Genomic DNA, 144,179 nt, shown 5'->3' with positions numbered 1-144,179 from the left:
AACTGCCCCTGTAAGAAAGTAAGAAACACCATAATATAGCATTCATACAACAGCTTAAATTATTCTACTGAAATGCCAGAACTGTCTGTAGTAAAATGCCCAAATTTCGGGGTTTATTATATGCTCTACAACCGGGCATTCTTGCAGTATTAAAATCACTGCTCAGCCCATGCATGTGACCATTCAGTTGCTAATACCCGGCTACTCTGCCTATAGGAAATACAACACTGGAGGAACAGCTTGATGTCTAGCAGTTAGCAGTGGTGGCTGGTGACTTCAAATCAAAGGGGGGTTGCAGGAGACAGCTGAATGGGTGGGGTCAATGGGAAGGGGTGCATCCAACTAGAAAGGGGAGGAGCTATGCTCAAAACCACAAAAACTAACTTTAATTAAATACGCTGCCCTAGGTGCCAAACCATCATTGTGAGAGTCCAATCAAGACAAAAATAAGTGTAGAAGAATAAAAATATTTCAATGCATTGGCTGCATGACAACTTACTTAATATCTAGATGGAAACAAAACGTTGTGAGGCATGAAAAAATAAATTACTTTTTAAATACATTACTGGAATGCCAGTCAAAATCAAGTATAAGAGAAACAAGCAGCACTCAACTCAAACCACTTCTCCTTGCACTGCAGTTCTAATTATAATTTATATTCAGCTTTAACTCCAAAGTATCCACAAGCACAGGACCCGGAGCTCACCAAGAATCAAGGCAAAGTTTCAAGGCAAAGTTTAATGCGTATTTTCAAAAAACAAAGTAAATCCAACCAAGCGCTTTCGCCCGGTACTCTACCAGGCTTTTTCAAGGACTGAATAAAATTTCCATTAATCATCACTTTAAATAGTACCATTCCATGTCAGCTGGTCAACAATTAATTCATTAATTAAATAATTAAAACAATAACTCCATTAACTCAATACCTTCCATTCCTTTAACAAATGATTAAAATGAGACGTCCCTAACATTAAGAACTAAACACACCCTACTAAAACTTTATAACTGATCTATAATACCCCATCCCAAATATATTAAAGTCTGGCTCTCCTTAATTTTAACACTGGGGCAATATTAATATTGTCATTTAATCCTGGGAACCTAGTAGCATCTAGTTTGAGCTGCCAATAAAGTTCACGGTATTCAAGTAATGTTTCCCAACTCCCCCCTCTTAGTTCAGGGGTAACTTGTTCTAATACCATAAACTTTAATTTCATTTCTTTACAATTCTGGGAATGCTTAAAAAAAGCATTTGTTTCTTTATTTCTGGAAATGTCGTAAAAATGCTCATACACCCTTCTTCTTAGTGGTCTTTCTGTTTTACCGACATAAAAACCTAAACAGAATGTGCAGACCCCTAAGTATACTACTCCCTTCGATGCACAATTATAGTAATTGTCAGATCTTATCTCAAATTTTCTGTGCGGTAGATAAAATGTACCTTGATTTAGTATAGCAGTACATTGATTACAGTGGTTGCATTTGAATGTCCCCATTTTCTTCTTATTGGTCTTAACATTTTCCTTTCTTTCAAACCATTCCTTTAAATTAACCCCTCTTCTTCTTATAAAGTGAGGATTCTCCACAAAAAGTTCTTTCAGTTCTTCATTTAACCCCAAAATCGGCCAGTATTTGGTAATAGTGGCTTCCAATTCCTGTGCCTTGCTGGAGAATGTATACACAAAATTGCTCTTATTCTCAACCTCAAAATTCTTTATTTGTGGTTCCACCTGCGTTAATGTTTTACCTAACCCTAATAAAGGTGGGTATTTTGCCTCTCTACTGACACTAACTTCCTGAATTATATTGTCTATTAAATGTTCAGGGTACCCCTTTTCCAAAAATAAATCTCTAAGGATGTGCATTTCTTTATTAAAAGTTTCCATTAAACTGGACATCCTTGAGGCTCTGATTAATTGTCCTTTAATAATTCCCTTTTTTTGATAAAAAGGGTGTCCACTCTCGAAGTGTAAATAAGCATTCTTTTTTAACTTTTTTAACACATCCTGTGAGTTGCGAATGTGTTGCTGTTTCAGAGACTAGTGGAGGATACCCTTTATTGTACAGCTAGCGGGCTTGGAGTTATCATCATAATCTATAACTTTGATTATTACAGTTATTTCTTAATTGTAAACCCTTCATGTTTTCTTCCAAAATTGCTATTTTGTGGAGGGATTATTAGGGGGAAGAGCAACATTTTGAGCCAAAATCGGGGACAGTTGAGAGGTTGGCTATGCCTAATTCTATAAAGCAATTTATTTGCATGTACCTCTCAATCTGTTAATGCAATAAATCTGGACAAGGCCAAATATATTGGGGGAACATATAAACAGTACTAAAAATTGCTCTTGTATAAACTGAGACAGTTGATAGAATAACAGGTCTTACTTTAGCATGCATTTTTCTGAAGGTTATGAAGTCTGAAACTCAGTGTATCATTATTTAATGACTTCATTCCTAAATGATTTGCCAGAAAACTACAAATTTTATGAGGAACAAACCAAAAATAAGAAGCAAAAATCTATTCATTCTTTGAAAATCTGGACAGTTGGGAGGTATAGTTCTGCTGGGCCTGTCTGAGTTTGCCGCCCTTCCCCCTCACAAAATTGTGGTTGAATGGAGCCTCTGCAGCCATTCCAACAATCCATTACTTCGCTATTTCACTCCATTTGCCATAAACACTAATGTGCATACTGCTTTACTTCTATGATGATTTGGACTTCATTTGAAAGTTTTATTTTGCATTTTACAGCACAAACACTAAGACATCTGCTAAACAAAGCAATGCAGTCTCACAATGAAAACAGACAGAATTAAAACTTCTCTTCCCTTTAAACTCACATTCATTGAAACAGCATTGAAACCCACATTCAAAGAAAATACATTTTGCCAGTGGCAGATAAAGATTAATTTTGGGCTGTTTTCAAATCATAGGCCCCTTGCATGTGAAACATACATATGCTCTTTGATATACCTTCCTGATTGTACTAAATTATATTCCTTGTACAATACAGTACAGTTGTTAGAGGACATTTTAAATTTGTTTTGAACATTTTTCCAGTAAGAAATTAAACAAAACGCATGCACCCATAATGACAAAACTGCCCAGTTCAGAACATTTCCATCATAAAAGTCTACTCAGACTTCTACAGTCCACCATTATCAGTAAATATGCACAATTCTACAGTCCACCATTATCAGTAAATATGCACAATTCTACAGTCCATTATCAGTAAATATGCACAATTCTACAGTCTATTATCAGTAAATATGCACAATCCCTGAAGAAGTAAAAGTCATCTAAATAATTCCACATTAAATAAATATGTAACTAATGAAGAGGTTGCTGCTAGCAGACACCTTTATATTTCATGGTTTCATCGAAAAATAAAGTGTCTGTTGCCCCTGAGGAATAAATTGCCTATATTACATCAAAAAAATGATAAGCTATTAATATTGCAAGAGGAAATGGATAGCAAACTGATAACAGGCACATAGTTTGTATTTTCACCAAGGAGGACATTCTCAGTACGGCAGCATCCACCCCTTGTAGGAGTAGAACCCACAGCCTTCTGCATCAAAAGCAAGTACACAACCTGTTGTGCTATTAACAATGCAAGCCAACTCAGCAAAAGCAGCACTAAACTTCTCTTCCCCTGCAGCTCTCAGCTCCTTGTAAAATCTACTCAATACTCAACTGCATCTCAACTTCGCAGCACAAGAAATCTGGAAAAAGCCAAAATTTATTGGGGGGGGGGTCAAAAGCCCAAAAACCAGGGACACATTAAACATTGCTTGTATAATCTTGGAATGTTGCTAGAATAAAATGCTGTGTTACCACCATACATTTTACTGCCTAGGCCCCTGTGCAAAACAGTCAGAGCAACATACCACTATGCCAAATCAGCAGCTTTGTGAAAGAGAAATGATATGTTACCACCATACATTTTACTGCTAAGGTCCCTGTGCAAAACAGTCGGAGCAACATACCACTATGCCAAATCAGCTGCTTTATGAAAGAGAGGAAGACTGAAACTTAAATGGCTATCATTTAGTGAATTCAGCTCTCACCATAGCTGTCAACTGCTTAGTACAAAACACCTGGACAAACCCAGTAATGAGGGAATACAGCCCTCAAACATATTTAGTGAATTCAGTTCTTGCCATAGCTGTCAACCTTAGCACAATAAACCTGAACGAAGCCAATAATGGGGGAATACAGTCCCAAAAATAGGGACAAATTTCAAATATTCATCTTATAAACTTAGAAAATTGCTAGAATAAAAAGTTGTGTTACTATGTATTTTCTGAAGAATATGAAGTCTGAAATTCAAATGCCTGTCAATTTTACTTCTGATGGAACAAAAACAATTTTCAGCAGAAGCCCAGGGAGAAATACTGCAGACACATGTCTTTGTAAAATGGCAGGACACCAGAGCAAATCCACACAAACACAAGGAGGAGATGCAGAATCCACACAGAAGGCACCCCAGCCAAGAATAAAACTAAAAAGCCTATAGCTGTGAGGCAACAATGCTACCACTGCACCATCAAATATGTAAGGAATTTAGCATTCAGAAACCTGAAGTCTGAAATTCAAATGCCTGTCAATTTTATTTAACATTTGTTAACCAGGACAGTCTGACTTAGAACAAAAAAACAATTTTCAGCAGAGGCCCAGGAAGAAAGAATGCAGACATGTCTTTGTAACATGGGAGGACACAAAAGCAAACCCACACAAACACAGGGAGAAGATGTAGACCCCACACAGAAGGCACCCCAGCCAAAAATCAAACCTAAGAACCTACAGCTGTGAGGCAACAATGCTAGCACTGCACCATCAAACATCAAACATTTAAGTATTTAGAAACCACAGATATTATGAGGAACAGATCAAATATGAGGCAAAAATCTGCAATTTTTTTTTACAAATGGTAGTGGGTAGGGAATTCAGGCCCTTAACACCTGCATACAAGGTACAGGGTTCAGGCCTGAGGTATTCCCTACCACACCACCATGAGTCTGCTCTAGCCACCAGTATATAGCAACTGGGGCACACACACACACACACACACACACACACACACACACACACACACACACACACACACACACACACACACACACACACACACACACACACTTACCTTGTCGTCGATATCCGAACAGCCCCTTTGCCAGTATTCCTTGTGCGATTGGTCCATCCCAAAGTATTCCTTGCAGTCCAAATCCGCGATTGGTCCTGCCTGCGACTGCTGCAGTCCGGAGTGCCTCCATTTTGTGATGTCATCACTGCACAGACTGCTGGGCATCTTGGGGCTGAGATGTCTTTCCCCCTATCTAGACTGCTGAGAAAACAATCTGAGAGCGTGTGTGCATGCGTACACTTCCGGGAATTGATTTTGTGTTTCTCTGTTCTATTTTTTATTTGTTTTTTAGGTGGGAGGGCTGCAGTCCTACAGCCCTATAGCATGAGCCACCCCTGGCAGTTAGTGTATCTCTCCCATTACTTCTTTTCTCATCCAGTATTGTATTCAAGGCAGCCAACAGTTCATTTAGGATCAGTAGCAATTTTGGTCAAAATGCTCAGTGCATGCAATGGTAAAAATCATGCCTCCGTACTTTATATCTACCCAATACTTGAGAAAGGACAACATTTAACCAACATTTTCCTTTAATATTTTGAAATAAATATTGTAAGCAAGTTTGTCATTCAAAGTGATTTTAATATTCTTTCACAAACTGCTAGATATAGTATAGTGTAACTGTAGTGTCAGTGATTGCCTTAGCACTTTCTGATGTGTGGCACAGCTAACATGAATATTTAAACTTTAACTAAAATTCCTAGCCACTTTTCTCTTGCAGTCACAGTCCTACAGACCCACAGTCATTAAAAACACATATATCAGTCTCTTACACCACTTCAAATTTTACAAGAAAGTGTAATAACCTTCCTGCAAAATGCATTGTGAATGAGCTGTATTCCTTTAATTGAATCTTCCAAAATAGTTCTCCCATCCACTAATCTTGCAATCAAAGGTTTTATAGTCACATTGTCAGGCTTGGAGAACAAACATGAGACACAGAGGGTTATAATACTAACTTGGCTAACAAGTTCTGTTAGGTGGATAAAGAATGTTCTGCATATATAAAGTCTGTGAAAACCTCAAAATCCACTTTTGATTAGTACAAAACTTGTGACAGAAATGTATTAAAATTGCTAAACCACATTATTATAAAATACTACAAAAAACATTTTTCCAACCTTATTTAACTTGTGGAGAAGTAATAAGTGATTATTCAGGCAAACACAAGCATTGTATATTAAATCACTTCATAAGGACTGACCAAGAAATTTCTAGTTTCTTCAGTTCATTCTTTTCTCTGACTGACACATTTTTGCAAGCAATCAACAGACAGGTATCAGTAACCCTAAAACCAATAGGCCATCCCCTTTATTCTACTGTAGTTAGGTGCCTGTTCACTAAAACAAACAAGTTTGCAACTACCTCTGTTGAAAAAAATTCCCTAGGGCCTATACAAGCCTAGCCATAACAATTCCCTGGCTATTTCTTCCCACAGTATTTACTTCCCTGGACCCCTGTCTAGCAGGACGACTTACATGATCCCCAAGGTGAATTTCCTATCTCCCATCCAGTCATCAGGGTTCCTCTTGAAGAGGCCCAAAGAGGCACTCTGCTTGATATGTATGGGCAGTCTATTCCAGAGTCTGTGGAGTCTCTGGGTCAGGAATCTATCCCTCTAGCATGTTATTGGCTGGGATTCAATAAATCCTGTGTAGGCTTACAGATTCATGCCACGCACTGCATTTAAACATAAACAAATGTGGATTCATGAACAGTTCCTTTAGGTCACAGTTAGTGTAAATGAATCACCAGTAACTTCTAAAATTATTTGCAAACCATAGAAAAACAGCTAGCGATCCAAACCTCAGCCATAGAAGCCAGTATTGTTTGCCAAGAAATACAGAGTTCTATGTCAAAAGATGAAAAATTCTTTATTGTAGGTAAGTGCTTTCGTGGTGCTGCTCAAAAGGTCTGATGCCTGTGTAGGCATAGGATATGAATGTCATGCAATGTCACAATTGCAACACCACATATCTCTGACTGAAAACTGTCATGTTGCTGTATATGGAGTATGATAGCATCTTTGTATGCTGAAGAAAACATGTTGCGAGCACTGTAGGACATGGATGTGGAATCACATCCCCGTGTAAAATTGTCTCATAAGTGATAGTTGTATGTAGACATGCATGCAGCTTGCTGTCACATTAGAACAGCTATATGTGTAAAGTATATTGTGAACACAGTAGTTAATGTTACTGCCACAGCACAGGTTTATCTTGAGTACTATCAGAGTGCATGTTATACAGGATGACATAATTATTGTATGCTACAACAAGATGTTTCGAGGAGTTTTGGAAATAGCTGTGGACTCATATCATTCTAAAACTAAGTAACTAAAATGTAGCAGAACTTGTAAAATAAAACCAGATAAATCCATAGTATACCAACATCGACTTTATTCACATTACTGACTAAGCACTTTCACCCAAATAGGGCATCATCAGAGTCAGTTAAAATAGCACAACATATAATTTAAATACAAAATTCAAAGTCATGTAAACCAATCAGTAGTCATACTTGGTTTTTGATTCTAAGTGATTTTCATGTTAACCCTTCACTATCTATTTGGTTAACATTTTTTGAAACTTCTTACAATAAAAGCCAACATCTCCTGAACAATTTTGTTTGAAAGAACTTTCACAAAACAAACATTACAGGGTTATAAAACCCGATAAGGGTGGTGGTGTTGCTATTATGTCTAACACTGATTATATTTGGAAAATGCAAAATATTTTACATGATACTGACACATATGAGCTGGTATCTAAATTTGAAGTGCAGAAGGCTTATACAAAAATAGATTGACAGTTGTATGAATTCCTGTGTGAGGGGATTATTACTAACGAAGAGTACAGTTACTTATTAGTGGAGCATCCTATTATGCCCAATATCTTTGGTATTCCAAAGACACACAAAGGTATCATAAATCCTCCATTTAGACCAACTGTGGCAGCAAAGGGTTCAAAAACAGAACCATTGGCAGCTTATATTGGCATTACTAGCAAAAACATTTTGGACCAGTTGCTGCATATATTAAAGGATTTGTGGCATTGTCTTGATTGTCTTAGGTCATTAGTTAACACCAATGTGGATGAATTCTGGTTTGTTACTGTAGATGTAGTGAATTTATTCTCAGTAATTCCACACAGGATTGGCCACGATTGATTTGCAAATAGTCTAGCCAAACATAGTGGTTTACACCAGGTAAAGAGAAGCCTTCTGGTTGACCTTATGGAAATGGTATTGGATAATAATTACATCAGTTTTGAGGGAGAGTTTTACAAGCAATCTACTGGAGTGGCTATGGGTGCCAGATGCGCACCCATTTACGCCAACTTGGTTTTAGCAGAGTGGGAGGAACAATTTGTTTTGACATCCAGGCTTAAGTCCAATATGATTATATATCTTAGGTTTTTGGACGACATATTTTTTTCTATGGAAGGGCACCCAAGATGAGCTTGATGATTTTCTCTTATACCTCAATCAAACCACTACTTTTCTGAACTTCACCAGTAAGGTTGATAGAGACACTATAGATTTTTTGGATATACAGCTTTACAGGTCAGATGCAGTCATACATTCCAATATATTCAGGAAAAAGACATATAGTAATTAATTTCTCCATTATGAGAGTTGCCACCCCAAATACGTGAAAAAGAATGTGGTGAAAGGCAGATGATACGAATTTCACGTATAGTTAGTGAAAAAGGCAGATTCCTGGCCGACTTAGATAATTTAATTGATGTGTTTGTCCAACGAGAGTATCCAATGGAGTTGTTACACTCCATTAAACAGGAAATAATAGGTAGAAGAGAGAGAGATTTTGGACCCATTTTATTTGATGAAGGAAGAAACAACATCACCATAAAGGGTAATGAACAAGTAGGACCTGAATTTAGTGGTGCAATGGTGCTTGAATACAATTTGACAACAAATATGGTTAAGAATACTATTCAGTTAGTATGGGATAGTGTGTTTCCATGTGACTTGAAATATATACTTGGAGATGGCCCCAAATTTATTAACAGTAGGGGTACAAACTTAAAGGAGGTCTTTGAGATACCATCCAGGGTAACAGGCGGCCAGCTCGAATGGCCAAGTGTGGCATGTGTAGAACTTGCAAATACATTAATGATGGTCCTTATGTTCAAGTGAGTAGTTATAAGAGGTCACTAAAGAGCCCTGATTATTGCAATTGCAATACAAGTATGGTGATATATGTGGCAACCTGTTTATCTTGCCCTACATTCTACGTAGGTATAACTATGAGGAAGCTGAGACAGAGAATCCTTAAACACAACAGGGACATTAAAAACAAAAAGTCTACCAATGCATTGTTTAATCACAGTAAAGAATGTACTAATTTTAAGAAATTTATATTTTTTGTTATTGACAGACTGTATAAAAGTGACTTTGGTGGAATGTCTGTGTCAGTTGTGGCTAGATGCCAGTACACTGCCAGGCATTAATGACACTTTATTCTTAGCTTGTATTTTGAAATACAAATCACGGTTTATATAAAAATAGATTTTTTATACACTGACATTTAATGTATTTATTTATTCATTATTTATTTTTCTTTGATATTCAATTGATTAGTGATTAGTCTTTGGTCAGTCATATACACATATATAAATACATATATGTATACATGTTTAAATATATATACATATTCATATAAATATTAATTATTTTTATATTTAAACACAGGTATCATTATTGTAATTGCTTTATATTTTTAAATATGTTACTAGGATTATTAATTTTATTTTTACATGAATTTTGATGTGTTGAATTGTAGGTATGAAATACTGTTTTTATTTATGAAAAGCAATTCCATGAGTTATGCTAACAATTGGCTTTTATTGTAAGAAGTTTCCAAAAATTTTAGCCAAATAGATAGTGAAGGGTTAACATGAAAGTCAATTAGAATGAAATACCAAGTATGACTACTGATTGGTTTACATGACTTTGAATTTTGTATTTAAATTATATGTTGTTCTATTTTAACTGACTCTGATGATGCCCTGTTTGGGTGAAAGTGCTTAGTCAATAATGTGAATAAAGTTGATATTGGTGTACTACGGATTTATCTGATTTTATCATTCTAAAACTACCTATTTATAGAGCACAGTACTTAACACAAGTGCCAAGGCACAATTCTAGCTTTTATATTGTTGGAGAATACTTTATAGCTGATTATATCAACAGAGTCTGGAGAGAGGAAGATGGTAATAGCAGTGTCCCATGTGCTGGTGTAAAATGCTTTCTCTAATGTCAAGCGAGTGTGCACACACACACACACACACACACACACACACACACACACACACACACACACACACACACACACACACACACACTCACACACAGCAGCTGGCTGCAGTGAGAACATCACCCCTACCTATCCAAGTACACTGACTAGAGATCTCTGTATTTAATGCAAGTGCCACAACACAAGTCTGACTTGGAGTGTATCAGGCAACACTTTATAAGGGATGACATAAGCAGTGTCTGCTGAATGGAAGATGGTAATAGCAGTATCCTACATGGTGGTGTAAAATGCTCTCTCTAATGTCAAGCAAGTGCACAAACACACACAGTCATATACACCAGTTGACTGCAGTGAGAAAAGAACCCCTACCTAAGTATGCAGACTGTAAAACTCAGTATTTAATGCAAGTGCTGTGGCATGAGTCTGCCTTTTACAAGGCTGCAGAACAATTTATAGTGTATGACATCATCATGTGATGTTGGATAGAATATGTTGGGAGGCCTAAATTAAATGTATGTGTAGGCATACTACTAAATTAAATGTATGTGTGTCAGAAAATTGGTATTCCATGGGATTGTAGTGATGACTGCAGGATACACAATTATGCTCTTTTGACTAGACAGGCACAACACACACACACCAGCTGACTGCAGTGAGACTAGAATTTCTACCTAACTAAGTACACAGATTAGAGAACTCAGTACTTAACAAAAGTGGCACAGCACAAGCCTGACCTTTACAAGGTTGCAGGACAATTTATAGTGGATGGCACCACCACTGGATGTTGGATAGAAGATGTCAAGTGGCCTGAATGAAATGTATATGTAGACATGTCCATCTGTCAAAATATTGGGACTCCATGGGGAATGTAGTTATGACTGCAGGATATGCAATTATGCTCTTCTGACTAGACACATACACATGTACCAGTTGACTGCAGTGAGATTAGAACCCCCACCTAACTAATTGCACAGAATAGAGAACTCAGTACTTAATGCAAGTGCCGTGGCACAATTCTGACTTTTACAAGGCTGCAAGACAATTTATAGTGGATGAAATCATCACTGGATGTTGGCTAGAAGATGTTGGGAAGCCTGTCTGAAATGGATCGTTAGCCATGTACAACTGTCAAGATATTAAAGGACTGCATATTACCACACTGATGAGTCTGCAATGTGTAGAATTTTCTGCTCTGTTTCCAATGTGCAGATATACATTAAAAAGACAGATTTGCAAACTGCGAACATAACTAGAAATATTGGAAAATCTGAATGTGCATTGTCATTATAAAGATGTGTATGGCATATAAGAAAGCATGTGTTATTTATTTCTGCAGTGTAATTGATATATTTGTGAACACGTACTGAGATGCCAAGTTTGAAGTGCATTGGTGGAATTAACAGATAGCTGAAGTGTAAATATGTGTTCTTTTCTTAAAAAGTGCCTTCCCTTTGTTTGTGGTTTTACATGTACTTTCATGGGATGAAGACTAAATGGGCATTAAACATAAGTAATACCTGTTATTTTGCACTTTTCATAGTACAATGCCAATCAGTGGGTTTGCGTGATCAATTGCAAAGTGTTTGCACATGAAAGATACACATTTCTACTACTTTCCTTGTTTGTGCATAGTTAGGCAGCGAGGAAACGTGAGCCCTAGTGATAAAATTATGTGAGTTCTGGGTACAGAGTGTATGAAACACACCATCTGCTTAGCTGACTCTGGGTCAGCAGGTGTAAATGTATTGACACATTTCTTTTGGAGACCAGATGATATAGGGTTTGAATCCAGGTGTATGTAATAGTGGCATTCACTGTGTATTACCTTAGCGCAGCATGTTTAAGTGGCATGCAACAGAGGTAACTGCACCATTGAAGATCCATTTACCTTTGATTGGCATTGGAGAGTGATGCCAAACTCCATGCAAACATAGAGAATAAAAAGTGAAGGGTTTGATTGCTTTTTTTAATTATATGTGTTGTGTATGATTCTATTTTTGACCAGATTAAAGGTGCTAAAATGGGATAGATATGAAAGTGGTAAAATGGTGGGGCAAGCAGGGGAAAAACAAAGGGAATGCAATATAGGAATGTGCAGGAGGGAAATAGGAAAGAACCATAGCTATCCACTTCTTCAAGATTGTAAAATGAATATGTATTGAATATTGGCTGAATTTGGACTGTCTCCTCAACAAAGAGGTGTGACAACAATGCAATCAAGTTGTATAGCCAATTGGACTGAATCAAGAGTGTCAAGAAGGCACATGTGTGAAGTGGAGGACTATGTATGGGACGATATTTTTTGTGGGACAGGTACCCATTTTTTTATTTATACTTCAGTAAGAGGGGAATGTTGGGTAAGGGATGCAGGTATTTCTAGGTCAGCTAAGTATGTTAGGTGAGGAAGCAGATGCAAGCAGGACAAACAATATAAGACACAGGGACAGTGAAGAACATGGCAGGATGAGGGACATCATGACTGGAGTTAGGGAGGGGATAACAGATGCCCCTGCTCGTCAAACACAGAGGCAGTAAAAATCTAATCTTCACCCACAGGATTGTCATCACTGTCCCCTTACTCCACTGGCTGTTGGAGTGTTTGATGTCTTCTCCTATGAACCACAAGGGACACCTTCTGTACATCTAGCATTGGTGTGCACCAGTGGTGCTGTACACAACTCTATGCACCAAACCTGGCATCTCCTGGTAGGTGATAAAATCCCCACCTCCACCAGTACTCATGTAGAGTACCACAACATCAACTGCTGGGGTAGTGCTACCTGAGGGCACAGATAGTGCAGGGGTATCAGAGGCAGTATTGCCAGGTTGGGTCCCAGGTATGCTGCAAGTCAGTGCCAGAGTCAGTGGAGTGAGGGCAGCCTAAGCCACTGGGATTGGCCTACCTTTATGTGCTATAAAGCATTTTGTGATTTGTCAGAAATGAATGACACGGAAACATTTTGACAACACAGAAAAAAAAGAGACAATGGTTAGGGCTAGAGAAAAAAATGAGATAAAATTAGTACCATCATATGTGATATACAATGCATTATCAGAATAATAAAGTATTTTATCTGAACTTTTACATTTGAGTATACTTTCTAACAACTACAAACTAGCATTCTATCTACTATAAATTCTCTATATGAGTATACTGAACTCATCCAGCCACTGAGTGACTGTATCCCTCTTTTGCCTTTTCAGGTCATTAAAGCGATTACTACAATGTTCTCCAGAGCATGGAATGCCATTTGCACTGGAGACAACCTTTGCCAGACTACTCCAAGCTTCAGACTTGTACTGGGAACCAGTATAGTCCTCCTGCAAAAGCTTTCTGCTGTGGCTGACAGTTTAAAAAGAGTCCAATGAAGATTCTGGACTCCTCAACACCACTCCTCTGCACCCTGAATTGAGCACTTTCCCTTATACCACCAGACATGTCCAACAAGGGAGAACAGCAATATCTATGAATGATTTCCCAACAATGCATGTAATTGCATTTACTGATAGTACGCAAGCCCAAACAACAATGCCAACTGCGTTGCTGTGATGTGAGGCAGAGAGTAACAGTGCCAAACACAGAGGAAAACAGTTTGTGAAAATGGAAGCTTAATGTGACACTTCACATTAGTTTGAGGGTTATTTGCTGCAGGAACTGAGGTTATATCATATGAGTGAATCACACAAATTGCAAATGCTCATACTATCGAACATACCAGAGCTCGAACTTCCTATTGTGGGGGGCTATGCCCACCACACCCCCCACTAAATATATATTCCAACTCTGAGATTGCACTACTGTGAGGAAAGGTCAAATATCCCATTCTTCACTGTACCACGATCTCAGAAAAAGCACTTCGAGGTCCAGTACATTCGATATTATGAGCATTCACAATTTGTGCGATTCGCTCATATGATATAGACCAAGGAACTGTTAGGTGATTTAACTTTGTAGACATGTAATGGGGGCATAACTTTCCTGACCTGATATGTTTTTGGTTTGGCTTTATACGCTGATAAAACTGATTTTTACAATGTAGGATTAAAGCCTATGAATAAGAGACAAAACATTTTCTTCCACAGCCATAATTTTCCATCATTGCCACAGAAGAAGTGCTTCTCAGACATATTCATTTATTATATATAAATATATATGACAGATTGAGGGGTTAACCATATATGTGTGTGACCTGAGACGGTCCTGGTTTATATGTGCATGTGTGTATGAGTCTTATTGAAATCTGAATGCCATCCAGCACCTGATAACACAATTATAATTACAGAAACATAGTAGTCAGTATACCCTCAGTCATGCATATAAATCATATGAGCTTCACTGCTATACATACGTAATGCTATTTATAATTATGTGTAAACTTTTATGTGATATTTAATATGAAGCAAAATAGAACAACGTAGAAATATTTGGCATTTCATGTATTAGAAACCAGGACCATTTGTACTGCAGCCCTACACTTACACCTGCTGCACAGGAAATATTAAATAAAACTTGTATAGTTTCCTATTTATTATTAACTTGTGTGTGTTAATCTTCATGCACCATTTCCTACTGTATTTGCGTGGCGTCCAGCATACCTGATAGAATGTATCCATTTTGAAATTGTCTACTGCCTGCTTCCTGTCTGCAGGTATTCTAGATCTGGGGAACATTGCTTACCACCTCACAACATATCTAAGCGGCGTTCCACAATGGAAAGCAAAAGATGCAACAATGTATCCTTTGAGAATATTTGCATCTTGTCTGCAGGTGCAAGTGTTCTGCTTATTTCTTGTGTGGGCCATTAGTCCAGGTTTGATAACGGTAAGTGCCATGCAAACAAGATGAGCAAAGCTAAACTTGTTTTATCCTTGTGAGCAGTGTTTATTAGGTTTCAGCCTCAAAAGTCAAATATGGGACTTGAACCATGATCTACAGATAGTATATGCTGTGTGGATCAATGTGTTTAGCAGACATGCTACACACATAGGTGATTCACAGGAGTAGTTCATGTACTGCTTATCAAAGAAGTACATTACATAACATTTATTGTGTTTATCCATTCCCCATGTTTGCACTATGTTGCACACCATGCAAATACTGGCATTAAAAAAAGCAAAGAAAAGTAATCTACAAAATAAACAACACTACAAAATATATGTTAGTACACATGAAATATTTTTACATAAGTCTGGATTTGAAGTCTGACACCAATGAAGTTTCAAAGCACAGTGAGGGTGTCTTACCCCTCATTGCCACAGAAACAGCTTTGCAGCAAAGATTGAAAAATCATTGTGCATACAAGCTAAGTCCAAAATCATCCACAGTATTAATAAGATATATGACATTTATGAGTTCTTTGTAAATGTATTACTTTCAAATGTAGTGCAAGGAGTGATCACACTACCATTTATGACTATTGTTTGCATAAATGCAGCTCTATCGTATCTCTGTATGTTGTTCATTCTTCTTTTATATGAGCAATAATCTGAGACATGAAGTGTGTAAGGCATTCTGTATAATTTTCCTTAAAATGTGTTAGAATATTAAATGGCATTAATATACAGTTTTCAACAAACTCAGGAGGGTTGGATGTTACTGAATAGAAACTATGAAATGCATGCTGCTTACTTACATTTAAAACCTTGATGCAATTACTTTTCTACACTTTGTAAGTCTAACCTGGCTGGCACACCCACTTGAGGTAAGGGAGTGTGAATTGCTGTTGTTTTTTCCTTCTCCTCACCAATAAACATTCACAGCCGCAATCCATTATCAACAAACACTAAGGGAGTGCCTGCACTATGTTTGCATAGCCAAAAATGTGGGATTCAAACCTCATTTGCATCTTCACCATGTTCACAGTCCTGAATCTACACTATAAAAGGGTAACTGTGCAGTTACAGAACCTGAAGGAGAGGAGACTTGTTTATGTAGATAACACAGAAGAAGATTGCTATGGCTTTGGACTGGAAATGCTTCTTTTATCTGTATGCATTTCTTAGAAGTTTACTGATGGCGTGGGCATTTTTGTCATGCCATTTTATTTTCTCAGATACACAGCCTTATTTATCTTTTATCATAAGGGTTAATGTTACAACTGTTTTTCTTTGCACTCTTCTATTGTTATTTAGGTGAAATGTAAATGTCCTATACTGTCAATGATACAGGGGTGTTAGCCTTCTAGGATGGCCTAGAGACACCTCTAAGGGAGTGCTGGCCACAGGTAGAAGTGACTGTCAATTGCATAAAAAATGAATGTTACGTGGTAAAGTTGTTCACGTTTTGGAGACAGTTTTTTTTATGGCACTTATAACAATTTACTGATGTTTTATTCCTTTGTTTGGTACAGAAATGTAACTTGCCTGTTGTTTTTGGGGTGGGGAGCTAAGTTCCTTCTGTGTGTTGCCACAAACAAAATGTTATCATAGAGGTTTGCTTTGCTATTGTTACTCCTTGTTTTGTATCAGGCATTTATTTCTGTGTGACTCAGAATGTTACAATCACATAAGCCTTTTTTAGATTTGAATAACTTGAAAGTTTTTTTTCTCCAGTGGGTAATATTAAAACTAATAATATGTGTTATATCCAAGTAGGGCTTTTATTTATGTGATATTTACGTGTAGTATCCTTCTTTTGTGTTTTATGTCACCAAGGACTATGGTACCCAAGTATCCCAATCCCCACAAACCACCCCTTCGGTGACCCTGAAAATTATGTCATCATCCAAGTATTTCAGCAACATGGTGCCTTTCTGCTTGAGACAAGACGTGGGGATATGTCTGGAAGAATGAAAATTTGGAACCAGATTGTGAATGTGATCGTTGCTGGGGGATGCAGCAGACCTATGGTCAGGTGTGTCATAAGGCCACTGACATGATTTCATTGGCCTGGAGGAGAGCAGCTGCAGGGGCCCATGGACAGCTTGCTAATGGGGGGACAGCTGCAAAGCCACTACTGACAACAAATGATGATTTCCTGTCCACTGTCAGGGATCCAGAGAGCTCAGTGGAAAATTCAAAACAGCTTGTGATTGATGTTTGTGCTGCTGTTTCAGGGAGGACAAGTATGTCTCAGGAAGAGCTTCCAGGTAGTCTTACCTATCTCAGTTGTTAAATATTTCTTGTTTAGTAAAATATTGAAAGCAATTCTTAAGTTGGTTTGCTATTTTTTTTGTGGGGGGACTAGTTATAGATTGATACAGTTAACAACACATTCTGGTTCATTACATATGGGCTTGGGGTGGATGTGTCATCCAAGTTTCAGTTAAATGTATTGTTAATGGACATATAAAGACCAAGATATTATCCCCTGTGTTATTGCTATTGTGATGATGGTGTCCTTACATTTTGCTTAGCTTCTTCCAGGACCATCCTCCATAGCAAGCGTGGAGTCATCTGCACATGGGAAGCCAAACATTTTTATTTCAGTGCTGATGAGCATTTCACAGAAATATTCATTTATCTACATGTGTGGGATGGGTGTTAGGACTGTGTGTGTAATTGCTGTACCATCTGTGATAGTGGCACCAGTGTTAGTTTGTTAGCATATATTGAACTGTAATAGTCTAGCTATTGGTTTCTTTCCTGTGTTTGTTGCTTATTATCAGAGGTGATCCTGACAGTGGAAGTGTAGTACTCTTACCACTTGATGTCAGAGTAGTGGCAGACTCTGATGATGATGGTAGCCAAACACAGGCAGAGCAGGGGGGTGTAGAGGGTGAATCTGACACTGAGGTTGATATTTAGCCATCTCCTGTAATTCCATCGAATATAGCCAGTAGGCCTACTCAAACCCATTCTAGTGAGCACTCAGATATTGGACAGGTGGAGGGTTAGACACTTGATCAAGGTAGTATGGTTACTGAGGCTTCAGTACCTGTTGACTCTGGTCATAGCCAAAGTGTGGGTGAGGTGTCATGCAGGAGGATTGTTTGAGTTGCTCGGTTGAGGTCTGCTATCCATTCTCTACCTGATCCAGGTGTGCGTTTATGTGCCACTCGAAGTATGTTTAGGGCCATCATGGAGGTGCAGGCATGTTCCAATAGGGCCTCCAAGGAGATGCTTAGGGTTGTAGATGTGGCACAAGCTGACATGCATGATCACCTCCACAGTGTTCCGATTCACTGTATCAGATGAATGACATGCTGGAATGAGCAGTATCTGTGATGGAATGTCTGCTGAGAGGGGGATGGCATCTACGTGGGTGTAGGTCAGCCAAATCATCTGATGTAAGCTGATGTGGCAGTGCCTGATTACACTTCTGTAGTGCACTACTTCCACTGCTCCATCAGTGGTTGAGGTGTCCACAGCAAGATGTGGCAGGACAAGGGGTCGTGGTTCTGTGCATAGTCATGAGGAGAGCTCGTCTAATAAACATCAGTCACATTCAGGTGGCAGTAGTACATCTGACTGTGGGCATGGGTGTGCCAATGCAACTCCTTTCAGAGTCTGTTCTCAGGGTTGGTGATGACGACAATGAACTGTCATCACTACAATGCATGGCTCACACCTGTCCAACATACTAGGACATAGAGCTAGCACAGTGCTTGGCGGTATTCTTGCAGACACTCACACACCAATGTCACTTAGAGAACCCATACAGACACACACACAGATAACAGTTAAATGGGTCAGTCATGAGGCTTAAAGCTCATTCTGTCTTCGTGGCGATTTGATACTTTATCCAAATTTCTGCCTGTTTCTCCTACTTATTCACATGCACTTACTACCTTTTGTGCAGCCTAGGTCTACTGCCCCCCCCCCCCCCACACACACACACACGCACACAAAACACCTGTGCAAATGATGATAACTGTGCCATGTCCTTGTTATCTTTCTTTTGGATTCAGGGATACATAAGTTTTGTCAGATGCTAAGGGTGCATAGCTGACTTTCTGCTTAGTATATCTGCTTATTTATTTACATGTGTTGACCGGGAGTGTCCGACTGGATGTAGGTCCATTTTCAGCAGGTGCCCAGGGAGAAAAGCTCCACAGTTAAAATAAACAGACAGTAGTTACATTGGATTACATAGTGATTAACAATTTGATTAACATAGCAATTAATTACAAACATATTTACAGATGAAGAACATAGTACATCAGTAGACAACTAGAATCTTTATCTGCAAAGTACATAACAGACATTAACAGACATTACAATAAGAAGTTCCTGCTGTATAATAAGTACTAGGCTTATGAGCATCTGAGCTTGCTATAATCAAGGTAGTTAGTGGGGTAGACAGAAAGGTAGTGGTTGGATGGGGTGGGTGATATTAGAGTGGGAGTTGCAAGTGCATAGCCAGCATGTTTTTAGGTGCGCTTTTAGTAAAGTTTTGAAGTGGGTGCATGATGGTATGGAGGTAATTGTGGGTGTGAGGGAGTTCCATAATTTGGCTATGGTGCAAGAGAATAGTGCTTCACCAGCAGAGTTATTGGTTTTAGTGATCTGCAACTGATTTTTGTTGCTGGATCTTAGTGGTCTGGTGGTGCGATAGGGTTGGAGTAGATTCTGGAGGGACATTTAGTGGATGGTTTACTAGTTTGTGGGTGAGTGAGAGTTGATACCATTGAAGGAGGTGAGGGAGTTCAGTGTTTTTGTGAAGCTGTTTTGTAAATTGTGCTGCTGTCTTTCAGGTTTTTGTAATGTGTACATCACTTTCAAACTGTTAGACCAACAAAGGTGGACCAAGCCATAAATAAAAATGTGACAAGGGCTCAACAATGGTGTGTGTTTGTAAACACTGTGATCTTACAAACTTAGATGGTTGATGGAATAACAGGTTTATGAGGTATATAAAGTCTCAAAACTGAAATGTGTGTCATTATTTTCTAACTTTACTCTTAATGATTTTCCATTACAAATATCAGGTGAAAATGTGGACATTCATTGAAAATCTGTACATTTTAGACATAAGGCCTATTACTTGATAAAGGACACGTATTCACATAAGCCACATTTCGATGTAATTGCTGTAAAAATCACCCACCTTACACTTACATTACCAAGTAACAATATGTGAGGATATGCCATTTATTTGTATTCTTAGACATTTACTTTTCTATTTCAGGTTCAACACTTACCTTGGAAACCCAGCAATTGCAAGAGTTTTAGTTCAGGGCTGACTGTCTGACCCTAGCTAGCAGTACACAGGTATTACATGGATAAGTAAAGGTTATGAGTGTTGCCTGGCATCAATGTTACTGTATGTATGTGCTTAGGATGAAGGTTTAACCCCTTAGGTTGTGGGAGTGTATGCTATCCATTGCCTCTTTGCCAGTGCAAAGCCATATTGTACATGTCTACATCTACCTACACCCACAGCAGCTGCTTATTCACCCTTTGACCGTTCACCTGTATGTTGCTGTGGTGACCTTGCCAGTGGTGATGGGATGTGTGACCCTTCCTCTTGCAGTTCCTGCTAAGCAGTTTTCTCAGGTTAATGTTGTGGAGCATGGCACAGATGGTGAATATTTCAGCAAATGTGTGAGGATTGTAATGCAGGGCACCCCCAGATGTTTCTAGGCACTGAAACCACGACTTCAGCAGACCAAATACGCACTCTATAATATTTCTTGTTTGAGTGCGTGCCTCGATATAGTGTTTTTCAATTGGTGTGTGTGTATTTTTGATGGGTGTCATCAGCCACAGTACCAATGTATAACCTGCATCCCCCAGTAAATGATCCTGTGGGATATCTCCCCTAGTAAACACCTCATACAGTTGAGAGTTGTGCCAGATGTGTGAGTTGTGGTAACTACCTGGGTTACCAGCACACTTATTCAGGATGATTTCCTTGGTGTTACACAGGACCAGGCAGTTAATAGAGTGGTATCCCTTTCTATTTACGTACACTCTTCCCTGTTCCCTGAGTGGTGCTTTGATCTCTTTATGTTTGCACTGTATGGCACCCAAGACTTCAGGGTAGTGTGCTACAGGGTAGAACTCCTGCATAGTTCTGGCTCTGACCTCAGTTGTATGGGGAAATAGATGTTCTCACTGGCATATTGCAGCATAGCATTCAGGAACTGATGGAGGATCCTGGATGCTGCTGCCTGTGAAAACCCTAGATGTCCCCTGTTTGTCTCTGGAAGGTTTCTGTATCTAAAATTCTAAGTGCTACACATAGCTTAGTCTCTACTGGTATTGGTTCTCCCTCAGTTTGCCCTTGCTTTCAAATGAGGACAACAGAGGTTGCAGAGTTCCTGTAGTGTTTCTCTATCCACTCTGTAGCACTCTATAATTTCCAACTCATGCAGATTATGAAAAGTTAAATGGCTCTAAGAACCCTTCTCCTTCTTGGCCATGGTCTATCAGCAGCAGAAGCAGCATAGCCTTGGGCCTACTGCACATATACATGAATAAGAACAGCAGCAGCCTCTAACATTCTTTCTGCATAGCCTAGTTGCAGTGGCTGTATTCCAAAAGATTTTTGAATTTTCAGTGAAAACCAGCACTGACTCTACAGTACATGGTTGCTTTATAGCTTGCCGACTAGCTCCTCTACCATGGTTTGGTTTATTAGGATACAATTCAGTTGCTTATGCTGTAATTAGCATGCCATGATGTTTACTGTGTTTGAGCATCTCTACATAGTGTGTAGAACCACTTATGGAATACAAAATGGTGTTCTATGGTGTGCGCATCATGCCACGGTGCACACATGGTTTTAGAAGCCCATATAGGCTTTATTGGACCTGCACCCCCATCTTTTTTTTTTTAGTTAGAATTATAGGCTCACACATTGCCTACTAACTTGCCTAAATCATAATCAGAAGCATATGAGGACTGTACCTTCCTCAGATACTGGAAAAGAAACAAATTAATTACTAAATAAAAAGGTGGGGACCCTGCATGATACTGAGTAGTCTTCTCAACTGGCTGGTCAAAGTAATGTAACTTACCATTTGTCTGAAATGCAACAACAGCAGAGGCAGCTGGTGATGTCAAAGCAAGATGGAACTGCATCAAGCATCTGAATCAGTGGGATTAACAAGAATGAAGAGAGGTTAACTCAAGTTAGGGGCAACTTAGAGCATGGTTATATGTGTAAGTAAATAAAAGCTATCTTTTTGGATATTGATTATTCCCTGATTATTTTTTCTGCATATATCAGTGTTTCCACACTGCCGTCAATGAGGTACAGCCTCCTCACTATCTCCAGAGTACAGGGTAAGCTGATATAGTAGAGACGTGGGGTCAGGTCACAAAGGTTAATTGTGACACTGAGGCTGTGCCAAGAAATGGTTGCTATAGTGTAAGTGGGTAGGTAAATGATTGTCATATCACTGCTAAGCTAGGGCTGTTTCCTTCATGGTATTGTGCACACCTCATGATACCAGCTCATTATGTCAGTAGGAGATAGGGATTAAGTGTAAAAGTAAACTGTAAGCCACAGTATAACAAACTCTCCACCTGACTTTGCAGTCTGTGCAGCATGATGGATCTCACCTATTAGAACCTTTGTGTAGGGGTGGACATCACACTTATGGAAAACACTGAGGGTGGGAATCTCAGGAGTTGGGTATATGGAGTCGTAAAACCAATGATAGTGGTATAACAAAAGTACATATAAAATATAATATTATGGCATGTTAAGTAATCAGGAGAGTTTGCTATTTTGATGTTTTTGTTGAGCTTCACTGTATTTTAGTGAAAGGAAACCAAATGAATCATTATGGACCCTTAATGAAAACTGTCAAAGTTAAGAGGTTGCCTTTCTAGATGAAATGATGTCATATAGGAATCAGAATGCATAACCACAGGAGCTATGATGCCAAGTATATTAATGCAGAAAAGAATACAGCAAAATATATGTCTGCAAAACTCTTATGGCATAGATGCCAAACCCTGAGTGTAGCCTAGAACACCCGGGATTAGTTAATGATTTTGGTCTGAGGATATCCATGGCTATCCTGAGGTAATGGGAATGTGTTGAGGTGGGCAGATCTCTCACTGTACCCAGGCACTGAGAGACATGGAAAGGATGGGTATTTGAAAGGGCTGAGCATGCATGCCTGCACCAGTGGCCTTGGAAAATCACGTGTTTAAGACAGACTTCATTCCTGTCCTCAGCTAAAATAAATATAAATATGTCAGCACACTGACAGTAGGGTTCAGAAAAAAGCACTGGCAAATGCCTTTACTCTGTACCTCCTTCCCAGATCAACAGATTAGATTACCTTAGCTGGGTGGTAATACTAGTGAGAAGTTATTTTTCCCAGTCCCCCTCTGTCCTAATAGACAGCACTAGGGAGAACATGAAAGCCATCAGAGACAGCTGAGTGCCTGATCTCACACATGCAACAGAACAGACACACACACACACACACACACACACACACACACACACACACACACACACACACACACACACACACGCATATAAAATACGCTTTCTCTCTGTTTCTTGGTTTTGATGTCATAATTTCCTTGTAACTGCATTACTACAGATATTTCCACTTGGTTTTGATCATAACTAAATGACCATTATAGTTTCTTCTGTGCAATGACATTTCAGCAATCATTTTGAATTATCGATTGACTGTTCACCTTTCATTGGTCTTTTGGTGCACTCTGACATATAATACCAGTGTCACTCTGGGCAAACCTATCTCATTGGTTCCACAATCATGCCCATGATAAAGGTGCACAGTATGCTGATTCCACAATCATACTCATGGTTGCAAACTATCTTTAATTAAAAAATGCATTTGTAGTTCTTTTTTAATGGAATGTCTTAACTCCTTACATTTGAGTGACACCTCCAGGTGCATCTGAAGTTAACTCCTACTGACGCATCTAGGTGTCAAATATTGCTTGTTTATATTTGCATCAATAATTTGAAAACCATGCTATGTACAAGGTTTTATCAGATTCCATCTTAAAACTTCCACAATAGCAAACTTAACTGCATTAACATTTGACCTCTGTCCAGTGCAGGTAAATGGATATTAACTGTTTGTATGATATTAATTTAATTTATATAGATATAACTTTCACATTTTTCTAAAGATCTCAACAAGTAACAGAACTCATTAGCCTCATATGAAAGTTCTCAGCTGAATAGAATGCTGCTGATAGTATGTGTGTAGCTTGAGTGGTTGCTCAGATATTGTAAGTTGTTTACAAAATATTATAAATGTAATAGTTACGGTGTTTACTGTGACTTATAAAATTTGGTTTAAGACCTATAATCAAAAGAATACTACCATTATACAAATACTGAAGAGTTTACTATTTATACTTTTTTCATAATATCTGTGCTATTAGATTTTGAGGATGTGATGTCATATTACCTGTGCTGGGGGAAGGTATATAAGGTTTGTGTTTTTTATGGTCATTATTCTGATGAAGTCATACTTGCTGACGAAAGCGCTTAATTGGTTTGGATTCAATAAACCTGTGTTTGGAAATACCTGCTTTGTGGTGTATTTGGACTTCCTTCTTCTACTTTTGTGTGTCATAATATCTGTGTTTCCAGAAATATGAATATTTGCTTAAAATGTGAGGATATAATTTGATTATGTCAAAAGGCTTAGTTGGAAGTTACAGTGCACATTTCTTGAGCTCCATTGGAGTGAATGAGTTAACACATTCTACTTTTCAAATCCTTACATAGCCAGCAATTGATATTCTAATTATGTAACTGGAGACAGAAACTTGCATCAAGCATTGGGCAGGATTCACAAAACCTCCGTGTAAGAGTTAATATGTCTTACATGAAGGCTGCAGTCTAACGATATGATGTCAGCATGCCATTCATATTCATGAGGGCATGCTGAATCACACCCTAGGCTAACACTGTCTGTGTAGGAAAGTAGGGGGCTTGTCCGAATGCCGAGTTCTGCAAAGGGACATGCCCCCAGAAGAGTCAGAGACCTGAAAGTAAACTCCCATGAGTGAGTCCGCGGAAATGTCAAGGAACACAACACCACACATGCCCCCACAGACTATAAACCCAACTGTAATGTAAAACGTAAAAATAGCAGTTTAATTTTTTTTTTTATAATTTCCAAAATTTTTGCCCGTACTTGCGCTCATTTGTGTGGGTATGCCCTCCGCTCAGTCACAATTAGCAGTCATTGAAAAGCATATAAGATCTAAATATGCAAATTAAGCCAAGTAGCAATAGTGTAGCAGTAGAGACGTTGGCCAAAGAGGAGGTAGTCACAGTTCGAGCCCCCACAACATCATTTTCTATTTTTATTTAAATAAGCATGAAACAATCCCCTGACATATATATATATATATATATATATATATATATATATATATATATATATATATATATATATATATATATAAAACTATAATTTAATAAAATGTAATGAAATGGGCCATGTATTTTGAAGAAATCCGACACAAGAAAATATAAAAAAATTGTATAAGTGCCCATAGCTGAGCAAGGCTTTACAAATCCAAATATGAGTGCCCATAGGTGAGCAGCGGTCTAACAAGCGTAATACGACTGCCCACAGGTGAGCAGTGGTTTAACAGGTGTAATATGAGTGCCCGGAGTTGAGCACCGCTTTAACACGCTTAAAATGAGTGCCCGTAGTTGAGCAACACTTCACACAGCGTAATATGCATGCTCATAGCCAAATAACGTGTTACCCAGCGTAAGCCGTTTGTGCGGAGCTGTGCAGTCGCCAACTGGCTTACCGACGGGCAACGTTGAGCAAGCTGTATCAAAACCGCCTTTACACAGACACACCTCCTAGCCTGCCTAGACAGTAGTAAAAACAAAAAAAGCAACGCCCAGGCTTGAACCCAAGACACTGTGCATCATAGTCAAAGTACTGAACCACTAAGCCATGACAGTTGCACTGAGAAATGCAGTATTAGCATATATATAGGAATGAATGGAAATAGAAGCATGACAAAGCAGTGTTTTCTTAAGCTGATAAATAACTAAAATGGCCAATCACAGATAAGTGCGTGAAAATGGGCATATATAAGCCCCATAGATGGGAATACACAGCATAACTGATTGTGGTACCCATTTGCAGTCAGGATGGCAGGTGCAGGAGATGGAAATCGCTTTAGAGCACAGAGGTGGGGTGTTGAGGAGTCCAAATATATGGTTTGGCTCCTAGTCCACGATCATGAGGCTCAACTCATGCAGGGCCAGGTTCACTGGGGTGCATACAAGGCAGAGACGTGGAACTGGTTGGCACATGATCTCACAAGTGCCACAGGCATACCAAGGACTGGTAAACAGGTCCGTCACCACCATGCGGACCTGAAGAGATGTAAGCAGGACCAACTGAACCGTTGGATCCAGGAGGCCCGGCAAATGCCCAATGCCCCACTACTAAGTATCCATGTAATTAAGTATGTAAGAAATTATCCTAGCCTATATTATGGAGATGTATGTTCCAATTTTACTTCATTTATATTACAGCTGCAGATGTCCGTTCCATGAATCAGTGAGCCTATGCTGATAGGCTGGTGAGGTTGCGCCACCAGGTAGGTTAGTAATTATTTTGCTGGAATTGTTATAGAATATAAGTGAGTAGCTTGTAAAAGAGTTCAGTGTTGTTACATATTAATAAATTTCAAATAAGCCTAGAAGAAAGATTCTGCTAGTACTGTAAGATTAAATAAGTGATGCAGCCTGTAATCCAGAAATAAACATTAAACAAGTCTGAAATATAGTTTCCACCTGTATTGTAATATCAGATAACTGCTTTACCCTGAAAATGACTGGTAATCAATCTACAAAGGATAGACATGTGTCAAATACATCCCCTTTTAAAATCTGCCATATGAAATAAGTGAGTCTGTTGGAAAGGATTGTTGTAACCAAGTAAGAAATGTTAATAACGCCTAGAATTAAGTACCATCTTGAATTGTAAAAATAAAACAAGTGAGAGTGTGAGAAAGAGGGTATGAATCGACCAAGAAAGCTGTAATAAGTCTGGAATAAAGTTATACTGCAGTCAGTACATAATGAAATGAATGAGACAGCCACAACCAAAGAGTGAAATGGGTGTAATAAAGTACTGAACCTGGAATGTGTCTGTCCCACAATTTGTATATGGTGCTGTAACCTTGCAATATGGAGATAGTATGGTTGTATGAAATACTGAACATCCACAGTTATCTAGAGCCATATAAATCAAATGTAGCAGGATGCCGTACCTGAACACAGCCAGATATGAACATGTATGAATAAAAATGAAATATACATTAATGTAGCGGTAACATTCCCATCACCATCATTCCTAAGGTTACATATAGGAAACTGTACAAAGACATGTAGGGGATATATATCTGCAGCTACTAGGAATGTACAGCATATGTATAGGTAGTTTAAGTTGTTAATGTAATATTTCTTCACCCTACCCCATTTTCACAAATGATGCCATTCCATACCAAACTAGGTATGTGTATACACAATTAATTCCCATGGACATTTGTCCTGTTGGTTCATACATATCTGCATGTATGTTGATGCATGTGTCCTGTTCACATATCCAAACCTGATGGCCTGTTGCCATCAATCAAACATGCATGCTGTTGGATTGTGTACTGTTGTTCTAAATATGCATGTGTTATGCTTGCTGTTCAATGTATGGAATTCATGGGTGTTTGGTTAATGGGAATACTGATGCATGCTGTTACAACTAATTTTGAATGGTGCTGTTTTTTACTAACCCAAAATGTCATAAAATACTAATAAACATAGGACAACAGGGAAGGCGGGTTCCAGCGGACCCACCTCTCCCACCTCAGCTGGCGAGTGCACCTGGCACCAGTGCCCAGGCCGGAACCTCCTCTGGTGGCCCTGTGCCACCTTCGGGTGGAAGCGCTGCAGGGGATGGGGCTCGTCCCCCCTCTGCAAGCGTGGCCAGAGGAGAACATCCACTCACCCTCCATAGTGTCTGGTCTGTGGTGCGTAGCAAGATCAGGCATGCTGTGCTTGATCCCCTATGCCAGCTTGAGGCAAGGGTGGTGCAACTCACAGGTGTGCCTGTCCGTCCTATACAGCCCCCAGCACAGCCCCGTCCTGGGCTGTGAATGCGCAGTGGTACCTGCCCATGGGTGGGTATCTCAGTTCCACTGTTGCCATCTGTGGGCTCATGGGCTCATGATATCCAAACATCCGTCCCCGTCAATTGTGTTTACCCCCCACATGTGTCATACTCCGCCCCTGTATGCGTCTTGTTTGTCTTGACTGTTAACCTCCCCAACCTACCTCCCCAAATATACCTACTTCCTGTACCTCACATTCCACTCTCTCCTGAAAAAAAAATAAAAAAAGGGCACTCTGTTCCCACAAAAAAATTACGCCCCATACATAGCTGCCCATTTTGCAGACATGTCTGCTGGACATGTCAACTGATAATTAACATTGGCTGTACAACATATTTTGTTGTCCTCACCCGACTCTCAGGGGTGGAAGGTTTCAAACTTCACACCAAATTTCACACATATGCACAGCTGTTGCTGGTAAAGAAATGGGCAGCTATGGGCCTTCCCTACATCCTTCCTGCACATCCCGAGCTTGTTTTCCTACTGTCCTACCCTCTTTGTGCCCCCTTTTTCACCACTTTCCTATCTCCCCATTTTCTTTTCTTTAAAAGAAATTAGCACGCAATTGGTGCATTACTGGGTGCATTACTGAAAGCAATATATCATGACATAGAAGGACTGAATGTAAAGGGAATATAGGAAGGCCATTACACAAAGCTTGTTTCCTGTATCTTTACTGGCAATTCTTGTGGAATTGCATTACATTAGTGTGATAAGAGAAACAGCCATGCTAGGAGGTAATAATGTTAGAGTAGCACCTTACAAACCACACACGGTATCAGAGCAGAATAAACACCACCATATTTGAATAGGTATGAGGCCAGACATCCCAACTGTGACTGATTTACAGGGATGTCCTTCAGTTGTCAAAAAATGTTACCTGTGCCCCTCTGATTCCCTGCGAAATGTACTAACAGTAGGCAGAAAGGTGGGGAATCCCATGTAATGGTGACTGTCAATAATTTAAAGTACACACTACTTGCATGTCAGAAATGGTGTAGTAATACATATGCTCAAAATACCCCACAGTCACAACTGCAGAATATCTGAAATATATCACGGGTGTATCCCACTGATATGTACCGTTCCCTGAGGCTGCTCAAATACATACCCGAGAGTATCTGACGCCTGCAAGTGTCAGAAACACACAGGCATATCAGCCTGTCTGCTGTTACACACTCTGCGAATAGCTGTAGAATTGCTTCCACAAGCACACCCTCATGTAGGCATACAACTCAGAAATATCAAAGGATGTAGCCATCTAACAAACTAAGGACAGTATAGCAGTTTACAAGCACTGCATGTGCCTGATATTCATAACTGTTAGTACAAAGTACAAGGCCCTACTACTGCTCAGCAGCAAAATAAGATACCCTTGTAAGTGTCAAACCCCAGACCTTGGCCTCACCAGACTGCATGCAGTGCCACAAAACATATAAGAAATTGCTGCTGAAAGAAATAGATCATGCATTACAAGGAGTGAATGTAAATGGAAAATAGGAAAGCCATAGCAACACATTCTAACATTCCCCAAAATCACAGTGAGAGAGAGAGAGAGAGAGAGAGAGAGAGAGAGAGAGAGAGAGATATCAAGCCAGCCATCCAAAAAAGCTGTCAGAAGCAAAAGTAATGTAAACTACATAATCTAATAATCTACATACTGTGAACCTTCCATATGTGTTAGCAGTCTGTATCTATATGAAGATGTGCATAGGGCAAGGGACATACTGCAACTGTTAGTGAAGGCTGGACATACATATGTAGTTGAAAGTTGCTATGTGCACATATCAATGTAGGTTGTAGTACAATGTAGGTTGTACAGCAATGGATGTTTAGAAGTATGTTAGTGTGAGTATGTGTATGTATATCTATATATATATATATATATATATATATATATATATATATATATATATATATATATATATATATATATGTACATAGAGAGGTATGTATAAATAGATACACATATGTAGATAGATACATAGATAGAATATGTACATACATATACATGTAATAGACACATACATATATAGATATATATAGATACATACACATATACAGACACATATGAATGTCTATAGATATGTATGTATATGAATATATCTATATATATATATATATATATATATATATATATATATATATATATATATACATAGAGTGAGAGAGGCACATGGGGGCAGATGTATTGCAACAGGTGCCTGGTGAAGAAGGCATGGACTGAACACCAGTGTGGATACTGGAGTACCATATCCCATTCCAAAACACTTTAACCACTAATTACCACATAGGTGGTTGCCTGCCTACTACTGGAGGTATCAGAAGGGAACATGGGAAACAAGTGTACAATAGCCTCCCCTTTGATATTCACAGTGGCACACTAGTCTTGTAATCCCTGTACATGGTACGTGTCATCACAAATGGTGTGTCAGCTAGGGAAATGTAGGTCAGTGTACCCCTCTACACCTCACAATGTCCTACACGGTATGTACCTCCCATGACAACTACAGCAAGGGAAAAGGCCACAGACATACCTAACAAAAAGTGATAATGCCCTCAAACACATTCCCTATGCAGAGTGACTGACAAAACCACAGATAGAGTGCCTTTCATACTACCTACACAGAGGTTACCACTGCTGGATACACAGAGTTATGTCACACCCATACCAGTTGTCCAACCGCCATTGTAACACCTCACCATCTGTCCAGCCTAAATGATCTATGGCCCTCATCCTTGTCACTGCAGTAAGAGCACATGCTGGAGGTACAGGTTCCTATCCACAAATAAGCCATACCCTGGACTAAACCACCCAGCATTAACAAGCAAGGCTCCTTATTAGTAGATGTCAGACATACCCCTGATGAATGTTATGGAGATAGGTAATATGCCATATGAGTCACCTCTGTGTAACTGTTTGACAGGAGCAAGTACAATCATATTACTTGTGTCCCAAGGGGCAGTGTAGCCTAAGGCTATGCTGCCATAGGCCCAGGGCCAATAGCATAGTACCTACCTATGACACAACGCACACACACATGTACTCATTACAATACCAATTATGTGAGGTGGAATGAGTGTGACATGACTGTGTGCAAGGTCTGTAATGGTGTGATTGCTCAGCATGACTTTGTGTCTGTCATGGTAGTGTGTGTCCTTGGTGTGAGGCCAGAGAAGGATGTGTCAGTTATTGGGATACAAACATACTACATTGCCATATGTTGTGCTGTAGTTCCCTTTGTACGACTGTGGTGTAGGTAGGGGTATGGCAGCAAAGACTAGGGTGGATTACCAGTGAAACTGTAAATGTGCATTGCATGCATTGCATGGGATGACAATATTCTCCATCCATTAGCTTGATACATACCCCAAGTGTGAGGTTGTGCATTGTTCCTCAAACAGTGTGCCGAATGCTGGTGTATACTAATTTGTTGTATGGAGTGTGCCAGGCACTGTCACACAGTTGTTGGCTGAGCACTGATATGTGGTAATTTACATGTGTATCCCCTGATAGACAGACAGATGCTATACATGGCAGTTCAGTAATATCAGTACAGTAGAGTATTACGTGTGCCATATTACTTGCTCACATATGTTTCTTTTCCTTCCAGGGCGATGGTGCATCAGCGCAACCTCTGTTATTCAGCTGCAGAGGATGAGGAGATACACCAAAGCCTGGTGCGGGATTTTTCCACACTGTTTTCTAGGACCAGCCAGAACCAGCAGGAGAGGGCTGCACTGTGTCAAGACCTTGTCCGTCAGGTAAATGACATAGGCATGCATAACCAGACATATTAGCAGGTACGCCATCACTGCAGTGATTTAATTAGAAATGTCCGTCAGCGTGCATCTGATATCCACAGACAACAGCTTGCCACAGGTGGTGGGGTACCTATCCACCCCCCCCTCACCAGAGTGGAAGAGCTCCTCCTAAGTGTTGTGGATCCAGGCCAACAACAACAACATCCACAGACATGTGTCATGATGGAGGCTGGAGCCACCCAGCATGTGGACATGGAGTGTGCAGGTAACATGCCATACCTGTAGTTGACTGTTCTCTGCACTGATAGTTCATGCATGTGTGAGATGTGTACTGTGTGTGTAGCTGTTATCCTGCCTATTCTTGTACAAGATTGATATTCTGAATATCATCAGTACACCTGTGAAAGCCAACTGTTGTACTACTGTACTGTATCATACTCACAGTATCAATGGCACAGTTGTGGCCACTGACAATAATTCTCTTATTTGTGCAGGTCCCTCTGGAGTAACAGCAAGGCAGCCAATCCATGCTGGTGAGTATGTAATAACAATACTATTAATACTAATAATAATATTAATACTTATAATACCCTCAAACAGCATCGTGTATGTGTTGGATTGCAGGTGTGTGTGTGTTTGTATCTGCTGTACTGAGGAGTGTGCATGTGTGCCCGTGTGCATGTGCCCGTGTGCATGTGTGCATGTGCCCGTGTGCATGTGCCTGTGTGCCCGTGTGCATGTGCCCGTGTGCATGTGTGCATATGTGCATGTGCCCGTGTGCATGTGTGCATGTGCCCATGTGTGTGTGTGTGTGCATGTGCCCGTGTGCATGTGTGCATGTGCCCATGTGCATCTGTGGCAGCAGGGAACCTGAAGCCACTGCTGGGGATAGTGATAATGATGATACATGTGTAATGGCACAGGGAGATGTGACAGGGTCTGTTGTTGGTCAGCCAATCGACAGTACACAGCAGTCAATCCCATCAATGCGCACAGTCATCCTGCAGATACATCCATTGTCACCAATGTCCTCAGCTGAGGGACAGCATACAGTGGGCATTGACCAAGGTAATGTGGTATCAGTGGCACATGCATCCCCTCACAGCAGCCATGGCCAGAGTCCTGACATGGTACCACACAGGCAGATGTTCAGGGGTTCTCGTGGGAGCATCCATGGTCATATTGCCCCTGTCAGATGTGCCCAGAGAGGTCTTTCAACCTCAGCTATGTTCCAGGCTGCAATGCAGGCACAGGCACGTATGGAATGGTACACCAGACAGGGTCTGAGGGAGCTTAGAGCACATCACACTGCTATGAATAACACTATGCGTGACGTTGCGGCTGCCATCCGTACTGTCAATGAGGTCATTGACAGACGTTGGGGGGACACATTAGATCTGTTCCACAACTACATGTCCATGAGCCCAGGGCAATGCAGGATGGTTGAGGCGTCGATGTGGACGTATGCCAGCAACATCATCAGCTGGCAGTCGTCACGGACGACAACAAACCCGCAGCCGCTCCCATAGTGCCAGTACCAGCCCAGCAATGCTGGGACTGTGCTGTCATCAGACTGTCCTAGAATACCACGTGCACGTGGCTCTGGACAGTCCCAGCAGGGACATGTGTCCAGTCATCAACCAACTGCTTCTGATGACAGTACCCAGTCTGGCTTAGTACCTGATACTGTACGTAGCACCCCTGCCAGGCGCAGGTACCATGTCCGTGGCCAGAGACAGTGATCTGTATGACCTGGCAGGTACAGTCTGTGGCTGTCCACAAACACCGGTATATGGCAGCCATGTGGTGGAACTGTGTGCATGCATACACACATGCATAATGCTAACACCTAGGGCTAACGCATACACACACACACCGCATCAACATTGCTCCATTTTGTACTGTTGTCCCTCACTAACACACACACACACATACATGTTGATTGGATGTGTCAATGGCAGACTCTGGCATACCAAGTACACACCCTGTGCATATGATGAAACGGTGCCACCTCCTGCAATCTGTAACATTGATGCAGGAACAGGATAGCATGGTGCTGATGTACAGGGTGACTCATAGCAGTGTAGTAATATTATCATGTTGTTTACAGTACAGTGTAATGATATCAATGTGGGTATATCCCAGCATGCCTGATGCATTAACTATGATTGTCATTGTAGTTTTTATACACCAGTATTAATTGCAAAAGTGTAATGTCTGCACATGTTTGCATTCTGGTTGTAAGGCTGAAAACACAAACCCACCTACATAGGTATCACAGGGGATAAGAAACTGGAAGTAATGATACTCAATGCCAGACATCTAAACCGCAAGATGCATGCAGTCCAAACTCTACTCAGCATGGAGAATTTTGATATCTTTGCAGTAACAGAAACCTGGTTCAAGGCTCCCAAGAGCACCCAAACACTACCAGCTTACACCTCATACCATGCTTTACAGCCCCAAAACATGGAACTAACTATGAAAGGAGGGTGAGTATCAATAAATGTCAAGGATACCCACACCCCCAGGTTGGTGCCACAGCATGAAGCATCACAGACTATCCATGTGCAACTAACAGTGGGTAAAACTGCCTTCTAGTTCATAGCATGCTACAGACCACCCTCCTAAACCCAGGAAACCACTTGGCCTACTTAAGAATACATGTAAATATGAAGGTGTCTCCAAACAACATTATATTGGGCAACTTCATCTACCCACACATAGACTGGGAGCATTACTGTAGCTCCAACACCCTAGGCCAAAGGTTCCTAGAATTCATAAACTCAAATGCTATGGAACAAATTGTTACCACTCCCACAAGAGGGGAAAACATACTGAACCTGATCATCACCAACATGGGGACTCTATGCTCCAGACCAGAAGTGTATCCCTCACTGGTAAGATCAGAACATAGAGTAATTACACTGTATATTCACATACCAACCCCAGCCCCTGCCCAGAAAACCACAGTGAAAAAGTTGTCTAAAGCAAATTCCACACACCTCAAAACCAAGACAGAGGTGGAATCCTTCAAAGCCCCCAGGCCTGTGGAAAATACAGCCCACACTGCTGAATCCTTTATAAACGCATTCTATGAACACCTTCAGGAATGCACAGATCATGCAATTCCATATATAACCATGTCCCAATCCTCCAAAGACAGGCATCTTGTCTGGTGGACCCCAGCCACATAACAGAAAACAATACAAGGAGGAAGCTACTACATGATCGAGCAATATCCCACAAAGGGAAGGCATCTCTGATCAGTATTTTGAAAACATTACAGGCACTCATAAAATCATCTAAGGCCAGCTTCAAGAGAAATATTGCACAAGACACTAAGGATAATCACAAGGCTTTCTTTACTTATGTTAGGAATCTGGGTGGGAATTCCCAGATATGCTCAGAAGTTGTCCTATATGACAAAGAATACACCTAAGCCACATACATTGCCAACATCATTGCTGACAGGTTCAGCACAAACATCTCACCCCCCTCCCCACCACAAGGGCAAATATATATCCCAGCAGAGTGATGCCCCCCTGACATCTGAGATGCTCAGTAGCCCTCTCCAAAGCAAAAACACAGCATCAATGGGAGCAGACAGCATCCCAGGCTGCATCCTACATGGACTACAAGAAGAACTAAACACAAACATAAAACTACTGTTCAATCCCAGCCTTACTACAGGATATGTACCCAAGGAGTGGCATACAGCAACAGTGATCCCTCTCCACAAAGGTGGTGCCTCAACAGATCCTCAAAACTATCACCCCATATGCCTGGCTAGCTTGGTCTGCAAAGCTATGGAAAGGATCATCATAGACCTCATAAATAAAGATATTGGGGACCTACAGACACTGGATGCTACCCAGTTCAGCTTTGTTGAGGGCACATCCTGCCTCTTAAACCTGGTCGATGTCTTTGAAACAGTCACCAAGGCCAGTGACGAGGGGAAGGTGTTCAACACAGCCTACCTGGACCTCACAAAAGCCTTCGATACAATACCCCACTCGGGCATTATAGAGATGCTCACCAGCATAACTATAAACCCCTATGTCACTAGATGGATTGCAAACTGGCTCATGGACAGAACACACATGGTCAGAATTGCTGGAGCCATGTCACACTCCAAACCGGTTACAAGTGGCATCCCACAGAGTTCAGTCCTGGGACCTCTCTTGTTTGGTATATATTTCTCAGAAGTACAGGCCAACACAGATGGACTGTGGCTGAGCAGGTTCGCAGATGACTGCAAACTGGGTGCCATAATCAACTCACCAGCCAACAGAAGCATCCTACAAAAGGGCCTCATAGAAACAGACAACTGGTGCCAGAGCCATGGCCTCAAGCTAAATGCCAAAACGTGTATAGTCATCCCCTTTGGCAAGAACAAAGTGCCCACAAATTAACACATAGGTGGTAAGCCATTAAGTACTATACACATGATTAGGGACCTAGGGACCTGAGTTGATAGCAAACTCTCATTTGACAATCACATGGTTGTAGTGGTTACACAGACAGTTTATATAGGCCACCTAATCATGAAGGGATTCACAGCTAGATCATGGGAGGTCATCGTGCCTCTTTAGTCATCCCTCATCAGGCCCATAATTGAGTACAATGCCCCTTTTGTGGTGTACCTTACCAGAGACCTGACCTGCAGCAACTGGAAAGTCCACAAAAGTACCTCACCAAGGGGATCAAAGGGCTCCAACAGATGGCTGACATATAGAACCATGTCCAACCTGGAATGCTGCACCACAGAAAATCCAAATTCCATAGAGCTATGCACTCATGACACTTGCACCTCAGCACTTACATAAATAGGACATGCTGGAGGGACAGATTCATAACCCAGAGGCTCCCTTCACTCTGGAATAAAATCACAGTCCAGGTTAGGCAGAGTCCCTTAATGACTCTCTGCAAGAGGACTGTTGCTGAGTGGATGGGAGATTGTAGGTTTACCCCAGGTTTCACTTCTGTGTCACTGTTACACAGAGGCTGAGTATACTAACCTGGAAAAAGGCCATATCAAAATACATTTAAAATGGGTGGTGAAAGACAAACACAGTCTGGCTAGGCTTATAACTGCCCTAGGGCAGATAGCCTAGTATGAACCTATGAACCTATTACATGATGTATCCTCAACTGATACACAGATGTAGGAAACCCAGTGTCAGTGATATCCCTGCAGTACTACACTATACCAGTAGCCATTCTTACTGAGCCCCACACATCCCTGGAAATAATACTGTTTGGCATATAACAGTCTCAAATACATGCCAACACACTAGCGATATGTTCATCCACGACTGGAAATGTATACAGTGGCCTACAATGCATTCTGCACATGACACACATGACCTCCACAAGGGTATCATACAGATAGATACCTGTTGTCCAAGCCATGCTCTATTACTGTAATGCAACTGTAACTTTGTCATCAGCATGTACTTAACATAATATTCCAGTAGTGCCATGTAGGTCGCAGCACCCATCATGTAGAACGGGTAATGGTGTGTACAAATGGACGTGTTTTCTTGTCTATCCTGTGATATTTGCATTTCCAAAGGTATTGTGCAGTCCCTTGGTGTATCGCCTAAGCAAGAAGGTGTCTTTATGCATATCAGCAACAGTTGCCATACACCTACACTGGATGTCCATTACTCACAGACTTTGCTGTGTTATAACATGTGTGACATATCCTCCAGACATGAACCCTCACCCACATTAATATATCACAGCTTTCATGAGTGTGTGTCACCCAGTTGGCCTAGGACACAGATCACTGCAGTAGCCTGCATTGTCAACAACATACATGTATGGCATACAGTCTGGGAATCTGCAGGACATGCTGGCACAGGTAACAACTGTATTCATATGAGGTGGGCTTCACACATAGGAACTATTGAAGGTCACAGGTACATATCTGTATGTGGCACACACATACCTGATGTGTGCATTGCAATTACTGTTATAATTATATGTCATACAATAATAAAAGCAAAACACATCACACATTGACAAACACACACATGGCTTTTGTAGGATTCAAACCCGTACCTGACTATGTTATTTCACTTAAGAGAGACTCATGAGCATAGCACACTATTCACATTACTGGATGGTTTCCCTTCTCCTGCTGTACTTATAGGGTGCTGGCATCATCAGTCTTTACAAAGAGGAATGTACATCATGTAGTGTGTTATTCCAGTTATCAAAAGGGACATTTCTTTCAAAGAGGATTGCACATGCACACCCCCTGCTCTCCCAACACCCACTGAGCATTTGCAGGATTCAAACCCCTACTTAACTATGTTATGACACTTGAGAGAGACGCATTAGCACAGCATGCTATTTGCATTACTGGGTAGTTTCCCTTCTCCTGCTGTACTTATAGGGTGCTGACATCATCAGTCTTTACAAAGAGGAATGCACATCATGTAATGTGTTATTCCAGTTGTCAAAAGGGACATTTCTTTCAAAGAGAATTGCACACACACACTGAGCATTTGCAAGATTCAAATCCCTACCTAACTATGTTATGACACTTGAGAAAGACGCATTAGCGCAGTGGGCTATTCACATTACTGGGTGGCTTTTCTTCTCCTGCAGTATTTATAGGGTGCTGACATCAGTTTTTACAAAGAGTTATGTACATTTATTACTATCCCTCAGTATGGGGGATAACAATATATATGCATTAACAGACGCCTAGTTCAGGGTCACATATGCACATCAGCACTGCCTGGTTATGTTTTATATCATGCTTCATGAACACAGGACTTGTAACACACAACACAACCAGGAAGTGTATACATATCCATATGCTCTTCAGTTTTTCCCTTAAAACTGCTCTACTTTCAATCTAAACAGTCTATTCTCTATCTGAAAAGCCCAGCACTTGCTCCCAAAGCATTTTTACACAGGTAAAGCACTCTTAAACAAAAATAAAGCACTACATCCACCTACAATCCCCTTGAGTACTCATTTCCCTATAGGTCCTTTCTGACTCAGTTACACAGCAATCCCTTACAATATTCTAGCATGTCGCAGGGTCAATTACTGGCATCCTCTCCAGTTCAGCTAGTGAATCTGGGAATCTTGAGACAATGTTACAACTGCCTCATTTACACAGATAACCCTCTCCTCCTCCCAACAAATACAAATATATGTGAGAGATGCAACTATATAGCCAAACTGGAGGCTGAGCTCTCTCGACTCAGTACTGGCAAAACCAGTCAGGAGGAGAAGGTAACCACACACACCACAAACACAGTCTCACATAGACCTATCACAACTGCAAACCAAACACATAAACACACAAAAACATACTCGGAGGCTCTAATTAAAAATCTACCAAAACAACAGAGGCCTCCAAAGCAGACATCCAAGCAACCACTACCTCAAAACATAGCACATGCAACACATAGTTCACAAAGTCAGTGTGCCAAACAGTCACAGCCCTTAAGGCCAAACAACATGCCTGATACACTTGTAATAGGTGACTCCATAGTCAGACACACTGACGTCCCGCTCACCAGACTGAACAAGGAAAAGGTTACAGTAAGCTGCCTGTCAGGCGCTAGAATCCGCCACATAACACAAGCACTCAAGTCACTCCAAAGCAAGTACAAATATGACTCAGTCATTGTCCATGCCAGTGTGAATGACCTGAGACATACCTCCCTGGACTACATGAAAAGAGACATAGAGGAGCTCTCTGATTATGTAGCCCAAGCCGGTATGACCCTGACTCTGAGCAGCATCTTACCCTCACCAGGAATGATGCCACAGTACAAAGACAAAATGATCAGCTTTAACAATTGGCTCAATTACTGGTGTCATTCTAAGGGGATCCAATGTCTGTCTGCTTGGGATGACATGCTTGACAAGCCACACTGCTTCGCAAGGGATGGCTTGCACCTGTCACCCCTGGGCTTCCGGATATGGGCCAAGGCTCTTGCCACCCCCATAGTGCCTTTTTTAGGCAAGGCTCAAAAGACAAATCCACCTCCCTAGAAAACACAAGTGGAAAAAAACTAAGGGTAATGCTGCTGAATGCCAGAAGTCTAAACCTCAAGATGCACGCTCTTGAAGCCCTCCTCAGTATGGAGAACATCGATGTCTGTGCAACGATTGAAACCTGGTTCAAGGCTCCTGAGAGCACCCCAGCACTACCAGGTTATACTTCATATCATGCTCTTCGGCCCCAAAACTTGGACCGAACCACAAAAGGAGGGGGATTATCCATATTCATCAAAGATACCCACACCTCCAGGTTAGTGGCAACGCACAAAGCATTGGAGACCATCCATGTGCAACTAACCATAGGCAAAACTGCCCTACAGTTTGTAGCATGCTACAGACCACCCTCTCAAACTGAGGAACCCCACTCAGCCTTCCTGAAGACACTGGAGAGTATGAATGTCTCTCCAAATACCATCATATTGGGAGACTTCAACTACCCAAACATAGACTGGGAGCATTACTCAAGCCCCAACACCCTAGCCCAAAGGTTCCTAGAATTCATAAACTCAAATGAGATGGAACAACTAGTCACCACTCCCACAAGAGGAGATAATATACTAGACCTGATCATCACAAACATGGGGACACAATGCTCCACACCGGAAGTATACCCCTCATTGGTGAGATCAGACCATAAATTAATCTCACTGGAAATCCACATCTCGCCCCCACCCCAGCACAAAAAAACACAGTGAAGAATTTCTCAAAAGCTGACTTCACACTTCTTAAGACTAAAGTGGTATCCTTCAAGGCCCCTGGGCCAGTGGAAACCACAGGCCACACCGCTGAATCCTTTATAAATGCTTTCTACGGACACCTTCAAGAATGCATGGACCATGCAATCCCAAATAAAACCAAGACCCATTCCCCCAAAGGCAGGCATCCTGTCTGGTGGACCCCAGCCATTAACAATCTTTACAACAGGAGGAGGAAGCTACTACATGACAGAGCAAAATCCCCAAAAGGGAAGGCATCTCTGATCAGTACTAGCAAAAAACTACGATCACTCATAAAATCATCCAAGGACAACTTTGAGTGGAAAATCGCAAAAGACACTAAAGACAATCACAAGGCCTTCTTTAGTTATGTTAGAAACCTGGGTGTAAACTCCCAGATATGCTCAGAGTTAGTCCAAAATGACAAAAGATACACTGAACCCACAGACATTGCCAACATACTGGCAGACAGGTTCAGTGCAAATCCCCAAAAATGGAGAAATATCTATCCCAGCAGATTGTAGCCTCCCTGACATCTCAGATGCCCAGGTGAGAGCCGCCCTCTCCAAAGCTAAAAACACAGCATCAATGGGACCAGACGGTGTCCCGGGTTTAGTGCTACATGAACTCTAAGAGTAACTAAACCCGCACATAAGGCTTCTGTTTAATCTTAGCCTTACTATAGGATATGTACTCAAAGAATGGCGTACAGCAACAGTGGTCCCACTCCACAAAGGAGGTGCTTCTATGGACCCTGGAAATTACCACCCCATAAGCTTGACGAGCCTGGTCTGCAAAGCTATGGAGAGGATCATTATGGAACTCATAAACAAAGACATTGGGGACCTACAGACACTGGATCCTACCCAATTTGGCTTTGTCAAGGGCAGATCCTGCCTTTTGAACCTGGTCAATTTTTTTGAAACAGTCACTAAGGCCATTGATGAGGGTAAGGCAGTTCACACAGCCTACCTTGATCTTGCAAAAGCCTTCCACACAATACCCCACTCGGGCATCATAGACAAAATCACCAGCTTAAATGTAAACCCATATGTCATAAGATGGGTTGCAAAGTGGCTCAAGGACAGAACCCACAAGGTCAGAATTGCTGGAGCTATGTCAGACTCTAAGCCAGTCACAAGCAGAGTCCCACAGGGCTCGGTCCTGGGACCCCTCTTGTTCAGCATTTATTTTTCCGAGGTGCAAGCAAACATAGGAGGCTTGTGGCTGACAAAGTTTGCAGATGACTGCAAACTGGGTGCCATAATTGATACTCCAGTGGACACAAGCATCCTTCAGAAAGGCCTCGTAGAAATAGATAACTGGTGCCAGAGCCATGGCCTTAAACTGAACGCCAAAAAATGTATAGTCATACCCTTTGGGAAAAACAAAGTACCCACAAATTACCACATATGTGGTAATCCATTAAGTATGGAAGAAGTAATCAGGGACCTAGGGACCCAAGTTGACAGTAACCTCTCATTTGACACTCACATTGCCAAGGTGGTTAGGAAGACCTTCTATATTACCCACCTTATCATGAAAGGATTCACATCTAGATCAAGAGAGGTCATCGTGCCCCTATACTCTTCCCTTATCAGGCCCACAATTGAGTACAATTCCCCATTTGGGATGTACCTTACCCGACACCTGCAGCAGTTAGAAAGACCCCAAAAGTACCTCACCAAGAGGATCAAGGGTCTCAAACATATGTCATATGCTGCCCGGCTGAAGAAACTCCAGCTCTATTCAGTCGCATACCGCCTACTCAGAGGCGATCTATGCCTGACTTACAAGGCCATGTCCAATCCAGAATTAATGGACATGCTCCACCTCAGAAAATCCAAATCCACCAGAGCCACGAGAGTGAGAGATTTGAACCTCAACACAGAAATAAATAGGACATGCTGGAGGGACAGATTCATAACCCAGAGGCTCCCTACACTCTGGAACAGAATCCCAGTCCATGTTAGGCAGAGCCCCTCACTGACTCTCTTCAAGAGAAATCTTGATGAGTGGATGGGAGTTCATAGGCTTACCCCAGGGGTCATCTCTGTGTCACTACTAGACAGAGGCACAGTAAACTAAACCCTAAATGGGCATAGTATTCTCATTCCAAGGGGTGGTGAAAGCCACACACACTCTGGCTAGGCTTATAAATGCCCTAGGGCAGATAGCCTAGTATGAACCTATGAACCTATATACATCACAGATACACACACCTCTGGGTTGTTACCACTGCACTAAGCATGACAGGCCATACATATACAACTACCATTGTGCAAAACTGCCTTTTGGTTTGGTGTGTAGTTCAGACCACCCCCTCCCATATCCAGGAACCACACTTGGCTTCCCTGGGAACAGTGTGGGATATGAAGGTGTTCACATACGCCATTACAGTGGTTAACTCCAGGTACAGGAATATTGACTGGGGGAACTACTCAGGCCTCAACAACATCACCCTACAGCCACTACAATTTGTGAATCCATGTGCTATGGCAGAACCAGTCACCACAGCCACAAGGGGGAATACATACTGGACCTGATCATCACCAACATGGGGACTCTATGTTCCACACCAGAGGTAGACCACCATTGTTAAGATATGACCATAACCAACTTTCCCTGGATGTCCATATCCGATCCCCACCCCCAGGCAAGGAAATCACTGCTAACAAAGTATTTCTCAAAAGCAGACTTTGCACTTGTGAAGTCTGGGGTGGAATACTTCAAAGGCCCTGTGCTGGAGGATTATACAGCCCAATCTGCAGAATCCTTTACTAATGCATTCTATGAGCACCTGCAGGTTTTCATTGATCATGCTATCCCAAATAAAACCAAGACTCCTCCACAACAGGAGACCTGTCTGGTTGACACCAGCCATATATAAGCTGTACAACAGAAGGAGTGAGCTAATACATAACAGAGCAATATCCCACAGAGAAAGGACATTTCTGAACAGTAATGGCAGGACACTTCAATCCCTCAAAATCATCACTTGCAAGTTTTGACAGTGAAATTGCCCAGACACTACAGATAAGGCTCCCCTCAGTCTGGAATTGAATCCCAATTAATGTTAGACATAGACCCTCACCAACCCTCTTCCAGCAAACTCCAGCCACATGGATGTGACATTGCAAATTCAACCCCTGGGATCTCCACTGTGTCCCTGCTTGATGGAGACACAGCAAACTAGCCTTAAATGATGCCTTCTGTGACCTACTTTACAGAGGCACAGTAGGCTACTGTACTGGGGAGGCAGACGCCAAATACACTCTGGCTAGGCTTATGTAGTCCCTAGGGCAAACAGCCTAGTATCGACCTCTGCACCCATATGTTTATGTTTGGGATGCACAATATTTGTTGCTGATAAACTGTTTGCAGGTCTTTATTGCCATAGCTTTCCCTGTTTCTATGAACAACTTGTGTATCTGTGGAAGATGTTTGATCATGGCAGGGTTCCAGTATATTACTTATGTCTCTGTTGTCATTTAACTATGTGCACTGGGCAGATTGCTGTATTGTGGGAGGTTCCTGGCTTAACACATACAAATGCCAGATATGTGTGTCTGACTGCTATACTGAGACATGGCCTAAGTGTGTGAGCATGCCCAGTTCAGGCTTTCCATGGTTTGTTGCCTGACATATGTCTCATTTATCAAAGTGTGTGAGCATGCCCAGTGTGACCTTTCCATATGTTGAGATCTGAGGTCCACTACATTTGTGGTTGTGTGTGAACTTGAACAATATTTGACATTTATAGTGTGTATGTTGGAAGTCATGTTGTGTTCTTACTGCCCAACTGCTTTGTGTCTGAACCCAACAGGGACTATGCTGTGCCTGCAGGGTTTCCATGGGACAGTTTGCATACACTTGTCAACATTCTTACATACTGACCACATGCTGTAATATTGTCATAGTGTAGTGGTTCAGTCCTTTCACTCTGGTGCACAGTATCCTGGGTTTGAGTCCCATCACTGCTTTAAATATTCATACTGTGCACACCAGACTAAGGTATGACCATGTTGCATTTTGTTCAGATATGGCCTACTTAAACCAGGCTTGTCCAACATTACTAGTGTATTTAGCAACTTGGGTGGACATTGAGAAACACTAGGCTATGTGCCCTAGGGCATTTCTAATCCTAGTCAGAGTGTGTTTGTCCTTCAACACACATTTTAACTGGAGTTTGCCATGACATTTTTCAAGGTTAGTATACTGTGCCTCTGTCTAACTCTGACATAAAAGTGATACCCAGGGTAAACCTACAATCTGCCATCCACTCATCAAGATTCCTCTTGAAGAGAGTCAATGAGGGACTCTCGGGCTAACCTGGACTGTGAATTTGCTCAAGAGTGGAGGGAGCTTCTGGGTTATGGATCAATCACTACAGCATGTCCTAATTATTTCAGTGCTGAGGTTCAGGTCTCTCATGTGCATAGCTCAATGGGATTCAGATTTTACAAGGTGCAGCATGTGCATTGATTCCAGGTTGGACATGGCTATATACATCAGGCACAGATCGCCTCTGGGCAGGCAGTATGCCACTGTGTGGAGCTGCAGTTTGTTTAATCAGGCAGATTTGGGGTCTTTCCAGTTGCTGGAGGTGTCTGTTAAGGTACATCCCACAAGGGGCATTGTACTCAATTGTGAGCCTGATGAAGGATGACTGAAGAGGCACGATGACCTCCCCTGATATAGATGTGATTACCTTCATGATTAGGTGGGTATATGATATGTTTCTCTAACCACTATGGCCACATGGTTGTCAAATGCAAGATTTCTATCAACTTGTGTCCCCAGGTCTCATTACTTCGAAAGTACTTAATGGGTTAACACCTATGTGGTAATTGGTGGGCACTTACTGTTTTTCAAAAGGGGATGACTATACACTTTTTTGTGTTTAGCTTGATGACATGGCTGTGGAACCAGTTGTCTGTTTCTATGAGGCCATTTTGTAGGATGCTTATGTCAGCTGGAGGGTCAGATATGGTGCCCAGTTTGTAGTCATCTGCAAACTTGTTCAGACACAGTCCTTCCATGTTGGCCTGTACCTCTGGGAAATATATACCAAACAAGGGGGGTCCCAGGACCGAGCCTTGTGGGATGCCAGTTGTAGCTGGTTTGGACTCTGACATGGCTCCAGCATTTCTAACCATGTCAGTTCTGTCCTTGAGCCGGTTTGCAACCCATCTAGTGACAAAGGGGTTTATATTTAAGCTGGTGAGCTTATCTATAATGCCCACGTGGGGTATTGTATGGAAGGCTTTTGCAAGGTCCAGGAAGGCTTTATGGACCACCTTCCCCTCATCACTGGCCTTGGTGACTGTTTCAAATGACTCAACCAGGTTTAAGGGGCAGGATCTGGCCTTAAGAAATCCACACTGGGTAGGGTCCAGTGTCTGTAGGTCCTCAATATCATTATTTCTGAGGTCCATGATGATCCTTTCCATAGCTTTGCAGACCAAGCTAGTCAGGATTCTGGGGTGATAGTTTGCAGTATCCATTCAGGCACCACCTTTGTGGAGAGGGACCACTGTTGCTGTACACTGCTGTTTGGGTACATATCCTGTGGTACGGCTGAGATTGAGCAGTAGTTTTATTTGGTGTTCCATTCTTCTTGGAGTTCATGTTGGACGCAGCCCAGGACACCATCTGGTACCATTTATGCTGTGTGTTTTGCTTTGGAGATGCTGGCTGTTACCTCAGCATCTGCGATGTCAAGGGGCCAGCACTCTGCTGGGATAGATATTTGGCCTTTTGGTGGGGGGGGGGAAGTTTGCACTGAACCTGTCAGGTCGGATGTTGGCAATGTCTGTGGGCTTGGTGTATTGTTTGTCATTTTGGACTAATTCTGAGCATATCTGGGAATTCCCACCCAGGTTCCTACCATCAGTAAAGAAAGCCTTGTGATTATCCTTAGTGTCCTGTACAATATTTATCTCATAGCTGGCCTTAGAGGATTTTATGTGTGGCCATAGTTTTTTGTCATAATACTGATCAGTGATGCCTTCCCTTTTTGGGTTTTGCTCTATCATGTAGTAGCTTCCTCCTTCTCTTGCATGGTTTGTTAATGGCTGGGGTCCAACAGACAGGATACCTGCCTTTGGAGGATTGGGTCTTGGTTTTATTTGGGATTGCATAGTCCATGCATTCCTGAAGGTGTTCATAGAATGCATTCATAAAGGGTTCTGAGGTCTGGGTCATATTTTCCACAGGCACAAGGGCTTTAATGGATTCCACCTCAGTTTGGAGGAGTGCATAATTTGTTTTACACATGTTTTTCACTGTGGTTTTCTGGCCAGGGACTGGGGTCAGGATGTGAATATCCAGTGAGATTACTGTATGGTCTGATCTTACCAGTGAGGGATACACTTCTCGTCTTGGCCATAGAGTTCCCATGTTGGTGATTATCAGGTCCAGTATGTTTACCCCTCTTGTGGGAGTGGTGACAAGTTGTTCCATAGCAGTTCGGTTTATGAAGTCTGGGAACCTTTGGCCTAGGGTGTTGGAGCTAGAATAATGCTCCCAGTCTATGTGTGGGTAGATGAAGTTGCCCAATATAATGTTGTTTGGAGACACCTTCATATTTTCATGTGTTCTCAAGTAGGCCAAGTGGGGTTCCTGGATTTTGGAGGGTGGTCTGTAGCAGGCTACGAACTAGGAGGCAGTTTTAGCCACTGTTTCTTGCACGTGGATAGTCTGTGCTGCTTCATGCTGTGGCACCAACCTGGGGGTGTGGGTATCCTTGACAATTATTGATACTCACCCACCTTTTGTAGGTTGTTCCATGTTTTGGGGCTGTAAAGCATGGTATGAGGTGTAACCTGGTAGTGCTATGGTGCTCTTGGGAGCCTTGAACTAGATTTCTGTTACTTCACAGATATCAACATTCTCCATGCTGAGGAGAGTTTGGACTGAATGCACCTTGCAGTTTAGACTTCTGGCATTGGGTAGCATTACTTCTAGTTTCGTATCCCTTGTGATACCTATGGAGGTGGGTTTGTGTTTTGAGCCTTACCTATTCAGGGCACTATGGGGGTGACAACAACCTTTGCCAGTATCCAAAAGGCCAGGGGTGATAGGTGCAAGCCATCCATAGTGGAGCATCGTGTCTTGCTCAGCATGTCATCCCAGGCTGACAGGCATTGGATCCCCTTTGACTAACAACAATACTTATGCCAATTGTTGTAATTAATCATCTTGTCTTCATATTGTGGCATCATGCTTGGTGAGGGTAGGATGTTACTCATGGGTCATCAAGTTTGCATATACTACATGGTGTTACATTGCTTAACACATGGCAATCATGCCTCAGGTGGTGCTGCAGGGCTGCCTATGTTGGATGCACATACTACACTCCCTGTACATGTTTGAAAGCAGGTTGTGTCAACTTAGGCATCCCTTTCACTATATGTGTGAGTCAGGGAGAGGTATCATTTCCAGGGTTCCTACTGAGCCAGTGTATGTGCTATGCATTGCCTCTTTGCCAAGGCCAAGGCATACTGTGCATGCCTCCTTCTGCCTACTGGGGCAGGCTCAGGTTGTTCCTCCTCCGAGTCACGCTCTGCCTGTGATGGCCTTGGCAATGGTGGGGGGCTGTTTGGGCCAGGCCTATGCTGGTCCTGCTGCAGCTGTTTTCACAGAATCATATTATGTAGCATAGCACATACCATGACAATTTGGGTACATGTAGTTGGTGAGTACTGCAAGGCTCCACCAGATGTGTCCAGGCACTGGAACCGTGACTTGAGCAGCCCAAACACATGCTCTATTACATTACGTGTTTGTGCGTGTGCCTCATTATGGCATTCCTGTTCAGGTGTGTGTGCGTTTCTGATGGGTGTCATCAGCCACGGCTCCAGTGCATAGCCAGCATCCCCCAATAGGTGACCATGTGGGATGTCCCCATTGGTAAATGTCTGGTACAGCTGCGTCAGATGCCAGATATGGGAATCATGGTAGCTTCCAGGACAGCCAGCACACACATTCATTATTATGCCCTGGGCATCACACACAACCTGGCAGTTGATGGAGGGGAAGCCCTTGCGGTTAATGTAGGCCCTACCCCACTCACCGGCTGGTGCTTTGATGCATATATGCGTGCAGTCTATTGCACCCGCTACCTCAGGGTATTCCACTATTTGCTGGAAGAGACGCATATTGCTGGCCAATACCTCATGGGAATTGGGGAAATATACATGATCGCCGACATGTGCTGACATGGCATTCAGGAACTGGTGCAGTACCCTGGATGCTGATGCCTGTGATATCCCCATCATATCACCAGTTGGTCTCTGAAAGATACCTGTTGCTAGTATTCTTAGGCCAACACATACCTTGGTTTCCACTGGGATGGGTTCCCCTCTGTTGGTTCTGTGTGTGAGGCATGGCCTGCACAGCTCAAAAATTTGCTGCAGGAGGTCTTTGTCCACTCTATAGCGCTCCACTATCTCCAGCTCATGTAACCCCTGGTGGGTGACCCTGGGCCTGTACACTCTTCTCCGTCTCCTCACTGTGGGTTTTCCGGCAGCATTTGCATTGTCACCACCCTCAGCATGTTGCATATGTCACCTTATAACAGCTATGGCAGCCCCTAGCATTTTTTGTCTGAGCGAAGCTTTTTCAGTTTTCACTTCTAGTAGCTTACTCCAGTGTTGCAGTGTCTCTTGAGAGACACATACTGCACTGTTGTTTGCAGAGTTTTCAGTGCTGGGCTGGGCTACTGTTCTACCTGTGTAATTGCCTGATTCTGATTGTTTTCACCTGCTAGCTCTGCTAGTATTCCCTGGTAGCTTCCTACAATTTGTTGTGCTTCCTTTTTCCTGTCTGTTTCCTCAGGGGGGGTGACACGCATACAGGGGCACACACGCAAACAGCAGCTAACACGCGCACACACATGCTTAGATGGACTACAACTTGCTTATTCGGGTTAAAACACGCGCACACTAGTGCAAACGCACTTACAGGTCTTTAAACAGGCTTCTACATGCTTACTCCGGCGTAAACGTGTGCACTCACGCTTACACGTGCACACTCCATCTTACTCGGGCTTCCCAGCATGCACACGCACTCATGCACGCTCAGCAAGAAACTTTGGTGTTATCCACAGTGTACACCTTCCATTTCTTGGCTTTCCCATGTCTACCTGTTGACACACCTCTTTCAATGATGTCTAACTGACAGCTTTCACATCCCACTCTGCTCTAATGAGCTTCATTTCTTTCATACATACCCCCCTGTGATGTCACCTATCTCCTACTCTGTTACTCCCCCTTATCCTACTCCTACACTCCAGGGAATGTGCTCATTTGCTATGTAAAAGTGCGATTCACTATCCTAACACTCATTTACATAGGATTGCCTACTAATGCTTAGTTACATGTCTTACACTGAGCTTCCCCCATTAGCAACCATGTTGTTTTTAGCCTGCTATTCCCTTACATTGTAAATTGATGGTTTGCATAAAACCAACGTTTATGGGTTTTAAATATTTTTCTGTTTTTTTTTTAGCGCAGCCGTTTTGCGCGGTGCTGCGCTACGTTTAAACATCGGCGATCGCCGAAAAAAAAATTTTATTTTAATTTTGCATGGAGGTACCTTTGCCAGTGGCCACATATTTGGCCATTGGCATGCTTACTGGAACATATGCAACCTTTATTTGGAGCTGACATGGCTCCATTGTGCTATTTGCAGAATGGTACTCAGTTGTCAACTGAGTACATTTCTGCAAATAACATGGCTCTTACTCGGACAGGGTTGTGCTTCCTGGATCGCAAAATTACCTCATTTGCATGCCTTTCGGCTGCAAGTGAGATAATTTGCATATCCAAGCCCTGTCCATGTAAGAGCCATTTTAGGAGCTCTCTTACACGCCCCTGCAGGCTGTTCGTGGATCGCTCGTCGGACATGATGGCTGCATGGAGTCTTACACTACTCTTAGACTACGTGCACGCCATCGTGAATCCAGCCCATTGTTACAGAAGCTAGATTCCCTACCAGCAATAACTGCAGTATGTAAATCATTCAGTTGGTTTTACACAACATATTTTAAGCATATTTCCTTAAATATGTGCAGTATCTAAAACATGGACTTTATAGTTCACTATGTAGTACTCCAGGAGAGTTTGCCATCAAAATTTCAAAGGCTCGTTCTCGAACAGCATGTGGCTGAAAGTGCATTTTCAAAGTTTTACAATGCCAAATTGGAATAACACAAATTCATAATAACGAAAGTAAAACTTGATTTGTTATTATGAGTTCGGCATTATGAATGGAGACGGCAGTACAGTTAGGAACAGGGAAGTTACCCTTTTCTCCACTGTAGTGTGATCTTGAAGTTGGTATATATAATTTGCAGGGGGTGCAAGGGGATTTACCCCCCACCCCCACAAGCTGAAACATAAATGGACATACAGACTTTTGAAACCAGAAGTCTGGTATGTCAAATGTTGATCACCGTGTTTCTGAAGTTCAACATTTAGGCTAGACATTATTTTTGCTTTTGACATTGCAGTTTGGTCTTTTGCATAAAAAAATGTTTTGCCTTTGACATTTTGATGGTAAAGCCTCCAGGAGCCTTTGATGGAACAATTATTCTAGAAAGAGAAGAGTAAAATGAGTAAAAATGAGCAATGCCCCTAATCAGTTTTGAGAATTACTAGGGTCAGAATTTAAACAGTCCCTGGGATTCATTAATGATCATGTAGGCAGCATGCTAAGCCGCATGATGTCAATCATGTAACCACAATGAGCAGCAGTGCTAATCAAATACACATTACCAATCATAACTACATATTTGCACACACCTTTTTATGGACAGCAATAGTGTTCATGGCCATGGAAAGATGGTTGCAAGCATGAGCACAGAATGTAAACAAAATGGCTTGCTTATCTGCAAAGCTACAAGCACGTGCTGTAGCCCAGAAATATTAAGGGCAAGTACAATGAAAGATTACAGAAGGGGAAGTGAAATGGGGGAATTGTACACATATAATAATTTTATACTGCATGAGTAATATACATGGAAGGAGAAATGGATAAAGTGTACTCATACTGCAGGCAAATATGTTAAAGTATCAAAAAAGCATTTCTAGCAGAAATCCTGCAATACTGATATGATGCTAATGAATGCCAATGACAATACTAAAGGTATACACATAAATAAAAATGGACATCCTAACAAAGGGTATGATAGGATATAAAGCTGCAGTGTAACAAATAGGAATTAAAATGTGATATACATGTTAATAATATGCTGAGTTGAGAAAACAGTTATGAAGGACAGAGCATTCATTACAGGATGAATGCACAGACTGCAGCCATCTATTATCTATATCTATATCTATTTCGCTCACTGTTTTCTCACAGGTATAAAGCATAATGTATTCATTTTTTGAAATAAGTGTTTATAAGCAGAACTAAAATTTCAGAAAGTTAATCTATCAGCCCTCACAAAAGTTACAATTGTTAGCTCAACTTTTAATTATTTTTAATTTAAATGGTAAAATTTCAATGTCAAACTACATTTAACTTTTTACTACCTACTGTACGCTCTCCCTGATGAAGGAGCGGCAGACAGGCTACCTTCCTATCTGTCCCAAAAGTGCCAGATATCTCAGAATCTTTCTCGGAACCAAGCTTGCTTCCAATGTTTTACAGATGGTAATGGCAAGTCTAAATTTAGAACTAGTCAGTAACCCCAGAATATTGCCCAAGATCTCTGTTTTACAGCTTAATTTTAATTTTAAATTTAAATTTAATTTTAAATTTTATTTTAATTTTTATTAATTTTTATTTTTTGGTTAAATTTAAGTTTTAGTACAGTTTTTACAAACATAGGTATAATTGTGACAAAGCGAAGGCTCCAACGCATTGCTAGAGGTTAGGAATGGTACATATGAACAAGAAGCTGGATAATAAAAAGGAACTAAATAAGAGGAATGAGATGCTTCCAACCAGGTCCGTCTTCACCTTGTAGGCCTACCAGGACCACACCCCCATCTAGTCACTTCTCATTGGACATCTCTCAACCACGCCCCCTCCACAGTAGCATAAAAGCATCACAGCAACAGCTCTCAGGTCATTCTGACCAGTGCTTGGGGAGCGCACAAATAGTCCTTTTTAGGACTCACACAGCAAAAAAAACAAAGATCTGTTCAAGAAGAAGGACAACGGAGATCAACACCACTGCGGAACACCAAAGGACACAACAGCAGCTCTTCCCAGAGCCCATTGTGACCATACACAAAACAGCTCCTCTCAGAGCTCACGTGGATCTGTACCTTACACCAAACAGCTCTTCTCAGAGCATACAGTACACGAAACAGCTCTTCTCAGAGCTCACAGAGATCTGTATAAGCTCTGGTAAGAACAACCAGAGACACATTGAAGAATAAAACAAAAAAGTTCCTATTAGAGCTACCACCAACACCTGAATGGGCATTCAAAACCCAAAACGGCCCTTCTCAGAGCTCACAGAAATCTGTATCAGCTCTGGTAAGACCAACCAGAGGCACAGACACAGCTTCAGTGAACCAAACAAAGCAGTTCTTTTTAGAACTTCCGAATCTGCCCAAAAGGGCATTCAAAACACAAAACAGCTCTTCCCAGAGCTCATAGAGATCTGTACCGGCTCTATATAGAGCTCCAGCTGCCCACAGGGCTAAAACAGCTCTTTTTAGAGCTAGCTCCACCACAGGCTACACGTTGAAATCTGTTCACCGTTTAGGATCAAGAGTGAAAGGCTTTGTAAAAAAGGTATATGACAGATGGATTTTCTCCCCTCAGTACTGTCCAGAGTGCAGAGGAAAGCAAATCGTTGCCAGGCATGTTTGCCCCACATAAGCCAGCCTAAACTACATTTTTCACTTTTTTCCTTAGGCGGTGAACTGTGTTTGCATGCTGCCAAGCAGAGAGCAAATGCAAATTAAAATGAAAAAAAAAAAAAAACAAACATTACAGATCATGAAAAATCACAATGTGATTTCTGAACAGGATTCTAGCAATACATCATATGCCTTATTTCTCTCAATTCACTTCAGTTACACCTTGCACCACAGAGCAAATTACATGAAAGTTGTACTTTCTTAACTGTTGCTGTCCACGCAATACTGCCAGGTGTGTCTGCACTACATAAGATTTCTAAACTAAATTTTTCACTTTTTTCCTTAGGTATGGAACCATGTCTGCATGCTGCCAAGTGGAGAGCAAATGCAAATTAAAATGACAAAAAGAAAGCACTTTAACATATTGTGAATATTTGCAATGTGATTTGTAAACATGATTCAAACAATGCTTTATGTGGCTTATTTCTCTTAATTTGCTTCAGTTACACCTTGTGCCACAGAAATGGACATCTGTCAGGTTCATTCTCTGCAGTAAGTACTACCCATGTTGCTGAGGGTATGCCAAACATATTTGCTCTATGGACGGCAGCCTAAACAAAATTTTTCACTTTTTTCCTTAACCAGTGAACCATGTTTACATGCTGTTGCATGGAAAAGGCATTAGAAAAAAATATATGATATAATAAAATACTGACAGTAAATTAAATGTGATCAGTGGTATATATAGCAATGACTAGTACAAGAAGTGCATTCAACTGACACATTCAACTGTCTCACATGTCATTGCAACATCAGAAATGTATTTTATGGAACACATTATCACAGTTGTAGTTCATGACAATTAATATGAAAACGGACAGACAAGAGCTCACATGTGACAAGAGTTACTGTTTAAACAACACAATGTATCACAAAATGTGATTAAATATGCAGTCAGACCACTCTCTGTAAAACTGTAATTTAAGAGGATCTGGATGAAGCATCAGCTGTCCTTTTTCTCTAAGCTCAGTGTACCTACACCCTGTACTACAGGAAAAGATACCTGACAGTTATATTTTTTCCAGGGTGCTGAAGGGCAAGCAATGTCACCAGGCTGTTTTGCACTCCATAAAGCAGTCTAAAACTAAATTTTTCTTTTTTTTTCTTAAGCCTTGAAAGTTCATTTCATGCTGCCAAGTGGCAGCAAAATGGAGAAGGCAATATTTAACAGAGGCATTCAAACAACGTTTTGGGAATAACAGCACGAAGACACATGAAATGAATCACAGAGTATATCTAGCAATGAGCATAGCTTCCACTGCATTACACTGATACATTCAGCCTTCTCACATCCCCTTGTCCCATCAGTGCTACCATGTATGTCTCACAATATCAGGATGTTAGCAAATGTCATGGGAATGAACAGGACACAGGGAACAGAATAAATGCTTTCAGTGTTCACACAGCACACACAATTAATATTGACATTATTTTAAAAGCCTTCTCTGTTTGTCACTTTTAGTCAATACTGATCTTACTTGAGTTTAACACATCAACATATTCATACACCCAAATGAGTGTAAAGATTTAGTATGACCTCCCTCAGTAAAATGATCTGTGAGCAGGTTTTGAACCCTGCATCACCTGGACTGTTTTTCTAAGCTCAATACATTTATTCATCATGCCACAGAGATAGGATTGTGATAACTTAAATTTCTTCATGCATTACTGTCCAGACTGCTGAGGAATGTGCAACAATGCCTGTCTTTCTTGTGCTATTGATGGCAGTCCAAATAAAATTTTCCAGTTTTTACCTTGGGCAGTGAAGTGCCATTCACTGCTAATAACTGCTGCCAAATAGCGTGCAAATGAAAAAAAGAAAATTGGTGATCAAATACTTTAAATGTACATATCAGATGTCTAAACCACAGTTATTATCTTGCAACAAGAACCCATATGGATTTGAACACAAACAAGAGTAGTAAGAATAATCACTGAAGAGTTTTTCTCATATTTGCACACAGACAAAGATATATATTAGCAGGGAGAAAAAATGTTTAGATGTACTGATAATGTGACGTTGTATCAAGTCACGTTGAAAGTGCAACATGAACGAGTTATCAAATTTGTCCTTTCTCATCGAATGGTAAATGTCTGGATGATTGTGATATACATACATAAAACAGTGTAAGAAACTTCTCTGTGTTCAATCCATATATATCTAGTTAATCACGGTATAATAATTAGATCAGATAATGGTAGTAGATGTGGCAAACTTAAACTAATGCTATGTCAAAAAAGAAAAAAGAAAAATATATAATTTGAAATATTGTACAGCATTACTAAGTATTTGAAAATAATCCAAGCAGAGTAGGCAGTCTGTTGTTGAAAATCCTTTATTAAGTCCACAGACAAGCGAGCCAAGTAAAACAAAAAAGCAGAGTAATAGTTTCCTCGCAAGCTTTCTAACTATATATATATATATATATATATATATATATATATATATATATATATATACATATACATATACATATATATATATATATATATATATATATATATATATATATATATATACATACACACATATATATATACTTTTTATCAGGCAAGGGAGTGGTTTATTGTGCTGTAAAACAAAGTGCTATTGGTATACATGTTAAATTCACATCCCTTCCCCATCAGTGTGACATTCAAGCTGGTCCTGCCCTACTTAGTAACTGTCATAATAATATAACCCTTATGTACTTTAAATAAAATTAACAATGAGACAGAATAGCAGCAGTGACAGGTAGTGACAGGGAGTCACCATGGAATATTCCCCTTTGAATTTTTATCCCTGAAATAATAATTTCTTCTTTATCATGCCTTAATTGCATGGTCTGCCACTGTTTCATGGTCACTTTAATATAATTGATCAGTGTAGGGTGCATCTTATACATTTTTAAGCACTCTTTTATCCATGAATGTGGGATACTGTCAAATGCTTTTTTTGTAGTCAATCCATGCCATACTTAGATTCTTCTCCTTTTTACAGTTCTCCACTATGACTTTATTTAGTAACAAATGATCCTTTGTTCCATGTGACTTTCTTTTACTACCCTTTTGTTCTATTGCCATAATTGAATTTTCTTCTGAATGACTATAAAGTCTGTCATCGGAAGGCAAGTTATTCTATAATTTTTAGGATAACTTGCATGTTCACTCTAGTAGGAGCATAGTTTTTGCTGTTGTTAACCAGTCTGGTGTCTGTTCGGGGTGCGCATATAAATAGTTCTTACTCATGGCTAAATCTTCATGCAAAGATGTTAATACTTTTAACCAGAAGTTAAGTACTGCATCTCGGCCTGGGGTTTTCCAATTATAGGCTTTTCTTAACTTTGTTTCAGTCTCTCTGGCTGTTACTTCACCCCATTTCATATCCTGCACCTTTGAATTTTTATTCTTTCTTTCACTTCTTCCATCCATTTAACATCTTTGTTATGTTTGACAAGATCTTCATAGATACTTCTCCAAAATGTCTCTATTTCTTCTATTTTGGGTGGTCTTTCAATTCCTTTTGCCTTGTTTCCCAAGTCTCTATAAAACATTTTAGGGTGATCAAAAATTGCTTATTTTGCACTCTTCCTTTATATTTATTTGCATATCTCCTTTATATTTATTTGCATATTTTCTAAGTTTTTCTGCCTGTGCTGAGATTTTTAGTTTGTTATTTGTGATAGTGCATGATAGATCCTGATTTGTTCTAATACTGTGTGTTGCTTTTATCACATATATCTTTATGAGTTTTTTTGTTGATCCTTTCCCTCTTCTCTACTCTTTTAACAGTGACACTTCTTGTCTTAATTGCTTAATAGTTTGATACTTCCATGATAGTATTCGATTTCTCCCCTTCCTTTCCCTTACTACCCTGTGTTCTTGGGGTAGAATTGTATCTGTTATTAATTTGGCTGCACAGTAATATATCCTGTTTGCTTCTGTTATACCGCATGGACCTCTATGAACAGTCCTAACTACTGTGTTCACTTGTTTTATCAAACTTCTGACTGGGTTTTATTGACCTTCTGCAGTCTATTTCTTTCATTAATCTTAATATGTCTGTCCATCTCTATTAAATCAAGCAACTCTTCTCTTAGTTCATTTTCTTCTAAACTGAGGGCACATTTTTGTTCTCCATTCCTGAGGGCATTTTACAGAAAGTTCTACAACATCTTGCGGTGGCACATTCTCTTCAATTTCATGCTGTGTTATCCGTTGCTCTGTCATGTGGGAACTTACTGGCCTAGCACTCCTCAACATTGACTGTCTCAGAGTTGCCATAGTTTCCTGTTCCTTCCCTTGCTGTCCAGCTTCAAGTGAACATTTATACTAGTTTCTTGTGGAAGGCTCCAAAATATCTTCATATGGCAACTGACTAGTTGCTTCCCGTTCCAGTGGTGTCTCCTTAATTTGGAAATCCATTGCTCTATCCTGCTGTAATGCTTTCTGAGTTGATTTTCAACACTGAATCCTTCACGTTGAATCTTCTACATAAGTTGTCTGATAATTCTCTAGTACTTTTTGATAACTCAAAACATTCCCTAGCGATAGTTGTCTCTAAATGCCTTATATACCTGAACAATATCTCATCTTAGAAATCTATAAGAGACACTGTACAAGTTCAGATAATTTAGTCTTTCATAATAACTTAAATTTTCACATCCATGAATGCCCTTGGTATATTTCTGCTGTACTCTTTCCTGTTTACTCATGCTTGTTTTCTTATAAGGTGTCCAAATTGTTATTCCATACTCAGGTTTGGATCTAATATAACTAATGTACAATTCATTTATCATTTTTGATTTCCTAGATTTTATAAATCTTTTAATACAGCCTATAGTTTTATAACTATCATTAACCGGTTGGTTGATATGATTAGAAAAACTCAAAGCTTGATTAGAAAAACTCAAAGCTGGATCTTCCAATATACCCAGGTTCTTAAATTAATATACAGTTTCAAACACTGCATGCTGTATTAAATATTCACCTTTCAATGTATGTATCCCAAATCTCATATGCTTAGTTTTTGATGTATTTGTCAGCATGTTATTCTCCTTTGCCCATATGGTCAGTTTAGTCAAGTTCTTTTGCAGATATGCCATATCTGTAACACATGTCCAGTTTACCTAATTTTAGGTCATCTGCATATAGACTATAGAACATCTCAGATAAAAAGGTTAGGTCTGAAATATATAATCTAAACAAGTAAGGGGCTAGGACAGAGCCCTGTGGGACACCCTGACTGTAACCAAGAATTGCACTTGTCCAATTGCTGTATGATACTTGGCATGTCCTGTTAGTAAACCATGCAGCTATCCATTTTATCAAGAGTACATCGATACCTGCTTGTTCTAATTTATTGATCAGTGTTTTGTGTATGATGCTGTCAAATGCTGAAGTTAAATCTATATATATTACATCACAGCACAATTTTTCATTCATAGTTGTTATTATATTATTATAGAATGTCACATTACAGGTGGTAATACATATTTTTTTCAACATATGCATACTGATATATAGTTTCAAATCCCAGCCTTCCCAGTTCTGACAATAAATTATCCAATATCACCTTCTCCATTATTTTTCTACAACATGAAACTAGACTTAGGGGTCTGTAGAGTCTGGCTTTGTCCTATTCATCTTTCCCTTAAATACAAATGTAACAAGTACATGCCTCAGATCTTGAGGAATCTTCTCATATTTATGCACCCTTCTAAATAATAGATAGAATGGAACTATAAGTTATTGCTGAAATGTTCTCAGATCATTATTACTAACTCCGTCTTCCCATTTGCTTTGTTTGGATCCAGTTTGTACAGTTCATTTTCAATACTATCTAATTTGATTCCAGTTTCTGCAGTTACCTGGATGCCAATAGGACAACATATCACCCCCTTTGTGGAGTCAAATTGTTTTGTATAAGATTCTGTATATATAGCTATAATATGTTGTGTCTGAAAATAAATTTTAAAATTGAGATATCGCCAACAATTAGGATACCCATGTACTCACACAATATTAAACAAAGACTGCAAACACTGCAATATTCCTCTCTTTTCTTATGGTGCCTCATTTCCTAATTCAGTCTTTCTTCATAGTAATTTTGTCTCAGTTTTATTGCGTATGTTATCTGCATCAATGTGTAAAGTACTCCCTTGAATATGAATATTTCTTAGTAAGGGGCAATACCTTTGATCATTAAAGCCAACATTTGAATGTTAGCAATGTCACTCTTCCAAATTTCTCAATATTCTTTCAGACTTTTTGCTAAGTCTCTTCTCCCTGACACACCATCAGTAGGCCTATATCAAAGAGTGAAGACTGTGAAACCCTGATTGTTCTTACAGTCAGAGTAATCACAGACACCTGCAAGACATTAGCAAGTAGCACTTTTTGATGTTTGTCCTTGCAAGTGCTATGGCATGCACATGTAATCCTGTACGTCCTTGCAACATGTGTATATTCCTCACACTTAGTACATAATGTGATATTCAGGAATGCTAATGATAACACCTCATCTGCATACTTACAGTGCTCACAGGGCTGACTCTGTACTATGTAAAGACAATTGCTATTTATTTATTTATTAATTCATTTATTTATTTTACATTTGTTGACTGGGATGGTCTAACTGAGCTAAAGCCCTTTTTCTGCAAAGGTCCACAGTATTACAAAGTACATTAGCACAACAATAATATAAGAAGCCATTGAAGAGATTAAAACAGTGTGGTACATATCTTGGTTACAGAGATTTCCAGTTAGATCAGAGGTACACAGAGCAAAATAAATGCAGTTTGCCATATTAATTAAATGAAACATACATATTTACAATAGAAGCCATATGTACAATAGAAGGCAAGGATCAATTATGTTTATAACGCATGAAGAATGCAGTTAGATTGCAGTTAGTGCAGTAAGTTACATGCAACGAGAATATATAGTATAAGGAACTGAAGGTAGGCTTAAAAGCACATTGTAGGATGAGATTTTTATTTATTTTATTTATTTAACATTTGTTGACCGGGAAAGTCTGACTAGGTTCCACAGATCCTGTTTTCAGTGGTGGCCCAGGGAGAAATGCTCCAGAAGCATGTCTTTAGAATGTGGGAGGAAACCGGAGTACCCAGAGGAAACCCACGTAGAACATGCAAACTCCACACATAAGGCACCCCAGCCAAGAATCGAACCAGAGAATCTCTTGCTGTGAGGCAACAGCATTAACTGCTGCACCACTGCGCTGCCCAAGATAATGGGTCATTGTTCAGGTTGGGAGAGTAAGGTGAAAGTAAAGAAGTTAGGTGATGAGGTTGACAGAGCAGAATGAGGAAGGAGTGAAGGCATAGGGAGTTGGCAGTGTTGGGGTAGAGAGGTTGTGGAAAAAAAGAGGAAAAAGACAGAAGGAAGAGTTGAGTGAGGTTGGGGGTATGGAGTTCTGGGAGGGTATTTACAGTGACATGTCCAGATACTACTTAGGTAATCTTTGAGAGCATTCTTGAATTCCTGAGCCTGAGTTATTTTTCTTAGGGTCATGGGAAACATATTCCATGAAAGGGCAGGTAAATTACTGCAAAGATTTTTGCCAATAGATCTTCTGGGTTTGTAAATTTCTAAGTGATATTGGTTGAGGAGGGCTTGTAGAGGATAGAATGGATGATGAGAAGATGAGAAAACAGCAGATGGTGGGTGAACTCAAGCCAGTTTATTGTCTTGAGAGCATGGCAGTCATGAGATTTTAGATGGCTGGTTGGAGGCAAATCTATCAACTTTGTTGTAGGTTGTTTTGAGTTAAGTAAGGAGAGAAGATTGTAAGTTAGTTAAGATTTGTGAGCTGTAGAAGAGGTTAGTAAGAAGGTAAACATAGGTAAGTGAGAGTTGTGATTCATCTGTAAGGAACTTTTTATTTCTGTACAGTAATCCAAGTTTGTGATGAGGAGGTAAGCATAGGTAAGTGAGAGTTGTGATTCATCTGTAAGGAACTTTTTATTTCTGTACAGTAATCCAAGTTTGTGATGGGTTTTCTTGATGCAATGGAGCACATGAAGGTCAAATTTGAGTTGGTTGTCTATGATGGTACCAAGTAGCTTATTGTGGTTTTCAACCTTGATGATTGTGCCATTAAGGGATTTAATGGTAAATGTGGGTTTGTGGTGGGAGAGAGATTTAGGGAGGAAAAGTAAAAGTTTGGTCTTTTGGGGGTTAAGTATTTGTTGATTATTTGAGAGACATTTTTCTATTAGGTTGAGTGATTTTTGGGTGAGGGTGTGCAGGTCAGAGAGAGGATCTGAGGTAGTGATGATTGTGGTCTCATCAGCGTAGTGTATGAGGGATGATGGAGGACAGGATGTGTAAAGGTGATTAGTGAAGATGTTGAAAATTAGGGAACCAAGTATTGAACCTTGAAGGACTCCTATCTAGATGGGGAGGAAGGGAGATAGACAGGAGATTGTTGTCTGTTGGAGAGATAGCTATTAAACCAGTGGAAAGACTGAGATGAGAGAGTCTGGAAAGTAGGATGGGATGAGAGAGTGTCAAAAGCTTTGGAAAGGTCAAGGACAAGAGACACATTTGTTATTGGCTCTGGCTAGGCAGATAGAGTGGGTATAGGAAATGAGGGCTGTTGTGGTACTGTGGTGAGGACCGAAGCCATGTTGGGTGGAGGTGGGTAGGTTTTCTTTAATGAGATAGTGCAGAATTTTTTATGTACACATTTTTCAAAAATGTTTGGACAGGAGACAGTATTGGTACAGACTTGTAGTTAGAATGTTCAGTAGAGTTTGCACCTTTGTGGATGAGTATAGTATGGAATTGTTTCCAGAGTGAGGAAACTGTGGATTCACTTACTGAGTGGTTTCTGAGGATGGAAAAGGGATATGTTATAGATTTAGCAGTTGCTTGAAGGAAGAGTGAAGGCAGGTTACCTGCTGATGGGGAGCATGGTTTTAGCTTGAGAAAGAGATTTTAATACAGCTTGTAGGTACTGGTTTTAGTGAGAAGGGGTTGTTTAGTTTTGAGGGGGGATAGTGGGATAGGAGGGGTCAGTGAAGTTAGAGATCTGAGTAAGTTTACTGATTGTGTTGATGAAGTAAGAGTTAAATATGGATGCAGTTTCTTGATGTGTATTATTTGGGCAGGGATTGGGAGTTAAGAGATTGTCAGACTGCAGAATTTGATTGATAGTGTTACAAAATTTTTGGGAGTTACTGATGTGTGTAGTTTGGGGTTTGTGATAGAAGTTTTTTTTGCCATTGCTGACATGTTTTTTTGTGACGTTGTCATGTTCCTTATACATTTGGTAATGAGTGGGCGATTTAGTCTTAGTCTAAAGTTTGCAGGCATCGTCTCTATTTTGCATAAGAGAGTGCGTAGGCTGGGTGAGTCGGGGGGAGGAATGAGATTTGACTCTTACTGTTCTGGGGAGTAAGAAAGTTAAGCGTATTTAGAAATATGGAGTTGAATTTTTGAACAGCTTCATCAAGAGGTAGTAGAGATAGGAAGGACCAGTTGATAGATGAGAAAAAATTATTGAATGCTTGTGGGAGAAAGTTGGATAGCCTATGGCATTCTTTTGTGGCCTAGGAAGGTGGGTAAGAATCTTTGAATGCAGATTGTAGTGTGCTCACTAATGGAGTCTGGTAGTGATTAAGGGTGGTGACAGAGGTTAGGATTGGGAACAAGAATCCAGTCAATGATAGACCTGGAGTTGGTTGGTTTATAAAAGTGGGTGGAAGCTGAGATAAGCTGTGTGAAGCTATGCAGTTTATACTGAAGCTTGGAGAGCTAGGAGTTAGCGATAGCCAGTTGATGTTGACATCTCCTAGTAGAGTGGTTTCATTCTGTATGTTGTGAGTGAGCCAGGAGAGGATCTATTCTAATACAGGTATATTATCTCCCAAGCAACAGTGATGTGCACAAGCTAATCAGCTCCCCTGTCATCCAAAACGGATGTACCTCCGGCATTCTCCATACAGAAGGAATCCCTATCCCACAGAGAATGCTCTTGTGGTGGATAAACCATACAGCAGCTAACAGATAATTTTGTATGTTCTTTGACCTATTAGTTTTTTATTGTACTGTGTAGCTAAACCCTCTCCCATTTTTCTTCCTATAATTAATTTCTTGACCTTCTTTCTTTACCCAGTCCCTTTCTATACCCTGATTTTCAAACAGACCTGTTTCTGTAGCCCCCTAGACACTACCCAGCAGAACACTATCCTCCAAACCCTTGCTAACCCATCTAGGCTTACTCCAGTGGTTTCCAGGGTTGCATTTCCAACCCTATGGTCCTTACTACATCTAGGGCCACTATTGTCTCCATGACAGGTAATCTACTATCGTACATTATTCACCTACCTGAGTCTTGTAGCATAAGTTTGGAGTATAATGGCTGCATTGCTTATTGGCCACTGACCTTACCAAAGTGCTATTTGTCTGCCAATCTTACTGATTGTTTTTCTTTCACTGCTGTAGGTGCAATCCCATTCTGTTTACCTTCGCTAGTGCTCAGGCTCACTACACTCCCCTATACTGCCCCCTTTTCCCACCCACCCCTCCCACCCCCACTACCTCTACATTTAATTCATCCATAACTCCTCAAACTACTCCACACTACCCAATCACCCAGAAGCCCTCCTACCCCTCCCATCACCCACCTAATCTCAATTAAATTTACTTGCACTATGCTACAGTCTACCATTTAAGCCTACTAATATTTGCTACTCTACTTTCATCTCTCTCCTATCTTACATACTTTCCTATCCTCTCCTACAATTTACCTTCACATTATACATCAAACTTCAAACACATTATCTTACCATCTTTCTCCTCTGTAGCCCATGAGATTTACTCTTCAAACACAATCCTCCTATTTAAATTTACAGTGCTACCCATTCTACCCTGTCCTATTCTTCCGCTCCCTCCACACCCATCTAAATACACCATATATCATCATCCATATTCACCCTCCATAACAAACTGTATTAGACTCAAACTGGACAGACTCTCTCTCTCTCTCTCTCTCTCTCTCCAGTGACATCCACCTTAACCCTGGCCCTACCAACATTATACCCAACTCCCATATCCATATAACACATCCCCTCATCCCCAAAAGCTTTTGTTTTATTACAATCAATGCCCAAAGCCTCAGAAATAAAATTCCCATCCTCCATGCCTGGTTGCCTCACAACCAACCTGACATTGGTGCCATCACAGAGACCTGACATAAACCTAATATAAAAGATAACCAAATTCTCCCACCAGGTTACCAATTGCTTCACTCTGACAGACCCAACAAAAAAGGTGTCGGAGTAGCTATACTCTACTCCTCCTTCTACACTGTTACTCCCTACACCAATCCCAATTCTAAATTCACCAACTCTGAACTTTCTATTGCCCTCCACAAACTCAACAAACACAAATCCATATGCATAGCTGCCCTCTACATTCCCCCAGGCAACAACATCCCTATACTTGAAGATATACTCTCCTGGTTTTCAACTAACGTCAAAAACAACACATTTATTCTAGATGATGTAAACATAAACTTGCCCACAATTAACTCTGAATTGCCTTCTCTAAATGTCAACCTCTACAACTACACCCAATTAATAAACTGTCCTACCAGGCTAAACAAAGGTGGAACCACTGGTACCATCACTGACTGGATCTTAGTGTCTCATCCAAATCTTATCTCAGATACTTGCATACTTCCTGACTCTCTCAGTGACCACCTGCCTGTATTTGCTGACCATCATTCCTATCCCCCTCAAAAGCAACACCTCTGTATAGAATCTGAGAACCTTTCTAATTTCAAACCACAAATATTCATAGACTGCCTAAAAGTAACAGATTGGTCTCCCTTAAAAACTTTACCTCTTGACAATGCCATTGATTACTTTAATAAAGCCTTCCTGAACCTTCTTAACAATCTTGCGCCACTAAAAACTAAAAGAGTTAAAGCTTCATCCTCTCCTTGGTTAACTAAAGAAACCAAACAAATCATGCACCTAAGAGATAAGAAGTGGAAACTTTATCAAAAAATTAAATTACCCTCTGTCCTAACTAAAGTTAAACAATTCTGTAACACTGTAAAAAAAGCTAATAATCAGGGACTGTAAATCATACTATAGCAAGCTTCAATCAGAACAGCTATCCAACCCTAGAAAATTCTAGAACTCTATCTCCTCCCTTCTCCACCCAGGCAATAAGGATAATCCACTCTCAAACCTAAATTATACTAATCTAGAAACTACTTTTCTTTTCATTATTTTATTCATAGTATCCAAAGCTAACCTCATTACCAGCTTCTCTCACCACTCTCCATCTCCTCCTCCCCCAACCAATCCCACTACATCTTCGCCCAGTCTGACTGCCCTAACCCCTATGTTCAACTTCTCTCCTGTTTTTACAAACAAAATAAAAAAAAAAACTCCTCCTTCAACTAAAACTACGCTCCCCTGCCCCAGATAACTTACCCACATCTTTCCTAAAACTGTCTGTAGACATTATTGCCTATCCCATCTCTATTATAATAAACAGATCCATACAAGACTCATATGTCACTCTGGAGACATGCTTTTATCATTCCACTCCATAAAGGAGGCAAAACCACTGACACTTCTACTTTTTGGCCCATAGCCATCCTTTCCCCACTATCAAAAATCATTGAGAAATGTATTCAATTCCAAATGATGTCCTATTTGACACAAAACAACCTACTATCTCCAAAACAGCATGGTTTCCGTCCTGGGCGCAGTACCATCACTGCCCTCCTCTCCTTTCTAGATTCTATTAACCTTGCTTATGACTCTGGCAAAATTGTTTCTACTCTGTTCCTTGACCTCTTCAAAGCCTTTGATACTGTTTCCCACCCCTTACTATCATCCCAACTCTCCTCTCTCAACCTCTCCCCTCCTACTATCGCCTGGTTTACTAGCTACCTCTCTGACAGACAGCAAGCTGTTAAATGGAAAAACTCATTCTCTTCCTTTCTACACACCCCTCCTCTTTAACATTTTCATTAATAACTTACACCAGTCTCTCTCTGATACCACACTAATTCAATATGCTGAAGATTTGACTATCATTTGTTCAGCATACACCCCCTCTAACCTTCTCAAAACTCAGTTAGCCTTCTCTAATACCAAACAATGGATGCATAGCAATCACCTTACCTTAAATGCCAATAAAACTTAGCTAATGATCTTCTCCCCATCCAAAAAGGCCAGTATAGTGCCATAATTGATGAAAATCTAAAATTTGACATCCATATCCAAACTAACATAAAAAAACTCATCAAAAACTAGGTCTCCTCTATAGACACAATTGGAACCTTACCCCCTCTACCAGACGAACCCTTACCTCTATTTACCGTTTGCCCTCTCTTATGTATGGTGCCCCCCTATTCACTAATCTTCAGCTTGGCTTATAGGCCAGGCTGAAAACCTGTTACAATAAAATCTCGAAATTTGTTACCAACTCCAGAAACTCATCTCATCACTGCCTCTCTCTCCATTTTCTGCAATGGCTCAAACTTCCTAACTACTTCAAACTCCTTAAACTTACTACTGCTCACAAGCTCATATTCAAACCTTCTAGCTCTCCATCTCTGTCCTCCTCCTTAACCCCCTACATTCCCAACCACTCACTTAGATCAGAAAACCACACTCTTATAAATATATATAAAGCTCTTCAACCCCCTGGCCACCTACTATTATCCTGCTCCTTAGCTAAACTCTGGAATTCTCTTCCTGCTTCCCTTCAAAACATTCAAAGCCACACAAACTTCAAAACTCTTTTCCAATCACACTTTTTCTCAAAGTGGGAATGTTCCTGTAATTCCATAATACCATCTCCCAAGCACTACAAGTTTTAACCAGCTACCACACTGCTCTTTTACCCTATGCATCTACTTCCTCTTCTACCCTCTACCACTTGAACTTCTCCTAGAATCCACTCTTCTCTCCATTATAAATCATCCTTTACCTCTCCTTTTTCTCTCGCTCTTCTGATTTCTAACTCTGAATTCTTATAAAAAAATCTTCTCTGTACATAAATCTACAGTGCCTATACTTTGTAAATATACTTACACTATATGAATCTCATTTATACTTTGTAAATATTACTTAGACTTAGGAATCACGTCTTATTCTTTTAACTAATTTCTTATCACCGTTTGCATGCTTCCATTGTTCTACTATTTTATAACTCTGCATAATTGTCTTTGTCTTTATTTAAAAGCTTTGTATAATTGCCAGTATTATGTGAAGTTTTTCTCCCTGGGCCTCCACTGAGAACAGACTCTTCCAGGCCCAGTGGACTATGCTGGTCATCAAACTGAAATAAATAAATAAATAAATAAAATATTGCAACTATAGTCAATGTTTTTTGGTCATTGAGTTTACATTTGGCAGTTAGTAGTTCAGCAGGGTGAAATGTAGGAGAGAGCTGCATAAGGGGGATAGGGTGAGATGGTCAGAGTACATTATGGCGATGCCTCCACCTTTTTTATTTGGTCTGTCAAGACATAGAATGTTATAGCCTGGGGAAGTAATTCTTTGTCTGAGATGTGTGGTTTGAGATAAGTTTCCGAGAGGGTAGTTATATTGGGAGAATATTGGGCCATCCAAATATGAAATTTGCTTACTTTATTAAGGATGCTGTGGATGTTGATGGAATATAGAGCTAAATGTTTGGTGGTAGAGTTAAAGAGCAGGGGTACTGGTTGTGTAGTTGGAGTAGTAGCTGATGGTTTGAAGTAAGGTCCAGGATTAGGGTGAATATCACCTGAAATATGTAAGGTATTGCAAGGGTAAAGCAAGTTTTTTTTTGAGAGGTACAAGAAGTGACATTTATGCTTAGTTCTACGGAGCAATGAGGTCTAGGGGAGATTTTTAACTTGGGAAGGGAGAAGTTGGTAGTATGAAAGTGTGAGGAGATATGGAAGATGAATAGTGGATTTCAGTGTGTAGGGTGCAGTGAGTGGATGTTGGAGGGTTTTGTTTAGGATTGATTTGTGTATGATATGAGGAAAGGTAGGATAGGAGCAGAAAAAAAGAGTGTTGAGAAGAGAGAAAGGAACATGGTGATGAAAGTGTGAAGTTTGAGTGTGGAAGAGAATAAGTATGAGTGAGGAGACGTCAGATTGGGTTCAGTTGTTGGCTGTTGAGTGTAGTTAGTGTGGTGAGAAGAGGCTGGGTTATGGTGGGAGGGGGAAAAGGAGTGTAAATGGAAGACATAGGGAGGAACGGGTGGTGCTTTGAAGGGAGGGCAAAAGTTGGTTAGCTATAAAGGTATTGTAAGCAGGTGTGGGTGGGAATGGGGGTGGGGGTCAAGGATTGGAGTTTACCTATCCGAGCAGCTGGAAGTGGCTCGCCCTAAAGAAAAACTATCTGCAAGTCCAGGAATCCTGGGCTGCAATGTGTGAGAGGTAGTCTTGGATAGTTTTGTGAAGATGATATGTTAAAGAAGGGGACCTAATCAGAGAAGAAGAAAGCAGGAGAAGTGTCCTTAGGTCCCAAACACAAGGTACAAATTACTTAAGCCTTTAGAACAACAGCCAATTATGGAGGAGAGGTTTTTGGTAAGTGGTGAGAAGAGAATGGATTTTGAAAATGGGGGGATATGGAAGTAGGCCAACGACATTAGTGTGCATGCCACAACCACTATTTTTGAGCCTTTGTTAGAAAATGAGTTGCTCCAAGGAATAATTTTTCAACAGCAAATGTACATTGTACAATTCAGTAGTTAGGGCACTTCTCGTGATACAATGGCGATTTTCCAGCCAAAACATAACTGGGAGGGAGATGAGTGATAAGAGAGTGCACAATCTTAAATTAGGGTAACTGTAAAACAATGAGAGAAAAGAGTTGTACATTCAGCTAGGTAGAGTTGCAGAGATAGTCATGATAAGAGCAGAAGGTGTGTGAGGGGAAAATCTGAGAGCAAAAAGGAAATATATGCGATAGTTAAGAGGAAACAGGGCAAGAGCAGGCTAGAGAAGTATAAATAAGGCAGAGAGTTACTATAAGCAAGCACCATGTAAGGAGGGATGGTTAGCAGCAGTATAATAGGAAGAGCAACAAGACACTTTGTTAGGTCAGATAACCAGTAACAAAAAGGCAATTAATGAGAAGCAGCATTACAGTGTTACATTTCATACTTCAGTTAGTTTAAGTATTGGAAATAATGGCACTAACATTTTGTAAACCAGACAAATTTGTGTGCAGTTGCTTATTAATATAACTTCGGTTAAAGTGGGCTAAAGGATTTCTGAGGAATAGGCTTTAGAAATGCATAAAACAACAGTTTCAACTTCGTAGTTGTACTATACGACAGTGTCAAGACACAATTTCAACAGCATTTACATATTGCGTTCTATTGCAGCATAGTTACTGTTTCTGAGTCTGGACCACATGTTTTAATTCTTTGGTGTAGTAATAGTAAAGTTAGCATTAAGCAAACAGTTCCAATATTGATTGTAACTTTATATTATCTGTGCAGAGAATCAGTTTCTGCAAGTGTGATAGCTTCTGGCAGTATTGCTAGTTTAGTTGCAGCTATTCAGAGTAATAGAGCCTAGTAGCCTTTGTGCTAACTTGAATAACTGAGTGACAGATTATATGAATCTCATTTCAGATAACTGGAATGGTCACTCTTTATTTAGCTTCCCCAGCACCATAAAATCTGGACTGTAAGTAAGGGTACACACTGTATTATGATTTAATCTAGAACCCAGTGACTTTGGAGCTGCACATGATAGTTGAGCTATCGTTGGTTTCGAGCTACTAGAAGATACTGGTAGCAGTCTCTCTAAGGTAGGTATGCCAGACTAGTATTTTAAACATTTATGTATCAGTACACACTCAAGAGCCAGCTACTAGTAATACGCTGGGCTTGAGAGTTAGCAACACAATAGCTGCAGCTGAGCACATTTCTGTTGGACATAATAGGATTACCAACACTAAAGTTCAGGGGAAGCGTGCAAGAATACCAGATCTGATTACTCTATGAAAGCAATTCAGCCAGTACAATACACAATATGCATTTACATTGCAGTTGTATACAGAGAGATAAAATAGAATTGCATTTCACAATGCAGGTCATTACTTACATGGTGGGCACACTGTTTCTCAGGAGTACAGGGCAGGGGCTCCTACAGGGTCCAAAGCTACTGGTGAAGTAAAAATAGTGCCTGTGCATTCTAGGACATTGTATAGCTTCAGGTCAGGTTTTTTTTTTTTGGGGGGGGGGGGGCAATGTAGATAAGAAAAGATTGGGCAAGAGATAATGTTGGATGAGGGGATGTGTCCAGGGGCATAGCCTTGGGAAGCTGATTGCCCTGAAGAAAACTATCTGCAAGTCCAGGAATCCTGGGCTGCAGTGTGTGAGTGAGACTTGAGTTAGAGGAGGAGTCTAGGATAGTTTTGTGAAGGTGATATGTTAAAGAAGGGGACCTAAGCAGAAAAGGACAAAGCAAGAATAGTGTTCTAAGGTTCCAAATACAAGGTACAAATTACTCCTAGCTTTAGAACAACAGCCAATTAGGGAAGAGAGATTTGTGGTAAGTGGTGAGCTGAGAATGGATTTGAAAATGGTAGGGGTATAGAAGTAGACCGGCAAGATTAGTGTGCATGCCACAACAACTATTTTTAAGCCTTTGTTAGAAAATCAGTTGCTCCAAGGAATAATTTTTCAATAGCAAATGTACATTGTGCAATTCATTAGTTATAGGACACTTCTCTTGGGTCACATCATTTTAAGATGTTGATTTTCCAACCAAAACTTAACTCGGAGTGAGATGAGAGAGCGCACAATCTTTGGTTAGGGTAAATGGTGGGTACACTGTTTCTCAGGAATGCAGGGCCTGCTTCAGGGTCCAAAGCTAGAGTTGAAGTAAAAAAAAACATTGTGTAGCTAATGCCCTTGTAAAATTCTGGGAAGACTAGATCCAGACAGCTTGACACTGGTAAATAAACATGTTTGGAGAATTGTCTTCATATTTTCAAGGAATCTTGCTGCTTCTTACATAATGCTTTGAGTTTAATGTTAAAAGGTGAACTGTACTGACCAATGGAAAGCATTTTTTTGTCTTAATTGTTTTTCTTTTATCCCTTTCTTTTGACATAGCGATATCTGCATTACAAAAAGTATGCTACATGACCTATATTATATAGGTTGTATTTAACTGATGTTTGCACAATTATTATTATTATTATTATTATTATTATTATTATTATTATTATTATTATTATTATTATTATTATTATTATTATGTACTTGCGGGCGGTGCAGTGGTGCAGCAGTTAATGCTGTCACCTAACAGCAAGAGGTTCTCTGGTTCGATTCTCAGCTGGGGTGCCTTCTGTGTGGAGTTTGCATGCTCTCCCTGCATTCGCGTGGGTTTCCTCCGGGTACTCCGGTTTCCTCCCACATTCTAAAAACATGCTTCTGGAGCATTTCTCCCTGGGCCTCCACTGAAAACAGGATCTGTGGAACCTAGTCAGACTTTCCTGGTCAACAAATGTTAAATAAAATAAATACATTAATAATACTCCATTTTGATTTGTTCTTGTTAATGCTGCAATGTATTACACAGTTAAACCTGTATTATCTGCATTATAGAATTGTTATACATTGTTGATATTTTATTTAGAAATGCTTATTTTTGGGGATGAGGGCCTGTCCTAACTTGTGTGTAGTCATAGGGAGCATTAACTTTTAAAGTGTTGTGTGCATGATGGATGCTTGCATTCACACATAATTGAGTTCATAGCAATCCTGTCTATTATATATTTAATGGCATCTGTTTTCTGTTTCATCTTATACAAGGATATGCCACCAAATAAGAAATATGTACCTTGCAAGACACCATACACTGATTAAGAAAACAAGGTCATTATCCAGGCCTTACATCACCATGGAGCTTTTCTGTTAGGAAAAGGTAGAGGTAACCAATCTGCCCATGACAGGATATGGCAACAGGTGGTCGATGGCATTAATACTGTTGGAGACCATGAGAGAACTTACTCCCAGACACAACATCAGTAAAATGATATGGTAATCTCCACCTGTCATGGGGTGGTTGCAATTGCCCTGGAACAGGTGACTATTGGGGGGGTGATTCTGCTACTGAACCATTATTAACTGAAACAGAGGAGTTCCTGTCCACTGTCAGAGGTGCAGATACCTCAGCAGATGGTTGCCACAGAATCCCTGATTCTGATGTAGATGTGGAAGAAAGATCCAGAGTGTCACAAGCAGACCTTACAGGTACGCATAATGCAAGTGCCATTGTTGTATCTTTATATGCATATATCTTAGATGTCTGATAGATATAGAGCCAGTAATAAATGTCAGTACGACTACAGTCACAGAGAAACAGAAGAGGGTGTTTTTTGAGGGCAGGGTCTAACTGTTCAATACATTTTTATATGAGAACATTTTTAATCTGCACTTGTGAATGGGATTGCTATTTTTTTCTAGTTTCATTTGTATTGCAATGCAATTAACAGCCTTCTTTCCTTTCCCTTCCTCACATACAAGCACTCCTGGATTGCACGCTGCCAGCCCACATGCACATGGTAATCACTCATTTGTTTATTGTTATTACGATATATAAGGTAGATTCAGGTCTACATAAGAGAAAACTTTGTGTTGGATTAGCATCTGTTAGAGTTTAACATACTTTTACATAATGAAAATATGTGATCAATTTTATCTGTTTTTTCTGTTTTTTGTGTTTATTGCTTGATATCCTAGGTGATCCTGAGAGTGACACTGTGGAACTCCTACCAACTGATGATGGTGATGAACAAACACAGTCTGGGGGATGCAGAGGGTCAATCTGACACTCATGCTGTGGCTCACACACCCCTTGCCCATATTACGGGTACAGTCAATAAGCCTATGCATACCCATGATATAAGCCTATGCATACCCATGATACAGAGACCTCGGATGTAGGACAGGTTGAGGGTGACAAGTAAATCAGGGTTGTATGATTACTCTGGTCACAGAGCTAGTTGCTTCTCCTGTTAGCCATCAAAGGATGTGGTGCCACACAGGAGGGTTAGTAGGGGTGCTCAGAGGAGTTCTGCTGTTCACCCTCTTCCTGATGCTGGTGTATAATTAGGTGCTGCCAGATTTATGTGTAGGGCCATAGTGGAGGCACAGGCATGTCCCACCAAGGCCTTGCAAGAGATAGTGCAACTATTAAAGTCATGCATTTTGAAGTGAGTGACTCCTAGAACTGTGTGGGCAATTCCTTGGACAGGATGGATGTCACTCAGGATTGGGCAGTGTCTGTGATAGAGCATATGTTGGGGAAGTGCGGGCACTCACATGGCTGGAGAGACACTACATCATCCAGTGTTGACACATGTTGCCATGCACAATTCCACTCCCTTACTGACACTACATCTACTGCTCTGTCAGTGTCTGCATTGTTCACACCCAGGCATTGTAGGCCATAGGGTTGTGGCCCTGGATGTAGCTGTGAGGATAGTTCATAAGTAGCACCCTGACTTCTAGACAGGGCCATGGAACTAGCAGTGCATCCCTTAGCAGAGGTGATTCTCTTAGCTGGGGGTGATGATGCTGAAGTAACTACCATGCATGGCTTACACCTGCCCAAAATGCCAGAACATGGTGCAAACAGTGCTTGATTGTGTTCTTGCAGACATGCACACATTGAAAAAAAATTCACTTGCCCATACCACACACACACACACACACACACACACACACACACACACACACACACACACACACACACACACACACACACAAACATGCAAACTATCTTAACAGTACATTTAAGAGCTATGCATCTCTACTTACTGTCCCTGACCAATATACTCTGGAGAACAGGTGTTTGTTACTCAAACACAGTCACTTCTTTGGTGTTAGCTTTGCCCTCCCCACCATATACAAATGATGATGACTGTCCTCTGCCCTTTGCACATGTCTTTGTGACTTAAGGTTGCTTATATGTCTGATGTACACAGTGGATAGCTGCTGCTTGTTTCTTCACAAGCTTGCATTTATCAACATGCATTGTAGAAGAAAAGTTGCTGATTTCATGTTCATACTCATTTGTGAATGACTGCTTCTAAAATTGCTGAATATTATTGCATTTCAGTTAGCATTGTCATTACAGCATTGGAAGCATTAGGTATTTCAGTCTTACTTCTTGGTACAGTTGTGAAAATGAGAGTACAATTGACCTGTTCCATGTTTTATACATGACAGTCAAATGACATGGTCAATGCCCAGTATTTTGTCTAATACATAAGTGAATGCAGCAAAAATTTGAAAGAGGAGATATTAATGCCATAATTGTATACCCCAGACAAATGTTCTGCTTAGGGGCATATGCATATTCTCATATCAAAATAATCAGTAATTATATCTTTTTTCTTTACAGGTTCCACACTTATCTTGTCATCACTGTAGGTACAAATTGTATCCCTGAGGGCTGTCCCTGTATGACAGAACACAGTCATTACATAGTTAAGTAAAGGTTGCAGTGTCTGACAGGCATCAGTTTTCCTATGCATATGTGTGTGCGATCTTAGGCTTTGACCTAGGTAGTGAGAGTGTGTGTATGTGTGTGTGTGTGCTATGCTTTGCCTCTTAGCCAGAACAAGGGCATACTGTGCATACCTGTGACTGCCAGCACCATGTGTAGCTGGTGGTTCTTCCTCAGGCTCCTCGTCTGTACCTGCTGCTACCGCTGCCCTGCCTGTGGTACTTGAAACTGTAGTCCTGCCCCTTGCTATCCTTGTTGAAGTTGTTTCCTGAGCATTATATTGTGTAACATGGCACAGACTTTAAGTATTTCAACATAGGTGCCTAGGTCATACTGCAATGTGCCTCCTGATGTGTCTAGACACTAGAACCTTGATTTGCGTAATCCAAACACACATTCTGTGATATTCCTAGTTTCTGAATGTGTCTCATTGTATCCTTACTCAGTGCAGTTGTGTGAGTTTCTCAAGGGTGTCATGAGCAAGGACCCTTGAGGAGTGTCACCCCTAGCAAACCTGGTGTACAGTTTATAAGTGTGCCATACATGTGAGTCATGAAGCTGCCTGGGTTACCTGCACAAACATTGTATATGATCCCTTGGGCATGACAGACAACCTGACAGTTTATAGAGTGGAAGCCTTTTCTGTTGATATACCTCATTCCCTGTTTCCCAGGTGGGTCTGAAATTTCAGGTTTTGTGCAATGCATGGATCTCAGCACTTCAGGGAAATGTGCCTGCATGTTTTTTGCTCTGTCCTTGTGTGTGTGTGTGTGGGGGGGGGGGGGGGTGTCATGTGGGTTCATGGGAAACAGATATGTTCCCTTGCATGTAGTAACATTGCATTTAAAAACTGATGTAATATTCTACAGGTTGATGTCTGTAACACTCCTAATATATCTCCTGTAGGTTTCTAAAAAGTACCAGCAGCCAGTGTATGTAATGTTGCAAATACCTTTATTTCCATTGGAATGGGTTCTCCACGATTTCTCTGGGGCCTGAGGTAGGGGAGACAGAAATTGCATATTTTCCTCCAGTGTTTCCTGTCCATCCTGTATCTCTTAGTAATTTATGTTTCATGCAGTCTATGATAAGTTCAACAGGGTCTAAATACCTTTCTTCTTCTTCTTGCCCGATTTCTGGCAGCAGCACCCTGATTTGCAGCCTGTTGCACATACAGCATAATAGTAGCAGCAGCAACCCCTAACATGATTTTTTTGTCCTATGTGTAATCGTGCTGCATTCCAAAGAGTTTTGGTGTTCAGGTCAAAAGCCCACACTGAGTGTACATGATTGCTTTATAGCTTCCTGAATAGCTCTGCCATGTTTTGATTGGTTAATTGGTATGTACTTCTACTCTTCATGCTATCACTGGTGTATTCTGCCATTTATCTGTATTTGGTGTGTCTGCATATTGTGTACAGCCAATTAATGAATACCATATAGTGTGCCAACTTGGTGGTGTGACACACATCAACATGATAGCTGTCAGTGAATCAGTCCCAGCATCTCAGATCTCAGAGAACTTTGTCCCTAAGTCTAGAGATTACAGGCTGAAAATTATATGTGCAAACTAACACATTTCAAAATTGCCTGCAAAATTGTCAGTACAAGATAAGAACAGATGGGGAATGTAGCATATCTTCAAAAAACAATTAAAAGCCATGTTAAACTTTCAGGACCAGGATGTGACAACAAACCACACAGTTTGTACACTTTGTTTTTTTCCCTTGAATTGTAAGACTGTGTTGTTTAATTTTACATTGCCCACAACACATTCCAATCTAGTCATGGGACTTTGATTTCCTCAGGCAGTACCAAGTAGCCAGCTCTGAAGATCTTGATTACAGTCACTGGCCAGCTGCAGAATTCATGTTAGTTGACAAAAAAAAAAATGGAATGACAATAAAGCAAGTAATGACCTGCCCATAGTAACTTGGTTTAATGAAGATCTGAGCTGATCTGCTACACAAGTATTTGTGACAGTTATCATCAACAAGATGACAAAAAAGGCATTTTTTTCTAGCCGTGTTTAATCCCATGAGATTAAAATGCTGATACTAATCAGTTATATCATCTAACAACTGATTGCTTCTCTCCTAAATATCATCTGGCCTTTCAAGATATTCTATTTTCCTGAAATCCTGTCACCTACACCTGCCATTCTTAGACTTTTAAATCAGCTTGCCCCCACAGCAGAACTAATTGTGCTCAAAAGTACAATAAAATATTTTTTCACATAAAACATGTTCTCTTGGCAAATTTGAAGGAGCTGCAGCCCAGTAGCCAAATCTTCCTCCTGAGCAGCACCATATTTTTAATACAGCTTATCTTTAGAGATGGCCGCTGAATGGAAAAAACAAAAGCCAGAGTGATTTATCACATCATGTCCCTTATAAATGAGGAACTTGCCAATCAGCAATATTCTTTAACCTATCCGTAATCATCAGTCTGGTTAACAATTCATTTCTCCTAGAAGGCTATAGTCAGAGGAGATGATGCACAATTCTCTGCACTGATTTAGAAGATATTTAAGTCAGCCAAATATAATTTGTGCAAGATAATAATTGTTCATCTACCAAAGAAAAAAGTTAGATGTTCTCAACTCCATCCTCAGACCACTTAACTTCTCCCTAGCTATAATAAAATCTTCCTCCTATCTACAATAAAATGGGTAATGTTCATGACAATTCACGTTTAAGATTTCACTCATCGAAAAAGCTTCCCCAGCACTACTAATCTTGACAACTCACTTGAAGCACTGTGCCTCTATGTTTCTGATTAAATGACAGAAAACTGGCAGAAAATAAAGGCAAACTAAGGTCATAACATTTGGCAAACTGCTCTCAAGGATCAGAATGTGAAAGAGCACAATTTATTTTCAAACATTTGATGGGCCGCTTAGGTTCATAGATTTATAGGTATACACTAGGCTGATGACTACCAGGTGAAGCCTAGCCACAAAACCCCAACCCAAATGCGTCCCCTTGTAACATGTGCATCTAGACTGGGGGTATGTTAGTTAGCTTGTAAAAAGTTATATGGGGGGGTATTGTAGATCAATGTGTGTGTATATACCTTTAAGAAGCTATGCAAGGGCTTGCACAAGTGTATAAATACTGAGCATGTGCTAGCCTGACTGCCATTTTGTAGTTAGCTGTTGAGATGTAAACATGTATGTATGTAAGGTCTGTCTGTTAACTAGTTCATTCGTATTTAATGCTGCTGCTATCCATCCTGATGTGTTTCTATGTATTAAAGCATCTAAACAAAAACCTCAGCCTTTTTGACATATGTGTTAGAGAAGAACGAGTGACATGGTGTCAGAAGTGGCATGTCTAAAGCACCAGGAATCAGAAATCGGCATATCCAAGGGGCATGAAATTGAAGGCAGCTTGGTTAAAATGATTAGAGGCACTTGCTTATAGCTGTAGGAATATAGATGAACAGATCATCCCTAAAATGTGCAAACTTCGCAAAACAGGTCAGAAATGAATTTCAGATATTAAAACTTGCTCAGAATTATTTGTTTTCATATAATATGAAATAAGACATACACAATGTTCTAAGTGATATTTGCATAAACAGATATGTATGATATTGAAAAAATATTCAAATTACTACAGAAAGTGTTTGAAATAAAGTCCAAATTGCATAAAATGAATAAAATAAAGGGAAACGATGGCATTTTTGCAAAGCATGTATTTGTCATATTAAGCCAAGATATCTGAGTTATCAAAAGTGTATAATGTTTTCACATACTTGTACAGTGTTACAGTAAAGCTATTTTACAAAGTACAGCCATTGCAGGGCATATGTCTTAAAGTACAGCCATGACAGAACATATTCCACTAAGTACAGTACTTCAAAGAGTTTATTCTGCATTTGAATGTTATTACAAGCTCACAAAACTGTTCGTACATAATTACAAGGGCCATATTTTCAGTGTGTTTGTACATATGTGTGCATGACAGATGGATTTTGAAAGTCCAGTGCACTTATGTTTGACAGTAATATTGCTGAAAACTGGAGAGTGTTTGACTAAGAGTACTACATTTTCATAGAGGCTGCATTTTCCGATAAAGAAGACTGTACAAAGGCATTGATTCTACTTAATTTAACTGAGTTAGAAGCCATAGAAAGGGAACGCTCATTTGTATATGCACAGGAGAGGGGGAAAACTGTCATATTGTTGTACAGGCTGAGTCAAGGGAGGACCCTGAGTGCTTAAAATGTAAATGTAAAGACGTGCAACCACCAGACAAATGTTACAATGGAAAGGCACTTATTTTATAGAAGGGATCAAAAGCCTGGCGAAACCTTTGCAGCATATGTAACTGACCTGAGAAATAAAGCTAAAACATGCAGATTTGGTGGTTTAAGGGATGAACTGATAAAGGACAGACTTGTGTGTGGTATAAAAAATGATGCTGTGTGAAAGATTTTTCTTCATGACAGTGATTTAACTTTGAAGAAGGTCATTGAGATTTGTCAGATATAAGAGCTTACAGAAAAGCACACAAATATGCTTACAAATGAGAACAGCTCTAGAAGGCAAAGTGATAAAGTTCATGTTGACAGTATGCAGTAAGTTATTAAAAGAAATAGGCCCAAACACATGGGAGCAACTGTAACCCCTGCAGCACTCGCCAGAGCTTTAGAGCAAATTTCAGAGTTCGCACAGTCTCAGTGAAGCATGAGTGAGTCAGTAAATTCAAAGCATTGGCCTTAACCCATTTTCATTGCCAACTGTCATAATTGTGGTGGACGCCATGAATCTGAAAGGGACAAATGTTTAGCTTTTGGTCAGCAATGCCACAAATGCAATAAATGGAATAATTTCAAAAGGTTTTGTAAATCAAAAGGCCCACATTCTTTTATTAAAAGGTAACATTTTAAGAAATGAGTTGCTCAGTTAGACAGTGACAATTCTACTCTTTATGTTGATGGTGTGTCAGTGCTTCATGAAACAGTCAATGCAGTAGATTTAAGGGCAAAGAATGAAGTATTTTGAACTGTTCAGATAAATGGCAAACCCATAGAGCTCAAAGTTGATACAGGTTCCAAGTGCAATGTCAAGTCAGCAGAAATGTTTGCGAGTGTTTCATGGTGAAAAGCTTGATTTGGCAAGGTGTGCGAGGCTTATTGCTTATGGAGGTGAAGAAATTCAAACCAAAAGCTCAGTAGTGCTATCAAGCTACTCTGTTGGAAGAAGCTATGACTTATTATTTTATGTTTTCAAGATGCGCATCCAGTCATTATTAGGGCTCAGAGACAGTTTAAAAATGGGACTGCTTTTATTTAATAAGGAAGTCCATCATGTTAGCTTAAAAGATCACTACTCTAATTTTGCCCAGTACATTCTTTCTACCTATGCTGATCTGTTTGAAGATAAACTAGGCAAGCTTCCAGTTGTGAAGTTAGACCCAGAGGTCAGCTCAGTTATCAGGCCATCATGCAAAGTTCCAATAGCCATGCAGGACAGAGTCAAGGCTGAGTTCGATAAAATGGTACAAGGTGTGATTTGTCCAGTTGAAACACCAACTGAGTGGGTATCTTCCATGGTGGTAGCTCACAAGAAAACCTCAGATGACATCAGAATATGTATTTACCCATGATATTTGAACAAAGCATTAAAAAAACACATCATCCAATGCGCACAATCGAAGAAGTCGCAGCCTTGATGCCAAATGCCACTATTTTTTCTGTCTTAGATGCAAAGAGTTAATTTTGGCAGAATCAGCTTGACAAGAAATCATCATTGCTCACTACTTTTAGTACTCCATTTGGTAGGTACAGATTTTTCAGAATGCCATTTGGGATAAATTCTGCAAGTGAAGTATTTCAATGTGCAGTGGAGCAAACTTTTCCTGGGTACCCTTGTGCTATTATAGTAGACAGCATACTGGTAGGAGGTCATGATGAGGCAGAACATGACAGAAACCTCAGAAAAGATCTGAAAATGGCACATCAAGTGAATCTTAAGCTCAATGCCCAGAAATACAAGTTCAAGGTACAAGAAATTACATTTGTTGGTCATTTATTTACAAGTACAGGCCTATGATCGGACCCTTCAAAGCAAACAGCCATTCTTGAGATGCCAGCACCAGGCAATGTTCAAGCTCTGCAACGTTTTCTTGGTGTGGTCACCTACCTAGGCAAGTTCATTCCAGACTTGAGCCAACTTTCGGCACCAGAGAGCTGACACATAAATATGTATCCTGGTCTTGGTTAGAGCAGCACCAAAGAGCATTTGAAGTCCTGAAACAGAGAATTGCTAGTCCACCAACACTGAGATACTATGACATTCACAAGCCAGTTATACTTTCCTGTGATGCTTCAAAATTTAGTCTAGGTGCAGTCATTTTACAACAGGATCAACCTGCTGCCTATGTATTGAGAATTCTTACCCAAACTGAGATGCAGTATGTCCAGATCGAGAAAGAGCTTTTGGCAATTGTGTTTGCATGTTCAAAGTCCCATGATTAAGTTTATGGTAGACCTATCCAGATCGAAACAGACCACCAACCCTTAGTCTCTATCTTGAGAAAGCCTATGCATTCAGCCCCAGCTAGACTGCAATGCATTATGTTCAGATTGCAAAAGTACACTTTCAACCTTGTCTGCAAGAAAGGTGAATTTCTTTATCTTGCTCATACCTTACACAGATTGTCCAGAAATATCACAGAACAGCATGAGAATGAAAACCTTGATTTTGAAGTCATGGAAGTGAGAACCTTTTCTTCCACACTTCTTGATGAGTTGAAAGATCACACAGCCACAGATATAATTTTACAAAGGCTCGTCCACTTTATCAATCAAGGTTGGCTGTTAAAGCAATTTAGTTTACCTCAAGAAGTGCAACCTTATTTTCCATACACAGATGAGATTTTGGCTGACAATGGTATCATTATGAAAGGTCCAAAAGTGATTGTTCCAAAGTCCTTGCAACCTGAGTACATTACTATCTTGCATTGTGGTCACTCAGGTACCAAATCTACCAAAAGAAGGACAACAGAACTAGTATTTTGGCCTTCTACATCACAAGACATTGAGCCAGCACTTTCATCTTGTTCAGTGTGTAATAGTGCAAAGTCACATCAGCAGATGGAACCACTTCAGCTTAACCAGATTTCAGAACTACCTTGGTCAATAGTAGCCACAAACATTTTCAAGTGGAATGGTCAACATTATTTGGTGTTAGTATACTCTTACTCCACTTGGCTTGAGATTGACTTACTTCCCAACCTAGCATGCAGTACTGTCATTACCAAGATGAAACGTCATTTTGCAGTCCATGGTAGTCCACACAAAGTTATTTCTGACAATGGCAAGCAATTTACAAGCCAATAGTTCAAAAGATTTGCTAAAGAATGGGATTTTACTCATGCCATAAGTAGTACAGAGTACCCACAGTCAAATGGTTTGGCAGAACCTGCAGTTCAAAGTGCAAAACAGTTACTTGAGAAGACAAAACAAGATAATAGTGATGTTTTTCTGACTCTCTTGAATCTCAGAAATGTTCTTCGTGATAAACTTCTTGGTTCACCTGCTCAGAGATGTCTGTCAAGGCAAACCAGAACCACATTACCAATCAGTAGTCAATTGTTCGTTCCAAGTGTCAAGAACAACAGGTTAGCGAAAGCAAATCTGTTGAACAAATGCCTAACCCAGAAGTCCTACTACGATAAGACCAGCAAACCGCTCAATCCATTATGAGAAGGAGAAGTGGTAAGGATGTAAACATCCAGAGTTTATGACTGGATTGGTGTCATGAAGAATACTGGTCCTAAGCCAAGACTGTACACTGTGGAATCAGAAGGAGCAGTATTTAGGTGGAATTGGAAGCATTTGAGACAGGTGTCTGAGCCTATACCATAGCATATAGCTTGTGAGAAAGACTTTTTTTATCTCAGAGTGAGTTGTCCAGTGTTCTAATTCCAGTGGAAGGTCCAGAGGACATTCCCGTTCTCCAGTGGAAGGTCCAGAGGACATTCCCACTCCTGTGATGAATCCAAAAGCTTCTGATATGAGTTGTGCACCGCAGATTGTCCCTGTTGCTAAATTTAGCCCAGATTGTTATGTTACGAAATATGGTCACATATCTAAACCCTGCAGCAGGTAAGAAGTAAATTGGACATGAACATTGTGTTTTATTTCCAGTGTATATACTAATGCATGTCTATCTCTAATATTGTTTTTTCAAAGGGCAATCTTTCTAAGAGGGAGGATATAGATCAATGTGTGTGTGTATATACCTTTAAGAGGCTATCCAAGGTCTTGCACAAGTGTATAAATATTGAGTACGTGAGCCTGACTGCCATTTTGTAGTTAGCTGTTGAGATGTAAACATGTATGTATGTAAGGTAGTATGTCTGTTAACTAGTTTGTTCATATTTTATGATGCTGCTATCCATCCTGATGTGTTTCTATGTATTAAAGCAACTAAATGAAAACCCCAGTCTTTTTGTTATATGTAGTAAAATATGTTTACATTCCTGGTTATAGCTAAAAATTTTGAAAACTTGAGGGGAGGGGATGTACGCAATAAGACAGAAGAGGTGGAGGCCAAATGGATAGTAGCCCTCAGGGGCTATACTGGACATGGTCTTAATGAGCAGATACTATTAAGACCAAAGTTAAAGTCCAGACCCCTACGAAGATAACATTTTTTTTGCACAAGCCTAGAACAGTCTATAGTGTTTTATAAGTTATATTATGCTGTCATATATTGATGTTCTTTCTTTCTATATATATTTATATATTTATATATTGATCAAAGTTTTTATAATCTTTTTTAATGTTTTAGTCACTAGAGCATGTGAATTTTTAGTGATCATGTGATGCTGTTTATGGTATTTAAATGTGAGGTCTGTATTCTTGTGATTATTGCACCTGATGAAGCAATTGTGAAAGCGCTTGTGCTATATTTAAAAGTTTCCGTTTTTCACCTGGAGCCTAGCCTGTGCCTACTCTTTGTTTTAGCTTTCTTGTTATATGTGTTAGAGATGAACGAGCAACAGGTGTATTATTTAGGGAGTGTTTACTGTCATCTTCTATCTACAGGAGACATGGGGCTAGCCCAGGAGTGAATTTACGATTTAGTAGAAAGGACCTAGAGTATATATAAGTCTTAAACAAGTATTGAAAAAGAAACAAATGTTTATAAGTAAATAGCGAAAATGAATTTTTGGATTTTTATATCTGCATATGCATTTTGTATTTTTTATGTTATATTATGTATTCTTTATGCTATACACTGATATTCTCGCTTTTTAAGACTATACCTTTAAGAAGAAATTTATAGTTTAATGAGCTGTGTCATGCGATTTTGCACTCATTGTATTTAAATAAGGCTGAAAACCGTGGTGGTGCAGCGGTAGTGTTGTTGCCTCACAGCAAGAGGTTCTCCCATTCTATTCTCAGCTGGAGTGCGGGGAGTGCCTTCTGTGTGGAGTCTGCATGTCCTCCCCGCAGTCGAGTGGCGTTCCGAAAGACATGCATGAATGGGCATGCCTTCACTGAAGGTTGGGCATCGAGCTAACAACTTGGCACCGTAAAAACCTACTGCCAATCATTAGCAGACCAGAGTTCCACTGTGGCGACCCCTAACCAGGAAAAGCCAAAAGACAAACAACAACAAGTATTTAAATAAGGCTGAAAAATCTCTTTCTTTACATACTGAAGAAGGATGCAAGTCTGAAAGCTTTGTGACTTTGTTACTTGGATTTTATTTCTACATGTCAGTTATTTCCTTTCACTGGACATTTGCTTCAATCTGAATTTATGACTTCCCATCCAATGGTCAAGGTTACATTTGAATAACATTAGGGATAGACTCTGCATTACATGGATGGGGAGACTATTCCAGAGCATGGAGATCCTTTAAGACACATATCTCTCTCACCAGCATGTTATATTTATATCACAAACAATGTTTAAATCCCTGGCTCTAGTGTTCCTGGAGCTGCAAAAGCTTCAACAGGGCCGGATCTAAGGATGCCTTATATGCTAGGAATAGATTGCCTCTCACCAACATGTAGAAGACTGAATACAGAGACAGGGCTCTAAGGTGATCTGTATAGGATAGTATGTTAATACTCTGGATTCTCATGGTGAAGAACCTCTGGCAGCATTCTAACTATTGCATATGTCTAGTCAGGTACATGTTGAAAGGGACATTTTACTCAATGATTGCTGTGATAAGGTCTGAGTAGAGTGGTGCCATAACTTCTTTAGATCTGAATAACATACCCTTACTTATAAGTTGGGTGATGTAGAATGATTTTCTTACCACCTTTCTACTTGTCAGTCAAAGGCCAGGCTACATATGTTCTCAGATACCTAACTACTGGGTCAACTCTTAGGGGTGTCTTAATAATGTATAATTTTCCTTTGTGAATGTTTTCCCAAAAGGCACAATGATTTACTTTCTTGCACTGAGTTTTAATCCATGGTTCATGCAGGATGCTGATTTCATGGGAGGAATTTATGATAGCTCACAATTTGCAGTCATCTTTGAACTTCGAGAGCCAGAGACCCTTGAAATTAGCCTTCACCTCTGAGAGGTAGCTGCCAAACAGGAGAAGGCCCTGCTTGAAGCCCTGTGGTACTCCTCTGGTGACCTGCATTTTGGTGGAGGTGATCTCATTAATCCTGCTTTCTTGTGTCCTATATGTGAGCTAGCTGGCAATACAGTGAGTTATGTAAAGATTTACACCTAGTTCAGTGACTGTGTCAACAATACCTTAGTTGCACAATTTATAGAATGCATTAGCCAGATCTATATAGGTGGTATGCACCATTTTCCCTTCATCCATTGCCTTGGTTACCTACTCAAAGAAGTCTACCAGACTGAGTAGCCATGACCTTTCCTTGACAAAACCAAATTGGGATAGGTCTAGTATTTGTAGGTTACCAGTGCCATCATTTCCATGACAATCTGTTCCAAGGCTTTGATTATTAGAGTATTCAGACTAATTCTTCTGAAGTTTCTAGGGCCAGATGACAATCCACCCTTGTGAAAGGGGATAACCATTGCCACCCCCCCATTTACTTGGTATATAGCATATTTTGAGTCTGTATTTGAAAAATTACTCAAGTAGTCCTGATAGGTCATGTTTCAGACTATTTAGGAGACAGCCCGCGATATTGTCAGGCCCCACTGAGGCTGTGTTTTTGGCTTTAGAGAGGACTGCCATGACCTGTTTCCTGCGAATACTTGGGGGGTATGCTTATAGGGACTTTCCAGGGGGTAGCAGAGGGAAGGGGAGCTGTGGGTGAAGTTGAGCTGAATTTGCCAGCCAGCAGGTTTCAGACATAACAGTAGAAGGTGTGGAAGATGACTTTAGCCTGAGAGGTTAGCTTGACCTCATAATTAGCCGTGTGGATTTAATTAGTTATTTTAGTTTCCTGTTCAGTCTAATTAGTGAGCTCTTGTCATTATGAGAGTTGCTGTTTCTGATTTTGGCCACGCCTTTTTTCCTTTTGTTATATACCTTGTTAAAATATATATATACCTTGTTAAAATAAGGAGTCCACCACTGTGATTTCTTGAGTCTCTGTTGGGCTTACTTCTAACAGGTACAGCAGTCTCTATGTAGCCATTTACAGGTTTGTACTGTATTTCTGTGAAGAATTTTGCACAGACTGTTGTGAACTCAGGATTATGTGAGGTACTGAATTTTGACAAACTACCACTTAATAAGACATAGCTTGCCCTTGAATGGTTCATAACTGTAACATGTTTTGCTAAGTTTTCCAAGTTAATTTTTATTTTGAAGTAGACAGCTTTGTGATCTGACCTTACCAGTGAGGACATGAGCCAGGGGTGCAGCACTCACCCATATTAGTGAAAACTAGGTCCAATCTGTTTGAACCCCTGCGTGGAGTGTACACTAATTGATCAAGGGTATTTGTGTTAATAAAGTCCAAGAAATGCTGTGCCAGCAAGTTGGAGGCAGTGTATGTTTACAAACAGATAATTAAATTATCCCATGAATAGAGTGCCTGGTTGGATGGATGGAGTGTATAAGAGTTGCAACATTCTTGTAACATAGATGGTTCCCTATGGCATTCTAAGATATAATAAGAAATTCTATGTAGGGTGATTTACATGTGGATGAACTCCAGGATATCATTCTGGTTAACCAACCTTGAGGTAATACTTTTTGCTAATTTAGATCAAGAGACCTCCATCTTTAGTCCGTCTGTGTGGCTGATTGTCTAAATGTGTGAAGGGCACTATAGCCTTGCACTGTAGGAGTACATTCTGTGGCTTTAAACCATGCCCTGGTAATGGCACAGATGTCTATATTCTCCAGAGTGAGGACAGCTTGCAGGGTATGGAGTTTCTTATTATGGTTCTTAGTATTGAGCTGTAAAATCTTTAGGTTCCTTTGGGTTTTATTTGCTATATCAGTAGGTTTTCATTGCATTGCCTAAAAAAGGTTCTAAGGGAGTGGATACAATTTTAGACAAAATCCAGAAGCCTGGGGGGTGGGGGGGGGGGGCAGGTGCAGGCCATCTTTGACAAAGCAATGTGGTCTCCTGACAATGTCCTCCTAGGATGATAGATACTGAATCCCCTGGAATGACACCAGAAACTATGCCAATTGTTAAAGTCAATCATTTTTATTTTCATACTGTGGCATCATCCTTGGTAAGGGTTGAATGTTGCTCAATGGAAGGCACATATCAGTCTAAGACACATATTTCAATTGCTTCTTTCAACTCCACATGGTTTGAAATCATCAGAAACCATTGGATATAACTAGCAGGCTTCCAATAATAGTAACAAACTTTAAAGCAAAATGCTAACTATTATTTAGAACATCATAACACTTTTCTGTCACAATTATTGATTCAGCAGGCATAAAACCCATCCAGTGTAAAACTTCTGGTAATGCGCATAAAAAGACCAAAGCTATGCTTACCTAAGAAACCTACCTGTAAACTCTCTTCAAGTTTAGTTGCTGTGTAAATTTCAAAGATGCATCTCCTTTTATAAGCTGCAGCTACAATAGGCCACCGACTTCTGCTAATGGTGTCATGTCGCATATGTGGCAGAAGGCATTTCACAGGTCTATATTAAATCATCAAATGATTGGATCATTGAACAGCATTTCATCAGAAATGCCATTCATCAACCCCCTCCCCCATATGCCATCCACCCCCTTCTAATTATATATACTGAGTCTGAGATTGCGCTACAGTGGGGAAAGATAAATTTCCTAATCCCTTCTGTAATGCGATCTCAGTCAGAATGGTTCGACGAATGGCATGTTTGATAAAATGCTGTTTGAAATGCCATTCAATGATCCAATCATTTCGATGAAATAATAAGGACTCAGATTTCCCAATATTTATTTATTTATTTATTTATGCATTTCCAGTTTGATGACCGGGGAGGTCCACTGTGCTCAAAGAGTCCGTTTTCAGTGGAGGCCTGGGGAGAAAAGCTCCAATAATACATAGTACAAGCTCCATAATATGAAGTACAATACATAATGGAAACAGAAACAAACTAAGCAAATTTTACATACAAAATAGCAAAAACTAAACAAAAGTAAAACAGCAGCTTGGAGAAGGATGTAAAGCATATTTACCTTTAGTGGTTGAGAACAGTAGTCAAGGTTAAATTAATACAGAGATTTAAATCCTCTGAGAGTGGTATACAGGTAGCATTAACATGAAGGCAGTACATAGGGTTAATCAATAGTGTGTAAGGAAGAACAAACTTTGTGTGTTATATAGTATTTATGTATTAAGCAGGTTAGATAGGTGGAGTGCAATTGCATTTCCATTTTTGGGAGAGGTAAGAATGCAGCTGGGTTTTAAAGTGTTCAGAGGTCTCAGAAATTCTTAGAGATGGAGGGAGAGAATTCCATTTTTTGGCGACAGAAAAGGATAGGAGAAGCTGACCAGTGGGACGGTTTGGTTTATAAACAGAGATTAGATTTTGGTGGGTAGATCTTAGAGTTCTGTTTGGGGTGTATAATGTTAAGATGTTTGTTAGTGCTGAGCATATAGTTGGTTTGAAAATAAACTTCTGAGTGGTGATGAGTTGGAGGTAGACAAGGTAGTTTGGGAGTTCTAGCCATTGCAGCTGGTGGAGAGGTTTACGCTGGTGAGTGGAGTATTTGGAAGTGGTGGCTAACTTTGAGATTTTATTGTAACAGGATTCTAGTTTAGAAGAGATGGAGCAAGATAGGTTGGTTAGTAGAGGAGCACCATACATTAGTGAAGGTAGTAAGAAGGTAGAGGCGAGGGTCTGTCTTGTTGAGGGGGAGAGGAAATGGGAGTTTCTGTACAGCATGCCAAGTTTCTGATGGGTTTTCTTTATATTTAGTTGAATATGGGTATCCAATTTTAGGTGTTATTCAATAGTAACTCCAAGACATTTTGCAAAAGGAACAACTTCTATAGTGGAATTGGCAAGGTATGGAATCTTGAAAGAGGTTTTGTCTAGGTGGATACATTTTGAGGGAGAGAATAGATGGATCTTTGATTTGTTGGCATTCAAAGAGAGGTGATTTTGGAGCACCCAGTTCTCAGTAGTTGAGAAGGCAGTTTGAGTTTTTGTTTGGAGCTCAGGGAGGTTTGATGCAGAGCAAACTAAAGTTGAGTCATCTGCATATTGTACTATCTTAGTGTTAGGAATGGCTGCATGGAAATCATTAATGAAGATACTGAAGAGCATAGGGCCAAAAATGGATCCCTAGGGTACCCCAGTTGGGGTGGGAAGGAAGGCTGAGGTGCCAGTCTTCCATTTTACTGCCTGATATTTGTCAGAGAAGTAGCTGCTGAACCAGGTAATGGTGTTTTGTGAGAGGTTAAGATTGGAAAGGTGGTGAAGTAGGTGGGTATGGGAGACTGTGTCGAAATTATTAGAGAGGTCAAGGAGGACAGTGGATACAACTTCTCCAGAGTCACGGGCATGGTTTACAATGTCTAGAAAAGAGAGAAGAGCTGTTATTGTGTTATGTCCAGGACGGAAGCCATGTTGTGTTTTTGGATGAGGAGTCAGATATGTGAAATGAATGGCATGAACTGAAGGTGGATGCATTTCTCAAGAATTTTTGAAATAGGGGGGAGAGAATCGCTATTGGTCAGAAATTGGAGATGTTATTATTTTTGCCTCCTTTATGGAAGGGTAGGATAAAGGCTGCACACCACAGTTTGGGGACATATGATTCTTGTATGGATCTGTTGATGAGTATGCTAATGGGGATGGCAATGCTGTCTGCTGCAATTTTTGAAAAGAGTGAGGGGATATTATCAGAGGCATTGGAGCAAGGCTTAAGCTTAGAGATAATTTTTTTATATATATGAGGTGGGGGTGGGAGATGAGTTTGGGATGAAAGGTTGGGCAGAGGGTTTGATTTGGGGGAGGTGTTGTTGTTTGGGAATGTTTTAGGTAGCTCTGCTATAGAGTTAGTAAAGAGGGAGTTGAGCAGAGTAGCGATTTCTGGGTCAGATTTACTAGTGTCAGGGCAAGGTTTGGTTTTGGTGCCTGGGCTGAGAAGTGAGTTGATGGATTTCCAGAATTGTTTGGGGTTAGATGAGTGGTTAGACTGAAGTTTGATATAGTATACTTTTTTGTCTTGTATGATATGTTTTTTGGCTAAGTTGCAGAGTTGTTTATATTTAAGAAATGTGTCAGGGTGCCTATTATGATGCTAGAGTTTCCAGGTCTTGTCCCTTTGTTGCATGAGTGTCTTGGTATCTTTACTAAGCCCAGGGGTGGAATTGGTTTTTATATGTTTTATTCTTGGAGGGGCTTGGGAGTTAAGAGTGTCTAAGAAGGTTGAGTTGAAGAATTTAACAGCACTGTCTAGAGGTAGAGTTTTTAGAGTGTCCCAGTTGATCAGTTTGAGAGAATTGGAAAAAGTTGAAGGGTTAAAGTTGTTGAGATTCCGAGTATGGATATATTGGTGTAGATGAGGAGAGGAGGGGGTTGCTCTATGGATGAAGGCTGGTAAGTGATCACTGATAGAGTCTGGTAAGGTGCCAGTGTGGGAGATTTTGTTTGGTGGGAGACACGGATCCAGTCCAGTATGGAACCTGGGGGTTATTTTTTATTAGGTCTGGTTATAGCATTTGTGAGTTGAGTGAAATTGCATAGATTGATTGAAATGGTGGGGTTATTGGCAGCAATTTTGTTCCAGTCTATGTTCACATCTCCTAGGATGTATGTTTCAAGCTTGATATTATATGAGGATATAGGATTTTGGTAGGGAGTGATGGAGAGTAGGCTAGAGTAGATTTTTTAGGCAGTCTTATCTAAGTACTTGAAACCCCAGGGGGTAGTATTTCAGAGTCTGAAATGTTGGGTTTTAGCCATGTCTCAGAGACAGCTGCTACGTCAGGTTGGGTATGGGATAGCCAAGCATGGAAGTGGGCTAATTTGTTTCTTAGACTCTGGGTATTGATGGTCAAGATTTTGAGGTATTTAGGGTTGGTAGTATGGGTGGCAATGGGGGGAGATGGATTGCTGCTGGTACTAGGTCGTGGGCTGGGGTGTATGTCTCCTGCTAGGCATAGGCAGTTAAATGGGAATGAGAGTAGGGGTTTGGATTTGCTCCTATAGTTTGGTGGGAGGTACAATAGTGCTTTGGGAATATGACATTTCACTGAGGAGGATAGGAGTTTTAGTTTAAAGCAGAGAAGTGGGTTTGGGAACACTAGGGAGGAGGATATAGTGTGGAAATGAGATGTGTCAGAGTTATGATGTGTGTTAAGGGTGCTGGTGGGGTGAAGAGGAGATAGGAAAGAAGGGGTATTTGTAAGAGGAATAGGAGGTAGCATGGTATAGAGGTATTAGGAGTAGTAGGCTAAGGGAAAGGATGAGAATGGTTTGAAGAGACATGGTGTGGTTTGGGTATAATGGAATAGTTGGGGGTTAGGTGTTGAGGATGTAATAGGATTATTGGTGACAGTGTAGGAGGGAGGAGTATGGAAGTGTATCTAGAGCTTTAAGGATTAGGGATGGGGAAGGGTGAGACAGTATTGGAGGATGGGAGGGGAGGGTATAGTAAGGAGATGAGAGTGGATTGGGTGAAATGGGGAGGGGACGTATGGCTAGAATAAGTGTAGGAGCACTGGGGGTGGGTGGGAATTGGGGGTAGGGGAGGGGAGGGGAGAGGAGTGAGACCACAGGGTGAATGGAGTGGGTAGAGCCAAGGTGAAGGAAGAAGGCAAGACTGTGAAGAACAATCAGTGGTTAGGTAGGTAAGCTCAGAGGTAAGGAAAGTATGGAGAATGTAGCACTTGTTTACTGTAGTTGTATGCATCACATAACACAAGTCTCCAGCCAAATTCCTTTTAAGCATAACAGCTTATTTAACAGCAAACAGTCTATGTAGTAAAAGCAGTCACAGCTTCAGTTAGTCCCTTAGACTATTATGAGTATAACATCATATGTAACAGTAAACAGTTTCTGTAGTAAAAGCAATCACATCAGTTAGATCCCTAGACTAAATAAAGTTAGCTAAATACTTCAGTTGGAAAACATAAATATGCCTATTAAGCCAGGTGTACCACAAACATTTGAGAAGAGCTTAAACACTTGCAGGCACTTACTTGCAGGTGTGCACACTGAAAATGGTCTGGGGAAGATTCCTCACCACAAGCAGGCCAAAAGATAACTTTCAAAATGGCGCCCCTCAAGGAGACCCACTAATATACACTAGTTAATGTACATGGGGGAGGAGGGAGATACAAAATGGGGGAAGGTGTAACCAGAAAAAGTAGGTAGAGATCTGCCCCCCCCCCTCACAGAAGACTGCAAAGAAAAACAATCAGCATAAGAAGTGGAAGCCTTGGAGCTGTAATGTAAATGTAAGCAAAGAAGAGGTAGAAGCAGGAAATTAGGAGTGTAAGCAGTTAGTTGCAGAAACACTACATTATGGCCTTGGTGTGCAACTAATACAAAGGAAGGTAAATCTATCTGGGGGACAAAATACACCAAGTAAATGGTACTTGCCTTACTTTGCAAGTATTCAGTGTGGAGGCAGATCTATTTGGGACAAGATACAGCAAGTATATTGCTAAGTTATGCCACCCAGTGGCAATAGACAAAGCTATAGTTTCCTGGGGGGGGGGGCTTGCAGGTGTGCATGCCAGCCAAAACAATGTTTAAAAAATAACTAGTAAAATTAACAAATGTGCTGTAAAAGGAAATGTAAATAACCAGCAACAATGTTTAAAACATAACTGTTAAGGACCACATCTGCTAATAGCAAGAACTGTAAATATCCAGTCACCTATGCAGACTTGCCTGGTAGGTATCCTTATTAAAAAGTGTTATTCTTGGCTTGCAATAACTATAGGGAGAAACTGGACCATAGCAGTGGTTTTATCTGGCATTGTTGCAGTTGCTGGGGGTGGGGATGATGCAGGTAGACCAAGTGTGCTATGCAGACTTGTCTGGTAGGTATCGTTATTAAAAAGTGTTATTCTTGGCTTGCAATAATAGCAGGGAGAAACTGGACCATAGCAGTGGTTTTATCTGCCAATGTTGCAGTTGCTGGGGGGGGGGGGGGACCCAAGCTGAGATGATGCAGGTAGACCAAGTGTGCTATGCAGACTTGTCTGGTAGGTATCCTTATTAAAAAGTGTTATTCTTGGCTTGTAATAACTGTAGGGAGAAACCGGACCGTAGCAGTGGTTTTATCTGGCAATGTTGCAGTTGCTAGGGGGGGGGGGTTAATAAATAAGACAGTTTATACACATCATCAAATACTAATCATCAATAAGTGCTCTCAATGGACAGTCAATTACTGCCTGTATGCTTGAAATGGTGAATTCTTCAGAGCTAACGACTAATGTGTTTTTGCGTAGTGATGTTGTTTTTGCAGTACTTGCTTTTGCCTCTAGAAAAAATATGTACTAAAATCTTTTCTCAACAATAAATTTTGAAAATAGACCTGTATCAAGAGTCAGTAGACATGATTTATTTTAGAAGCGTACTAATTGCACTTGCAAGAGTTACGTTTAGAAATTATTAATCCTGTCAATATTATGCCACTATATTAGGAACATTTTGGACTGCTAGTTGCAGCATACTGATCCACTTAAAATGGAAACATAACAAAATATGATACTCACTGTTTGCATATTAGATTTACAGTGGTGTAATTAATATTATACTACAAATATGGGAACAGTTTATACAACTATTTACAGTGTGGTAATGAACTTACAATTAAAGCTCACTGTATGTGTTTGTTTTGTCATCTTATATTAAATATAGTGAATGTTGAAAGCCACCGTACCACTATTAACAATGCCTCCTGCACCCCTCAGTGTGGGATATTGTCCCCAACATCCTTGTTGCTAATATATACTTGCCCCAAGATCATTAAATATTGAAATGGAGATAATGCTACAAGGTGCCACAAGTTGGGTGGAGTTCTAATTGTTTCTGAAGAAGTTCACGTGGAATAAAGTAAATGAAAGCATTAATTTGGTGTCCGTATTTTTCTAAGCACATTGGATTTTACCATCTGGGTCTTTGCTTATTTTGTTAACTTGTTGTGACAAACCTTTCAGTTTTGTATTCTAAGTGTTTTGTGGTTCGTGGTTCTTGGTTCCATCCTTTTGGCTTTTAAAAGTATGTCACAGGACACACTGTTGAATCTTTCCACCCATTCTGTTCTGGATAGCTTTGCTCAATTTTTGGAGCAAATTACGTCTGTCATTACCACTGCCATTCAGAGGGGTCTTGAAAGTGCAGTCATTGGTAGCAGCAGATCTACAGAGGGACCAAATGCTTCCGGACATAGTCGGAAGACTGTATCCAGTACACCAGATACAGAAGTCAGTGAGACGCGGGCTGAAGAGCTGCCATTAAGGAGGCCTGGGGAAAAGCTCCATTTAACAGAGAGAAAAAAAATTCAAAGACATAGCATAAAAAAAAGTTGAAAATTATAAATTTCAAAAATAATCAACACTATTGCAAGAAAAAGAGATGTAATAAAAATATGTTACAAAGAGAACAATGAGATAAAGCAAAGTAAAACTCTGCAGAGAAAAGGCAAAGTAAAACACTATATACGGTTATGTAGTGCATCCCTCATCAGTTCACAGTAGTAATAAGTAAATGTCATGTGTTTAGTATAATTGTAATTAGCAAGGGGGAGAGAGATGATATTTTAGTATAAATGTGGAGCATGTGATAGGAAGAGTTTATATAAAGTTGTAGAGAGGGTAGGATAGCCAGGTGAAGATAAGGAAGCACGGATTGATAGAGAAACTTTAGAGATAAGGTAGAAAAAAGTAGACAAGATTGATGTTCAACCAGGGGTATAGATTGAGCATAGCCAGGAGTCTTTCAAAAGATGCTTGAAGGAAGTGTGTTATAGTTCTAATGGCCTGTGGAATAGATTTTTTTGGCAACAGAGTAGCAGTAAACGCTATATCCAATACATTTTTGAGGTTTATAGATGGTGAGATGTTGCTTATTATTAGAACAAAGGGATCTGTTTGGGTAGTAGGAAGGAAGAATAGGGCTTAATGCAGGACAGGCATTGGGTTTATAATTTATGTTGTGGGCAGTAGCTAGCTACAAAGTGCTGGTAGTGGGGTAGTTCAAGCCACTTTTAAGGGTCTTGCAGTGATGTGTGTAATATTGTTTATTTTCAGCAAATTTAGCAACTTTGTTATAGCATATTTCAAGTTTAGTTTTAAAAGATACCTGCAAGTTGGTAAGGATAGGGGTACCATATAAGTGTAAAAGAAAGAGGTATGTGGCTGTCAGGGTGATTTTAGTAGAGTTAGTAAGAAAGATTTTATGTCTATAAACCATATCAAGTTTCTGGTGATTTTTTTTTAATATTATTTTGAATGTGGAGTTGAAATTTGTGGTTGTAATCAGTTGTCACACCAAGCAGTTTGGGATAGAATTTCTATCTCTAGATTGTTAAGTGAGAAGATGTTGATGCTGGATTTGTCCTTCAGATGTGCTTTGTGGAAGAATAGGAGCAGTTTTGTTTTTTGAGGGTTGAGTAATAAATGGGTGTTGTAAAGCCAGTTTTCAACAGAGGTGAAGGCTTCTTGGGTGATTTCAAGAAGATGCGCCATAGTGTCAGATGAGCATATTAGTGTTGAATTATCACCTTACTGTAAACGTAATGCTTGCCTAAGTGGTTTAGAAGTCATTAATGAAAATGTTACAGACACGTGGACCAGGAAGTGAGCCCTGGGGTATATCAGTGTACATAAGGAGTGAAAGTATGCAGATAAGACATGTCTGCAAAAGAGATTGACTAAATTGACCATTTTGGCACAAGGTAATATGCAGATAAATACATCAAAACCTAAGCATATGAGATTTGGAAGACATACACTGAAAGGTGAATACAGCACACATTGATTGAAATGATAGATTCATATAAGGACCTGATTATATGGGTAGATCTAGCTTTGAGTTTTTCTAATCATATCAACCAATTGGTTAATGATAGCTATAGAACTATAGGTTGTATAAAAAGATGTATAAAGTCTAGGAAATCAGAAATGATGAAGTCATTGTTTGTTAGTTATATTAGACCCAAACTTGAGTATGGAATAACAATATGGAAACCTTATAAGAAAGTAAGTATGAGTAAACTGGAAAGAGTACAGCAAGGATGTTTAACATCAGGATCTTGGCATACAACATCAGGGGATATATTTCCATAAGAACAAGATACCCAATTAAGGTGAGAGCCAAAAAGTATAAGTAAAAGAAGAGAGGTCGAACTACAAATTTGAAAACTGAAATAAAGAAGCTGGGCAAACAAATTAAGCATAGTATGAGACAAGATCAGGAAAAAAATGAAGAAAATCTATATACAGATATTGAGTATAATAGGAAAATTAAGATGTGGAAGGAGTAAAAGACATACAAAATTATAAACTGTGTGCAGATTCTAAAATTGATTCTCATACACAACAGATTATAGATATATTTACAAAATCTTATGCAAAAAAAGTTTGGCTCCACAAAGGGGGCAATAAGTTATCCTAGTGACATACAGTTAACCTCAGATACTGGAATTAAATTAGATTACACTGAAAAAGAACTGCACAAAGTGGATCAAAACAAATCACAGGGGGATGGAATTAGTAATAAGGACCTGAAAATACTTCAGCAAGAACTTACAGTACTATTGTATCTATTATTCACTAGGTCATATAAATATGGGGAGATTCTTCAGGATGAGAAACATGCAGTTATTAACCTATCTTTACGGGAAAGGGGAATAGGACAAACCCAGAGTCATATAGACCCTTAAGTCTACTTTAATGTTGTGAAAAATAATGGAGATGGTAATATTGGATAAGTTATTGTCAGAAATGGATAGTTTGGGTCTTGAAACCATATATCAGCATGCATATGCTGGAAGGAGATCTATTACCACATGTATCATGATGTTCTACAACAATATAATAACAGCTATGAATGAAAAATTGTGCTGTGATACAATAGGTCTACTTCAGTAGACTGAACGTTCACTCACCCGACTTTCATATTGCTGAGATGAAAAGGCTGACAACCAAATAACACTGCCATCCTGGAACACTGACTCTCCACTCCAGGTAAGTAACCGCTTGGACAACCTGAAAAAAAGTAAAACTGAAAGAAATTAAACCCCACCCAAAGCCTCCCACACCTCCTTTTTGGGGGACTGCACCTCCCACACCACTTAACTAAATATATCAACTCCAAGATCATACTACCATGGGGATAAGGGGTAAAGTTCAACATGGTGACCAAGCAGCTACTTATCTGGAGTGGACAGTCAGTGGTCCAGGACGTAGGCATTATGAGGTTGTCGGCCTTTTCGTCTCAGCAATATGAAAGTCGGGATGTGAATGTTTGGTCTACTGAAGTAGACCAGATGTAATTTATATAGATTTAATTTCAACATTTGACAGGGTCATACACAAAATAATGATACATAAATTAGAACAACTAGGTATTGATTTACTCTTGATAAGATGGATAGCTACATGGCTTACAAATAGGACATGGCAGGTATCATAGAGCAACTAGACAGGTGAAATTCTTGGGTACAGTCAGGGTGTTTCACAGGGTTCTGTCCTTGGCCCTTACTTGTTATCTTTCAGACTTAACTTTTTCATCTCAGGTGTTCTACAGTCTATATGCAGATGATCTGAAACTTGGTAAACTAATTACATGTGTTACTGATAAGGCATTCTGCAAAAGAACTTGACTAAATTGAACATTTAGGCACAGGAGAATAATATTCTTAAATTCTACTTTTGATTAAGTTTTTCTCTCTTTTTATCTGCCTTTCTTTCTTGCTCTTCTTTACAGTATATCTACAATAAAGTTCTTGTAAATATTCCTACTTGGGGATTATCCTGCCGCTTTTGTATTGGATTTTTTGAAGCTTATATGTAAATATATTGTCTTTGTTGATTTTATTTTATGTAAATGTTTCTTGTCAATATTACTATTATAATTTTTAATTTCTGTATTAATTACTGTTTTTTTGACATGTCTGTAATTGTAATTGAAGCTTTTCTCCTCGGGTTTCCACTGAAAATGGGCCTTTGGCTCAGTTGGACCAACCCGGTTAACAAATGATAATAAATAGACAAATAAATAAATAAATAAATATGCTAATAAATACATCAAAAACTAAGCATATGAAATTTGGGAGACATAAATTGAAAGGTGAATATTTAATACAGCACACAGTGATTGAAACTGTAGGCTCATTAAGGAGCTGGGTATATGAGTAGATCCAGTTATGAGTTTTTCTAATCATATCAACTAATTGGATAATGATAGTTATAGAGCTATAGGTTTTACAATAAGATTTATAAAGTCTAGGAAATCAGAAATGATGAAGTCATTGTTTGTTAGTTACATTCGACCCAAACTTGAGTATGGAACAACAATATGGAAACTTTATAAGAAAACAAGCATGAATAAACTGGAAAGAGTACAGTAGAAACATACCAAGGGCATCCATGGATATGAAATTTAAGTTATTATAGAAGACTACATTTTCTGAACTTGTACAGTGTCTTTTATAGATATCTAAGAGGAAATATTATTCAGGTATATAGGGTATGTAGAGACAACTACCTCTGGGAATGTTTGAGGCTATCAAAAAGTAGTACAGAATCATCATACAACCTAATTAGTTCTCTGAGAGAGCAGCTGATGCATGGAATAGACTACCAAATCACCCCTTCCATCTTGTTAGGTCCAGATTTTTGATGACATGTAAAATCAGAGAGTGAAGAGAATGGAGACATGGGGATAGTCACTTTAAGTGAAAATTCCATTTTACCTGTGATGCTGACTTCTTCCACTGAGAGCTGGAACCAAAGCTTCTCCCACTTCTGCTCATGCTTATGGCATTTGTTAAAAGTACTTTAACCTGGCTATTAGATGCTATAAAAGATTTATGACTGGAACACAACATTTTGTACTGGAAACTATTGTAATTGTTTTAGCATTTAGTAATCCTTTTCATCAGCCATGTGCTCCTACAAACAATTATATGATGTTTTAGAAGCAAATACATTCTCTTTCCTCTCCATGTTCTCACACAAAGAAATAGTCCTTAAAGCTAGTCCATTTCATCCAGCTACTAAATTAAATGCTTAAACATTTTAAACATCATTAGAGAACTAGATAGAGAGGAATGCCAGAAAAAAAAATAACAGAAAAAAGAAAAAAATACCTTATATTTAGGAAATTTCAACATTTCATCGATATGTATATGCATTAAATGCATTTCATTTCCACTTGTCATTTTCTCCTTCTTGAAAAATAACAATATTATAAAGGGAAGCATTCAAGAAGACTGTATTTAAAGCATCTTTAATATCACTCAACTGGCTAGTCTGAGACAATGCACTGTGATATTATTTCAATGTATTCACAGAACTAGATTCTTAAACCTCGTAATACAGAAACATCTAAATCAGAACATTGTTTTGTGAAAGAAGGTAAACTATATATATGATCATTTACGGGATACGTTAGTCAGCTGGTCACAGACTACCATGCTATTGTGACCAGATGTTAACTCCAGATTTTCCCCTTAGTTGTTGCTCTTCTTTTCAGGGGTACTGGCTTTCATCTAGCCAACACATGCCTGAAAGTAATCCAATATTCAATAATGCAGTGGATGGGCTTTTTCAGATCTATCGAGTTGAGACTTTGATGGCTCTATACTAACATCAGACATATTGGTTGCATCGGTTATATCCTGGGTAGTGATTGCTGTCTTCTTCTTCTTCTTCTTTCGGCTGCTCCCGTTAGGGGTCGTCACAGCAGATCAACTGTTTCCATTTCTTCCTGTCCTCTGCATCTTGCTCTGTCACACCAACCACCTGAATGTCCTCTCTCACCACATCCATAAACCTTATCTTAGGCCTCCCTCTTTTCCTTTTATCTGGCAGCTTCATCCTTAGAATCTTTTTCCCAATATACTCTGCATCCCTCCTCAGCACATGTCCAAGCCAACGTAAACTTGCCTCTCTGGCTTTGTCTCCAAACCTTCCAACCTGGGCTGACCCTCTAATATACGTATTCCTAATCCTGTCCATCCTCATCACAAACAGTGCAAATCTTAACATCTTCAAATCTGCCACATCAAGCTCTGACTCCTGCCTTTTTGTCAATGGCACTGTCTTCAACCCATATAACATAGCTGGTCTCACTACCCTCTTGTAGACCTTCCGTTTCACTCTTACTGGTACTTGTCTGTCACAAATCACTCCTGACACTCTTCTCCAACCACTCCATCCTGCCTGTACTCTCTTCTTCACCTCTCTTCCACACTCACCATTACTCTGAACTGTTGATCCCAAGTACTTAAACTCATCCACCTTCCCCACCTCTACTCTCTGCATCCTCACCATTCCTCTATCCTCCCTCTCATTCACACACATATATTCTGTCTTAGCCCTGCTGACCTTCAATTCCTCTTCTCTCTAGAGCATATCTCCACCTCTCCAGGGTCTTCTCCACCTGTTCCCTACTGTCACTACAGATCACAATGTCATCTGCAAACATCATAGTCCACAGGGACTCCTGTCTGATCTCGTCTGTCAACCTGTCCATCACCATTGCAAATAAGAAAGGGCTCAGAGCTGATCCTTGATGTAATCCCACCTCCACCTTAAACGCATCCATCACTCCCACTGCAGACCTCACCGCTGTCACACTACCCTCGTACATATCCTGCACCACTCTTACATACCTCTCTGACACTACCGACTTCCTCATATGATTGCTGTGTTAACTTTGAAAGTAGTGAGCACTTAAACTTTTGTGTCTTTAATGGTGGGAAGATCACTTAAAAATGAAACTGTAGGGCAAGAGATTCATTGTTTATGCCTTAGAAGTTTTTTAATGATTTCAATAGGAATAGGAGTTGGGAATAAAGCACTTACTTTCCTTGTGTTTTATTTTTATTTATTTATTTTTTTATTTTACATCTATTAACCAGGTTAGTCTGGCTGAGGTTTTGGCTCATTTTTAGCAGAGTCCCAGGAAGAAAAGCTGCTCAGGACTAGAAAACAATTTATTAAATTTTAGTAACATAGTAGTAACAATCAGCTATAGGATCTTACAAGCAGAGACCTGGAGAGAACAAAAGCTCCTCAGGCAATTCAGTTATACAGAGTATTAACAATTGGCAGACAAGTATGTGAGTTGTTACAAACAAGGTTTTAAACAATTAGCAGAAGAAAATGTGACTAGTTACAATATTATATTATATTATTATTACAATATTATTTAAGCTGCTTAGAGCAAAATGAATTAATAGTTAGGCAGATGCTTATTTAAAGTGGGTAGGATCTAGTTATATAGGAGTTTGGAATCAAGAAAATAAAATAAGAATGGCTAGTAGGACATGTAGGGGAGGTAGAGTATAGTAGACAGACTAGACAGGTAGGTTGCTTTGAGATTGTAAGAATTAAGAGTGGCTGGAGATAGAGGAAGGGAAGAGGTAGAAGAGGGAGGGGAATAGTGTTAGAGATACATTAAGAGTGAGGTGGTGAAATAGGTGAAAGGATGGTGGTTTCATGGTGTTTGGCTACAGTGGCAAGACCAGTGTGTTTTTAGGTATTTCCTTGTGGCTAATATGAAACTTTTGCTATGCTGGAGGGATTTTATTTCCAAGGGGAGTTGGTTCCAGGATGTAGCTGGGTTATAGTTATAGAGAAGGCAAACGATTTTGATTTTGGGTTTGTAGATGTTTAATAATTCTTTATTTGAGCTGTGTAGCATCCTAGCAGGGGAATAATAGCCAGTCTAGTTGCTCTAGTGCTAAGCAGTGGTGTGACTTGTAGGTTTGGTTAGCTGCAAATCTGGTAATCTTATTATAGTAGTTTAAAGCTTGGAAATAAGTGTAGAATTTAGGTTTGTGAATATGTGGCAGCTGTACAGGAGTGTTGGGAGTAATAAAGCCTGGGAGAGAGCTATTCAGGCAGTGTTAGTTAAATATTTCTTGGTACGGAAAAGGTGTCCAAGTTTCTGATGAGTTCTTTTTACTGAGTTAGTAATATGAAGATCAAACTTTAGCTGATCATCTATTGTAACATCTAACAATTTAGTACTAGAGTCAGCTGAGATGATAGTGTTGTTGCAGGATAAGATGGCAAATGTACTTTTGAGTGTGGTGATGTTTTTAGGGAGGAAGAGTAGGAGCTTAGTTTTTTTTGGATTAAGTATTAGTTTGTTATCACTAAGCCAAGTCTCAATGGTGTGGAAGGATGCCTGGGTAGTTGAGTGGAGGTCAGTTGGGTTGTCAGCAATGGTTATATCAGTTGAGTCATCAGTATATTGCACAGGAGATGACTGGGGACAAGAGGAGTAGAGCAAGTTGGTGAAAATATTAAAGAGTAGTGGTCCAAGTATGGACCCTTGGGGGACTCCCATTTGAATAGTGAGAGGGGAGGATAGTGCAGAGAGCCATTTAACTGATTGCTGGTTGGTAGAGAGATAGCTGGAGAACTAGGAGATAGTAGGGGGAGAGAAATGTAAGTTAGTGAGTTTATCTAGAAGGAGTGGTTGAGAGAGAGTGTCAAAGGCTTTAAAAAGGTCAAGGAATAGGCATGAGACAAGTTTATTGTTATCATGAGCTATGGAGACCATGTTGATGAATGATATGAGTGCAGTAGTTGTACTATGCTTGGGATGGAAACCATGCTGTGTGGGTGTGAGAAGGTTTTCCTGGTGAATGGTGAAGGTAATGCATTACCTGCTGGTGAATGCATTTCTCTAGGATTTTTGAGAGTGGAAAGAATATGGCAATCGGCCTGAAGTTCCCGGTCAACAAATGTTAAATAAAAAAAAAAAAAAAAAAGTTGGATATGTCTGAGGAGTTGCCCCCTTTGTGAATGGGTAGAGTAAAGAAATTCTTCCAGACAGTGGGAACATAGGATTCAGAAATGGATTGGTTGATTAAGATGGATACAGGATAGGCAAGAGGTTCAGAGAAAATCTGCAAGAAGTAAGAGGGTAGATTGTCAACAGATGGGGGGCAAGGTTTACGTTTAGAGAGTAATGACTTTACATAGTTAGCTGACACTGCTTTTAAAGAGAAGGAGTTAGGAGGGTTTGGAAGAGGTATAGAGTTTATGGCGGTGCTAGTGTTGTTTCTTGGGGGGGGGGGGAATTTATTATGGAGGTTATTGAGCTTATAAAATGATTGTTAAATTTGTTGGCTATGTCTTCAGGTGTTGCACTGGGACATGGGTTAGGAGAGGAAGGGTTTCCTGGATGAAGAGTCTGTTTAATAGAGCTCCAGAATTTCTTTGGGTCTGATTTAAGAGTAGAGGGAGGATTGGCATAGAAGTTTATTATGTCATAATGGATGATTTTTTTTTTATTTCTGAGTTCTTTATATTTCTGAAAAAGAGAAGGGGTCCTAGCTTTAATCCACATTTTCCAAATCCTATCCTGGTCTTTCATGAGGGCTCTGGTAGATTTAGTGAGCCAGGGACGAGTATTAGATTTGATTCTAATTGTGTGAAGACGAGCAAGGGAATTAAGAATGTTTAGGAATGTAGTGTTGAAGGAGTGGACAGCTTCATCTAAAGGAAGAGTGGTGGGGTAAGACCAGTTCATTTTGGATGTTGGTGAATAAAGAAGTTAGGACAGAAATGAGAAAGTGAGCGGGTGGTAATAAATTTGTTAGGTAAGGTGGGAAGTATGTCTGGTAACTGTTATAGGGCAGTGGTCGTTGAGGGCATTTGGAAGGGTTTGGGAGTTATGATAGTTTTGAGGGTGAGAGACCAATATCCAGTCAAGAAGAGAGCTAGGTAGGTGAGATTTATTAATGTAGGTTGGGGTTGTGATTAGCTGCTCAAACCCATGTAGGTTTATACAGGAAGTAGTGTTGGGAGCTTGTATTGTAAGCCAATCAATATTAACATCTCCCAGTATAATTATTTCATTGTGGATGGAATGTGAGAGATGAGATAGGATGTTCTCACGTATGTTACTATTATCACCCGGGGGAATATAGATTGCTTTGACAGTTATGGTGTTGAAACTGCTAAGTTTGAAGTTGGTCAGTAGGAGGTCAGCTGGTGAGAAGGACGGTAAGTCTAGTGTGGGACTGATTTGGGAGAGACAATTGTAGTAGAGTATGGAGACTCCTCCTTTTCTTTTAGGTCGATTTAATCTAAGGATATTATAGCCAGGAGGGATGATTTCACTGTCCAGATGGTGTGGTTTTAACCATGTTTCAGTTAGGGTAACTATGTCAGGAGTATAGTTAGCTATCCAAGCAAAGAGTTCTTGAACTTTATTTACAAGGCTCCTGACATTGATAGACCAGAATTGTACTTGTTTTGTGGGTTGGAGGGGTTGGCAGGTTTAGGTACAGGGGGGATATTGTTCAAGATAGTGTCTGTAGGGCCTGGGATATGATGAATGTCACCAGACAGAAGTAGAGGTTTGTAATGGGGTTTTAATTTGAGTAGACTTTTTTTGTTTTAAAGGGGAGTAGGTAATTGTGAGTGATAGGAGGTGAGGTGATAGAGTATAAGGAGTAGAGAAGGTAAGAGGATAGGTTGAGTTGTAAGAGACATGTTACTTTATGGGATGTAGAACAGAGGAAGAGAGGAAGGGGGTGGGAGTAAGGTATATTAGTCTTTGATAGTGGATAGGAGGTAAGTGTGGGGAGGAGCAAAGAAGGGAGGTAGTATGAGAACAGGAGGTAGAGGGGTGGGGGATTTGGGAGGAAGTGTGAGGGTGTGGTTGTATGGATAGGTATAAAAGTAATGATATGGGGGTGGGTGGAAATGGGGGTGGGAGAAGAGTGAAGTGAGCAAAGTGAACGGAGCAGGACTACAGCTTCCAGATAGAACTTAGCTAAAGAAAACTATCAGCTAGTCCAGGGACACTTACTAGAGATGCTACACCTGGAGGGCTTTCAGCTGCAATTAGAGTAAATATGGCATCCAGGGTTTTTGAAACCTTTAGTGTGTTGTACCTAAGAAATCACTTGGGGGGGTGGGGGAAGGGAGGGAGGAAAACCATCAATTGGAATTTAAAGTAGCAGGGGAGAATCCAAGGCACTCTGCTAAACCTAGGTAATTATCAAAGGACAGCCAAGGAAATAAGGTAAACATACAGGCACCCTTGTTCAAGGACTGGAAAGTTTCTCCAAAAAAATTATGTGTAGGAGTACACCATAGCTAGAAGTTGTATGCTGCTTACTAGTCTGCAGTGGCACATTTTATTCTCTTTTATATTTGTATTCCCCTTTGCTCATTGTTTGCTGCACACAATGTAGCTAAAGATAAAAGCAGCTGGAGACTTTGCACCTCTGTTTGGTGTTTAGTGAAGAAAAAGTATTGTGGAGGAGGGACTGAAGGCTATGACTATTGAGAGGGGATAAATACCTTCACATATAACAAATTATCAACAGTGAAATGGATGAAAGGGGTGGGGGTGGGCTAAGAGGAAGAAGGTTTGCAGCTGTTGCCCCTGGGGTATGCACTCTGACTGTAACAGATTTTAACAAGGCATAACAATAGTTACAAATGCTGGCACCTACACTACACAAGCGGCAACAACAAGGTTTCTGGAGTTAAACCTGAGGCTACAGTCTATTTTTGAATGATTGCTGGTTAGAGTTTTCTTTTGCTTTTAGCTTGAGTGAGAGGATTCCTTGCTCACACAAGTGGGGGGGGGGCAAAGCGATCAGGTCTTCAGTGGCTTTAAAAGTTGCAAAGGAGAGAAAAGGAAAGAATGTAAGACTAAAAGCAATAAAATAAGGACATCAAAATAAGCACAACCACCATAAATATTGTACACAGAAAGCAGAGCAAGTGAATATAGCCTGCATAGCAACATAACATGTTGCAACTTCTTAACACAAAACTCATGATATAAACAGAGCATGAGTTTATATAACTGATTTTGGTTTGCATTACTTCATGCTAGTTTGTTATTCATGAATATTCATTTGTTTGCTTGTCACTCTGGCAGTTTGCTTGTTTCTTTTTGATAATTTGATAATCAGGGTAGAACACTGATCACAGCTGACCTTTTTCAAGTCCTGCCTTGGGCTACAAAATGTAAGGCAATCACCTAATAGAGCAGAAATGATTGATAAAATGGAATGCAGTTATATGCAATTTGAATTAATTCTAAATTAATTATATGTCAGAAGACAACATTTCAGTTAAGTCTTATTTGCTATTTACATTACATAAATTAAATGAATGCCAGCATAGGGAAGAGACAATGAGGAAATAGCTGAGGCATGAGAGAGGTCTGAAACCTAATAACTAGAAAGAGGGGAAGGGGGAGAGTGGGAGTAAAAGAGAGTATTGGGATGGTTGTTAAGTGTTCCTATAGCAGCATAAAGCAAATTTATATGAACTGGTTATGAAGGTTGCTTTAGACTGTCATACATGATTATTCTATTCAGGGAGCACTTGCATTTTACATTCTTAAATGGTTGAGTTTTACTTCTGTTCAGAATTTTGGGTAAGTTGGAGCCTAAATGCCTAACCGAAAGCAGCAAATGTTCTAAGCTCCACAAATCCATACTAAAAATAACAGGAAAATCTTATTATTCTCAAATAATCCTTGAAAAATCTTATTTGGGAACCTCTTAGCTATAGAACTAACAATTTTGAAGAAAAAATTCTGAAATGTTCCTGTCAAATAAACCTGAAGACTAATTAAGCTGTGTGGAAATGAGAAACTCCAAAAACTCGCACTCAGACTCTACTCTGAAAAGAGAAATCCAACTGATGTCAGCTACCCTTCAGGATCTATCTCTGAAGATGGACAGATTTACTGAAAACTTAGAAAACCTTAAAGAAAATTGCCAAAAGCAAACTGATGTATTTAAAGAAATTCTACAACAACAATTAAAATTATCAGATATCGAAACATCTCTAAATGATATTGACTGAAGGCTAAAAGAAGATGAACATCATAGTGAATTTCTACTACAACAGAATACTTGGCTAACAGATAAAATAGATGATACAGAAAATAGGGAAATAAGAACAAACATAAGAATTGTTGGTATTCCAGCGAAGTCTGAGGGAGAGGACATCATCTCATTCTTGAATTCTTGGTTACCTGAAATCTTAAAGCTGAAAGAAGGTTTATCCTATGGAATTGAGATAGCACATAGGGCTATTGGAAAACCACTTCCTATTTCACCTAATTCATCTCCAAGATCTGTAGTGGCCAAATCTCTGTCATTTATGGACAAAGAACTGGTTTTGAGATCCGCACGGAGGAAAAGTCCACTTACAATCAATCTCAAATAAGATTTGATAATGACTTTTCATCAAGAGTATTGGAACAAAGAAAGAAAACTTGGCCCTTAGTGAAATTCCTAAAACAAAACAAAATAAAGGCACAACTTGTATACCCTGCCAAAATCAGAATTTACCATAACAATGACATGAGAACTTTTAATAACATTGAAGAAGCTACTTCCTTCATTAAAAATAACAATATCACCTCACTACATGAAGAAATGGATTGGTCAAATTCTACTTTTTTAAAGAGAACCTCAAGAAAGATACTTGGACTGATGTGAGAAAGAAAAAACAAAAGACTGATATTAAGAACATTGATACTACAAATTCTCTCAAAGCATCAACTAAGGTATGACTCTCATAGATAGTCTTTATTTCATTAATTTCTTATTCTATTCACTTTAGACACATAAATAGTTCTTAAAAGTATCATCATTTATATGTTAATATAATAACATAGTTGGGGAATTGATAGAGTTATGGTGTCTGAGTTATACATTTTTATTTGCTTGGATAGTTTATTCGGAGGTTTTCTCTAGTTAAACTCTCATTCATAGAGCATTAGTATCTTAAGAAATGTAAATGTTATCTCAAACTTGCTAACATGACAATTACTATTCACTGTGGTAAAATTCTAATAGTTTAAATTCAATTTTTTATAATGTGTCTTAAAATAAACACTTTTTGAATTTTTTGCCATTTTCCCACAAGTATGAGAGAAATCGCTAAAAAAAAAAATCCGCTTACTAGCGGTTTAAAATTCTAAAGAGCCGTTTGCAGCTAAAACTGCTTTAAAATATAATCTCGAGCTCTCTAGTCATGTTATTGCTTCTTAATCTTCACTAAAATGGTCTGGCATTCTATTTGTTATATCTGAAACATGTTGCAGGTTGAATTCATACAACACCTTTTTAGACTGTGAATTGTGTGCTTTGCACACTCCCACAGTGTTTATCTTGACAGTTAAAATGAAAAAACGAACATTGATCCGAACTGCAGTCTTTTTTTAGATTAATTTCTACTGCAGCAACAGGATCTCTGAATCATAGACTGGATGATAGTTAAAGAGTGGGAAGGAAAATGTATTATATAGTACAGAAAGCACAGATTGTTCCTGTTTCCTTTTTTCAAAATGTTATTCAATGCTTGTCTTCTTTGTGAAAATGTCTCAAATCTGACAGCTGATTTTACACAAGGGCAGTTGCTTGTGGGATTGGCTGTTAATGTATGTGAAGACTAGATGTATTTCTGTAGGTTTAGCCATTTCAAAATAATCAAGATAAGAGATGAAAAAAAGAAAAGGGAAAAGAAATGGAAAAGAATAAAATAAATAAAATTATTTCTTTGGTCCGACATTACTTAGACTAATAATGCATGTTAGTAGTCTGATATTGGGTTAGAAAGATAGGGGTGGGAAAAAGAAGCAGTGCACTTTCATATCGGTTTAGTTTTGAAGTTTAGGTGGGAAAGTTAGTAATTATTATTGTCAAGTGAAGGTACAGAAATTTTAATGCTATTGAAAAATGAGCAAACATAGAAAAATAAAAACTGTGCATATAAGTTAGAGCCACTGTCAGAGAAGCAGCAACAGACTGGTACACAGTAATCACATTCTGTTTATGGTGTCCACAGGCATCTTTGTGTTTTCCTTAATCTAAATGGCAATAATTATAAGATGCTAACTAGATTCCTGCCATGTCAAATGTTAAGTGAATCGCAACAAAAGGGAGGAAAAAAAAAAAGAAAAGAAAAAACACATAAGAGATGAGAGGCTTTACATGATTACTAAATCATAAACATTTTACAAAGAATTGAAGACACTTTGGAAAGTTAAACTATATGTAGCAAAAGGTTTAGTGAGGGACCAACTGGCCTGTCCTATGATAGATTCTAAATAGACAATTTAATCCATGATTTGATAGTTGTGGAAGGGAAAGGTGGAAGACCTTAAACTATTAAATGGTCAAGACAGTCAGTTATCTCTCCTTCTCAATCTTCTAGAATTTTCTAGAATAATATTTATAAAGTGATTTCAATCAGTTTTATCCATTCTGACTTGTATTTCAAGATATAAAATGATTTTATTAATCATAAGTAACCACAGAATCAACTGCTATTAAATATAAGGTATTAGTCAGCCTTTAAGTTGAATGGGTTACATACTTATATATACAATAAACCTGAATATATTATTTACTAAAGAATAAGTCATGAATTATTCTCAATTGGAAAATGGATATTCCTAAAAAAAAAAAAAAAACAAACAAAAAAAAAAACAAAGAAGAATGTATTGCTACTGCTATCATAAGTTTGAGATTATTATTACTTGGACATTTAATTATAACCAAATGATGGAAGAGAAATGTCCACACAAACAGTGAACTAATCTATGTATCCTAAGTGAAATGTTTTGAATTTGAACATATGCATTTATTTATGTATATGAACTTTACAATTATACTAAATGAGTTTTAAATTGGTAATTTAAATGATATAAAGCTATTCATTAATAAGTGAATATTTAAGCTAAAGGTTTATGCTCTGCACTCATATTGTAAGATGTTAATAGAGCGAAGTATAAACAAAACATTAAATCATTACTTTTATTGTTTCTACCATAAGAAATGAATGACTCATTCCTATGTGATTGTTAACATATTTAGCATGACTAAAATCTCTATTGTAAACAAAAATAAGCATAAATGTGTTCAGAATTTTAATTCTTGAAGTGATATATTAACTGTATAACTGAATTAAAAGATATAAAGGAATACTACATTAGATGAAACTCACTTTCAATAATTTATTAATTTCATTCAACACTCTCTCATCTGTTCAAATAGTAACTTATCTTTCTTTAAACAAATATATTGTATTATTCATTGTATTATAACTTTTCTAAAAATCTGGCTTATACTGTTTCTTATATTGACAAAAGATACAAGTACTATGAGAGATAAAAGGTTTTGTTAGTCTAAAGAGCATTTGTAATAAAGAAACATACTTGAAATTTGAAGGAAATAAGAACAAATATGATTAAAACTCTAATGTTAACACTTTTTTTACTGAGTAAAAGTTGTTATAGATATTAAAACACTCACTGATTACTTCATATCTATAAACATATAAGTTACAAATCTTCCCACATGCTTAATGCTATGACATACTTCTATTATTACCAACTCTTAAATTCACATAAAATAGAAAATATTAGAATCTTATATTGGCTTTGAATATTTCATCCCCATACTATCATTATTAAAAAAGTAATACTAATCCAAATATCACTTTAACTCTAAGTAAAAGATTAATTACTTTGATGAGTTGATTTTTTAAAGAATATAGTTTCTGTGTTTGAAATGCTCTTTCACTAAATTTAAATATTTTTAGCTAGCTTCAGGATTTCAGTAAATGGAGCGCAACCTTGCATATCTTTTTCCATGCTGTTGGCAAACTTGAGGGATAATCTGATTGAACTCACTAGTTCACTCAGATTAGGAGTGCTAATCACTCCATGTTTGTGGAATAGTTTAGCAAAATTATTATTTATTCAAATAAAATGTGTTGTTACTTCATTATTCATTCTCTACTTTTTTATTTGGCCCAAATTGAAATATTTGTTAAATTATCAAAGAAAGAAGTTTGTTCAATTTGTAATACTCTTTAATAAAAGTATATTTTCACAAATCTTCAACAATGAAAGAACTTTAACAATGTCTCTTTCCAAACTTATAATATAATTATTTATAAAAATGGCAGACATAACATTGCTTTTTTTAAATATCAATGGTTTAAAATAGTCCAATGAAAATATCAAATTTACTATGATATCTACAATTACAAAAAGCACAAGTTATATTCCTACAAGAGTCTTGTTTTAAAACTGATGATAATTTTACTTGGATACCTTTCTTTGGAGAAAAAGTGTGGCTAATCTTCAGATTATTCACAACTATGAAGATAAAGAGGGGCTATTATCAATTGTAATAATAAGATTTCAGAATAGAATTTGGACACTGGTAAACATATAGTGGATTCCTGGAATCGGAGTATCCACAGTTTAAAATCAAGTAGAACTAATTAATAAGGTAAATAAGGGTATATTAATACTAGGAGGAGACTTTAACTGTATTCTAGATAACTCAGAGACAACTAATAAAAGAAATCTTCGTCTCACTTCCACAGGAAAATATATCAAGAAATGGACAGAAAACTTAAAATTAATTGACACATTTAATTTTAAAGAATCTAACTCATTATTGTACTCACATCGTGATTACAGATTCAACACTCAAACAAGAATAGATAAAATATTTATATCTCCAGATTTAAATAGGAAAATAATAAAATTTTCTATTATTCCATGCCCTCTCTCTGATCATAACTCTCTAATCCTTAAATTTCAAATAGATTTTAAAAGACTAAATTTCACTTCAAGAATACCAGCTAACATTACTACATTAAAAAATTTAAGCCATGGTTAGACTCAAAAATTCAATATTTTTTAGAAACAAATCACACTGATGATACAAATAATATAATATTATAGGATACTTTAAAGGCCTTTTTATATGGTACAATTATATCCTGGTTCAAAAACAAAACAAAAGAATGAGAATCAGAATTGCACAACATTCAAAAACAAATAACAGAAATTAATACAAACACCTCTGATGCAAGAAGTCCTCAGGCAAAAAAAAAAAAAAAGAAATTGAGGAATTAAATAAAAAATACAATGAAATCCTAACTCATAAGACAAATTTGGCACTGGAAAAATTAAAATTTAGTTCACACTCAGTATCTCCAAAACACTTACACAACTTAGCAATGAGAATAAAAAGGCAAAATATGGAAAAGAATATTACAAATATTGTTCATGAAGGGAAAGGTAATACAAAAGTGTCAGATATAACTGATATTTTAGAAGCTTTTAAAGTTCATTATGCTAACCATTATGGAAATAATAAAAATAAATCTAATTTTGTAGGATTAAAAACAAACACTACTGTAATAAATAAAATATCTGAAAAATTAAAAATCGATATTGAAAAACAAATCTCTCTCAAAGATATAAATGACAAAATTAGAGAAAGTAGAAATAACAAATCACCAGGAATAGATGGTATAATAATGGAATTATATAAGATATTTCCAAATTCAGCAATTTCTTTGCTTCATAGGACTCTAAACAAAGTACAAATTCAAAATAAAATTCCACCATCCTGGAGGTATTCATTAATTACTCCAATAAAAAAAGAGAACAAGGATTCTTCTCTCTGTAGCTCATATAGACCAATTTCCTTACTCAGTAATGATTACAAAATATTTATGACTATATTAGTTAATAGAATTAAAAAATCCTTGACTCAAGTCATAAATGAAGACCAAACAGATGTATTTATGGTAGGCATACTTATGACAATATACAAAGAATTCTAACCATTATTGACATATTGAATAGGGATAATCTAGAAGCTTTCATAATTACATTAGATATAGAAAGATATAGATATAGATATAGATATAGATATAGAAAGAGCCTTTGATTCAGTCAATTGGGATTATTTATTTAAAATCTTAGAACATTTTGAGTTTCCTTTATATTTTATTAATTTGATAAAGAATATTTACAAAGATAATTTGGCCTATGTAAAGTTGGGTCCGTTCACATCAGAAGCCTTCAAAATAACTAAGGGTATTAAACAAGGTTGCCCTGTGTCTCCCATCCTATTTGCCTTATCAATAGAACTATTTGCAATAACAATATGTAGAAATTCAAAAATTAAAGGATTAAATATTTATAATCAATTTAATTCTAAGATTATGTTGTTTGCTGATGATATATTACTCACTTTATCTCCAAATGAAGAATCCATACAGGAGTTAGAAATACCAGTGGAAATTGTTTTCTTAATTCTGGTCTTTGTTTTAATAAATCCAAATCAAAGCATATCCTACTAAAAAGAAAGGGAGACTTCCACCTGAGAGAATGTCATATACTTGGAGAAAGAGTCTCTTCTTTAGTATATTTAGGAATTATCATATCTGATAAAATAAATACTACTCTGACTCTAAATTATAATAAAATTTTAAGCTCAACATGAACACATATAGAAAACTGGAATAAATTAAATTAAATTTTTGATGATAGATTACAGTTAATAAAAATGATATTACTTACAAAAATAAATTATGTTGCACAAGCTATACCCATAATTCCAAATAAAAAAAATTCTAAAAGAAATACATAAAATTCTTTTAAATTTTCTATGGTATCCAAAAAGAACATAATTGCTTTTTCTCATCATATTAGGCCATGGGAATTAGGAGGAATTAACTTACCAGATATAGAGACATACATCAAAGCCGCTAACTTTAAATTAGTTTTGAATTGGATAAACCCAAACTTCTCTTCTGCCTGGAAAATTTTGCATATGGTTATTTTCTTAAATGAAAAAAAAATTAACAAAAATATATCTTTGAATAATCACAAGGATATATTTTGGCACATATTATGTATTAATTTTCAAAATAATACTTCAAAACCCACCAATCTAACATACTTAAATTATATCTATAATTTATTTAGAACTTTCATAAACTCCAATGTTGACATAAAACTATGGTTTGAATTATTAATTCCATTTAATATCTCAAAAAATGTATAAATAAAATTCATGATAGCACACTTATTAATTGGGAATCTAAAAACTTTATGTGCTGGATCCAATGTATAAACAACCTCAAAGTACTAAGTAGTCATCAAGTCATAAATAAATTTGATATAACAAATGTAGATTGGATACATTTTCAAAAAAATTACTTTATTCTAAAGATCTATGCATAATTATTAATGATTCACCCTTTAAATCTAAACCAAAATTCATAAACTATGTATATGAATCGATCTATAACAATCATAACTGGTCAAATTCAGTTTCTAAATTATATAAAATTCTAATAGTCTATAAGATTAAAACTGATCAAAACATTTGGAATTTTATAACTAAAGGTTTATCAACAAATCTTTCAAATGATTGTAAAAATAACTTATGATATTCCATCAAACTAGCTTCTAATGTTCAAACTTGGAGAATTTTTACTTGGAAATTTTTGCATAGAGCCTTTTACACTCCTAGCAAAATAGCTAAATTCAATTCTACACAAAATGTTATTTGTTGGAGATGTTCTTTAAGACGTGAAACAGATTGGTTAAATATTTTTTATGACTGCATTAAAAAATATTGGGATGAAATTGATAAATTTCTCCAAGCCATTTTTACTAATTCATTTGTCTTGACAAAATCACTAATTTTCCTGAATGTTGATGAAACAGTAATGATGAATAAAAAATATCAATATCTTTTATGGACTATTTTGGCTGTAGCCAGGAAGTGTATCACAAGGAAATGGAAATCCACTACCTTTCCATGCTTTGAAAACTTTTTGCTCTTACTAAAAGAGACTGCGCAAAAGGAGATAAAAGTGAAGGAAGAAAGAATTTTTCCCAGAAGTTGGACAAATAACCCTTGGAACAAAATACTTTCACATATTGAAATGACACAAATGGATACAGTCTCCATCATATGAGAAGAAAGAGACATAGAATTTTGTTGATTTGTGAAAAAAAAATATTTATTTTTTTTTCTATTGAATGTCCTTTTTTCTTTTTTCTTTTTCTCATTTGGCCACTTGTAAATATCATAAATAATGGTATTGTTCTATCCATTATTATTGAATTGTAATTTAAATTTACTGTTTTTCTTCATAAACAAAATAAAAATTATTTGAGTAAAAAAATAATAATTTTGGGTAAGTTGGGATGTATTTTATGCTAGATGAAAATTTTAGTAGGCAGAATAGAGAAAGACTACATAGTGAATTGCAGCACAGTTTGGTTGTAGAAGGAGACCTTAAGGGTCTCTGGCAGTACAGTATGGGATTTGTCCCAGTCTATCAAGGAGAGTCATGAATATAAAGCAGTTTTTAAATAAGGGATGTAATTATAGTAAGAAACATTGATGCTCCCTTTGAGATACAATGGTTATAAACCTGCTTATATATTTGAGGAGATTTGTAACCAGGAGAGCGTGTTTGTTTTTTGTTTATTTGTGGATTGGTTGGTTGGTTTGTTTAGGGGCTTTGGCAATGATAGGGAGTCCATATTCTAATTGTGGGAGAAGGATGAATTTCCCTTTGGCTGCCACACCTATTTATAAAAGAGAAAAGTAAGTTGTTTACTTTGTATTTTTCTAATCTGGACATGACATTGGAATCCTGGAGTATTGTCTAGATACATGCTTATGGATTTATATTGCTGAGAGACATGGCCTGGATTTGTCAAATTTTGATGAATTTTAAAGGGGATTCTAAGTAGCACAACTTTTTTTTTTTAAGTATCAGGTTGTGCTGCGAGACCCACGTTAAGAGTAGTGAAAGGTCATTATCAAGTTTGCTTTTTATATTTGCAAGGCAGGTGTAAAAAACAATTTAATTGGTGTAGAAAATGATAGGAAGTTTGGGGGAGATCAAAGGAAAGGTTATTGATTTATAAAGAGAACAATATGGGGGATAGGCCTAATCTCCTGTGGGACTCCTTTATAAAGAGGAGATGTGGAGGATAAAGATGATCCTATATGAAAACTGAATCCTCTGTTAGGAAGGATACGATATAAACCACTGTATTGCTATGGGGCTGATTCATGTTTTAAGTAAGATATTTAATAGGATGGCATGGTCAGCTAGGTCAAAGCTAGGACACAATTCATTGTCAGATCAGTGAAAATGGAGGCTATTAATATTTATTTATGTTTGACAGTATATTTATTTATTTACTGTACTTAACCGGGAAATTCTGACTATGCACAGAGTACCCTTTTTAGTGGAGGACCAGGGAGAAAAGCTATAAATGATGCATATTATAGATAAAGATTTATACATAGTGTAGAAAAACAGAATTTTATAAGAGTATACATAGTTTAGTGAATAAAGCTATTTTGTAAAAATGTATACATTGTACAGATAAGTCATCCAATAGTATATAGTAATTTGAAAAGTCTGCATAGTGGAGTCATTGCAAATAATGCAATAAGGCACAGGTACGGATTCCTCTTTTGCATAAAGGAAGATGATGAGCACAGCTCAATATACAGACATACATTTCAGTGGACCTGTAGCACTGTATACTTCAGTAAGCAGCTTCATAATAAAACATAAAACAGGCATAAAGCTGCAGAAAAGCAGCGGCCTTTTCTGATTTTGTTTTTGTGTGCTAGTCAGCAGCTGGTGTAGTAGAATAATGACTGATCAAAGAAGGAGCAGGACTAGAAGTGATTCAAAATGGAAGAAGGTGAAGATGAAGGGGAAAAAAAGATTCTATAGGTTAGTGTGAGAAGGATGAAGTGAGTGATTCTGAAGAGGTGTAATGTTATAGTGAGATGAAAGTGCTTAATCCATTAATAAATACATAGTACTGTTCCCTGGTGGTTGTGCTGCTTTTCGGTCTCTGGTTTTATAGTTTGAGAATAGACTGTCATCAGCTGTATTGTTGGATTGAGTCATGGGAAGGATTAGCATTTGGAGTTGAGTTAAGGAGTTTATTTGGTTTGTATGCTTGGATTAGCATTGGCAGCAATGGACAGTTTGTAGATTTATAGATGAAGTTATGAGCTGGGAGTAAGATAGTAAGTGGAGTAGTTCAAGCTAATTTAGTTGTTTGAGGCAGTGGTTGGATTTGTTTGGGTGATTTACTGTAAACTTTGCAACTTTGTGATGTCATTGTTCGATCACTATAAGGAACCCGATTTCTAGTGAGGTTTCTTTACTGTATGTTGGATGTTGTAGTCAAATCTTAAACTATTGTCAGTGTAGATGCCAAACTGCTAAGTATGTAGGATGATTTCAATTTTAGTGTTATTTAATGACAGAATATTTCCTCTTTGCTGCCTGCTGTCTTCCTAGTTAATAAAACAAACTGTACCCAACAGGGTAAAGACTGATAAAAATAAAAATAAAACCACAAAAATCACGAACTGCACCAAACTGTTTAATGAAGAGCTGAAACTGAAGGCTCCCAAATACTAAGCACTTTCACCATCAACTGATGGCTTCTTCAGAGTAAAAGGAGCACATAATCACAGGTTTTAAATACAAAGTTCCACATGTGCTTTAACCAATCAAATTTATTGATTAATTACAGTCTCAATATACATACTGATCTAACTCACAAGTACCACAAAACATACACATAAAACTTACTAAAAGCATGTGCTAAAATATTTATTTGTTTCCATGTACATTAACATATAAACACTTTGAAACATACTTATTGCACATATATTGATATCAAAACCTTGATTATAAATAATTGACTTTTCCATAACTACTGAAAGCTAAAATACTTTAAACAAGCATAGCCCTTTGCTTCAAAATAGGCTTAATAGAAATATGATCATTAAGCCCAGAGTAAGTAGTTGCATCTAGAATCACCTGCCTTTTAAATTCTAAAGACTCTACTCTAGTGTTGTCATCACCCCCTCTCAGGGGTGTAGCTAGGATTTTCAAATTTGTACTGACAGCTCTCAAACTGCTACCCCCCTCCCCAGCCAAGCTACGGCCATTCTCGTAATTCACGGTTCGCTCTTTTAGTGTCGATGAAGAGGCATTCGCTGTAATGCCTCTTCAGTAATATAATATAAATTCACTCAAACTCGGTTCCTTGAATTGAAAATTAACCTGAAATGTCAGTTCTTTGAAAAATGTAGCATGGTAGTTGGGGTAGAGACTTTGTGCTTTTGTTTTCTGCAACTAAGGTACAGGTTTTGAGCTTGAGTAAATTACTAACAACCTGCTACCACTAACTAGGATGTTTCATTCACACACACACCCCTACCTACCTCTTAGTGCAAGAAATATGGACAAAGCCTAAAATAAACAGGGACAGATATTAAATAATGTTCTTGTGAACTTAGAAAGTTGCTAGAATAACAGGATGTGTGCTAGTATGAATTTTTCTAAAGGACATGAAGTCTGAAGCTCAAATGTCTGTCATTATTTAGCAACTTCAGCCTTCAATGATTTTCTAGAAAATCACAAAATTTATGAGGAACAGACAAAAAATATGGGGCAAAAATTTGGACATTCTGCAAAATGTGGACAGTTGAGAGGTATGCTACCTACCACACACACACACACACACACACACACACACACACACACACACACACACACACACAAAACACCACTCAACCTCTTACAGCAACAAACTCATAAATAAAACTGAGGCAAAGACCCAAAAATAAGGACATTTTTTTCAAATATTGCTCTTATAAACTTAGAAAGATAATAGAATAGTAGTAGGTCTTGCATTAGTACGAATTTTCTGAAAGGTATGAAATATGAAACTCAAATGTTTGCATTATTTTCTAACTTCAGTCTTTAACAATTTGCCACTAATTTGCCAAAAAACTGCAATTTTATGAAAAACGGACCAAAAATGTGATGCAAAAATATAAAATTGCCAGACAATACAGCTGGGAACCTATCAAAGGAGGGACACCATTTTAATATGAGCACAGTTAACTTAGAGCAGCTGACAAAATTAGAGAATCTACATGCATTTCTGAAATAAAAGTAATGTATAACTCTGATCATTACAGTTATTTATAAAAGTAAAGTAAACCCTCTATGTTTTCTTCCAAAATTGCTATTTTGTGGAGGGATCATTAGCGGAAGAGCAACATTTTGAGCCAAAATCAGGGACATTTGAGGTTTGGCTATGCCTAATTCTATAAAGCAATTTATTTGCATGTACCTCTCAACCTGTTAATGCAATAAATCTGGACAAGGCCAAATATATTGAGGGAACATATAAACAGTACTAAAAATTGCTCTTGTATAAACTGGGACAGTTGATAGAACAGGTCTTATTTTAGCATGCATTTTTCTGAAGGTTATAAAGTCTGAAACTAGTGTGTCATTATTTAGTGACTTAATTCCTAAATCATTTGCCAGAAAACCACAAATTGAGGAACAAACCAAAAATAAGAAGCAAAAATCTATTCATTCTTTGAAAATCTGGACAGGTGGGAGGTATAGTTCAGCTGGGGCTGTCTAAGTTTGCCGCCTTCCCCTCACAAAACCATGGTCGAATGGAGCCTCCCCTGCAGCCATTCCAATGATCCATTACTTTGCTATTTCACTCCATTTACCATAAACACTAATGTGCATACTGATTTACTTCTATGATGATTTGAACTTCATTTGAAAGTTTTATTTTGCATTTTACAGCACAAACACTAAGACATCTGCTAAACAAACTTGGCATTAAAACTTCTCTGCCCTTGAAACTCACATTCATTGAAACAACATTAAAACCCACATTCAAAGAAAAATACATTTTACCCGTGGCAGATAAAAATTAATTCTGGGCTGCTTTTAAATCATAGGCCCCTTGCATATGAAACATACATGTGCTCTTTGATACATCTTCCTATTGCTTTGAACATTTTTCCAGTAAACAATGAAACAAAACTGCCCAATTCAGAACATTTCCATCATAAAAGTCTAGTCAAACTTTTACAGTCCACCATTATCAGTAAATAATATGCACAATCTCTGAAGTAGTAAAAAAAGTCATCTAAATAATTCCACGTTAAATAAATCTAACTAATGAAGAGGTTGCTGCTAGCAATCACCTTTATATTTCATGACTTCACCGAAAAATAAAGTGTCTGATGCCCCTGAGGAATAAATTGCCTAAATTACATTAACAATAAGCTAGTAATATTGCAATAGGAAATGGATGGCAAACTGATAACAGGCTCATAGTTAGTGTCTTAACTTTCAGTACAGCAGCATTCACCCCTTATGGGAGTAGAACCAACAACCTTTTTGCATTAAAAGCAAGTACACAACATTTTGTGCTACTAGCAATGTATGAGCTGACTTAGCATAATCAGCACTAAACTTCTCTTCCCCTGCAGCTCTCAGCTCCTTGTAAAATCTACGCAATACTCAACTGCATCTCAACTTCACAGCACAAGAAGTCTGAAAAAAGCCAAATTTATTGGGGTGGGTCAAAAGGGCAAAAAACAGGAACACATTAAACATTGCTTGTATAATCTTGGAAAGCTGCTGGAATAAAATGCTGTGTTACCATCATACATTTTACTGCCAAGGTCACTGTGCAAAATAGTCAGAACAACATACCACTATGCCAAATCACCTGCTTTGTGAAAGAGAGGAAGACTGAAACTTAAATGGCTATCATTTAATGAATTCAGTTCTCACCATAGCTGTCAACCTCTTAGCACAAAACACCTGGACAAACCCAGTAATGAGGGAATACAGCCCTCAAACATATTCAGTGAATTCAGTTCTTGCCGTAGCTGTCAACCTTAGCACAAAAAACCTGGACAAAGCCAATAACAGGGTATTACAGTCCCAAAAATAAGGACAAATTTCAAATAGTCATAAACTTAAAAAAATTGCTATAAAAAAGGTTGTGTTAGTATATATTTATTGCTAGAATAAAAAGTTGTTTTACTATGTCACAAACACAGGGATAAGATGCAGACTCCACACAGAAGGCACCCCAGCCAAGAATCAAACCAGAAAACCTATAGCTGTGAGGCAACAATACTGCCACTGCACCAATAAATATGTAAGGAAGTAAACATTCAGAAACCTGAAGTCTGAAATTTAAATGCCTGTCAATTTGTTAATCAGGACAGTCTGACCTGGAACAAAAAAAAAAACAATTCTCAGCAGAGGCCCAAGAAAAAATAATGCAGACATGTCTTTGTAACATGGGAGGACACAAAAGCAAACCCACACAAACACAGGGAGAAGATACAGACCCCCCCCCACAAAGAAGCCACCCCAGCCAAGAACCAAACCCAAGAACCTACAGCTGTGAGACATCAATGCTACGTTGCTACCACTGCACCATCAAATTTCAAGCATTGCAGTATTTAAAAACCACAGATATGATACAGATATTGATCAGATCAAATATGAGGCAAAAATCTGCAATTTTTTTACAAATGGTGATGGGTAGGGAATTCAGGTCTTTAACACCTGCATACAAGGTACAGGGTTCAAGCCTGAGGTATTCCCTACCACACCACCATGAGTAATGGGGCATTCACACACACACACACACACACACACACACACACACACACACTTCATATTACTCACCAACCCTCTCAGTTGCAAGACCCTTCCCCTTCTAAATAAAGTCCATAACGCCCGCTCGTGTACATCCAACATCCTCCCGCTCGTGTACATCCAACCTTCTAAATAAAGTCCGTAACGCCCGCTCGTGTACATCCAACATCCTCCCGCTTGAAAACGCATTTGAAATGGCTGGAAATACATGCGCGGTGAGCTCCATAGCTCCATTCCGACTGGCTGACGTCATCGTGCAGTAAAGCATGAAAAAAACTAATTTAAAAAGCTACCCCCCTTCTAAATAAGTTGTACTGAAATCAGTACAGTGCGTATGCCTCCCGACGTCCCTGCCCCCTCTCTCACTTGTCAATAACATAAAATATAAACTTTTTGAAACAAACACAATTCTTGGAATGTAAATACAATGCATTGTGGCTGTCCTTGTTTTTGATGGCCCTTTGATGTTCTGCTATCCTTTCCCTTAATCTACGTATGATTTTCCCTACATAGAATCCTGCACATGTAGTGCAGGTTGCAAGGTATACCACTTTTTTCAAATTACAACTACATCTACCCGGGCATGAAATTGCCTTGTTGTACCCCCTCACAACCACATAGGGCCCATCATTAATATATCTACATTACCTACATGACCCACATTTGTACATTTGTGAATTTGTAAATCTACTTTGTTGTTTTTCATATAGGTTCTTTAAATTTAAACCTCTTGAAAAAAATTATTTTTGGTTGATGACCAAATTATTTTTGCATATCCATATTAAATGCTAGGTTCCAAGATTTCCCAATAATCTCAATAATATTGTGTGCCTGCGAATTGTACTTCAAGATCATAGCTCTTGAATCAAACATTTTCGAATGAATGGACTCAGTTCTTTCATTCGCCTCAATAATTGAAGTGTTTTCTACCAAAATGGGTTTAAATGATGTCCACCTTCTTTTTGTCACCTCTTTTTTAACTGAAAACAACAATTTCAATGGGTAACTTCTATCCAAAAACATTCCTATTAATTTATACATCTCCCTCTGATAAGTCTCATCATTGCTTACAAGGCATGACAGATGAACCATCTATCCTGTAATGACACTTTTACGCTGATGTAATGGGTGACAACTTGAAAAATGCAAAAGGGAATTACTATAGGTCTCTTTTCTGTATATATTACTTTCTAAACCTTTACTTGTCTTGGTAAGTTTAATATCCAAGAAGTCAATAGTCTCATTGCCCCACTTATATGTGAAGGAAAGAAATGGAGTAGTAGAATTAAGATATTCCACAAAATTCCTAGCTTCATCCTCATTTCCCTTCCACAAAATAAGTATGTCATCTAAAAATCAGTTATATAATGCAATATGTTCAAAAAAGGGGTAGGGAACACAAAGGTTTCTTCCCAATGCAATAATACAAGGTTAGCAAAAATGTGGGCACATTTGGCCCCCATAGCTACCCCTGATATTCGATGGTAAATTTCCCCCTCGAATATCATGTAATTGTTTTTAAGTACTAATTCCATGACATTAACTACATTGTTCAACTTTACAGTAGTCAAATGTTTACTTCTCAAAAGACTTTCTCTAAAGTATTCCAACCCCTCTTCTTGAGGTATTGTGGAAAATAAATTAACCACATCTATCGTAAGGAATGACCAAACCAAATCACCCTTGCCAATAATACTAAGTCATTTTAAACAATGCCATGAGTCCTTCAATATATGCTCATGCTTGTTTAACAATCCTTTTCTATTCTTATCAACATAGGCTGCCAAAAGTTCAGTTTTGGATCCCTTTGCTGCTACTATCGGTCTGAAAGGGGGATCGTAAATATTTTTATGGATTTTGGGAATGCCAAATACTACAGGTGTAATTGGGTGTTCATCTACCTAAAAAACATAATCTTTCTGTTGTATTCCCCCCTTCCAACAAGGTATCCATTAAGAAAGTGTTGTTTTTTTGATATGCTATATTCATCTCACATCTAGAGGCTCTTTGATAGGTACTATCATCATTTAAAATAGTTTCCATTTTGGCTGTTTAATCAAGGTTAGTCATAATGACTACCCCTCCCCCTTTATCGGGTTTCATTATTCTAATTTCTTTGTTGGTAGTCAATTCTTTCAACACTAATCTCTTGTTTCATAAGGTTATCTTGTTCCCTAATTCTGTTCTTCTCCAAATATGTCCGTATAGTGTTAACAGATAATTTTTAAAACAATGCCACATCCTTATCAACAGGAGGAATAAATGTACTTTTCCTAATTAGTGTTGATGGAAAAAAATCTTTCTGTACATTTTGCCTTTTAAAATATAATGCTAAATTTAACTGCCTAGCATATAATTTCAAACTTGTGATCAAATTCACAATATTGTAACAAAATGCAGGTATATATGTGAACCCCTTTGCTAATAAATCATGATGCATCTCCTTTATTTCCAAGGCACTGAAATTATATATAGTGAAGCCTGCTTTCGTATTAGCTTCGCATTTATATTCAGCTGCATCATTGTTCAAACATAGTGCACTTAATGAAATACTGTTGTCAGCCCCTACAACACCAAATGTAGATTCAACAATGTCAGTATTACATTCCAAAAAACTAAAACACATGTCACTGTGGTTGTTGATGTCAATTGCTTCATTGTTATAACAAAAGTCTAGTCCCTGGATTATCTCCACCTCTGGTTGTTGTTGTTGTACCACTACCCTCTCATATTGTAATGGTTGTTCCCTTGTTGATATTTGTAATGGGAACTGTTCAAGTGGTTCTCCACCCCCCCCCCCATTTTGTTCCTCAGGCATTCAGATCTCCTCGGACCCGGAGATGTTACTAAAAAACCTTGATGTTCATCACTGCATTCCCCAGAGTCATGCTTGTCACCATAATCACATACATTATCCATGTTGTTTTAATTCTGTCCCTTGGAACCATATTTATAAACTGCCCTGTCGTTATTAGAACCAAAATTATATGTCATGTTATTCTTATAGTCCATGAGGTCTCCAGATAGCTTTTTGATTTTGATTTTAATGTTCTTATCAACAAACTTTTTAATGTTGCTGAGCACAACATTGTATTGTTTAACATATTGAAAAAACAATAAATCACTAGTAATACTTTCATTTAAAGTTACTATCTCTTTCTCAAGAAACTCCAACTTACTCTTGTTGTTTTTGAATATAATGTCCAAAATTTCTAAACTAGTTCTGTTGTATAAATCCACCAATTGTTTGTAAGCTGTAGAACCTTTTTCGATCCCATTCGGCACTTTGTTCAATCTGAGCCCTTTCGGTACTTGCTTCAAAGTGATGGATTTTAAAAGAAATGCATTGTCTAATTGAAGACCCCGGAATATGCGGCATGTAGTTTCAAAAAGCTCCAACTGCTTTTTTAAAAGATGGCATCGAAAGGAACCTTTCCTCCTCTTTCGAGACCAAAAAGTCGACGTCTGGAACGGGCAGCCACCGTTGAATGTCCATTCGGTTCTGATTGACCCCAGCTCCACTCTGGATACCTTCACCATTGGTAACATCACCATCTTCTTTGATGTCCAAACCTGGAACGGAATGCAATGTGAACAACTGGGCCTGCGAGTCAGATACTGTCGCCTGAGAAGATCTCCCAGCATCCACCTGGGTTTGCGTCAACAATGCCAACTTCCTGACTGAAGTGGTTAACTCTTTTATAACCGCTTCCATAGAAATTGAGCGTTACACAATATAGCAACTGAATAAATTAGATAAACGAATAAAAATACCAGTTCCCCAAAAAAACGTAGGTGTAGCTGAGAATTATAACTAATAAAACAAACTGTACCCAACAGGGTAAAGACTGATAAAAATAAAACCACAAAAATCACAAACCGAACCAAACTGTTTAATGAAGAGCTGAAACTGAAGGCTCCCAAATACTAAGCGCTTTCACCATCAACTGGTGGCTTCTTCAGAGTAAAAGGAGCACATAATCACAGGTTTTAAATACAAAGTTCCACATGTGCTTTAACCAATCAAATTTCTTGATTAATTACAGTCCCAATATACATACTGATCTAACTCACATGTACCATAAAACATACACATAAAACTTACTAAAAGCATGTGCTAAAATATTTATTTGTTTCCATGTACATTAACATATAAACACTTTGAAACATACTTATTGCACATATATTGATATCAAAACCCTGATTATAAATTTTTGGGGTTTTATTTTTATTTTTATCTTCCTAGTTAACACTAGGTGGCAGCACTTACCATCTTAACCCTGTAAAACCCTATTCCTAACTTGGCTTCATTTCTTTTGTAACTGACTACATATCTCAATATCCTAGATAACATTCTCCAAACGCTGGAAATAAACCCCCACCCCTCAAAGCACACTCTAGTTGTACTAAAGCATCTACATTTACCTTTGTAAATTATTTCTCCCTTTTTTCCTCATAACAACCTGTTTAACCTACCTTCAAACGGCAGTTGCTAATACATTTTTCCTGCTGATTTTCTCCTTTTGCTCTACTCGTCCTATCTTCCCTGCCCACACATTATTTTTTTCCCTTCTCTAATCCCATCCAACCCCTCTATTTTATCTCCTCCCCCTTCATCACATGCCCTCTCCTGAACTTATTTCTAGATGTCGTGAACTGTGGCGCCATTTTTAAAGCCTGATCAGAAGCGACACTATCTTTCTTTCACCCCCAGAACCGGTTCCCTCAGTAGTGCTGCTTGCGTTACCTCCCGGTAGGTTTAAACAAAGGGATAGCCTAACATATAGGCTTATTTGAAATTAGAAATGTACTAAATACTGTACTCCTGGAAATGTATGTGTTTATGTATGCTACAAATGTCTTTTACCATTGAACTGACTATGATACAGCTGTTTATTGTTCTTATAACCACGATTTTGGCTTGAATCTAACTTTAACATAGTTCCTAAATAGCGACCGCAATCACCTATCACCAGCTGCTCTGGTGCCGCTTCAAGCTAGTTAGTTTTGTTATTTTCACATAGGCTATTAATGTTTTTCTTATTACTTGTGCCATAGTTCCTAAATAGTGACCGCAAATACCTATCACCAGCTGCGCTGTTGTCTCTTGAAGCATTAAAACAGGTAGTTCCTTTGAAATTGAGGATAAAAAATACCACATCCTACAGAAGCTCAACTGTAATTCTAAAAGTATTATTTACTTATCAAGTTGTAAAAACTGTTCAGCGTTTTATGTAGGAAAAACGGACCGAAAATTCCATGAGAGCATGTATGAACATACATATGCCATTTTTATAAATAAAAATGACAATGCTCTTGTTAAACATATTAATTTGAAAGCAGGTCATACTTTTCAATTTCAAGCAATAGATCAACTTGTACAAGATATTAGGGGAGGTCCAATTTCATTACTTTTAGAGTCTCGAGAACTTGAATGGCAACTGGCATTAAATGCATTTTTCCATCCTGGTATTAATGACAATTGTAATATAGCTTGCTTATTGAAACTCAAGAGTTGTATGAGATGAAAGTCTCTCTAGTGATGTTGCTACATTTTAACCTTTAACACATTATTGCTGTGTTTTAAGCACTGATTATTGTAGTTTTTACAGTTCTTATGCATATTGGTGTTATTAAATAGTCCGTGATTAATTACACAACTTTTTACACATGGTTACCTGTGTTTTTAAAAATGGTGCTTTTTTAAAAGTTCTTTTATAATGTATTAATTTTGTCTGATATTGTGTTTCTATTTTTTAGCACATTTGTTTAATTAATTGAAAATTTCAATATCTAAACTAGTTATCAAACCTCGCATTGTTGCTTTGAGTTTGTCTTTTATTAAATGTTGAACACTGGTTGGCCAGCGCTATTACATGTGTCTTATCGCAGCCGGTTTTAAATAAACTGCAACATTGTAGTTGATTTACTTCTGAAGAAGTTACTCTAGCAGAGTGATGAAAACGTGTTTAGTTGTAATAAACTTTTTATACGTTAAAGTAGTACTTTGCGAGTGGCTGTTTGACACTTTTTTGTTTTTTACTTCGTCTCTTGAAGCTCGTTAGTTTTCTTTACTTTTACATAGATTACTAATGTATTTCATACTACTTGTGCCTATGGCTGCATAATGCTGACTGCTTTATGTACGCCAACCACAAGGCGTTGTAATAAAACGAATAGAGACAGAGACTTCTCTTTGTACTCCCACCTAGAAACTGTTATCACTTTTATGTGGAATTTATTTGCACCACATTACTGAAGTAGTAGCATATTTGGAGAATCACATGGTGACTAAACGCCATCCTAAGGGCATCCCAAATTGACCTGCCTGCATTATCTGCTCACAAAGTGATAGTTTCCAGATTGTATGAGCCCGAACGAGGATCTTACTTTAGCGCTAAAAGCATACATTTACTGAACAAGCTAATGAATGCCACCAAAGTGGCTGCAACATGCATGCATTTAATTAAACTCACTGAATGATCCTTTTAGAAACTAACCAGCCAGCCTGTACTTACAAGGTCACATTGGTACCTGACCAACAGTCAAGGTTTATAAACTTATTACATTAGTGAGTAAGAACCCAGTCTTGTACGGGAACTCTTGTGATAGGTTAAGGCAATGCTAAAGGCTCCGCTTGAATTCTCTATGCTAATTTAATGTGTAGTCAGCCTTGGGCTAAAGCAAATGTACTGACTGTTTTTCTTTTAATTAATGTTCTAATTTAATGGTGCCTTGGGCTAAAACAAAGTGCTGAATGCTTTTTTTTTCTGTTAATTAATGTCTAATTTAATGGTGCTCTGCATTGCTAATTTAAGTGTTTTTTCTGTCTGAAATGGGTTTAAAATTACCTGTTAGCTACTTATTCTCAAACCCCTTACTCATAAAACAGGCTGGGGTACTGCATTAGAATTGGAATTGTAGAGTGGTAGAGCTTTTCATCTACTGTAACATATATTGCCTGCCTTGCATTGTTTAGTAACTGTGTTTGCTGCCCACAACTAATACCTTTTATACCACTCTCCCTCATTATACACCTTATTTTTATGTGTATCCCTAGGTCTCTCTATCTACCTACTACAAACACTTGCATGAAGTCCTTCTCTTCTGATTATTCCTCAATTACACCTACCTCCATACATGTAACTTCAAATCTTCCAAATAACCTAACCTTGTGTGTGTCTTCTCTCATTTTACAGTATATCACTCCGGAAGCTCCCTCCCTGCCTCTAAACTGAAAGGAACACCTCTTGCAAATCCTCTGATATTTCCCTGGATTTTTGCCTGCCAGCCTGAGCCTTTCGAACTACTGTGAGGACTCCCCAACACCATAATTTGTTGAATGTATGTAGACCTAAATCTAGTATTGTAACTACCTATTAATAACTTAAATGTACTTGTCTGCCTCCCTGTGTGAGTGATTCAGCAGCCTACCGCAGACCGACAACTACTCACCCCCCTCCAGGTCTTCTATGTCCACAAAGTTTTCATAGTGTCCTAGAAATTTTTATCATAGTGCACCATTAATGAGACCTGCTCCTCTTTCCTGCCTGCTATCTTCCTAGTTAACACTAGGTGGCAGCACCTACCATCCTAACCCAGTAAAACCCTATTCCCAACTTGGCTTCATTTCTTTTGTAACTGACTATATATCTCAATATCCTAGATAACACTCTCCAGATGCTGGAAATAAACCCTCACCCCTCAAAGCACACACTAGTTGTACTAAAGCATCTACATTTAGCTTTGTAAATTATTTCTCCCTTTTTTTCTCATAACAACCAGTTTAACCTAGCTTCAAACAGCAGTTGCTGATACTTTTTTCCTGCTGATTTTCTCCTTTTGCTCTATCCCATTCTGGCTCAAACCCTCCATCAGAGATAATGAAATCCTCCCTCCAGGCTACCATATCATACGCAATGATAGGCCTCATAGAAAAGGAGGAGGCGTAGCAATAATCTACCCCTCCACTCTCACTTTTACCCAATCGACCAACCCCATCACAAGTTTTGCCAATGCAGAAATGACTGTGGGCTTTCTAAAGCTTAACAACTGCAAATCCATCCGCATCTGCTCCATCTACATCCCACCTGGAGACAATACCAAAACTCTAGAAGACATCCTCTCTTGGTTTAGCTCAAACATCAAAAATGAAACCTACATTCTTCGTGATGTAAATATTAACTGGGCCTCCTTCCTCATAGATACTCCAACTCACTCTATCAACTTCTACAATTTCACCCAACTAATAGACCTCCCTACCAGGCCAAACAAAGATGGTTCCTCTGGTACCATCTTAGATTGGATACTAACAACACACCCTAACCATATCTCCAAATCCGGTATAATACCCGACCCCCTAGGCGACCACTTACCAGCCTTCACAGACCGCTTACCCTCCCAAACAGGAAAACAACACATATTCAAGCAATCCCAAAACCTATCTTCCCTCAACCACAAAATCTTCTCTGAATGCCTCAAGGTTACTAATTGGTCTCTACTGAAAAGCCTTCCACTAGATAACAATGTCACATATTTTAACCAAACTTTCCTTACCTTACTTGATAAACTAGCCCCTTTACAAACCAAACATATCAAAACTAATTCCTGCCCCTGGCTAGCCCAAGAAACTAAACTTATACTGAATCAAAGAAACAAAATGTGGAAACTGTAACAAAACTTAAAAACCCAAGCACCCTCCAAGAATATAAACATCTTCGTAACCTGGCCAAACAATCAATAACAAAAGATCGCAAAAACTACTACAGCAATCTGCAATACAAGCACTCAAACAATCCAAAGAAATTCTGGACATACATCTCCTCAGTACTCAACCCTGGTAATAATTCCAACCCCTGCCCCAATCCTAACCTCTCATGTCTTGAAACAGCCACTAACTTCAACACATTTTTCATCGACTGCATAGCTAAATTATCCTCCACTTTTCCCAATCCACCCACCAATACTAACCCCTCAACCTGCCCCTCAAACCCCCTCTCTCACCCCTCTTCCCCATTCTCCCTTAAACCTGTCTCCACCTATACTATAAAAAGAATACTTCAAAAGCTAAAACCATGCCACAATGCCCCTGACAATCTTCCAGCAAAGTTTCTTCAAATATCAGCCGAATCTATAGCCTATCCCATATCCATCCTCATAAATAGATCCATTCAGGAATCCTATGTACCAACCATCTGGCGTCATGCATTCATAATTCCTCTTCACAAAGGTGGTAAGAACACAGACACAACCAACTTCAGACCCATAGCTATACTCTCTCCCCTTTCTAAAATTCTAGAGAGAACCATCCACTCCCTGCTCTTGTCCTACCTAATCCGGCACAAACTCCTCTCTCCCACCCAGCACGGCTTCCGTCCTGGCCACAGCACCATGACAGCCCTCCTTCCCTTCCTCAGAACAGTCAACCTAGCACATGAGAGCAGCAAATACATATCTTCTCTTTTTCTTGACCTCTCAAAGGCATTCAACACAATTTCCCATTCCCTTCTCCTGTCCCAGCTCTCACACTTGCATCTATCTCCCCCAACCCTTGACTGTTTCTCCAGCTACCTTTCCATGCACCAATAGGCTATACAATGGCAAGAATCAACCTTCTCTTTCTTGCCTACACCCACAGGAGTTCCCCAAGGATCAGTACTTGGCCCTCTCTTCTTCAACTTATTCATTAACAACTTCCACCTCTCCATCCCTGAAGCGTCAATCATCCAATACGCAGATGACTCCACTATCATCTGCTCAGCCTCCTGCCCCTCCAAACTTCTACTCAGTACCCAAACAGCCTTCTCCAAAACTGAAACATGGATGCAATCCCATCACCTTGCCCTAAATGCCAACAAAACAAAACTTATGATATTCACTCCCACCAAAACCTCCCAGTTCCACAAGGTCCAATTTTCCATCAAAGGTCACAATAACACCCCTCTAGAAATAATTCCTAGTACCAAGCTACTTGGCATTACCATCAATGAAAACCTAAAATTTGACTCCCACATCCTCTCGACAATCAAAAAAAACCCACCAGAAAATCGGTCTCCTCTACAGACACAACTACTACCTTACTCCATCCTCTCGTCATACCCTTGCATCTACCTTCCTTCTCCCCTCTCTCTTGTATAGTGCTCCCCTATTCTCCAACCTACAACTTGGCCTTTGTTCTAAACTCGAAGTCTGTTACAACAAAATCTGCAAATCTGCAACCAATTCTAAGAACTCTTCCCATCTCTGTCACTCCCTACACACCCTAAACCGGCTAGAACTCCACAACCACCTAAAGTACCTACAACTTACAACAGCCCACAAACTCATCTTTAAAGCAACAGAATGCCCCTCTCTTGCTAAATCTCTAACACCCTACACACCTACCTGTACCCTGAGATCCAAAGGCCAAAACCTCCTACATGTACACAAACCCATCCACCCTCCTGGCAAACTACTACTATCCCACACCGTAGCCAAGCTATGGAAGAATCTCCCCACACCACTATGTAATATACCTGACCAGAACAACTTCAAAACCATGCTTCTCTCCCATCTCTCCTCCAAATGGGAATGTTCTTCCCATGCCCCCACCTAAAACACCCACACTACTAACTCCACACCTAAAATCATCACTTCTTTGCCAACTTTAACAAACTTCATAGATCTTGCTCAGAACATCTTCCCAAAAATCTTTTGCACGCGTGCCTCTGGCCTACCTTACTCATATTCTCAAACTGACGAGCTCTAAATTACAAACCAGTGTGTATATATTACTTGTAAAACTGTTACTCCTGTACAGACTAATATTGACTCATGCTACTCACTTTATCTATTATTAATGTGGCAACTCTTTGTAATTCTGCCTTTGTAAACTCACAACTGTTTGAACTTACATCATATAATGATGCATATTCTGTATACATAGATATATTATAATGATGTAAACCTATATACTTTATATTATGTATTGGAGCTTTTCTCCTCGGTTCTCCATTGAAAATGGGCCACTAGCCCAGCTAGACTAACCCAGTTAACAAACAATAAATAAATAATAAATAAATATCAAAGGGGGGTTTCTCTGCTGAGAGGTGTCTTGGGGTAAAAAGAATAAATTTGTCTTTTGGGTGTTTAAAAAAGCTGTGAGTCAGTTAACCAGGTTTTAGTGTATGAGGATTCTTGAGTGATTTGTTGCAGGTTGTTAAGGTTTTAAGCACTACATCTGAGAGGGAAGTCATTGGCATATTGAGTTATTATGGCTGAGTTAGAGTAATCTGGGAGATTATTAATGAAAATATTGAAAAGAACGGGACCAAAAATGAACCGTTGGGGCATGCCTGTGGAGACTGGGAAGAAAAGAGAGAAGGCTTTGTGTCATTTTATGGTCTGTGATCTAACAAGATAGATGTTAAAACATCTGGTATAGGTTTCATCAAATCTTACAGCTGATAGTTTTTGCAGGAGGATGGGGTATGAGACTGTGTTGAAAGCTTTGGAGAGGTCTAGAAAGGCTGCAGATCCTAGCTTCTTTCATTCCTTTAGGTATTAGTGAAATGTAGGAGGGCTGCACTAATGATATGATGGGGACAGAAGCTGTGTTGGTAGGGGACAGGAGGTTGTTTTTGGCAAAGTGTTGGGAGACCTGGGATTGAATGCATTTTTCAAGAATTTTAGATAAGGAGGACAGGACAGCAATATAGTGGTAGTTACTAAGTTAAGTGTTATTTATCTCTTTATTTCATGGAAGGATTTAACTTTTCCCACGGTGTTTGGATGCACACTTCTGTGATAGAGGTGTTTATGAGTATGGAAATGGGATAAGCTATAGCCTCGGCATCTATTTTTAGATATTATGCAGGGAGATTGTTGGGTGCTATAGTGTGGCAGGTTTTAGTTTTAAGAGAAGTTTTTTAATGGCTGAGATGAGAACTGTTTGCAATGAGTGTATGAAGTGCATATTAAAGACAGTGGCTGTATTTTCTCAGTTGTTGGACAATGTGGGTTCAGGTTAAGAGGCATGGTCTGGTTTAAGGATATTGTTAATAGTTGACACAATGCCTTTGGGTTTTGAAAGTTTTTGCACTGTAGGTTAGTGTAATTTTTATCTGTTTTGATTTGGTATTTAGTGAGTTTTCTGAATTGCCAAAACATTTGTAGGTTGTTTTGTGTTTTATTTTTGATGCAGGAATTCCATGCCTTGTCTCTGAGTTTCTTGAGACATTTTGTGGTTCAGGTCAGTCAAAGGACTGTTATGGCTTTTGCATGTTTTGTTCTGAGGGGGGCTATACTGTTTAGAATGTTAAGGAAGGATGTAGCAGCATCATCTAAGGGATATCCTTTAGATGTTGCCAGTTACAAAGATGTAGAGTCTGGAGAAATGTTTCTTTTTGCAAGTGGGAGAAATTGTGTACCTCATTGAGGTGGTGTGGTTTGACAGTGTGGTATTGAGCTCTGATGACAAAGGTTGGGAAGTGGTCACGTAAAGCACTGGGGGGGGGGGGTGGGGGCAATAGGAGAACATCTTCTTGGTGGAGGAGGTGAGTATCCAATGAAGTATTCAACTTTTACTGGTGCTGTTTATGCAGCAAGTGAGAGTAGCCATAGAGAAGGTTGGCATTTTGAGGGTAACTGCAATTGCAATTGACAGCTAGTCAGTTGATATTAACATCTCCTAAAATTTTCTTTAAAAGACAGTAGCAGTATTTTCTGTCTGGATACTAGAGATGACCCATGATAAAAATTATTTTGCGGTGCTGATGTTATTTCCAGGAGGGATGCAAATTCTCATTATAGTTAGTGTTTTGTTTGGGTTTAGCTTCACATCTCTAGACTTCTAAAGATTTTGACAATATTAAAGGTTAGGTTGAAGAGAGGGTAAAGGGTAAGTTGCAAAGTTGCAGCATATTTTTATATAAGATGGCAACACCTCTTTTTTTTCCCTCTTCTTTACAGTATATCTACAATCAAGCTCTTGTAAATATTCCTACTTGGGGATTATCCTGCTGCTTTTGTATTGGATTTTTTTAAGCTTATATGTAAATGTATTGTCTTTGTTGATTTCATTTTATATAAATGCTTCTTGTAAATATTACTACTGTAATTTTTAGTTTCTGTATTAATTACTGTTTTTTGACATGTCTGTAATTGTAATTGGAGCTTTTCTCCTCGGGTCTCCACTGAAAATGGGCCTTTGGCTCAGTTGGACCAACCCAGTTAACAAATGACAATAAACAAACAAATAAATAAATAAATATGCTAATAAATACATAAAAAACTAAGCATATGAGATTTGGGAGACATAAATTGAAAGGTGAATATTTAATACAGCACACAGGGATTGAAACTGTAGGCTCATTTAAGGAGCTGGGTATATGGGTAGATCCAGTTATGAGTTTTTCTAATCATATCAACTAATTGGTTAATGATAGTTATAGAGCTATAGGTTGTACAATAAGGTTTATAAAGTCTAGGAAATCAGAAATGATGAAGTCATTGTTTGTTAGTTACATTCGACCCAAACTTGAGTATGGAACAACAATATGGAAACTTTATAAGAAAACAAGCATGAATAAACTGGAAAGAGTACAGTAGAAACATACCAAGGGCATCCATGGATATGAAATTTAAGTTATTATAGAAGACTACATTTTCTGAACTTGTACAGTGTCTTTTATAGATATCTAAGAGGAAATATTATTCAGGTATATAGGGTATGTAGAGACAACTACCTCTGGGAATGTTTGAGGCTATCAAAAAGTAGTACAGAATCATCATACGACCTAATTAGTTCTCTGAGAGAGCAGCTGATGCATGGAATAGACTACCAAATCACCCCTTCCATCTTGTTAGGTCCAGATTTTTGATGACATGTAAAATCAGAGAGTGAAGAGAATGGAGACATGGGGATAGTCACTTTAAGTGAAAATTCCATTTTACCTGTGATGCTGACTTCTTCCACTGAGAGCTGGAACCAAAGCTTCTCCCACTTCTGCTCATGCTTATGGCATTTGTTAAAAGTACTTTAACCTGGCTATTAGATGGTATAAAAGATTTATGACTGGAACACAACATTTTGTACTGGAAACTATTGTAATTGTTTTAGCATTTAGTAATCCTTTTCATCAGCCATGTGCTCCTGCAAACAATTATATGATGTTTTTAGTAGCAAGCACATTCTCTTTCCTCTCCATGTTCTCACACAAAGAAATAGTCCTTAAAGCTAGTCCATTTCATCCAGGTACTAAATTAAATGGTTAAACATTTTAAACATCATTAGAGAACTAGATAGAGAGGAATGCCAGAAAAAAAAAAATAACAGAAAAAAGAAAAAATACCTTATATTTAGGAAATTTCAACATTTCAACGATATGTATATGCATTAAATGCATTTCATTTCCACTTGTCATTTTCTCCTTCTTGAAGAATAACAATATTATAAAGGCAAGCATTCAAGAAGACTGTATTTAAAGCATCTTTAATATCACTCAACTGGATAGTCCGAGAAAATGCACTGTGATATTATTTCAATGTATTCACAGAACTAGATTCTTAAACCTCGTAATACAGAAACATCTAAATCAGAACATTGTTTTGTGAAAGAAGGTAAACTATATATATGATCATTTACGGGATACGTTAGTCAGCTGGTCACAGACTACCATGCTATTGTGACCAAATGTTAACTCCAGATTTTTCCCTTAGTTGTTGCTCTTCTTTTCAGGGGTACTGGCTTTCATCTAGCCAACACATGCCTGAAAGTAATCCAATATTCAATAATGCAGTGGATGGGCTTTTTCAGATCTATCGAGTTGAGACTTTGATGGCTCTATACTAACATCAGACATATTGGTTGCATCGGTTATATCCTGGGTAGTGATTGATGTCTCCTTCTTCTTCTTCTTTTGTCTGCTCCCTTTAGGGGTCGCCACAGCAGATCAACTGTTTCCATTTCTTCCTGTCCTCTGCATCTTGCTCTGTCACACCAACCACCTGCATGTCCTCTCTCACCACATCCATAAACTTTATCTTAGGCCTCCCTCTTTTCCTGTTACCTGGCAGCTTCATTCTTAGCATCTTTTTCCCAATATACTCTGCATCCCTCTTCAGCACATGTCCAAACCAATGTAATCTTGCCTCTCTGGCTTTGCCTCCAAACCTTCCAACCTGGGCTGACCCTCTAATATACTTATTCCTAATCCTGTCCATCTTCGTCACACCCAGTGCAAATCTTAACATCTTCATCTCTGCCACGTCATGCTCTGACTCCTGCCTTTTTGTCAATGCCTCTGTCTCCAACCCATATAACATAGCTGGTCTCACTACCCTCTTGTAGACCTTCTGTTTCACTCTTACTGGTACTTGTCTGTCACAAATCACTCCTGACACTCTTCTCCACCCACTTCATCCTGCCTGTACTCTCTTCTTCACCTCTCTTCCACACTCACCACTACTCTGAACTGTTGATCCCAAGTACTTAAACTCATTCACCTTCGCCCCCTCTATTCCCTGCATCCTCACCATTCCTCTGTTCTCCCTCTCATTCACACACATATATTCTGTCTTAGTCTTGCTGACCTTCATTCCTCTTCTCTCTAGAGCATATCTCCACCTCTCCAGGGTCTCATCCACCTGTTCACTACTGTCACTACAGATCACAATGTCATCTGCAAACATCATAGCCCACGGGGACTCCTGTCTGATCTCATCTGTCAACCTGTCCATCACCATTGCAAATAAGAAAGGGCTCAGAGCTGATCCTTGATGTAATCCCACCTCCACCTTAAATGCATCCATCACTCCCACCACAGACCTCACCACTGTCACACTACCCTCGTACATATCCTATACCACTCTTGCATACCTCTCTGACACTACCGACTTCCTCATATGATTGCTGTGTTAACTTTGAAAGTAGTGACCACTTAAACTATTATGTCTTTAATGGTGGAAAGATCACTTAAACATGAAGATGTAGTGCAAGAGAGTCATTGTTTATGCCTTAGAACTTCTTTAATGATTTCAATAGGAATAGGAGTTGGGAATAAAGAAACTACTTTCCTTATGTTTTATTTTTATTTATTTATTTTTTTATTTTAATCTATTAACCGGGTTAGTCTGGCTGAGCTTTTAGCTCATTTTCAGCAGAGACCCAGGAAGAAAAGCTGCTCAAGACTAGAAAACAATTTACTAAATTTTAGTAACATAGTAGTAACAATCAGCTATAGGATCTTACAAGCAGAGACCTGGAGAGAAAAACAGCTCCTCAGGAAATTCAATCATACAGAGTATTAACAATTGGCAAACAAGTATGTGAGTTGTTACAAACAAAGTTTTAAACAATTAGCAGAAGAAAATGTGACTAGTTACAATATTATTTAAGCTGCTTAGAGCAAAATGAGTTAATAGTTAGGCAGATGCTTATTTAAAGTGGGTAGGATCTAGTTGTATAGGAGTTTGGAATCAAGAGAATAAAATAAGAATGGCTAGTAGGAGATGTAGGGGAGGTTGAGTATAGGAGACAGACTAGACAGGTAGGTTGCTTTGAGATTGTAAGAATTAAGAGTGGTTGGAGATAGAGGAAGGGAAGAGGTAGAAGAGGGAGGGGAATAGTGTTAGAGATACATTAAGAGTGAGGTGGTGAAATAGGTGAAAGGATGGTGGTTTCATGGTTGTTGGCTACAGTGGAAAGACCACTGCATTTTTAGGTATTTCCTTATGGCTAATTTGAAACTTTTGCCATGCTGAAGGGATTTTATTTCCAAGTGGAATTGGTTCCAGGATGTAGCTGGGTTATAGTTATAGAGAAGGCAGCCGATTTTGGTTTTGGGTTTACAGATGTCTAATAATTCTTGATTTGAGCTGAGTAGCATCCTAGCAGGGGAATATTTGGATATGATAGTGGAGAGGCTGGGGCAGAAGGAGGGTAGATACAGGATACAGTGGATGATTTGTAGTTGGTATAGTTGGAGCAGCTGATGAAATTCTAGCCAGTCTAGTTGCTGTAGTGCTCAGCAGTGGTGTGACTTGTAGGTTTGGTTAGCTGCAAATCTGGTGATCTTATTATAGGTAGTTTAAAACTTGGAAATAAGTGTAGAATTTAGGTTTGTGAATATGTGGCAGCTGTACAGGAGTGTTGGGAGTAATAAAGCCTGGGAGAGAGCTATTCGGGACGTGTTAGTTAAGTATTTCTTGGTACGAAAAAGGTGTCCAAGTTTCTGATGAGTTCTTTTTACCAAGTTAGTAATATGGAGATCAAACCTTAGCTGATCATCTATTGTAACATCTAGCAATTTAGTACTAGATTCAGCTGAGATGATAGTGTTGTGGCAGGATAAGATGGTAAATGTACTTTTGAGTGTGGTGATGATGTTTTTAGGTAGGAAGAGTAGGAGCCTAGTTTTTCTTTTGGATTAAGTATTAGTTTGTTATCACTAAGCCAAGTCTCAATGGTGTGGAAGGATGCCTGGGTAGTTGAGTGGAGGTCAGTTGGGTGGTCAGCAATGGTTATAACAGTTGAGTCATCAGCATATTTCACAAGAGATGGCTGGGGACAAGAGGAGTAGAGCAAGTTGGTGAGAATATTAAAAAGTAATGGTCCAAGTATGGACCCTTGGGGGAACTCCCATTTGTACGGTGAGAGGGGAGGATAGTGCAGAGAGCCATTTAAATGATTTCTGGAGGGTAGAGATATAGCTGGAGAACCAGGAGATAGTAGGGGGAGAGAAATGTAAGTTAGTGAGTTTATCTAGAAGGAGTGGATGAGAGACAGTGCCAAAGGCTTTAGAAAGGTCTAGGAATATGCATGAGACAAGTTTATTGTTATCACGAGCTATGGAGACTATGTTGATGAATGATATGGGTGCAGTAGTTGTACTATACTTGGGATGGAAACCATGCTGTGTGGGTGTGAGAAGGTTTTCCTGGTGAAGGTAATGCATTACCTGCTGGTGAATGCATTTCTCTAGAATTTTTGAGAGTGGAAAGAATATGGCAATCGGTCTGAAGTTAGCTATGTCTGAGGAGTTGTCCCCTTTGTGAATGGGTAGAGTAAAGCAATTCTTCCAGACAGTGGGAATGTAGGATTCAGAAATGGATTGGTTGATTAAGATGGATACAGGATAGGCAAGAGGTTCAGAGGAAATCTGCAGGAAGTAAGAGGGTAGACTGTCAACAGATGGGGAGCAAGGTTTAAGTTTAGAGAGTATTGACTTTACATAGTTAGTTGACACTGATTTTAGAGAGAAGGAGTTAGGAGGGTTTGGAAGAGGTATAGAGTTTGTGGGGGGTGCTAGTGTTGTTTCTTGGGGGGAGAGAATTTATTATGGAGGTTATTGAGTTTATAAAATGATTGTTAAATTTGTTGGCTATGTCTTCAGGTGTTGCATTGGGACATGGATTAGGAGAGGAAGGGTTTCCTGGATGAAGAGTCTGTTTAATAGAGCTCCAGAATTTCTTTGGGTCTGATTTAAGAGTAGAGGGAGGATTGGCATAGATGTTTATTTTGTCATAATGGATGATTGTTTTTATTTTTTTTCTGAGTTCCTTATATTTCTGAAGAAGAAAAGGGGTCCTAGTTTTAGTCCACATTTTCCAAATCCTATCCCGGTCTTTCATGAGGGTTCTGGTAGATTTAGTGAGCCAGGGAGCAGTATTAGATTTGATTCTAATTGTGCTAAGAGGAGCAAGGGAGTTAAGAATGTTTACGAATGTAGTGTTGAAGGAGTGGACAGCTTCAACTAAAGGAAGAGTGGTGAGGTAAGGCCAGGTAATTTTGGAGAGTTGTTGAATAAAGGAGTTAGGACAGAAATGAGAAAGTGAGTGGGTGGTAATAAATTTGTTAGGTTTGGTAAGGTGGGGAGTATGTCTGGTAACTGTTATAGGGCAGTGGTCGCTGAGGGCATTTAGAAGGGTTTGGGAGTTATGATAGTTTTGAGGGTGGGAGACCAATATCCAGTCAATAAGAGAGCTAGGTAGGTGAGATTTATTAATGCAGGTTGGGGTTGTAATTAGCTGCTCAAACCCATGTAGGTTTATACAGGAAGTAATGTTGGGAGCTTGTATTGTAAGCCAATCAATATTTACATCTCCCAGTATAATTATTTCATTGTGGATGGTATGTGAGAGGTGAGATAGGATGTTCTCAAGTATGTTAATATTATCACCAGGGGGAATATAAATTGCTGCAACTGTTACGGTGTTGAAACTGTTAAGTTTGAAGTTGGTCAGTAGGATGTCAGTTGGTGAGAAGGAGGGTAAGTCTAGTGTGGGACTGATTTGGGAGAGACAATTGGAGTAGAGTATGGAGACTCCTCCTTTTCTTTTAGGTCAATCTAATCTAAGGATATTACAGCCAGGAGGGATGACTTCACTGTCCAGATGGTGTGGTTTTAACCATGTTTCAGTTAGGGTAACTATGTCAGCAGTATACTTAGCTCTCCAAGCATGGAGTTCTTGAACTTTATTTACAAGGCTCCTGACATCGATAGAGCAGAATTGTACTTTTTTTTTGTGGGTTGGAGGAGTTGGCAGGTTTAGATACAGTGGGGGTTATTGTTCAGGATAGTGTCTGTAGGGCTTGAGTTAGGATGAATGTCACCAGATAGAAGTAGAGGTTTGTAATGGGGTTTTAATTTGAGTAAGTAGACTTATTTTTGTTTTAAAGGGGAGTAGGTAATTGTGAGTGATAGGAGGTGAGGTGATAAAGTATAAGGAGTAGAGAAGGTAAGAGTAAAGGTTGAGTAGTAAGAGACATGTTACTTTATGGGATGTAGAACAGAGGATGTGAGTAAGGGGTGGGAGTAAGGTATAGTAGTCTTTGATAGTGGATAGTAGGTATGTGTGGGGAGGAGCAAAGAAGGGAGGTAGTATGAGAACCGGAAGTAGAGGGGTGGGGGATTTGGGAGGAAGTGAGGGGGTGTGGCGGTATGGATAGGTATTAAGATAATGATATGGGGGTGGGTGGGAATGGGGGTGGGAGAAGAGCGAAGTGGGCAAAGTAAATGGAGCGGGGCTACAGCTTCCAGATAGACCAAAGCTAAAAAAACTATCAGCTAGTCCAGGGTCACTTAATAGAGATGCTACACCTGGAGGTCTTTCAGCTGCAGTTAGAGTAAATATAGCATCCAGGGTTTTTAAAACCTTTGGTGTGTTGTACCTGAGCAATCAGTTGGGGGGTGGGGGAAGGGAGGGAAACCATCAATTGGAATTTAAAGTAGCAGGGGAGAATCCAAGACACTCTGATAAACCTAGGTAATTATCAAAGGACAGCCAAGGAAATAAGGTAAACATACAGGCACCCTTGTTCAAGGACTGGAAGGTTTCTCCAAAAAAAAAACTATTAGTAGGAGTACATCATAGGTAGAAGTTGTATGCTGCTTACTAGTCTGCAGTGGTAGATTTTATTCTCTTTTATATTTGTATTCCCCTTTGCTCATTGTTTGCTGCACACAATGTAGCTAAAGATAAAAGCAGCTGGAGACTTTGCACCTCTGTTTGGTGTTTAGTGAAGAACAAGTATTGAGGAGGAGGGACTGAAGGCTATGACTATTGAGAGGGGATAAATACCTTCACATATAACAAATTATCAACAGTGAAATGGATGAAAGGGGTGGGGGGTGTGCTAAGTGGAAGAAGGTTTGCAGCTGTTGCCCGTGGGGTATGCACTCCAACTGACTGTAACAGATTTTAACAAGGCATAACAGTAGTCACAAAAGCTGGCACCTACACTACACAAGTGGCAACAGCAAGGTTCCTGGAGTTAAACCTGGGGCTGCAGTCTATTTTTGAATGATTGTTGGTTAGAGTTTTCTTTGCTTTTAGCTGGAGTGAGAGGATTCCTTGCTCACACAAGTGTGTGTGGGGGGGGACCCAAAGCGATCAGGTCCTCAGTGGCTCTAAAAGTAGCAAAGGAGAGAAAAGGAAAGAATTTAAGGCTAAGAGCAATACAATAAGGACATCAAAATAAGCACAACCATCATAAATATTGTACAGAAAGCAGAGCAAGTGAATATAGCCTGCATAGCAACATAACATGTTGCAATTTCTTAACACAAAACTCATATGATATAAACAGAGCATGAGTTTCTATAACTGATTTTGGTTTGCATTACTTCATGCTAGTTTGTTATTCATGAATATTCATTTGTTTGCTTGTCACTCTGTCTGGCAGTTTTCTTGGTTCTTTTTGATAATTTGATAATCAGGGTAGAACACTGATCACAGCGGACCTTTTTCAAGTCCTGCCTTGGGATACAAAATGTAAGGCAATCACCTAATAGAGCAGAAATGACTGATAAAATGGAATGCAGTTATATGCAATTTGAATTCTAGGTTAATTATATGTCAGAAGACAACATTTCAGTTAGGTCTTATTTGCTATTTACATTACATAAATTAAATGAATGCCAACATAGGGAAGAGACAACGCGGCAATAGCTGAGGCATGAGAGCGGTCCGAAACCTAATAACTAGAAAGAGGGGAGAGTGGGAGTAAAAGAGAGTATTGGAATGGTTGTTAAGTGTTCTTATAGTAGTATAAAGCAAAGTAAATAATTTATATGAACTGGTTATGAAGGGTGCTTTAGGCTGTCATAGATGATTATTCTATTCAGGGAGCACTTGCATTTTACATTCGTAAAAAGGTTGAGTTTTACTTCTGTTCAGAATTTTGGGTAAGTTGGGATGTATTTTATGCTAGATGAAAAATTTTAGTAGGCAGAATAGAGAAAGACTACATAGTGAATTGCAGCACAGTTTGGTTGTAGGAGGAGACCTTAAGGGTCTCTGGCAGTACAGTGTGGGATTTGTCTCAGTCTATCAAGGAGAGTCATGAATATAAAGCAGTTTTTAAATAAG

This window comes from Protopterus annectens, chromosome 5.part0 (assembly GCF_019279795.1).
Source record: "Protopterus annectens isolate FY-2018-M chromosome 5.part0, PAN1.0, whole genome shotgun sequence".
NCBI classification, from domain to species: domain Eukaryota; kingdom Metazoa; phylum Chordata; order Ceratodontiformes; family Protopteridae; genus Protopterus; species Protopterus annectens.
The sequence above is the reverse complement of the archived record's forward strand: the minus strand, read 5'-3'. Positions refer to the sequence as shown.